Source organism: Lepisma saccharinum, chromosome 15 (assembly GCF_977018435.1).
Source record: "Lepisma saccharinum chromosome 15, izLepSacc3.1, whole genome shotgun sequence".
In the NCBI taxonomy this organism is placed as follows: domain Eukaryota; kingdom Metazoa; phylum Arthropoda; class Insecta; order Zygentoma; family Lepismatidae; genus Lepisma; species Lepisma saccharinum.
Genome location: NC_139243.1, coordinates 38,395,624 through 38,517,519, shown reverse-complemented (window position 1 = coordinate 38,517,519; position 121,896 = coordinate 38,395,624). Strand labels below are relative to the sequence as shown.

General features: G+C 39.2%; 1 protein-coding gene across 6 annotated transcripts; it reads left to right on the top strand.

The window, feature by feature from the left end:
• The first annotated feature begins 430 nt into the window (after window positions 1-430).
• On the top strand, window positions 431-80,791 carry LOC145999457 (uncharacterized). 6 transcript variants are annotated; one of them, XM_083136416.1, is made up of 4 exons: window positions 431-480; window positions 20,002-20,164; window positions 31,615-32,168; window positions 78,617-80,791. In XM_083136416.1, the coding sequence occupies exons 2-4, from the start codon at window positions 20,084-20,086 to the stop codon at window positions 79,458-79,460; spliced, it is 1,479 nt and encodes a 492-aa protein (XP_082992542.1). In that variant the 5' UTR covers window positions 431-480; window positions 20,002-20,083; the 3' UTR covers window positions 79,461-80,791. The 6 variants fall into 6 exon arrangements, with proteins under 6 accessions (XP_082992542.1, XP_082992540.1, XP_082992545.1 ...); XM_083136414.1 differs by having other exon boundaries at window positions 31,612-32,168; XM_083136419.1 differs by lacking the exon at window positions 78,617-80,791 and adding an exon at window positions 75,263-75,351 and having other exon boundaries at window positions 31,612-32,168.
• The last annotated feature ends 41,105 nt before the right edge of the window (window positions 80,792-121,896 follow it).

Sequence of the window (121,896 nt, the reverse complement as noted above, 5' to 3'; positions counted from 1 at the left end):
ATCTTGCAGCCGGAGGAAGTCAAGGAAAAGTTGACTCGTTTCGTCTGCACACGATCTTGCAAGATGGCGGCGTCCGTGGAGATATATGCGATTTGGGATGATCGTTATCGTAGACGTTGCTTTCACACTCTATTTTGGACTTTGTATTGGTTCAACGTCATCGATGGATCATGAGTTTTTATTGGTTACGGATAGATATGACGTGCGCAGGAGAGGTTTGACATAAGCAGCGTGTTGACCAATGAAAAACAAGGTGGTATATTTATGACTGTGTGTGTGTGTGTGTGTGTAGTGGTTCATCCCGCAGCAGAGCTTCAATCGTGTGACGTCATATCCAGAAGGGAGGACTTTTCTAATCTTGATCTGGCAATACTGCAGTCATTTTGTCGCTTTGTGGTCGTGTTTTGTTTCTTGTTTATCTCGAACACATGGAGTTGTGTCAGGCTGGTTATTTTGTTCCCGCGTAAGAAAATATTAACGGTATAGTTCGTTCAGTGGTATATACTTTGGGTGTAATGTAATTCCACTGCTTATCAGTGCCAAGGGTTTGTACAGAATTTTTAATCTATATGTGTTCTTTAGAGGGGTGAAATTAGCATTGAATTCAAGCTGGAAGTGAGCGGAGCCTAAAACCAAGGGGCCCAAGTTCCTTTTGTTCTATTGCGATTTCATCATGCTACGAATGCAATTTTTACATGGTTCGATTGCAATTTACATGTAAACATTGGTGACGTACAGTGGTCTCGACCCTTGGGGTAGCAGTCAGAGCGGTGCCGCACACACTTTAGCGCTCAGTATTCTTAATAAAGGAACGTCAAATACATGGAAAGATTGCAAAATAAGGAATGACTACTAAAAGAAAAGGGTAAATTTCTCGAGTACTTGTCTGATAAGGCCCGAACACCTCTCACTCGTTTATTTCCTTAATTTTAGCATTGATACTTACATATTCTGCATTGCGGAAGATTCTTTAAGGTGAAGTCATGCCTTTTTCCATAAAATAGTGTCAACTTTTCATATTACAAGTCATTATTTGTCTTCCTTGTTATGCTTGGGTAACAGACAATATGGCGTGCAGTCGTGCTTGTGTTTGGTCGATTTGGAGTGAGTATGCAGTGTTTGGTAACACTTTACTATACCGGAGACGGATTTCTTCAAATTTACAGGAGAAAGTGCTTACGCAAATCGGAGCAAATTGAGAATATAGAGAAAGTCTCCAATTTTGTTAATATTCGGTATATTAACTAATTTTGGCCTCTTAATCACGAATCTGGGTAACATTATAGTATAAGGGAAACGGATTTCTTGAAATTTACAGGAGAAAGTACTTACGGAAATCATTTTTTGTGGTGTTGTGGAAGTTGGTGAATCTAGTTTTGATCCATTTTAATGCGAAAACATGTAGTTTTCTGTGAAAATCTCTCTCCGACACGCTGTTTCTGCTGCAGCCATTTGCTTTCTGCACGAGAGTACAATGTTCCGTGTGTTAAGATGACGCAACCCCATAGTCAGTGTTTCAGCCTCGCCGTGTTTTCACTAGAACATGACGTGTCGAGTATTTTTAATTTTTTTTTATATGTATTTTAACTAACAATACTTGCCTAACTTAACCTGGAGCGAATTTACAATATAGAGAAAGTCACCAATTTTGTTAATTTTCGGTATACTAACTAATTTGGCCTCCAAATGACGAATCTGTTGTAAAAAACCGGGGGTCACGTCTGGAAATTTGGAAAAAAGCAGATTGTTTTTTATATATATATATATATATATATATATATATATATATATATATATATATATATATATATATATATATATATATATATATATATAGGTGTATATGCGTAGTTTTACATACGAAAATGTAATTGTTTCCAACCACAGCGTTGTTTTACAAGAAAATGATTTATGATGTTCAATTCTAGTACGAACCCTATTTTTTCGATGAATTTAGGGGTGAAATGAGTGCTAATGGAACCTAACCTCATGTGAATGGTTCGTGGGGCTACCCGTGGATGGTTTTTTGGGGCTAACGTCAATGGTTTGTGGGGCTACCTGTGGATGGTTTTTGGGGCTAACGTCAATGGTTTGTGGGGCTACCCGTGGATGGTTTTTGGGGCTAATGAACAATGTTTCATCAAAATGTACAATTTCCAGACTTGACCCCCGGTTTTTTACAACAGATTCATGATTAGGAGGCCAAAATTAGTTAGTATACCAAAAATTAACAAAATTGGAGACTTTCTCTATATTGTAAATTCTTACCCTTAACCTAACCTATCCTTACAGAACATAGTTTTTGGGGCTAACGTGAATGTTTTTTTGGGCTAACGTTAATTGTTTGTGGGGCTAACATCAATGGTTTGTGAGACTAATGTCAATGGTTTGCGACGTATTAGCATAATGTCAAATCCGGGCAAGAAAGAATGTATTTTGCAGTGAACGAGGTTGCAACACTGCATAGATCGACAAAACACTCGCACAACGCGTCCTGAACCAGTACGCTATCGCCCGCCATAATGTGTTACAGAATCAAAATAACAAGTAACAGTAAGTACTCGTAAATGTAAGAAATAGAGATTATCTTAGATAGAAATGCATTATTTCACCTTAGCAAATGTTCCGCATTCCAAAATAGTACGTTAGCAATGTAAAAAATATGATTTATAGGCGTTCCCCTTATACTCTAATAGTTCCCGAATCTGTTGTAAAATACCGGGGTCACGTCTGGAAATTTGAAGAAAAGCGGATTGAATTTTTTTTATATATAGGTGTATATATGCATAGTTTTACGAACGAAAATGTAATCTCCTGTCATTGTTTCCAACCACGCCTTTGTTTTACAATAAAATGATTTATGATGTTCAATTTTAGTACAAACCCTATTTTTTCGATCAATTTAGGGGTGAAATGAATGCTAATGGAACCTAACCTTACCGGGCTAACCTAACCTCGTGTGAATGGTTCATGGGGCTACCCGTGGATGGTTTCTGGGGCTATCATCAATGATTTGTGGGGCTACCCGTGGATGGTTTTTGGGACTAACGAACAATGTTTCATCAAAATGTCCAATTTCCGGACTTGACCCCCGGTTTTTTACAACAGATTCGTGGTTAGGAGGCCAAAATTAGTTAGTGTACCGAAAATTAACAAAATTACAGACTTTCTTTATATTGTCAATTCTTACCCGCAAATCATTTTCTGTAGTGTTGTTGATGTTCGGGAATGTAGTTTTGATCCATTTTAATGCGAATGCATGTGGTTTTCTACGAAAATCTATTTCCGACGCGTTACTGCTGCCATTTTCTTTCTGCACGAGAGCACAATACGCGCTATAGCTGCTGCTACAAGATGATGTGTCGAGGATGCGTCATGAAGTTGTTGCCGGGTGTGGAAGATGACATGGAATTTGTAATTCACACAATCTTCAAGAAGTGGAAGGTTAAAATTAAAAGAATACCGTGTATTTTCTTTCATCGAGAAAACACAATGTTGTCCGTATATGCTAAATTGAACGAAAGGACTGCTAATGGAACCTAACCATAGTAGGCATACCTCATCCCTGTGGTGGTTCGTGGGGCTATCGTGAATTTTGGAGCTAACGTCAATGGTTTTTGAGGCTACCCGTGGATGGTTGGTGGGAAATAAGGAACAAAAGTAAGTACTCATTAATGGTAGAAATAGACATTATTTTCGTTAGAAATTCATTATTTCACCTAAAGAAATGTTCCTCAATGCAGAATAGTACGTTAGCAATGAAAGAAATTGCAAAATAAATCATTGATAGGTGTCTCCGGTATAGTAAAGTAGTACCCAGTGTTTCAACCTTCTTAACCGAAAAATACCTACTTTCGTGTTTATTATGTCATCATAAACCATTGACGGATAGCCCCAAAAACCATCCACGATAGCCCCAAAAACCATTCACGATAGCCCCACGGACCATTTCTGGCAAGGTTAGGTTAGGTAAGCATAGTTAGAGAAAAAATTCTCGTAAAAAAAAAAGGCACGTTTGGAAACACTGCCGAGACCGCGTGACTTTCGATGCTCGCGTCATCTGCACGTACATAATGGAAACAACGGCCTAATGTTTTAGAAGATGCAAGTTCCTTACGTAACAACTGATTATTTATTGTTCTGCAGCATTCTATGGTGAAGTTTTTAGTTTCCGCGAAAGAAAATACCTCGAAGAACCTTGACAATGATACAGAAAATGGTTTCAGTAAGTAGCCTAGTTTCTCCTGTAAATTTGAAGAAATCCGTTCGGTCGATATCAGACAGTTACCATTTCTCGTATCTGACAAACGGATTTCTTCAAATTTACAGGAGAAATTATTTACCGAATACGGTTTCTTTATATTTGTGGAAGTTCGGGGAAGTGTTTTCTCGCATCGTTCATTGAATTTTGGGTACTAATCCGGTAAATCATCAATTTTTTGATACAAATGTGTGGCCAATGCACGAAAGCTCTTGCATCCATTTACTTCCAGGTGGATGACCTGTGTGTGATGACGTAATCCCGGTCAGTGTCTTCAAACACATGTTTTTGTAACTGAAGAAGGTACGTTTCTGCAAATGGGTTGTGGTGCTATGTGTCAATGGTTCATGGGGCTATGCGAGAATGGTGTGTGGGGCTATGCATATTTTTTTCTAACTCTATTTTTAACTATTGTAACCTAACCATGACCCTACCTAACCTAACCTTACCGGAAATGGTTCTTGGGGCTATGTATAAATGGCTCGCATCAATGGTTTGTGGGGCTACGTTAGTATTTTTGGGTGCAGTGGGGTGGAAACACTGCATGCCGAGTACGGTAGTGAAACTGTGACCGCTATTTTGCGTGTTACCAAAGGCAAAAAGAAACGAAGAAAACTGACTCGATATGTCGCAAATAGAGCTTATTACCGTGAAATATGCGAAATGCCACCTTCAGCAATGTTTCTCAATGCAGAATACGTAAGTACAAATGTTCAAATTAAATGAACTAGCAAATTTCAGCCGTTTGTCCGATACGAGAAATTTACCAAGAAAAGTACACGTAACTCCCACCCCCTTCTAAAATCTAAAACTATTTGGGTATGATTTAACAATATGGGGAGTTCATTCGATTACTTTCAAATTCGAGATACTCACTAACTTTGGCCGGCTAGATTCTACTTTATGTCCTTATTGCCTTTTGGTGGTAACCGATGGGAGTTAACAACACTGCAGGCTCGTCTTTGTGTCTGCGTTGTGAATGCATGTGCAGTCCCACTAACCATTCACGGGTAGCCTCACGAACCATTCACGATAGCCCCAAAAACCATGCACAGGTAGCCCCACAAACTATTCACATTAGCTCTAAAAACCATGCATGGGTAGCCCCACAAACTATTCATGGGGACGAGGTTAGGTTAGGTTCCATTAGCACTCATTTCACCCCTAAGTATGTGCTTCATCATCGAAAAATTTCCTCAGTACGTTAAATTATGCATATCCGGACAGAATCAGTTTTTATCGATTTCCTCCTCCGGGTAATTTTTCCTCGCTTTGGGATTTATGTTGTTGAATTCCTTATACAATAAGCTTTCCAACGATATATGACATGTATTATTTTGGAAAAGGACGTAAAGTAGAATCTTACCCTTTGACCTCCTAATGATGAATCTCAAGTTGAAATTTGGCACTGGCGTATAGAAATTGCGAAATTATGTGCAATTATTAATGGTATGATTGTTGATACACTATTATGGTAGCCATATTTGATGGTGTGAACAATTGAAGATCGGTATTCATTACACTGTCTACAGCATTGCAACATTGTTAATTTGTCACTTGGAGATCATTGATTGTGGAAGAATGGAGGAGGGAAGGAGTGAAAAGATCGTTAATGTGGTGCAATTATTTACAGTGATGATAAGGATATGGAGGGAGAAGAGGTTGTGGAATGCTGCTTCGAATAGATCTTTCTCACAAATTACATCTCCAACAAGTATTACAAATCGGTCAGGATTAGTCACTTCTCTGTGAAGTTTGCAACTATGTCAACACAATGCGAAAGCTCTTGCATCATGCCAGCCGAAAAGGGGCGCGGCTGGTTGTCTTATGGCTACCACTGCGCTACCACCTCCTCGCTCGTTAACTGCGTAGACTTTCTCATGTCTCCGTGCATGCCTCTGTGCACAGGCCAGGCTATGCTGGCCCAGAGCAACTGAGAGAACAGCTGGGGATGCGGCGCAGGAATTGAGGCGACTGCAAGCTGGAACGCTTACGAGATTCGAATCTCCTCGTTCGTAAATGTATTAATTTAACTATATTTTGGCAAAGCAAATGCTTTTTCTTTTTCTGAGGGTAGAGCCATGGCACAGCAGCTCTCCCCATAGAGCCGCCGCTGCTGCAGAGTACAAAACAGGAACAAGAATGTGCGTTTGTCACGTGTTCGAAGCCCGACCTTCATCAATTCCATCATATATCACTCTCATCCTCGTTTCGCATTAACCAAATGTGGCTGAAAAGCGAAGTAAAATAAACCTAACCCAGAACAACAATATTCTTGCCCAAATAAACATTACATCCATATTTAGGACTGTTTAGCTTACCCAATTGTTTTCATTGGAGGCCAAGAGATTAGTATATTTAAATAAACACTAGTAATATGAGAGAGCGTGAGCAAATATTGTTATTTAATCATTATATACTCCATATTTAAAAAAAAAAAAGAAAGCATAACATTTTTTGTCTGCACATAATAAGTTCTCATTTCATAAATAATTAAACTACATCCCATATTATACATACACATTGTACAACGTGTAATAAGTTGTGGTGTAAATACAAAGAACATAAGGACTGCACAATCCCCCCCCCCCTTCAAGTTCTTTAGAGGATTTAGAATGGAATAAGAGGAAACCAATCCCCTATCTGTTTCTAAAGGAGATAGACTGGAGCACTTGAAACCAGGACCTTTCAACCATTACAGTGGGGGGGGGGGGGCAATGGAGGTAAAGGCAGAAATCTTCCCTTTCCCTTCCTTCAGCTGTTTCTACCTGGAACTGGTGAGGTGGAGGAAAAGCTAGCTATAGTAGCTCTTTCCACCCTTTCTGAACACACACTAGCCACCAGTTGTTATCATATACACAAGTAAAATATCCAGTAATATCTGTAAATTCTAAGGCATTTGAACATATTATGTTACGATGTTCTATAAATTCATCACATGCAGAATAACGTTTCATATGTATGACATATTTTGTAATAGGAAGTACTGCATGAAACTTTTGGATTCCTGGAATGGAATTAACTTTAACAAATCGGTCACACAACATAGAAAAATCATCCTCATGGTAGGCAACATTGATGAAGTTTTTGCGATTTTTGTAGTGTGCTGCTGCTCCATCAGAAAAGTAAAATATCTTGACCAGGTTGTCAGAACCAAATTTATCCTTCAAAAATGTAATAAGTACTTTCTGGAGTAAGTGAACTAATGCTTTATCATGCTATCTGATATGGCAACCAAATTTTCAGTTATGACTGTCGGAAGTACCGGGATTTCTATAATACACTGGTCAAAACAATAAGGGAGCAAGCAAGAAATCCCAAAACCAAAGTTGGAAAGTCAAAAGTAGCAATGTATGTTGATGAAGTGAGTGTGTCCTCAACCAGTACAATTCATCTGTGATGAATCATCAGCATGAAGAGCTCTCTAGTGACACCATAAGGCACGTGGCAGAATTTGTGATGTGAGGAGGAATCACGAGGTCACTTGGGAACACCGGTTGTGTGGTGCTGGCAGACCGTAAGTGCAGGTGGAATTCAGTTGAGTAGTGTTGAATAGGAACGATGGCAGAACAACACGATTTAGGGGAATCTAGCGCATGGAGAGCCATTGGGAGGATGGAAGCAGGGCAAACACAACGTGAGGTGGCTGCAGCCCTTGGTGTGTCACGCAGTGTCATTTCAAGGTTGTGGACACGATTTCAACAGACAGGTACAGTACAAAGGAGGCCTAGGCAAGGTCGCACACGGTCAGCAACAGTTAGGGAAGACCGGTACTTAGCATTGTCGGCTCACAGGAATAGGCAGCAAACTGAAACTGACTTGCAACGTGGCCTTGTTTTGGCAACAGGACGAAGAGTCTCGAGCCAAACTGTACGAAATCACCTGCGGGACAGGGGTCTTTATGCAAGAAGACCAATGGTGTGTGTCCCTCTGAATGCCCAACACCGTAGGGCCCGCAGACGTTGGGCTGGAACATCGTGAGTGGGGACATGGAGAGTGGAGTTCAGTTCTCTTCTCGGATGAGTCAGTTCTCTTCTCCAGTCAGATACTCGACGCATTCTCATCTGGAGGGAACGTGGGACTCGCAATTATCCCGCACATGTGTGCGAAGTGTCTCAGTATGGTGGCGGTGGCTTAATGGTATGGGCAGGGATCAGTATTGGTCGACGTACCCCCCTGCACATTATCCGGAACGATACTTTGGCAGCCTTATGGTACCGGGATGAGATCCTCAGGCCTCATGTTGTCCCAATGGCTGCAGTTATCGGTGATCGTTTCATTTTTGTGGACGATAATGCGCGACCTCACCGAGCACGTCTGGTTGACGCCATGCTACGGGATGAGGGTATCGAACGAATGGTATGGCCAGCGTCCTCCCCAGACTTGAATCCCATTGAACAGGTGTGGGACACACTCGGAAGACGCATTGCTGCTCGGCCAGCGCTGCCTACAACTCTGCAACAGTTGGAAATCCCTTCTGGAGGAATGGGTGAATATCCCACAGGCTGTCGTTGATAACCTTATTGGTTCCATGCAAAACAGATGTGCAGCTGTCATAGAAGTTCATGGCGACCACACGCCTTATTAGAGGTATGGATCTGTTGCGTATCTGTCCATTTCTGTTGTCTTATCACCGTGCTGTTCTCCTGATTTTGTGCAGTACCTTGCCGAAATCACCCCTAGAACACTGTTGTGCTAATGACTCAATAGACATGTATTGTACTGGTTGAGGACACACTCACCTAATCAAAATACATTGCTACTTTTGACTTACCAACTTTGGTTTTGGGATTTCTTGCTTGCTCCCCTAATTTTTTTGACCAGTGTAAATAGGGAATGGATGTATTCCATTATTCCAGTGAAAACCTTGTGAGGCATCTTGCAACACACAGGAGTAATTTTCTGCAAAATCACAAAGTACAATGTAGTGCCTATCAAGAACTGTTTCTTGCTTGTGAAATTAAGCTTGTTGGCATGAAAGAATTTTCGATCAGGTGCGTATTTTTTCGACTAAAGTTTCTATGAATTCTGCAGGCTTCATTGATGTTTCAAGTGTTGATCTGTCTGTGGATATCCACTGTTTGTTCCTGCTTTGGTGTTAATTTCCAGGTGATACTTATTAATTTCAAAATATGGACTGTCAAGGTTTCCACGAATCTCAAAATCTTCAAGGCTTTCGAATCTGGATGATGCCATGATGCTGGTGATCAAGGTATCCTACTCAAAAAAAGTCAGCTCGAATTAATTCCTCACAGGAAGCTACAATTTCTGAGGATTTCATATCTTCATGAAGACTACCAAATAGTCGAGTTTCAGAAAAATCCGAGATGGTCGGGCCAGAAATTCCACTTTTTTTTTTTGTTGATTTGGCGTGGAATGACCCAAAGCTCTAAATTTTCTCACAATCGTTTCCACTATTTTGCTCTTCTCTTTCTTATGAGAATGAAATGCCTTGTTGGTGGGAAGCACAGAGGTTTTGTATAAGGTTCTTTTTACGTCTTTTTTCACTGATAAATTCCATTTTTTGGAACTCCAGAAAGTGGTGATTACTTTCACCAAGGTTCAAGTTTACTATAACAATCATTTCTACAATACTCTGTCTTTTTCCTATGAAATGTTGAAAACAATCATTAAACATTCAAAACCATTACCCATTGTAGGGCTGGCGACCAAATGTACCCCTCTAAATTTATGTTGATTTTTTTTTGCAATTAATATATTTTCATGTTTTACATAACAAAATTTGTTCACAATGCAGAATCTCAAATATCTGATGTATTAGTCCTGACATGTGGCCCACATACTTCTATCATGAAATACTTCCACAATTTTTATGTGACTGAACCAGTTGCATGCACATACAAAATGTGTAGAACCATGTGTAAATGCTAAGAAATGCAAAAATATGCAAATTTCAAGAATGTGTTTGCAATTGTGCATTGTTTCAAATGCACACGGATCACGTATGAACTACAAGCACAAGAGGCCTATACAATATATGGCAACAATATTCCTGAATATATCAGCATCCTTATGACAAGCATGTTTCCAATTTGTATCGAAGGTCAATTTTACTGGCTCTGTGGCCAAGCATGTCAATTGGTTGGCTTTTAATCCCATCACCAAGATTTTCAGGTTTGAATCTTGGTCTGTACCTAAGTGTCCTTTATCAATTTCATCTAATCATCACTCATCCTCATCATCATGATTAGCAAAGAGCGGCAGAAAATCAACAGTGATGGGGCCAAAAAACACCTCAAAAATCTAACAGAATTAAACCAACATCTGTAAACTGACAAAAAAAAGTATAATTGTTTTCAGAACCAGCAACTGAATTTCAACTGCAGCAACCGCTTGTCCAAGTGCCAATTGTTTAACTCCAATTTTTACATGGCCACTGCATTTTTTACGTGTGCATAGCACCATCCCATGAAGGCACATTTAGGGGATGTGTGTGTGTAGGGCCCCACACATGCTCCGTCTGCTTTTATTCCCCAAATTTGATTTGAGGCTAGGGAAACCCCAGAACCACTTTATGCAGGGACAAGCCAGAAAAATTACAACCTTAGATCACCCACCCCAGGAATTGAACCCGGGTATCCCATGTGGCAGTCAAATACCCTACTGACTGGAGTGTGAGTGATATCCTTTATTTTACTTCGCTTTGTGCCACTTTTGGCTAATTTGCGAAGATGGGGATGAGTGATGATATGATGAAATTGATGAATGGACACTCACAACATCCATGGCCAGGGCTGGATTCAAAGCTGGGACCCCTGGCATCATAGCATAATTAATCACTTCATCACGGGGGCTGGCCCTTACCAACTATGCCGCTGTGGTATTTTATGTGGTTTGATTTCTAATTATGTCTGTTAACACATACTTCAGAGGTTTCGTGACTACTTACTGCACGTATTCTGGAGACCATTTTTTTCCTTCCATGCACTTCTATCTGATTGTTTACTGTTGTCTTAGATACCATCTTATTTCATGTGCATGGGATGTGAAGGAGTATTATTTCACTCCTAAATCTTTTTGTTATGTTAGTCAGGTCAGGTTTAGGGCTCATGGTATTGATAAGATATTCTGAAATCCTTTCATTGTTAGATTAGGTGGGTCAGGTCACCTTTAGGTCTCTTAGCAGTAGAATAATGCCCCTAAATGCTTTAAACACCTGATCACGTCTTGATCTGGCCTTGAGCACAAAACTTCCTTTGAGCCTCGCGTGATAATCTGCAAATAATTGAAAGTTCAGCAGGGGGAAAGAAAAACTACATTTCATTTTACTATTTCACAAATTCTGTATTACATCCAAAGCAGGGGTGTAAGTAGGATGACTCCCAAAAATCTGATAGTGTAATTTTACATGTAATTATATATAACACCATTAAGCCTTGTTTCCATGATTATGAAAAACTAAATATGCTGACCAAGGCAGTAATTTATTTTATTAGAAAACATAAACTAAAACGTAACGTTTCAACCTTCTAGCAAGGTCTTCATCAGACTCTGTATCAAGTACAACAGTAACAAGATACACAAAAAGGGTATTATATATACACAAACATTACTCCCTCCAGACTATTAGAAAGTTGTTAGGAACTTTCTAGCAGGTGGCTTTCACTTTCCAACTGTACTTTCACCTACAAGGCTAAACATAATTACTTTCATATAGAATGTGAAGAGATATTCATATAGAATATCTCATGCTCTTTTTCCTTCATTTTTCTCCCTTCTCCTCTCCTCTTTCTCTCTTGTCCTTTCCACTCTTTCTAACACCTTCTTCCATTCTTAACTTCAGTCCCCCATTCCAGTTCATTATTTCTTCTTCACCTTTCTTCTCTATTTCCTTGGCTTCCTTCCATTTTCTCACTAGCATGCTCTTCTCCCTTCCTATCTGCTTAGCCTCATCCCACTCTATGTCATGTCCTTTATCCCTCATGTGTTTAAATATTGCATTTCTCTCTCTCTTATGTCGTACATCATCCCTATGTTGTTTAAACCTTTCTTTCAGCCTTTTTTCGTTTCTCCTATGTACACACTCTGACATTCTTTACATTTCACTTCATAGATAATCCCTTCCTCTTCCTCTTCTCTGTTCTCCTTTTTCTTGCATGCATTCTTCGCTATTCCTAAGATGCTTCTCCCTCCCTTCCTGTAAGTTTTAATGCCCGCTTTCCTAAGCACTTTGCATATCTTTTCTGTGGTCTTCCCCATACTCTTTATTCCAAACCTTCTCTCCTCTTTTTCTTTCTCTTCCAATTCTCCCCTGCCCGTTTTCTTACTTCTTCTGTTTATGTCCAGTCTATCCTGCTTCTCATAGCCATTCTTTTCCAGCTGTTTCCATAGGCTATTTATTTTGCCTTCTTTTTCACATTCTTTCATGCATATTTTCTTGATTCTGTCCTCCATATTTTTTATAAAATTTATCTTTGTCACTTCACTTACATCACTTCTTTTGTGGCAGAATACCCCTGCTGCACACTTCTTCTGATGCCAAGTGGTTTCAATTTCTTGTCCTCTCTTCCTTTGCATCAATATATCTAGGTAGCTTAATTTGTCTTCTTCTTCTATTTCAAGTTCCAATAATATCCCTCTTTCTTCATCTTATATTTCTTTGGCAAAAATGTCGAGCTGCCTCTTCGTTCCCTTCCATATGCCAAAACAATCGTCCACATATCTGCAAAACAGAATTATTTTGTCACCTCGTTTTTCTATCACTTTCTTTTCCCATTCATTCATAACCAATTCAGCCAATGCTGGGCTTAGGCTAGAACCTATATTTAGTCCTTCACTCATTAACATTATTTTATCTCCCATTATACTGTAACCGTTATTCCAAATGGTTTCCAGCACCTTCACTACCCTTTCACTATCCCATTCTCCTATAATTTCTTGTCCCATTCTCTTTTTAATAATGTCCAAAACGTGTCCCCTCTTGATGCTCGGGAACATACTTTTCACATCTAAGCTAAACATTGTCGTCTTCATCTCTTTTAACTTAGTCCTTTTATGAGGTGTACTACTTGTTCACTGTTCTTAACTGCTCTGCTTTCTTGCTGTGTTACTAACACTTCAATAACTTTCTTTAATTTCTTTTCCAAGGGTTCCAAAATATTGTTTCTGCAGTTCATTACTGGTCTTAACTTTATCTCCTCTTTGTGTATCTTTGGAAAGCCTTTCAAACTAGGTAGTCTTCCTGTCTCCTTTATGCATTTCTTGAATCCTCTCCTCCTAGTCAATAAAATTAAGCTTTAGACAACGAAAACTGACAGTATTATACAATTATCCAGTCAGTCGTAGCACAGGAACACAACAAGCGAACAGTAGCGCCGATTCGGTTCCAAAACTAGTGGAGCAAAGTGCCCAAACTGGGGAGGGGGGTAAATTAGGTTGAGCATAGTGCAGGGAAAATAGTGGGGGAGACAATTCCCCAATCTACGCAAGCGTGCCTGAAATTATCCAACACTAAGACTGAAGTCTGCAGTGTCCAAAAAACACCAGACATTGTTTACTACTGGTCGAGATGCCAAAAATCGAATGGCGCATAACATTCAAAACCTTTCATTGCAAGATAGAAAAAGCACAGTTCATTCATATTTCCTAACATAAACGTATAAAACTGCTTTGGCTCGCTGCCATTGTTAATGTACTGAACCTTATTTTTAACATTTTGTCTCCTTGACTATGCTTAACAGTGAACCCCCCCCTCCTCTTCCAAACTGATTCTGAAGGCATAAGCGGTGGTGCTTCATTTCAACCCCATCGCCACGATCAGCCACAGATAGGTAGAGAAACTGTACATAATAACCATAACTAAAAATGAATACCAAGTCAATCAAATGAAACGATCCCCCCATTTTTGTGTGAAGATATGTAGAAGTGGCAGCTAAACGATAAGATTCCCCCCCCCCAAAAAAAATTCCCATGATGCGGGTGCATCATGAATCTCCCCTGTGGGCATCTCTGGTACCACTGGAAGTACAACAATTTTTTTTTTTGTAGGTTAATGTATTCCTTAACATTTGTGACTTGTGTTTGTAGATGTACATGTATTTCGAACATGATCAAGTGAAATTGCAAATGTAAACTACTCTGTACCTGAAATTAAATAATATAAATATAGTATATACCTAGTCATATCATAAATACTATCACAAGGTTTGCAGGAAATAGACACAAGATGGTTAGGGATAGTGTAATGTGTGGTATACGAAAATATGTGAAGAACACAAAACACCTATAGCTACTCAAAATGACCACCTGTAGCACGCACACAGTCCTTCAGTCTTTGTGGCCACGCATCAATTGCATTACGCACAATATCTACAGGGAAGTCTGCCACTGTCTTCACAAGAGAGAGTTTCAAACTGGCGATGTTGGGGTGTCTTTTCTAGCATGCCATTTTCTGAGGAACATCGCACAATTTTTAGTCCAGAGAGTTAAGATCGGGGCTACCAGAGGACCAATCAGAAGTGGAAATGAAGTCCGGCACAGTCGTCTGGAGCCACTGCTGGAACCTCCAGGCCTGACTGCGAAAGAGGGTGTTCGTGAGTCCCTTGTCCCTCAAGGACCATCTTTTGTACACCTTGGCCGATGTTTTGATGTCTTGTTCACAGAAATGCAGCTCAGTGGTGCCCTCATAGCTCACCCCCCACCACACCATAAGTGACACTGGATGATAGCCCCTCTGGATCCTTGGAGCTTGTCAGCAGCTTCTTGTGAACTCCTCGCATATACCCTGTCATTTGGGCATTGAATGCCTCCTCAGCTCTGAACAGTTTTTCATTGGTGAAGAGGATTCATCTGTGCCCATTTGTTGCATACCGCATGGGTAGGCGCTTTGCTTTGATCTACCTCTGCTGCTTTAATGCATCATTGAGGATATGACCTGTACGTCATTTGTGATCTTGCAGTCCTAGGTTACAATGTAACACACGAGACATGGACATTTTTGACATCTTGTGGTCCTGAGGCAGTACTGACTGTCTCCTGACAGGATTTCGTCGCACACACACTGCCACTGCTTTCACAGCCTCTGGCGTCCGTACTGTTCGAGAGTTCCCTGCTCTGGTCTGGTCGTTCATAGTTTGTTTCAGTGTATCACTGGATAGTGCAATACACAAACCTCTTTGAGATTTGAAGCTTCTGAAAAAGTTTGAAAATCTCACCTGCTTCTTTCCCCACCTTATGTAATGCAATGACAGCCACTCGATTTTAATTCAGATTTACATCTCCGCATATCAATACTGCCGAACAGGGGTTTCTTCCAGGTAGCTCTTGCTTGACTAATCTTTCAGTTCCCCTTTCACATGCCACTTGGGCTATTTCCAAAAATTCCCAGCTAGATGTGATTTACTTGGATAATTCAAAAGCCTTTGACAAAATAAACCATAAAAAAAAAAAAAAAGTAAAGTGCTCCCCTGTGCATAGCACTATGCCATGAAGGCGTATAGGGGGTGTGGGGGTAACGCCCCACACTTTCTTGATCCGGTCGTGAGTGGGGGTGATGTGATCAGCATCATGCCCCTGACTGCCTTTACCCCCCCCCCCGGGTTTTCCCCAGGTACCCATGTTATTCGACGCTGGGTGGGCACCGGGGCCGCTTCCATCGCTAGAAAAGTTCCCGGATTTGAACCGGCCGGGGATCGAACCCGGGACCTTTAGCCTGGTAGTCAGATGCGTTACCGACTGAGCCACCGCGGCCACAAAATAAACCATGCTCTTCTTATTCACAAATTACAAACTAAATTTAACATACATGGCAAATTTCTCTCCTTAATCCAGGATTATCTGCACTCATGGACACAGCGTGTGACCCTTTCAGGTGCCTCTTCTGATTTTCTTCCTGTCTTGTCTGGGATGCCACAAGGGAGCATCTTGGGCCCTCTCTTGTTCATCCTATACATTGACGATCTCCCTCAAAGATTTTCCTCACTTCCTGTCAATATACTCATGTTTGCTGACGACTGTAAACTTTTCAAAGAAATCTCAACCACACAGGATGCTGTGATTCTCCAGAATGCTCTTTCCGAACTTGTCACAATGTTCCTCCCTCAGTGTCTCTTTAAAACAGAACAAAATACATTTTCATTATGTTCTTGAAAACAATTATATTACCACAGTTGCGACCCAAAAAGATCTAGGTGTTATAGATGAAAAACTGAACTTTAAGGAACACATCTCAGCTACAACTAAAAGTGCAATGCGCCTCTTAGGCCTCTTCTACAGATTCTCTGAAATTGATACTCCAACTTCTCTTAGGCTGTTTTTCAAGTCATTCATTTCTCCGATTCTTGAATACTGCTCTCCAGTCTAGGCCATGGCTTTCAATACAAATCTTTCTAGCATGGATTCCGTCCTCAGCTTCTATACCGCCATTGTTTGTTATAGAATTCCTTCTCTGCGTCAACTTCAGAAACCTGACATCCTGACTACTTTAAACATCCAGTTACTGCAGACCTGACGCGATATGGCCGATATGAAATTTTTCTATAAAATCATCAATGGAAAATTAAGATCTGAATTTCTACTTACAGAATTCAAATTCAAAGTTCCCTCTCGATTGACCCGAAACACTGAATTGTTCCACAACTCTACCGCTAGGCTTTCCCTTATACAGCGCTCTCTGATCCACAGGCTGCCACAGTTCTATAATAAACTACCTATGAACATCAACGTTTTTGCCCCTGAAAGTATTTTCCGATCTTCTCTAAGAACGAATATGTAAATCTTTTGTTTGTTTCCTTGTTGATGTCTTATCTGTTTATATGTATCTCTTTTTGTTTTTACCTAAATCCATCTTGATTTGTTCTTGTTGATTTATTAGAATTTTCAGTGTAAAATGGCCTTACAAGTGCTGTATCTGAAATTTGAATAAATAAATAAGTTCCATCCTGATCTGTACCACAATCACCTTCTCCCATCTGCAGCTCACCACACAATGACTCAGGTCTTACGCCTCCCCATGGGTAGGTGCTGCCCTTGCCCTGAAGATGTCCAGTCAGCCTCAAACGTTATGATAGTATTTATGATATGACTAGATATACGTGGGCATACCCAGAAGAAACCGAACTAATTTTGTGGTGGCAGAGCTTTTGTAGTACCACGTTTTGCCGCTAGGAGCGCATAGAGCGAACCTTCCTGAGTCCGTAAGCCGAGTGCCGTCGCTGAAGCAGGTCAGGACATGTTTCGGCGGAGTTTAGAGTGACAGCTGTTTTGTGTGATCGTCGTTTTTGCAATGACTGATTTTCGGGAACAGCATGCGGCGGTGAAATTCTGCTTTTTGCTCGTTAAGAGTGGAACATAAACTCTTGAAATGTTAAAAATGGCGTACGAGGACAATGCCATGGGGAAAACTCAAGTGTTTGAGTGGTTTTCCCATTTCAAAAATGGTGAAATGTCAATTGATGACAAACCTCGTTCTGGTTGTCCTTCCATGGCCCGAACACATGACAATTTTGAAAAAATTCGTGAAATCATCAACATCATTGACGACGGACCATTGAACAAATTGTGGAGCTGTCGGGAGTGACTGGGAGTTCAGTGTAGCAAATTTTGAGACAATTTGGGAATGTAAGGTGGCTGGCAAATTCATACCATGACTGCTGACTGCTGAACAAAAAACAAGGTCACGTGGAAGCATGCCGTGCTTTGAAAGAAGAGTCCCAAAATGATCCAAACTTTTTTTAAAAGATTATCACAGGTGACGAAACGTGGTGATATGCTTACGATCCCGAAACGAAACAACAATCAAGCCAGTGGAAGACTTCAAGTTTGCCGCGCCCCAAGAAAGCTCATCAGGTGACATTGTTTTTTCGATGTGATTGGAGTTGTCCATTCAGAGTTTGTTCCGTAGGGTCAGACAGTTAACCAGGCTTTCTACTTGGAAGTTTTGAAACAATTGCGCGGAAGTGGCCCAATTGGTGACAGTCGGGTGACTGGTTTTTCCATCATGACAATGCCCCGGCTCACACAGCCCTGTCTGTACGACAATTCTTGACCAAAATGGCATGACCCCTGTTCCTCACCCCCCATACTCACCCGACCTTGCTCCGTGCGACTTTTTTTGGTTTCCTAGAATGAAAGGAGACATGAAAGGAAAGCGTTTTGCTGATTTTGCTGAGGTGAAGAAAAAAACGACGGAGGCGCTGTCACGCATCACAAAAGATGACTCTAAAAAATGTTTTGAAAAATGGAATCAAAGATTGGACAAGTGTCTTAATGCAAGTGGAGAGTACTTTGAAGGGGATTGAAGGTTTGTACTTAAATTGTGAATAGATAAGTTCACAAAAAGAATAGTTTGGTTTATTTTGGGTACGCCCACGTATACATATATAAATCAAAGAAGGAGAAAGGAAACGCTCACCAGACAGTGGAAAAATTTGAATTTTCGCAAACTTTATCGTTGCATCTTCAGTGTAAGATGAAAGAAACTGAACCGTCTGTGTTTCCTTTCTCCTTCTTTTATTTTTTTTGGCCCTCCTTGCTTGTATCATATATATATATCAGTGGCATATGTATACTTTGTTAAGAACCTGGGCTATCGCACAATATCATAGTGTTCAAATGGACAAAAATTTGCTGGGGGGGGGGGGTGTTTTTGAGTTTTTAACTCATTTGGGGTGGCTGGTTGAAGTGATGTGACTCTGTGATTAAAAATATATACCTCATAAATAAAACATGGAAATGTACACTGTCAGCAAGGAAAGGATTTCAAGAATTTCATTCTTTGCATAAATAAGAGGCCCATATTGTGAAATATTATGTAGGCCTATATACGAGAATAAAAATAAAATTTCAACCTACTTATTTTCATGAGTTTATGTTCGGGTACTCATTGTTGGCACAGTGGTAACGTTGTTGCCTTGAAACTAAGTGGTTCCAGGTTTGATACATGGTGGTTTAGATACAACTTTAACTGTAGGTCCTGATCCCCATTAGCTTATCTGTTCATAAAGTGGACATACAAGAAAAATCCACAAGGATTTGGAGCTTATCGTCATTTAAGCTGAATACACAGCTTGTTAATTATGCCCCTCATTTCAGTTCACTACACAACACAGCACATATCATTCACAAAAATACAGTCCACTCACTACTGTATTCACACGCTGCCTCTAAATAAATTCCACGCACAAAGACCACTCTACGCGATGTAGACTAGAACTGGTCCTTCATTTTGGTAATTTTTAGATGCACTCATAAACCATTTCCGCTCAGCCAGCAAGTTTCTACTCCCCACTGTATCTCTAGTTGTTTAAAAGTCGACGACCTCTTTTTGAACTCCTCTGCAAGTGTTCAATGATGTTCTTGTCCCTGCATGTGACACACTTTCCCCTTGCTGCGATAAATTTGGCTTAAAAATTCCCCATTCACATAGTGTGAAGGCACATGGGGTGATGTGGAGGTATAGAGCTCCACATATTCTTGATGGTGGCCATAGTTGTGATGGTGATCAGCATCCTGCCTGGCTGCCTTTACTCTCCAGCTTTGCCCCCAGGTACCCATTTGTACGAGGGTGGGAGAACCTCAGAGCCATGCAGAAACAGGGAAATGACTGGAAAGTTTCCTTGTGTAGATCACCTACCGTGAGGTTTGCCTAGATCTTCCGAGTGATACCCAGATGCTCTACGAACTGAGCTGCGGCAGCTCTTGGTGGATGACTACCCAAATTGTATTTAACTACCCATGTCGCAACCCTACCCTACTTATTACTTCAGTTTTCTTCATTCTAGGTTTCAGAGGATGACAGTTTGCCAAAGTTTGTGTGCTATCCTTGAATAGACAAGCCAGAGAATCTTGCAGGACTTTTTTAACATGTCTTCTGTTTCGGAAAACCTTCTCAATGAATACCCCTCATGTGGAGAAGAGCAGCAGAGAGGGGGGATGGGCTTTGAGGTAAAGTTATTTTTTTTTACTTGAATATGTTGTAATACTAAAAAATAGTCAAATCTTATTTGCTCTTGGTGTGGTAATAGATGCATTTCTAAGGAATAGAAAGTATTATTTTTCTTATCGTCTGAAATATAGAAAATATATATTTTTTATTTTTTCATATTGCTGATTTTTGAATTATTGAATTTTGAAAATTGACAAAATTAACCAAAAACAGGTCATTGCTGAAACTTTAAATACAATTTGAAAAAGACCTGTTTCAACTACACGGCTGGGCATGTTCTCATTTTAAAGCTCATGAAGAGGGCTTCAATTTGATATACAACATGCTAGTTTTTTTTTTTGTTTTGCAAAAAACAAAATTTGAAAGTTTTTCGAAATTTTCTTCTACAATTTCCAAAAAAAGAAAGTTTTAAAAAAATTTACACATATTAGTACACATCTACTGAAGGTTCAGTCAAAATTTCAAGGTGGTATGTCTCTGGTATCATATGAAAAGTGAATTCCTTTCAAGACCATGTGAAGATTTAAGTTAACATATTTTACATACCTAACCACATTATAAATACCGAAGCATACATACCAAGAAACTGCTTAATGATACAGAAAGTCTTTGTTTGATAAAATGTAATAATGCTTGTGTCATCTCTTGCTTCAGCTGGTATGTTCTACCGGTGGCTGTTACAGGGTCCACTTTGCAAAGGACTGCTTGTCTTGGGATTTTAAGAACATCTGGTTGCCTTGGATAACTAAATGTCTGTGCTGGACCACAAGGATCCAAGAAAGACACCTGCACTTCATGGTCTACATCATCTTTCGAAAGTACACATCCCATCCACTCAGTGATTTATTCACACATCCCTAACACCACCACCCCAACATGTTTCCAAATTTTGACACCCCCCCAAGCAGAAAAGTGGGTAGGGAGTGTGTGTAAATATGGATTTTTATATCAACAATAGCATGACTATACTTCAACATTAACAGAAATGAACCATTTGTAGCTCAAGAAGCGTAGTCCAATGGATCTTTCAATCAACTGAAACAAAATTGACAAGGAAGGAGGGTAGAATGTGCATAATTTCCTGGAAACACCAGCTCCCTTGACAAGGCTTCGGTCAGCTCTAGGGAAGGGACACTGCCATCTGGAAAATGTCAAACTGACCTCTCGCTCTTCTTCCAGGGAGCACATTCCGCACACAGTGTTGACAGTTCTGCGTTTAAATACCTAAATATATATTTCTTAAATAACTACTCTCTAGCCTTCTTAAACCCGAAGGTTCATGGCTGCAGCAACACAGGCCTTCCATCTGTCCCTATCTTGAGCAAGATCTATATACTCTTTTCCATCCCTACGAATTTCCTTTAAATCCATCTCAACATTGTCCCTCCATCTTCGTCTCGGCCTTCCTACAGGTCTCTTACCATCAGGTTTCCAACAAGAATCCTGTAAACTCCTCTTTCCTCTCCCATTCGTGCCACATAGCCTGCCCAACTAAGTCTTCTTGATTTAATTATTCTAATAATATCTGGGCATGAATACAAATTATGTAGTTCCAAATTATGTAACCTTCTCCACTCACCTGTCTCTTCATCCCTTTTAGGTCCAAATATTTTCCTAAGGATCTTATTTTCAAATACTCTCAATTTATGTTGCTCTTTCAATGTAAGGGACCAAGTTTCACACCCATATAACACTACAGGCAAAAATACTGTTTTGTATATTTTAACTTTTAGTTTCTTAGATATTAAACGAGAAGACAAAATTTTATGAAGAGAGAAGTAACATGCATTTTCTGAATTAAGCCTACTTTTTATTTCCTCTTGAATATAATTTTTATTTGTTAATATTACTCCTAAGTATTTGAATTTGGAAACTGGTTCAAACGAGTTGTTATCAATAATTAGATTTTGATTATTACCTAACACTTGGTTTTGGTCTGTAAGCCAAATACATTAATACCCACACGAATTTTACTTTCTGTTTTACTGGTGCATACTTTTATCATACTAACAAGCTTCTTAGGTATTCCAAACTCGACTAATATATTATATAATTTATCTCTTTTGACCGAATCATATGCTTTTTTGAAATCAATGAATAGCTGATGGACATTTTGATTATATTCCCACTTTTCTTCAAGTGTCTGTCTAATGTGAAAAATTTGATATGTAGTTGATCTGTTATGTTTAAATCCACATTGATAATCCCCTATAATTTCATTAGCATATGGGGTTAGTCTTGCTAAAAGAATGTTAGATAATAATTTATATGTTGTTGAGAGTAGAGAAATTCCACGGTAATTATTGCAGTTCATTTTATCACCTTTTTTAAACACAGGAACAATTATGGATTCTTTCCACTGTTGAGGGATTTCTTCTTTATTCCATATTAAACAAATAAATTTATGAATTTGACATATTAATGAATTTCCACCATATTTAATTAACTCAGCTGGTATTAAATCAATGCCAGGTGCTTTGTTATTCTTTAGCCTTTTAATAGCATCTTTAACTCTTTCGCTGCGGGAAGTGACTTGAGTCGCTTTGGTTCAATATGTGTAACTTACGGAAAGCGACTGCAGTCGATCTGAAATATTCTCCTCGCTGCTGGTGCCGAGTGAAGTCGCCCCACAACAAAAGCATTACTGGATGATGCTGCCACCTAGCGGCTTTTGTTTCAAATAGTTTTTCAAGGACAAATCGTGCTTCTTCTCTGAACAAATGAACTTCGTGTACCGCCGTGCGTATGTAAACAAGAAAGGCAGCGGGTAAGGTTTTGAAACTCTCAGATCACAGAGAAGTAACAGAGCTTTTGGATGTTATTTCGGACTGTGAATTTAGTGGATCAGATGTAATTAGTGCTGGAGAAGATGGAGAAAGTGACTGTGTTGACGATGTGTTAGTGAGTGGTACAGATTCGTGTTCAGAATGTGAAAGTGATTCATAGTTTTGAGATCTACCACACAAAAAAGAACTTCAAAGCTACCTGTCAGTGCTGGACTGTAACATAAGCATCACTTTTTCATTAAAATCTACCTTAAAGTGTACTTATATAGAAAACTGATTTACTTTTGTAGAAGTAGTATACGTAGTAGGGTTGTAGAATAATTATTTACAATTTTTTTTAAATTCTGAAAAATCCTCAAAAAAACTACGCAGCAAAGGCCACATTTGCTTGAAAAAGTCCGCAGCGAAAGAGTTAACTTCAGTCAAGTTAGGTTCTGGAACTAAAGGTTCCGCTGTGTGTACTTCATTTACTTCTGATTTATCTCCTATATGAACATTTAAAAGGTCATTAAAGTAGTTCTTCCATCTATTTAGAATATCGCTTGGGTCAGCTAGAAAATCCCCGTCTTTATCTTTTATCAAATTTACTTTAGGTTGCCACCCCTTTCTAAATTCATTTACACCTTTAAATAAATCTCTGATATTTTAGTTTTTGCTGTTTGTTTCAATTTTGTTAATTTTGCTTCTCAAGTAATCTCTTATTTTACTTCTAAATTTGCGGTTAACTTCTCGCTTTATTCTATTATAATTGTTTAGATTTGTATCATCAGAGTTATTTAACCACCTAAGTCTAGCCTGATTTCTTATTTCTATTAGATTATGACATTCATGATCAAACCATGGCTTACTTTTTTCTTGGTTTATGGTATCCTATACTTTTTTTGCTGCTGATTCTATTGCATTACGTATGTGCTCCCAATTCTTATTTACGTCTTTTTCATTTATATTTTCATCATCATTTAAATCCTGCAAAACATCAAATCTATTTGACGTTTTAATTTGGTAATCTTTCTTAATTCTTTCATCAGCAAATTTTCCTGTATTAAATTTTAGAACTTTTAGATTTTGTTGCTTATGATTTATCACTGAGAGTCTTTCTCTTAATTTAGCAATTACTAAATAATGGTCACTGGCACAGTCAGCACCTCTATGTGTACGAACGTCAATTATACTAGTATGCCTTCTCTTATCAATGAGAATATGATCTATCTGATTATGAGTTTTACCATCTGGAGAAGACCAGGTATATTTATGGATATCTTTATGTTTAAAAGTGGTACTTTTCACAATTAAATTCTTTGAGGTTGCAAAATTAATCAATCTTATACCATTATCATTACTTAATTCATGAAGACTTTCTTTACCAATCGTGGGATTAAATGCCTCTTCTTTGCCAATCTGTGCTTTACAGTCACCTAACAGAATTTTCATATCATACTGAGAAAATTTATCAAAGACCTGTTCTAACTCTGCATAAAAATCATCTTTAGTATTATCATCTTTATCTTCCGTTGGTGCATGTATATTTATTAAAATAATTTTACACCACCTACCCTGTAAAACTGCATATGATATCCTATCATTAATAAATTCTACTGTTTTAAGAGCCGAGATAATTCTATTATTTATGAAAAAGCCTGTTCCAAAATTATGATTTTTCAGTACCACCATAGAAAAAGTATATTTTTTAGTTTTACAATTCCCTTCTCCTGGCCACCTAACTTCCTGGACAGCTACTACATCTAATTTATACTTAACTATCTCATTAGCTGTACACTGAAATGCCCCAGTCCGGTAAAGGCTCTGAACATTCCAGGTGCCTAGTATTTCTTAAATACGTTACAGATTTGTAAATTCAATTATTCAACCCCTGAGTCAATGAAATTTACATTTCGTTGCATTTTCCTTTTGATTCTTTCATGTGAAAAATGTACGATAAAAGTAAGGGAAGAAATTCAAACATACAGGTTTGACTCCTTGTAGTGAATTGTGTTACTATGGTTAGCAACACTTTTTTCTGTAACTTGTGTGAGATGAATGATTTTGGAGTGGTAGAGAAGAGAACAGTCAAATGTTTTAGGCCTTAGGTCAGTCTCAGTTCATGTGTTGTCGTTCTGCTTAGTGTAACAATGTCTGAAACTTTACTGCAAAACTGGCCGAAGAAAGTAGAGAAAACGAAACTCGAGAAAAGCAGTGACACTATATGTAGGTATAATTTCTTCTAACAGATGTTCATAAAGTACCAATATAAAATTTACTGACCGAGTATTAGATATAAAACGGCAAGTATTTCATGAAGAACCTAAGTGATTCATTCACGTCTATAGTTGATGTATGTGACCATTTTTGTGGCTGTAAGATTGATTGATATGTTGTTTAAGTCCACTTTATGCACAGTAAGGCTATTTGGGACTGCACCTACAGTATAACCTTTAGAGCGCCAAGCGGGTTTTCGAAAGTAACCTCTCTCTGGTCGCCGCCTTTGCGCTTGATTTTTGAATTTTACGCTTATGTCAGTTTACACTTATGTCAGAAAAACTTTATATATCTCGGAGACTATTTGAGCAATCTACTTCGGGTAAGTTAACTTTTGTTTTGCAGCTAGAAGATCAGGGCATGCAACCATGCAGGAATTAAAACGCCAAAGTCAATAAGACGGGTTAAGTGGGCCGCGGCCCTCAACTTTCAATGAAAAAAATCATAAAAATGGGGAGTTTTTTCACATATTCGATAATGTAATGCACCCAAGAACATGAAATGACTTTCATTTGGTTGAGAAAGGACCATTCTTTGAAAGTAAGGCTAAAGTTTACCTCTCCTTCCCAAAATAGCAGGGAAAGAGGGGCAAACTCCCCATTTGTAGGATTTTTTCATTGAAAGTTGGGTGCCGAGGCCCACCCAACCCCTCTTATTGTCTTTGGCATTTTGATTCCTACACAGTTGCATGCCCTGATGTTTTAGCTGCAGCACAAAAGTTACCCAAAATAGATTGTTCAAATAGTCTACAAGTTATAACATTTTTTGTCAAATAATTGTACAAATTTAAAATTCGCGCCAGCTTCCATACGTAACTTTGTAGTCGGGGGGATTGGGGGGGGGGAGGGTGGTTGGATTTTCTTTCACATGACATTTCAAAGTTCTATCTGAACATCTGTCAGCATTTACAACCTCACATACAAGTATGAAGGTGCTAAAAGCACATGAACTTTTTAATCAGCATGATGGGTCACCAGTGACCAATCGGCCGACTAGAAAAACGTGGAGAGAAAAAAAAATGTTCGGTTCATTGTGCTCTTTGTGTTGGAAAGTGAAATAAATGCTATTCAATTTTTAAATAATTTAAAAGAAAGCATTACCTCTATTTAGAAGTCAAAATTCCTTGCCTTCCCTTTGCAGCTAACATGCATTTATTTGCACATGTTATTTCATTTTCTTTTAAGACAAAGAGTCTCTCATTTACTATTTGAAAGATAAACTCTCAACAGCGTATTTTTGAAAGTTTTGTAAGGGTATAAGACTTCAATATGAAATTCCTTGACCGATTTTGTTTCAAAAGCAATACCACGTATCTATCAAACGTGCATCCCAACATCCCAGTATATTTTAAAGTCTTCATTGCCCTGCTCTAAATATAGGAGTTTCATTACTTTATTTCAGTTTGTGAATCATTTTGTTTAAACAGAGATTCAAAAACACCAGCAGAATTTGGAACTCACTCGCAACATAGAACTATTAAAATTATATATATATATGCATATTTTCTAACTGAGGCTAGAACAGGAGGGGGCAGAGGGCATGTGCTGAGGTAAAGAGGATGCCAAAGAAGCAAAGCAAGATTGTAAAGAGTAAACATCGTGGGATACTGTCTCTATGTTTATGCATAATCAGTTTGCAAAGAAACAGTTCTAAAAATGTTTTTGCTCGCTTCGCTCGCAGTCTGTTAATTTGTTTAAGTAATATTATATCTGTATTTATTACTACTTCTTCAGAGAAGCAAGTGCGCACACAACCATGCAATGCATTCTCACAGATATTTCAATTGGCATTACTGCAAGAATGATACAAATACAGTTAAAAAATTATTGTGCAAGTGTTCCTAATTTCTTTATAACTAGCTTAAGAATTGCTTGAAATGATTCCTGGTAATAATATGTTAAAACTTTGTGTGTTTTTTATGTCATCTCTTGTGTTTTGTTTAACCATTGATTAAATCAAGTACTGAACATTATCGGAAAGCAATAATGTTAACATTATCACAAAAATCTATTTTCCATCTTTCCCTGCATTTGACATCTTTTTTATTCTGAAATGTTACGTGAAGGGAAGGGATGGGGGTTAATATCTGGAAACATCTATGAACAAATTGAATTAGGGTGAACATTTTTAAAAGTGTCCAAAATATGCACTTAACTTCCCCAAAACTTACACCCCCAAAAAAGTTTCCAACACCCCCCCCCCCCCCCAAGGGAAAAAATCCTGGATAGACCCCTGCACCCACCAATTGGCACCATACGCACCTGCTACAAAACCTGTGATGTGTTCAAATGATACATTTTCAACATCTACATTAACTTGCACACAATGTACCATAGTTTCTTCAAATGCAGAAAACACTTTGGTCTCCACCTTTTCTATGTTTACTGGTATGAATGCATGAAACCTCTGAGTCCCTGTTACAGCTACAGCTTTACCAAACCATGTCTGTAAAAGTCTCTCTTCTTCCAAATATTCTTAATTTGTTACATGAAAAGAAGTTATAGATGGATTGTACTCTTTTCCCCACTCAAATAGCTAGAGTGGTGTCATAGTTGGTTTGAAAGAGGATTCTAGAGACGAGCTTTGGCTGCCAGCCTGTTTACTGTCCCTCCAACACAGCGGCGGCGCCAGGATTATTCATCTAGGGGTGTGGAAAGAAATTTAGGGGGTGCGAGTCCGAAAATATAGAAAACATGAAACACGCATGAAACCTTTCAGAACTGGAAGAGCAAGGTGCCAAAATGGGGAGGGGGGCAAGGACAGTTTACTTTCCCTTAATAGATAAGGTTTAGCATAGTGCTGGAGAAAAAGAGCAAAAACTGGGTTACAACCGCACCCTTACTGACTGAAATGAAATTATATGTGTGACATATAATTAATTTAAATTGGCATTAATTTTCCACGGAGGCTGTGCCCCCTTACCCTCCCCATGGACGTCCATGATGATATGTATTAAGTCTTATACTCCAAGAAAGTGGTCGTACAGTGTAAATATTCAGATACACGTTGCAGTCCAGTCATATTGAACTATGTAGTGAAATAAAAGTAAAAAATAGTAAAGTGCTCCCATGTGCTTTGCACCATGCCATGAAGGTGCATAGGTGTGGGGTTAGGGACCAACACTTTCTTGATCTCGGCCGAGCTGAGGGTGATGCGATCAGCACCATGCCCTTGGCTGCCTTTACCCCTCAGAGTTTCCTCCAGGTACCCACTTTATACGACGCTGGGTGGACACTGGAGCCGCTTCTACAGGTTGAAAAAGTCCCAGCTCTCCCCGATGGGGAATCGAACTCGGGTCTCTCCATGGTAGTCAGACGCCGTAACAACTGACCTATTGCGGCTACTATGTAGTGAAATACAAAATAAAATCATCCTGCCCTTAGAAACACAATTTTTGAACCTTTTCAATGTAACCAATGGAGGTACAAAATACATAGTACATTACACCTCCCGTCTGCCACAGGACAGAATGCGAAGAGCACAGCAACTATGTCATCTCTAAAATCCCTTCTGCTGCACTATCCCCAACAACGAACTGTAAAATTTCTTCGTGAACATTGGGCCTCTTCCTAACAGTTTTTGAAATCACTTGAAATGGTACGTTTACTAAGTAAAAATAGACATGTTACAAGGAACAAATACATAGAACGTATTAACAAGAAAACTACCATTCATTTTACAACTTACATTAAATAAGTTCCCAAGCATGACCTGGTGATACCTTGAAAACAGCTGAAATTCTTGCTCCAGTGCGAGGAAGAACAAGCAGGCGGAAAGTAAATAGTTTATCAACAATGCAAAAAATAAAACAAAGCATAACTCACATTAATCTATAGGCAATTATCAAAAACCACGAACAGACCACTTGAAGAAACCATACAAGAAAAAATCATAACAACAATGCTGATGAAAGAAAAAAACGGCCGCTGATCTTCATAGAGGTTCCCGCCAGTGCAGAAAAGTATGTATATTGGCACCTCTTTCAGTGCTTGCCTGTTGCATACAATACTAACGGCCTTACTTCAGTGCCTAACATTCGGCGCTCATTATGATGACATGACATAATATTAGACTTATTAATGTTATTGTTTTCAGTTGAACGTAGGTTGTGCTGAAGGGGGTGCGGACTTCTGCACCCTGGTGCCACTTCTGCTCCAACACCATCACACACTCCCTTACCATGTGCTGTTGCATAAAAATGCCACTCAGCCGCAATGCCATCAAAATTTGTATGATGATTGCACAAATTTCCAAAGTTTTTGTGGTTCTTATATTGCACTGCTGAACCATCAGAAAAGTAATATACTTTCTGTAATTTTGGCAGACAATCAATTTTCAAGAAATCCGAAAGCTTTCTTTGGAAACCATGGACAAGAACTGTATTGTGAATCAAGCTGTCTGAAATGAAGACTAATAAAGCAAGTTTCAAACAATTCACAGCACAGAAGTTAACTGAGATGTACACACTCCGACAGCTACACCACAATGATCCAGTTGTACAAAGAAGCATAGGGGAGCAGGAATAAACAAGTCTGCAGGAAAAGGATGACTCACTCTTGAGCTTTAACTGTCTCTCACTCACGATACCAGCCGGACCCTGTGGCTGAGTGGTTAGCACATCGTGCTGCGACACCAAGGGTCCCGGGTTCAAATCCCACTCGGGCATGGTTGTGTGTAAATGTCCATTTATCATTTTCATCATTTCATCACTCATCCCAATCTTCACAAATTAGCCAAGAGGCACAAAACTTGAAGTAAAATAAAATAAATCAAATACAAATCAAATCCAAACTAGCGATACCAAAGAGATACCACCTTGAAATTTTGACTGAACCTTCAGTAGATGTGTACCAATATGTGTAAAATTTTTGAAAGTTCACTTTTTTGGAAATTGTAAAATCAAATTTTGAAACAACTTTCAAAATTTGTTTTTCATGAAAAACCAAGCATGTTGTATATCAAATGAAATCCCTCTTCATAAGATTTGAAATAAGACCATGCCCAGCCATGTAGTTCAAACAGGCCTCTTGCAAATTGTATTTAAAGTATTTAGTCAAATCCATGACATCAAAGGTTTATGCACTGGTTGATTTGACATGGAATTACCCATACATGAGGAATGGAATATATGTAACCAGAACAAGATATTGCCATGTTTAAAAAATTATTTAAAATTCAATTGAGTTACATAATGTGTAAGAGTTGCATGTGTTGCATTATATTTTACCATACATTGTTGATAAATGTCTGTGTTAATGCACTCATCATAATAAAATATTGGGTAATAAAAAACACCACATTCCACTTTTCAGTCTTCTAACATGAGTGTTCATCAGGAACTCTGTAAAATGAGATGGTTAAAAGGCTAATTTGTAAGACAAACTAGTTTTTTTACAACATTTCTGATGGAAATCTTTGTTTAGAAGATCAAAACACTGCATTTTATCTTTTAATATCCAGTCCCAGTAGGTCTTCCTTAACTATATTGCATATTTTACGTAAGAAAATCGGATCACACAGAATGGAACCATAATTTTAAGTTCCTCTATTTTGTTTTTTTACCCATCATGTTAAGCTCTTTAGCTACTGCCCTCTGAGGAATATTTATTCTATGTTACACTGTAAGTGCAATGACTGCAATGCATTTTCTGACTTGGAGCACCATGAAATTATCAGATACAGATGGACAAAATGAACCAAAAAATTATTTATCACTGTTATATTAGATTGCTCTCTTGGAATATGCTGACCATTTTTTGTGTTATTATTTCAATTATTCTGCCTATCTTTTTATGTCCTGTCCAATCCATTTTTTTTTATAGAAACCATAGTGGTGCTGTAGTGATCTAGTAGGTAGGACATCTGACTGCTGTGAGGGAGATACAGGTTTGATTCCTAGGATGGGTGATCTGAGGTCAGAATTTTTCTGGTCTTGTCCATGCACAGAACACCTCTGAGGTTCACCAAGCCTCAAATAAATAGGTACCTGGTGCTAAAGGTGACTGGAGAATGGTTGCTGATCACATTATGTCTAAAAGTGGCCAAGATCGAGAATGTGTGGTGCCCTACCCCCTACATCTCCTAAATGTTCCTTAATGGCACAGTGCAATATGCAGAGGGAACTTTTATCATAGGCATGTCACAATTGACATACAAAAGAGGTGGTATATCTGGTCCCTATTCATGACTCTGCAGTTAAAATAGCCAATTTTCTTTGTCTCTGTATCCACTAGGGTGTATGAAACCTCATATCCTTTTTTTTTTATTAAGTTAAGGCATGAAGTATGCAGAAGTTTGTGTGATGTTTTTTAAGTCATGAACTGTAATTTATATATATAAAAAAATCTGATTAAAATAATAAGAAATTGTGATTTTAATCCACACTACTTGTGATTGTATTTCAGAAGGCTTCTGCATCCTGGTCTGATGATAGTGAAGAAAATTTGGCTGCTCCAGTGTCTGACACAGGTTTCTCTCCTGTGGAAGTGCTCATAAAGTCTGAAACAGAAAGTGCTGATCCATTAGTTTGTGAACAGACATCTCTGGAGAATGTGTGGCTTCCGGATAAGTCGTGTGTCAAGACTGAAACAGAATTATTCGAGGAGTCTCTCGATGTTGATACCTCTGTTGACATCAAACCATCTAACCAGTGCATACAGGATGCTTCTATTGACAGCAAACTATCTAGTGAGTACATGAAAGAAATGTCAGTTTGTAAAGTGGAAAGTGTGAGTGGTGATAGTTGGATTCAATTTGAAGGCAGAAGTCAGGAACTTCCGAGTGGGCAAAATGTTCCTAAAAGTGCAGGATATTATCAATGTGACCATGTACAATTTGTTAATGAAATGCCAGCTGAGGACGGTGACAATAGTGAATTAATTTTAAGTGAAGATAAAGACATGAAGTATACTGTAGAGAATCCTGATGAAGTGGAAGGCGAAGTGGCAGATTCTGCAGAAAGGTAGGTGAAGGAAATTTTAGTACAAGGATTGAAAATGAGCATGGCAGTAATAAGGTTCAAAATTCGACCTTATTTCTTGCAGGTTATCATGCTTTTAATTTACTATATTGTGCCACCAGTGCTGCAGGGTTACTGGTCATTCCATACAAGGTTGTCCAAAGAGTATCCACCCCACCAGGTCAGGTTAGGATGAACTTTGTTACATGATATCCTTGGAGAACTTAAAGAACCCATATATATATATTTTTTTGCGTTTGGAATATCAACTCTAGTTTAGAATTTATAGTCCTTCAAAATTTCCTGGAACATTTGAAGTATTTTTTTTTTTTGGGGGGGGGGTCAAGCCATGTATAGAGTAGTGTCTCCAGGATTTTCGAAAAGGGGGGGGAGGGTTATGTATACTATTTTGGTATTAAGCCCTCATTTTGTCATCTTTTCCTGTGTAAATACAGGGTGAGGCAGTGAAACAGGAAGATTTTATAAAATCACAAAAAATAGAGAGAGCAAATATTAGTTATTTTTTTTTATCATGAATGTACTGTACATGAGAGTACCTGAGTACTAGAGTACCTGAAAAAAAATGTTCATTTTTTGAATATGGTGTCAGTAAGGTGGCATCTTTGGTACGATGCCGCTTGAAAAGGTGGAAAAAATCCTGGTTCTCCTCCACCGGGAATCGAACCCTGGTCTCTCGCACTGTCGTCAGACACCCTAACGACTGAGCTTTTTTTTGTAGATTACAATATCCTGTAACATTTGTGAATTGTTTTTGTAGATGCATGTCTAGTCTGAATATGCGAAATATGGCAAATGTAAACTACTCACCTTGCATATATATATATATATATATATATATATATATATATATATATATATATATATATATATATATATATATATATAAATCAAAGAAGGTAAAAGGAAACACTCACCGGACAGTAGAAAAATTCAAAATTATCTCTAATTTCATAGCATCATCGGTGTGAGAAGAAATAGACGGAACCGGAAGTTGGGGCACTGCATAGTTGCCAGGTCCCCATCGAAGAAGAAGCGGTGCGTAGAACGAAAAAAAAAACTTTCGTCACCAGGCTCGTCGTAAACTGTGAGTGTGTAGGAAGAGTTGGGAGGGCGGGAGGGACGGGATGGTTTGGGAGGGAAGGTGGGTGAGGGATGTGCATTACTGGGAGGCCTTGTTCAAGCCAGGTGGAGTGGTTGCACTCATGGCCGATATATAGGCCCTCTCCCATCTTTTGCGAACAGAGGTGTTGGCTGGTTTGGGTAGGAGATGGATGATCGCTACCCAGAAGCAGTCGTTGAAACTGATGTTGTGGTGGTTGGTGTGGACGGCGACAGTGAAGTCCAGGTTGTGGGTGGAGGAGCGGTGGTTATTGATGTGGACTTTGAGGGCCGTTGATGTTTCCCCCAGGTAAAAATCACCACAGATGTTGCAGGTGAGGATGTAGATAAGGTTTGCGGCATGGCAGGTCCCTTTGGGATGGAGGGTAAATTTGCCAGTGGCCGTGTGCACCTGGAGGGTGTGAGAAGTGATGAGGATGGGGCAGGTCTTGCATCTGGGGCGGTTGCATTTATGGGCAGGGGGGTGTTGGATGTGTGGTGAAGGAGTGTTGTGTACAAGGATGTTTTGGAGGTTGGGGGGAAGGGGGTTTGAAAACCACCCTGTGTTTGTCGGGAAATATGTTTTTGGTTTCAGGATCACTGTGGAGAATTGGGAGAAGAGAGTGCAGTATGTGCCTGATTTTGTTGAGGTGGGGATGATATTGGGCGATGAGTGCAGGTAGGTTGGTGGCTGCAGGTTTCTTGGTGGTAGTGGTATGTGAGGCAGCTCGCGATATTTGCTAGGTGACCAGGATGGAGAGATATCCACGGTTAACCAGGGCCTGGTGTAGGCGGAGGTTATAATTCTGGCGGGAGGTGGGTGAAGCGTTCAGGCGCTGTCCCGTGAGGGCCAGAGAGAATGGAATGGCTCTTTTGGTGTGGAATGGGTGGGAGCTGGAGAAGTGTAGGTATTGCATGTGGTTGGTGGGTTTTATTTGGATGGAGGTAATCAGGTGTCCTCCCTCGATGTGCACGTCCACATCCAGGAAGGTGATCTGGTTGGGCGAGTGCATCCAGGTGAATTTTAGGGAACGGAAATGGTTAAGTTGGACCAGGAAAGCTGACAAGGATGGTTCTCCATGTGTCCAGAGCATGAAGATGTCGTCGATGAAGCGGAGCCAGAGGAGGGGTTGGGTAGCCAAAAACTCTTGCTTAAGTTTGCCCATGAAGAGGTTTGCATAGGATGGAGCCATTCTGGTACCCATGGCTGTACCTCGGATCTGTAGGAAATTGGTTTTCAAAGGTGAAGTTGTTACAAGTGAGGACAAGGTGGGCTAGGTGGGTCAGGAAGTTGGTGCTGGGGTTGTGAGGTTTGGATCTGCTATTGAGATAGAATTCTATGGAGTGGAGGCCATGGGAGTGAGGTATGTTGGTGTAGAGGGAAGTGACATCGATGGTGGCAAGGATGGTATTTGGGGGCAATGGTGGAAGGGTGCTGATTTTCTGGAGGAAGTTGTTGGTGTCACGGAGGTAGGAGGGCAGAGCTTTCACAAGAGGCTGGAGATGGGAGTCAACAAAGGTTGAGATTCTTTCTGTGGGTGAGTTATAGCTGGACACAATGGGTCTACCAGGGTTTCCAGGTTTGTGGATTTTGGGCAATAGATAGAAGGTGGGGTGCGGGGATTGTTGGGTATTAACATGGCGGTGGTACGAGCTGTTAGGCCTTCAGGGGGGCCGCGGGTGTGGATGAAGTCCTGGATTTTGTTGAGGTGTTCGGCGGATAGGTCAACTGTGGTGGGTTTGTAGGTCCCTGAAGGCCTAACAGTTCGTACCACTGCCATGTTAATACCCGACAATCCCCACACCCCCACCTTCTATCTATTGCCCAAAATCCACAAACCTGGCAACCCTGGTAGACCCATTGTGTCCAGCTATAACTCACCCACAGAAAGAATCTCAGCCTTTGTTGACTCCCATCTCCAGCCTCTTGTGAAAGCTCTGCCCTCCTACCTCCGTGATAACAACCACTTCCTCCAGGAAATCAGCACCCTTCCACCATTGCCCCCAGATACCATCCTTGCCACCATCGATGTCACTTCCCTCTACACCAACATACCTCACTCCCATGGCCTCCGCTCCATAGAATTCTATCTCAATAGCAGACCCAAACCTCACAACCTCAGTGCGACGGGCTACATAAGATTATTAGCTTTACGAAATTTTGCCTGATAGCGCTGGTGACGCGTGCAGATCGCTGGAAATTTAATTTCTATACCTTCGGATTCCAAACAGTAAACATTTGACTTACAACTAACAATAACCACTTTCCATAGTAACGACACTAACCCAATTTACTGGCACATGCGCAATTCCCCCCTCTGAAAAGGAAGAATTAAACATATAAACATTGTCACGAATAACCAAAATGAAAGTATATGTTAAAGACTGCAAATATGAACACCAAGAAACAATGAACTCATTTATTGAGTTGAATAATTACACCCGTATCATATTTATGAGAGCATTATCAGTCAGCTGATTTTGAAATACTTTAACAGAATTTTTTCAACCTTATTGAAGCATGTATTGTTTTTAGTATGAAGGAGAGTATCTCCTTATTGAACTATGATATACGAATCAACTGACAATATGTTGATCGTGAAAGCCACCATATATGGTCATGTGATCTTCAAGAACTTATCAATACCAAATGCACACCATGCAAAACATACTGCGAAAATATATACATATGGTATTTGTGATCGATGAGAAATTAACAATATCAAATATACATCAAACCAAGCAATTCTGTGACATATAACGTCCAATATGTATCATGGCCAAATCATCACTTTATATATTATCAAATGTCAAACGCGTTTCGCTCAAGCTGTCAAGAATTCAAATTTCAGACTTCAATGGCGTCCATTTTCCTCGCGTTCATTCACGCGGTGCAAATAACGATTTGTTCGTTATCCAAAGAACCACACTGACCACACGCTAGCATGCTTCGAAGTACATTGACCGACGGGTAGATCTACCTACAAGCGTTGAAACATGAGCTCATGCAATACTAAAAGTACATATGCAGCTTACCTCACTTGAGATATCACGAGGCAAAATTCGCTCCTCATACCACCTTGTTATGTTTCAGTATTCCAAATCCCGCTCGCATTCCCAATGATCTGTGTTCACTCCAAAACATTGGCTCATCGCTTCTAGCCCTATGGCCAAGTAAAGTAATCGTGCAACTCAGGCGTCCACGCCGAAATTTGCAGATTTTGGTCACCGTATATTCATACCGATGCCGTTTGTTCAGCGTCCATTCTCCCGGAATCCCGCTTTTCTTTCACCTTTCTTCTTCTTCCTTTAGTCCTCGTTGCCCCAACCTTTTGTGCAGAGCACGATTGTCTTTACCAAACCAACAATTTACTTGATTAAGAAATCACACGTTAACAAATATGCGTATGTGTTAAGAATCTATTGTAATGCTTATTAAGATAAACTTTTTGCTGTTAATTAACCAATGGCATCTAGACCAAAACGCTGTAAATTTTATTATTTTGCGCCATTACTGCGAATTGCCCATGCGTGCAGTGACCGACACATCAAAATGTCCTTGTGCATAAGGAAACCGCGAGAAAATCGGATATCAAACAAAGGAATTTACAATTTGAATGCGCACAACGGTCAGAGCCATCTAGTGATTCTTCGCGTAAGTACTAAAGCAGCAAAGTTTTTATATTGCATAGGCATTCCACCTATCGTGAATTCTCTGCACTAGACGAGTTCATCGTCTTAGGATGTGAGATGGGCTACTTTACCCATACCCGAAACTCAAATTACCAGAAAGCCTTATGACAGTTCGTCATAAATGGCGCCCAACATAGGGCTGAACCCTCACACAATAATTTTGATACAATACTAATTTTAGACTTACATCAAACAAACATTCATATTCTACATATTCACTAATATACATATTTAATATATACAGACATATTATTTTATAGTTTACAATATGAAACATCCCGGATCACCAACTCTGGTGACTCCGTCATTCTCCCGAAAGAAGGAACCCCGCATGTGTCTTGGTGTCTTGCAAAACATAGTGGCTTGTATATTCTTGGTTGGAGCAGGAAACAAATAAATGCCTAGGCCCACCGCAACATTATACTTATTTGACTATTAGCCCGCCGCAAGCATAACCTAACTTGACCTTTACCACATCATACCTGCCCTCACCCGCAAACTCAACATAGCCCCCATGGAACTACCTAAACAACTTTTTATTTTGCTTCTGGATTCATTCTATCTGAGCTAATAACTATTGTAAATGTTTCACCTTATATTGGAGCAATCAGGAAGATTTCAGGCTCATCTCTTGCTAGTACGCCGCAGAAATTTCACCTACTTGGTCAACTCGCCCGCCGCAGGCTCAATCTCACTTTACCCATACGAGAAATTTTAATTTTGAACTTCCCCTACCCCGCCTTTATCTACACTGTCCTTAACTACCACGTCTGATTTACAACTAAACCCCATCGTCTGTAACATTTCATCCACACCTTCCAAATTCAAATCTAGTAATCTTTTCACCCACATTTTTACCTTGTCCTCTGAACAATTCCAAACTTTACAATTTTCTATCGACTGGTGATCCAATTTTTCTCCTGTCACACAATCTATCAATGAAAGCGTGGAATCTTTACTGTTCTTAACACAAAGATAAGGGCCGACAAAGAGGTCACAATATTTCCTTATCACCTTATCTCCGGTGCCACTTAAGATCTGATTCTTAACGAAGACCAGCATACCCTCTCCCACTACAGGTTTCACATCCATCTTAGCATTTTGTTGCTTCAATTTATTTTGCCTTTTACTGAGGCTAGACAGATTCGCCATAGCTAGCTTGTCATTCCAAGTGACATTGTTAGCATCGACCCCCAGCGTCGGTATATCAGTCAAACTCTTTGTCATGTTCAATCTCAACTCCATTGGAGAATATCCTGTTTGTGACGAAATGGAACCATTCAGAAGGCGCAGAGCTTCAGGTACTCTTTCCGGCCATTTGTTATGATTGGAATTACAGAGTATTCTCATCAAACGGTTCAACTCCGAATGATAGCGCTCTACCCAATTTGAGCTCGGATGGTACACCGGAGTGTAAACAAGTTATACCCCCCATGTTTTCATTGCATTCTGAAAAATTTTCGACTTAAATTGTGGCCCATTATCAGAAACTATCCTCTGAGGAATCCCCAAATGAACAAAGTACACTTTTGACAATTTATTCACAATGGTATTAGCATTGCTATTAACCACCGGGTATGCCACTAAATACCTTGTTGCTGCATCTAGTACCGTAAACAAAAATCTTTCTCGCTTAGGCCCCAGCGCAAACGGACCCTGCAGATCAATAAACAAAATCTGCCCTGGCAAATCAGTGAAATGAGACCTTGCAACAACTTTAGCCGGATGTTTGTTCGGTTTTGTACGCTGACACAGCTCACAGTTTTTTACATACGATTTAATATCAGACTTCATCCCTTGCCAATAGAAAACCCGATATAAGTGAGATAAAGTTTTGGCAACACCGAAGTGTCCAATGTCATCATGTCCAGCCACCAAAACTTTATCTATCAATTTGACAGGAATACATATCCTGTGACGCGAAACATCATGGAAGTCTTTAATATAAAGAACATCCTCATTTAAGCAGTATGCTCGATTCCAAGATCTTGAGCGAGAGTTGATCCCTTGACTTACCCCCTTAAGATGATCAATAATTTCTCTCAAACCCACGTCATCACTCTGTGAATCAATCAACTCCTCTTTGGTGAAAATCTTCTGATTTAAATGCTTAACCACAGAAACATTTACCAAAAATTGGGAATCAGGTGTATCTGGAAAGTTTCTACTAAGGGTGTCTGCCAAGAGGTTGTCCGAACCCTTGCAATATTGCACGACGAACGAATACTGTTGGATCTGTATAAACCATCTTGTCAGCCTGGCATTCCATGAATGTGCAGATTCTAACCACGTGAGTGATTTGTGGTCAGTGACAACAACAAACTGTCTACCCTTAAGAAATGTGGAAAATTTTTCGATCGTATATAGTATAGCCAAAACTTCGATCTCAGTTGACGTATACGACTTTTCGTATGTTCTAAGCAACCTACTGACGAATCCTAAGGGTTTCATTTCCCCATCAGTAATTTGGTAACAAAAGCCCCCTATCCCCACAAGAGACGCATCTGTTTGTATATAGAACGTTTTCTCAAAATCTGGAAAGTTAAGGGTCACTTCATGGACTACCAACGCCTTCAGGTGCATAAAAGCTTGTTCAGCTTGTGTGGTCCAATGCCACTTTGTCTTAAGTTTTAATAGTTCATATAACGGTTGTGCCACCATGGCATAATTAGGAATATACTTCGCTAACCAGTTGAAACATCCCAGAACCCTTTGCAACTGTTTCAAGTTCTCAGGTTTGTGTAGGTTGACAATGCTTTCGACGTAGGAAGGATCTTTCTGGAAACCTTGTGTCGTGATTATATGTCCCAAAAACTTGAACTCTTGCACTGCAAACCTACATTTTTCTAGCTTCAATGTAAAACCCGCGCATTTTAATCTTTCCAAGACCAGACTGACGTGCCTTAGATGTGAATCAAAATCTTTAGATTTGATGATGATATCATCTACGTACACCACAACAAAATCTAAAAATGATCCCAGTACTCTATTCATGACATCCACGAACACGGCCGTGCCGTTCACCGAACCAAATACAACTCTTTTAAATTGGTACAGAATACCCTCAAATGCAAATGCCGTGAATTTACGACTGTCAGTATGTAAAGATACTTGCCAATAAGTGTTTCCTAAGTCCAGCGAGGTGAAGAATTTACAGCCTAAAAATGAAGTTAACAGATCATTAATCTTCATTGGCGTAAGTTGCATGAGTTTAACGTGTTGATTGACCTTTTTCAAATCCACACATAATCGTATCCCACCATTTGGTTTGGGAACCACCAGTAGAGGCGAACGATATTCGGACTGTGAAAGCTCAATCACATCCCAAGCCAACATTTGGTTCAAATGATTCCTAACCTGATCCCTGTAAGCATAAGGAATGGGGTAATTCCTCGCCACGATTGGTTCGACAGTGTCCAATTCCATCCGATGTTCATACTCTCTACATAATCCCGGTATGTCAGTAAACATCTGTTCAAAGGCGCTTAACATGTCTATGAATCGAGAATTTAAATTTTCTTCTAAGTTCAGCGAACCCTTCACTTTGTGCGTGAAAGACGACTGTTCATTTGCTGAAAGATCTATATTCATTGAAACGTTCATCAAAGACAAGTCCGGTCCCAAAGAATCTACTTCTCTAAGAGGTGTAAACTTCAAAAGTGCTTTACCATTGGGAGTATGATAAAAGAAAGCATCTACGTCAAAGTTTAGTTCACCGTGTACCCCATATATCACATCTAAACCTAGCAAAACGGGTACATTTAGTTTTTTCACCACTAGAAACTGTACATAATAATCATGCCCCCCCAAATTGATCATCAACTTCGTGATTCCTTCAACAGATTTAGACCTCGAACCAGTATAATCTACTAATTTAATATTGGATGCTGGTTCCAATCTTGGTCTCGAAATCAAAGACGAAATCGATTTCCAAGTGTTAAATTCGAGGAGAGACACCTCGGCACCACTATCACAGAGAGCATTAAAAACTTTACCTAATATGGTAATTTTAATCATAGCAGACGTATGTCGTTGGTAACCCACATTAACAGGTATTGTTGAATTCATTGCATCAAGAAAATCACTCTCCTCTTCCCACGTATCATTTATATTTACAAACTGTATAGCAGGAAATTTTACCTCACCCTCACCCCCTGCCCGTTGGTAAGAGCTCCTCTCCCGTTTTCCGACCTGATTGGTTCATTGGAAGTCTCTTCGACAGCATGTATCTCTGCCTCGACTACAATCTGAGAACTAGATTCAGGACTACCACGACCCGCCATGGTAAAGATTCCCCTTTTTCTCAGGAAATTCAACACCTGAACCATTCCTTCCCTATTCCAATGAATAAGATCCGTTCTTCCCCGCGAAGGATTACCCAGATATTCTTCATATAAATCAACGCGTAATCCACCTTGACTGTTAAAAAATATGGGCGAAATATCATGCACCTTGACGTTTCTACCGTTATGCAACGAGACAATGTATTCGTTAATTCCTCGCCATTTCAACCATACGTTAGAATTCACATTTCGCATTATTCTTGCCAATGGAGGTAAGGTTAACCAATGAATTTCCTTTGTTTTTTCCGACAAAATTTCCAACGTTTCCAGCAGGTTGCGTTTAATAGTTTCCTCCGACTGAAAGTTCAGAATATCATTTGTCCCTATCATTATGACTACAGAATCAGCTAATTTAGAGCTCAATCTAAGCCTATAATTCAACTGTTCTGTGGTTTGTCCACTTACAGATAACCCTATTCTCCGATTACCTCGCTCATCAATGCTAAGTTGGTAATTACCAAACCTTTGCGCAAGTCTGACAAACATGCTGTCACCTACTAATTGTTTTCCTTCCAATAATGGATCAAGAGTATTAGACCAGCCTTTACCCATTGGATGGTTATATGGTAATGCGGAAGTGTCTTTATTTACGGGAGGATTATTCAAGGTGAAACCCACATCACCTCCTACGATGTGGGTAGAATCTCGTTTCCCAACGAGGAATCTTCTGTAGAATTTTTTCTATTTCGTATGCGTCGCTTCGAATTTGGACTTACGTAAGCCTCTTTCCTTACGCTCGTCGGTGAAGTGATCATTTCCCGTGACCCTGGTCTAAGTTTCTCTTCAGAGGCCTCAGATGTGACTGAGACTTTGCTCACCCCACCCTTAAACCCTTTGCCTTTAGGAAGTGGAGCGGCGTCTCGTTTAACATTTACATCTTGTAAAGACTCATAGTTTTCTATTATGTGTATCGCCTCCGCGAAGGACGAAACATCCTGCATCACGATGTGTTCCCTCAACTTATAAGGCAAGAGCGTGCCTATTTGAGCCACGATATGAGAGTCCTCCGCCTTAGGTTGAATGGAACGTAACAACTTAAAGTTCCTCGAGAAGAATTGTAATACACTCTCCTCCGAGGTCCTTTGATAGGGCGAGTTCAATACCTTTGCAAGACAGGAGCTACGCCACCTGGAACTCTCGTAATGGTTAATGAATTCAGTTTTGAATAATTCGTAAGTGACTAAGTGAGCTTTCCGCTCCGAAAACCAAAGTTTCGCGCTATCCGTTAATAATTTCGGAACATACTTTATGTATTGCATCGGGTCTATACCATATAATTCTAACAGTTCCTCAACCTTTTCCAAAAATTCAGATGGAGTTACCGTGGTGATCAACCCATTGAATTTCGGAAATTTCAACAAGTCTTGAGGCTTTATGCTGTACACTTTGGTACGAACCGCGTCCTGATTCTGGTTACGATCAGTCCGTTCTTTGACACCTTCCAACACCTTCCCCTCACTCTCGGCTTTTACTAGAGACCCCAAAACTTTAGCTCTTTTGTGCCTAGTCTTAATGTAACTTTTCTTGCTGAAAGTGGAATTGGCCTTCCACGGTTTTTCAGCATCAGATGTAGATTCGGTGCTCACCACATCATGACAAGGAAATGACTTAGTCCTGCTATTCTGCTTAACAGTAACAACGTCTGAGTCGTCCGTTGAGGTAGCTTTATCTACACAATCCACCCTTTCGAACCCAGACCCCAAACCCTTGAGACCCTTTTCATTCAATTGTTTGCCGCCACTGATTCGAAGATGTTGAGTAATACTAGAACCATCTTGTTCCCAGTTGGTCAGAACTTTACTGAACCTATCCATGGAGCTTTCAAGAGATTTCAAAGTCACCATGACCTCCGTAGGCAACGTGTTAAGAACAGTAGTTCCCGAATCTACGTTCTGAGAGAATGTCTGTCCTACTGTCTGAGATGAAGAAGAACATTCCCTCTTCATCGCAGCCACCTCACTTTCATTGACAACTTTTCCTGTCTGTGAGCTCGAAGATATTTGATCTAAATTCCTATCCCTACTCCCTATCTTGTCTAACACTTTCTCTACAATTTGCCCTTCCAGTGATTTGATATCATTTGCCTTCTCAATTTTCATCTGTTCCAAGGACTCATGCACTCCCAGTACTTCTGAATCCAACCTCTTTGCTAGTGCTTCATACTTTGCTTCCAACCCTTCAGCCCTACTCATACATTCTACCCTATATTGAGAGACTGACAACGTGAGATCATTTAGACCTTCACTTGTTTTTATAACATCTTGCTGCAGCTCTAATATGCATTTACTGGTGCCCTCCAGATCTGACTGCAGTTTTCCCACTACCTTACTCGTATGAGCTGTGAGTTCTGATTTGAGTGACTCAGAGCACTCCCTGTTCCTTTCGTCACTTTGTTTAATAAAGGCGAACAAGGACTCTAACGAGACTGGTTCCTGCTCCGTTGCCATTATTAATATTAGCTTAAACAACAGCAACCAACCAACTGAAGATTAACCTACTTGAAACCCAACAAGAAATCCAATAACGCACCCCTCTGCACTTGAGTCCTCGTAATCTTGCGACGGGCTACATAAGATTATTAGCTTTACGAAATTTTGCCTGATAGCGCTGGTGACGCGTGCAGATCGCTGGAAATTTAATTTCTATACCTTCGGATTCCAAACAGTAAACATTTGACTTACAACTAACAATAACCACTTTCCATAGTAACGACACTAACCCAATTTACTGGCACATGCGCAATTCCCCCCTCTGAAAAGGAAGAATTAAACATATAAACATTGTCACGAATAACCAAAATGAAAGTATATGTTAAAGACTGCAAATATGAACACCAAGAAACAATGAACTCATTTATTGAGTTGAATAATTACACCCGTATCATATTTATGAGAGCATTATCAGTCAGCTGATTTTGAAATACTTTAACAGAATTTTTTCAACCTTATTGAAGCATGTATTGTTTTTAGTATGAAGGAGAGTATCTCCTTATTGAACTATGATATACGAATCAACTGACAATATGTTGATCGTGAAAGCCACCATATATGGTCATGTGATCTTCAAGAACTTATCAATACCAAATGCACACCATGCAAAACATACTGCGAAAATATATACATATGGTATTTGTGATCGATGAGAAATTAACAATATCAAATATACATCAAACCAAGCAATTCTGTGACATATAACGTCCAATATGTATCATGGCCAAATCATCACTTTATATATTATCAAATGTCAAACGCGTTTCGCTCAAGCTGTCAAGAATTCAAATTTCAGACTTCAATGGCGTTCATTTTCCTCGCGTTCATTCACGCGGTGCAAATAACGATTTGTTCGTTATCCAAAGAACCACACTGACCACACGCTAGCATGCTTCGAAGTACATTGACCGACGGGTAGATCTACCTACAAGCGTTGAAACATGAGCTCATGCAATACTAAAAGTACATATGCAGCTTACCTCACTTGAGATATCACGAGGCAAAATTCGCTCCTCATACCACCTTGTTATGTTTCAGTATTCCAAATCCCGCTCGCATTCCCAATGATCCGTGTTCACTCCAAAACATTGGCTCATCGCTTCTAGCCCTATGGCCAAGTAAAGTAATCGTGCAACTCAGGCGTCCACGCCGAAATTTGCAGATCTTGGTCACCGTATATTCATACCGATGCCGTTTGTTCAGCGTCCATTCTCCCGGAATCCCGCTTTTCTTTCACCTTTCTTCTTCTTCCTTTAGTCCTCGTTGCCCCAACCTTTTGTGCAGAGCACGATTGTCTTTACCAAACCAACAATTTACTTGATTAAGAAATCACACGTTAACAAATATGCGTATGTGTTAAGAATCTATTGTAATGCTTATTAAGATAAACTTTTTGCTGTTAATTAACCAATGGCATCTAGACCAAAACGCTGTAAATTTTATTATTTTGCGCCATTACTGCGAATTGCCCATGCGTGCAGTGACCGACACATCAAAATGTCCTTGTGCATAAGGAAACCGCGAGAAAATCGGATATCAAACAAAGGAATTTACAATTTGAATGCGCACAACGGTCAGAGCCATCTAGTGATTCTTCGCGTAAGTACTAAAGCAGCAAAGTTTTTATATTGCATAGGCATTCCACCTATCGTGAATTCTCTGCACTAGACGAGTTCATCGTCTTAGGATGTGAGATGGGCTACTTTACCCATACCCGAAACTCAAATTACCAGAAAGCCTTATGACAGTTCGTCATACCAGCACCAACTTCCTGACCCACCTTGTCCTCACTTGTAACAACTTCACCTTTGAAAACCAAAATTTCCTACAGATCCGAGGTACAGCCATGGGTACGAGAATGGCTCCATCCTATGCAAACCTCTTCATGGGCAAACTTAAGCAAGAGTTTTTGGCTACCCAACCCCTCCAACCCCTCCTCTGGCTCTGCTTCATCGACGACATCTTCATGCTTTGGACACATGGATAACCATCCTTGTCAGCTTTCCTGGACCAACTTAACCACTTCCGTTCCCTAAAATTCACCTGGACGCACTCGCCCAACCAGATCACCTTCCTGGATGTGGACGTGCACATCGAGGGAGGACACCTGACTACCTCCATCCACATAAAACCCACCAACCACATGCAATACCTACACTTCTCCAGCTCCCACCCGTTCCACACCAAAAAAAGCCATTCCATTGTCTCTGGCCCTCAGGGGACAGCGCCTAAACACTTCATCCACCTCCCGCCAGAATTATAACCTCCGCCTACACCAGGCCCTGGTTAACCATGGATATCCCTCTATCCTGGTCACCAAGCAAATATCGCGAGCTGCCTCACATACCACTACCACCAAGAAACCTGCTGCCACCAACCCACCGGCACTCATCACCCAATATCATCCCCACCTCAACAAAATCAGGCACACACTGCACTCTCTTCTCCCAATTCTCCACAGTGATCCTGAAACCAAAAACATATTTCCCGACAAACACAGGGTGGTTTTCAACCCCCCCCCCCCCACCTCCAAAACAACCTGGTCCACAACACTCCTTCACCACACATCCAACACCCCCCTGCCCATAAATGCAACCGCCCCAGATGCAAGACCTGCCCCATCCTCATCACTTCTCACACCCTCCAGGTGCACACGGCCACTGGCAAATTTACCCTCCATCCCAAAGGGACCTGCCATGCCGCAAACCTTATCTACATCCTCACCTGCAACATCTGTGGTGATTTTTACCTGGGGGAAACATCAACGGCCCTCAACCTCCACATCAATAACCACCGCTCCTCCACCCACAACCTGGACTTCACTGTCGCCGTCCACACCAACCACCACAACATCAGTTTCAACGACTGCTTCTGGGTAGCGATCATCCATCTCCTACCGAACCAGCCAACGCCTCTGTTCGCAAAAGATGGGAGAGGGCCTATATATCGGCCATGAGTGCAACCACTCCACCTGGCCTGAACAAGGCCACCCAGTAATGCCCATCTCTCACCCACCTTCCCTCCCAAACCATCCTGTCCCTCCCGCCCTCCCAACTCTGCACCGCTTCTTCTTCGATGGGGACCTGGCAACTCTGCAGGGCCCCAACTTCCGGTTCCGTCTATTTCTTCTCACACCGATGATGCTATGAAATTAGCGAAAATTTTGAATTTTTCTACTGTCCGGTGAGTGTTTCCTTTTACCTTCTTTGATTTTTACTTAGCCCTTTTGGCCCTCCTTTCTTTTATCCATTATATATATATATATACCATTCAATTGAATTGAATTAAAATTTTTGGACACATTAGAATCGAACAGACCCTTTATGTTGTTAATATATTTGTGTTAGGGAGTATGTGGGTGGGTGGTGAAAGGTGGTAATACATAAGGTTGAAATAGAGAAAACATGTGCTTGTACCGTTGAATTTTTGGAAACTTCGCCTTGAAAATTGGGAATTATACTTCAAATTTATCATGGTCGTAGAGTGTCTACCCTGGTTTATAATTTTAGTTAAAAGTCAATTTTTTGTTTTTACTCCTGCAACCAGACTGACGCATATTCCTGACTACAATTTTGACCAGTGATTACCCTCCCAGTCACTTACTTGTGTATATAAACAAGGGAAGTGCTGCATGAGTGACAGAGCACACTGATATACACTGACCAATATGATCCACAATTTTTGTTTCCGCATTTCAGGTTGTTTTTTTGTTGGTTTTTTTTACTGAAAATTGTATTGAGTAACTCACAGTAAAATATTTTACTTGACACCCAATTGGTGTCTGTTTGAGGGAGCAGGGTGTTACTTTGACCATGTAGGGAATCAAAACTTGCCTATTTTAGCTTTTTGGCAACACTAGTGAGCCGAAATTTTGTCAACAGATGCAAGCATCATGTGCCTAAATATTGGCCATATATTTACATGGAAAATCATAAATTGTAAGTTTGCACTGAAATTTCACTTCTAAGTGTAACATTGTGTACACCTGGCAACACTGTTGCTAGTCAAGGTAGCTTGTTTTGAAATTCAAAGAGCTAGTCATATTCACGGCAACTAGACCTCTCTATTACGTTGAGACTGTATATTCATTTTAATATCTATGGTTTCCATTTTCAAAAAAGTACTGTGTCCCAATTAAGTCATTAAACTTATCATGTAAGCTATCATTCAGTGAATAAATTTATATGATCCTACATACTACTACATTGCCGGTGTTTGGGATAGATTAGTGTATGTATTATCATCGTGTTATGAATGTGTGAGAATTTGTATATTTCAGTATTCATTATACTTGTCGCCACCAGATGGCAGGACGTAGATTGTTCAGGGCGTGATACGTATCAGGAAATACCTCGCAATTGCACTGGGGGACCGGGTTCGAAACCCTGTGGTGAAAGTTCTGGAACACTGTCCCTCAGATGAAAACACAGTGGTAGTAGGGTGGGCGAGCACAGGGCATGGAGAGCCACTCCAAGTAGCGTTAGCAAGCCTCAAAATATGCATTGTCCAATGGCGGTCACTGGGCAGGGGGGACTTACTACAGTCCCCGAAAGTCCAAAGCACACGCCATTCCATATTTCCGGCACACATCTTTACACTGGAGAGAGAGAAAAAAATATTCTGCCGGTTGCATATGAGAACAAAACTGTACGTTGCCGTTGCATACGGTATGCAAAAGGTGTCCAGGGGTTGCGATGCCTCAGCCATTCCAACAAGGGGAACACTAACATGGGCACTGCTGGGGTGAAACTGTGCAGAGGTGGCCTGATGGGTTGCATATCCACAGGGGTGGGGTCTCAACACATTTGGGTCGTTGACTGTACCCGGAAAGTTCCAATATGCTGTTAGGATACACTGCCTGGCAGGACAGAGCAAAATGGGAGGATGTAGATGAAAGATGCTCATGTTTCTTCTTAAGGGGGTTATAGGTTATGGGGGGTGATGGATTTTGCTCTGTACAATTACGTTTCTTCAATGTTCAGTCCCTTGCCTTGTAATCAAGGGGTCCCGGGTTCGATAACTGGTGGAGGCACAAGTGGTTCAGATCCCACTTTAAACTGTAGGTAAACTGTAGGTCCAGTCCCGATTAGCCTTACTGTACATAAAGTGGACTTAGAACACCAAATCAATCAATGTCCAGTCTATGTTCTGATCCTGGGATGTCACGTGGGGTAGGATTTTCGTTGCTGCTTCGCTGGTCCCAATTGTTGGTAAATAATAGGGAACAGGGGCGGAGATGATCAAGGGGGTAAGGTCGTATTCTTTGCAGTGAGTGTCGAAAATCCATGACAGCAGGGGAAAATTCCTGGCGATTTCAGCTCTTGCACCGGTGCCATACACTGCTGGTATCCAGAAGGAGGCTGTGGTGGTGTGGAGTGCGTTCTTCTTCCGTCCTCAAAAGGAATCGCTGGACTACTTTTGAAATTCTCGTAACTAGTAGAATTACCGAACAAGGTAGAAAACAGGTAGGACATTGAAAAGAATACATTGCACAGTCAGTGTAAATTTAAAATTAATAAAATAATCATCATTTTGTAGGCAAGTGAAAATCATGAGTAAAATATAATAAAAAAATGCCCAATAAATGGTATAAATTATAAAACAAAATTAGAGTGAAATAAAATAAAACAAAAAGATGGGAAATGTACTTTGTTGCCTTAACCCTGTAGCACTGGTAAAATGAAAAACATAACTTCTTGAAAATTAATATGTATATTGACTAAATTATATAGCCCCTGGCTTCACCCAAAATATAGAATAATGTGCAAAGAAAACTAAAGTGACCACATGGCACTAAATGCCCTCTGTTGGCATATGATCAGTATACATTCAATAAAGTAGGGGCAATAAAATAAACTAAAATATCGGATTAAATATTGATAAATAACAGTTGGGCTGAAAAGTTCGTAGGCTGACTCATAGATGGCGTTACTAGAATTAAATCCATGTGATTTTTAATTAGTACTAACCTTCAAAAGATACGTGTATAAATTTCACAGCTGCCGGATAATTAGTTCGTGAGATATAGCATTGTGAGTGAAGCAGCTTTTGTTATTGTGAAAATATGGATAAAAAAGAATTTCGTGTGTTAATAAAGCATTGCTTTTTGGCGAAAAAAAAATACTGTTGAAGCCAAGGCTTGGCTTGATAAACATTATTCGGACTCTGCACGAGGAAAATCAACCGTTGAGAAGTGGTTTTGCTAAATTTAAACGAGGCGAAATGAGCATGGAAGACGATGCACGCAGTGGATGCCCCAAAGAGGCTGTTACCGACGAAAACATCAAAAAAGTCCACAAAATAATTTTAAATGATCGTAAAGTGAAGTTGATCGAGATAGCTGAGACTTTAAAAATATCAAAGGAACGTGTTGGACATATTGTGCATGAATATTTGAACATGCGAAAGCTGTGTGCAAAATGGGTGCCGCACGTGCTCACAATCGATCAAAAGCAACAACGTTTTGATGATTCGGAGCAATGTTTAGCGATATACAACCGTAATAAACACAAATTTTTCCGTCGATATATTACAATGGATGAAACATGGCTCCATAACTACACTCCAGAGTCCAATCGACAGTCAGCCGAGTGGACTGCACGTGATGAACCGAATCCAAAGCGTGGAAAGACGCAACAGTCGGCTGGCAAGGTTATGGCATCAGTATTGTGGGATGCGCATGGTATTATATTTATCGATTACCTCAAAAAGGGCCAGACCATCAACAGCGATTATTACATAGCGTTGTTGGAGCGTTTAAAGGATGAAATCATGAAAAAACGGCCCCATTTGAAGAAGAAAAAGTGCTGTTTCATCAAGACAATGCACCGTGTCACAAATCAATGAAAACGGTGGCAAAATTATATGAATTAGACTACGAATTGCTTCCCCATCCACCATATTCTCCAGATCTGGCCCCCAGTGACTTTTTCCTGTTTGCAGACCTTAAAGGAATGCTCGCTGGAAAGAAATTTAGCACTGATGAAGAAGTAATCGCCGAAACTGAGGCCTATTTTGAGGCTAAAGAGAAATCGTACTATAAAAATGGTATCGAAAAATTGTATGACCGCTATAATCGTTATATCGCCCTCGAAGGCAACTATATTGAATAATAAAATCGAATTTTGTCAAAAAATATTTTTTACTATGTTAGCCTACGAACTTTTCAGCCCAACTGTTATATATGGAGTAAAGTATAAAATGTAACCCGTGGATCAGAACAGTAATCCAACGAAATCCATTAATGTCATGTCAGAAAAGTCGAAGCATTGTAAAATAAAAGACTGACGAAAAACAAAATATAATTAACCCCAAATTTTGTAACGTCACAACTGTTAAAATGAATAAAACCAAGAAGATCTAGATCCATAAAATGTAGTAAATAGTAAAATAAGATGGTGCCAATGACGTAATGATCAATATTGACTAAATATGCACAATAAAATGGATTAATAAAGCAAAAATAGCATGGTCATGTCATATTAACACTCAATAGTCGAGGAAGTTTTGTGCCTGCATACCCCTGAAGTATAGGACAAATAAACAGTAGAATTAAATTCCAAGTTACAGTTACAGAAAATGGGATAAAATAAATATTTGAAACTTTATTGCTCTGTGATTAATAATAAACTTATAAACTAAAGGGGAGATATGCCTGTGAAATGTGGGTTAAAGTTTAGATCCATCATTTATCTGGGGCTGTTAGTACGGCTGTCGCGAATAGCTTAGTTCACATTTAGGTGACGAAATTTCAAGACCACTTAATGTGACTTAATACTTGTGTTTGGCTGTAAGATAAGTTTCCTGTGCTTGCCAGAGTATCCCTAAGGTCTGTTAACCACCACAAGTGCACTGACATATAAATAGTTGCTAACCAAAAAGATAACGAAACGGTAAAAAATAATGATGAGAATCCTAAACTAAATCAACTACTGCAAGCCCTTGCTGGATACGGTGTTTTAACTAAAATGTAACTGAACTAAAAAGTGTGCGAATTCTAAAGTCTAACTAAAATTTGAACTAAATATGATGTGAATCCTAAAAAAAAAAAAAGGAAAAATTAAGTTTTAAAATTCAAATTGCGCAATGCAAGCTGTTAGCATCCTTGGGTAAACTCTAGGAGGTTGCTTTGGCAAATCTTTGAAAACCACCATTAAAAGGTAGACCATGGGCCCAGTCGTCACGATTATGTCGGTCAACTTTTGCGACAGCAAATTTATGTACCACTAAATGTCACTTGATACGTCTGTTTTAGCCTCTAGTGTCTATTGATCATTGAATCAGGGGTTAAAGGACTGGGGTTCAAATTAGAAAACCAATCAGGATTATGATCAAAAATGGAAATTAAGAAAACCTTTCTTGATTCCAAATTTCCATTAAACAGAAGAGAGAAATTAGACCATCAATACTTCTCGAGTCCGCCGTATACCCAAAATGTTGCGGCTCCGGACTGTTGTCTTCCTTCACCGCTGAGATTATGATAAAAAACAACACTCGCGTAATGATTATACGTGGATATATTGTATAAAAATATAAGCGAACTGTAAATATACATAAAAATACATGAAAGTACGTAGCGTTGTGAAAAGCGATCTTTCCGCGTGCAGGTGTCTGTCTCTGCTGTACGCTCGATGATGTCCTATTGTTTTTAGTAATTCTTAACACCAAGAGATGGCGCTGGTTGGCCCTTTACATACTGTTTTGCGATTGACGGAACATGCCGCCCACCTTGAAGGCACTGCCTTCAACCTAATTAAGTTACACTAGTTACACTACACTGGAAGGGGGCACAGCCTCCCGACTGCTCTCTTCGTCTGGCCGTGGATTGTTTTTATGGATACCACCCGAACAAGTCCATCACCTCCAGGATGTAGCTCGATGATTCTTCCTAACTTCCAGCTCAAGGGGGGAAGGTTGTCTTCTTTGAGTAAGACCAGGTCTCCAACGCGTAGATTAGTGTTCTTCCGTTTCCATTTGGATCGTTGTTGAAGATTTGTGAGATATTCACGTGACCACCTGTTCCAAAAATGTTGATATAACTGTTGCATATGCTGCCACCTGGATAGTCTATTCACTGGAATTAAGTTCAAATCAGGTTCGGAAATGGTAGTGAGTGCCTCACCAACTAGAAAATGGCCAGGGGTTAAAGGGTTGAGGTCATTCGGGTCATTAGATAAAGGAGTCAAGGGTCTAGAATTTAAGCAAGCTTCGATGAGTGTTAGATATGTGTAAGTCTCTTCGTAAGTGAATGAGGCGTTTCCTATTATCCTCTTCAAGTGATACTTCAGCGACTTCACTGCAGCTTCCCAGAGGCCTCCCATACTTGCTGACCTTGGAGGTATGAAATGCCATTCAATGTTGTCAGAAGCTAGGAAATTCTGAACCTTTTCTTGATGAACTTGTGACATGAATAATGCTTGTAATTCTCGTAATTCACGTTGTGCACCTACAAAGTTTGTTGCATTATCAGAGAAAATTTTAGCACATCTTCCTCGTCGAGAGATGAATCGTTTCAATGCTCCAATAAATGAATCTGTAGTTAAGTTGCTGACTAGTTCGATATGTACAGCCTTTGTAGCCAGGCAGACAAAAATTGCGATGTAAGCCTTTTCTAGTCTGCTGCCACGACGATTGTTGGTTTTGATGTAAATTGGACCGCAATAATCTACACCGCTGTGTAAAAATGGTCTACTTGGTGTCACTCTTTCTCTTGGAAGGTCTCCCATCAGCTGTTCAAATGTCTTCGGTTTGTTTTTGAAGCAAACAATGCACTGATGTACAATTCTTCTGGTTAAGTTACGTCCACTGAGGGGCCAATACGATTGTCTTAGTGACGTCAGCAGAAGTTGAGGTCCAGCGTGGAGTAGTCTTCTGTGCTCATTTTCAGCAATCAAAGTAGTCAATCTGGAGTTTGTAGGTAGAACAATTGGATATTTTTGGTCATATGTATTTTCAGATGCTGCAAGTCTTCCGCCCACCCTAATTAGCTGATTCTTGTCGAGAAACGGATTTAAGTTAAGTAGTCTGCTTGACTTGGGTAGTTCTGCTTTACTTTTGAGAGCTTGCAACTCTGGTTGAAATTCTTGTTCTTGAGTAAGTTTTATTAAGCATGTAATAGCTGATTGCAGTTCAGTTGTTGTCAATGGTCCAAACTGTCGTTCATGCTGTAACTTTCTTGAGTTGTGAGAGAATCTCATACAATACGCTGTTATTCTCCGTAATCTTTCTAATGTGGAGTATCGTTCAAGTAACTCAAATGACTTTGTAGTTGTTAAGGCGACTGTAGTTTTCCTTTGTTCAGGTAAATCTTGAGGTTCAACTGTAATCTCATTGTGATCAATAAGTTCATTTGTTAGCCATGATGGTCCATGCCACCAAGATTTAGCATTTGGCATTTGTGATGGTAACAAGCCTCTTGAAATATGATCTGCTGGATTGTCTTGAGTTCTTACGTGTCTCCATTCGTAACTGCTTGTCAGTTTCTGTATTTCAGCCACTCTGTTGGCCACGAAAGTTTTCCATTGTGATGAAGGCGCTTTCAGCCAAGCTAGTACAATAGTAGAGTCTGACCATAGAATAATCTTCATTCCTGTCCATTTTAGAGCTTCTGTGACCTTGTGTGTAAGTCTGGCAAGAAGTAATGCTCCACAAAGTTCCAAACGTGGTAAAGTTACCTTTTTTAGAGGAGCAACGCGAGATTTCGAGCAAAGTAAAGTAGACGTGATATGTCCATTTGAATCTTTGCATTTAATGTAAATGCATGCTCCATAACCAAGCTCAGATGCGTCGCTGAATCCGTGTATCTCTACTTCTGATGTTGGTTCGGTCATTGTCCATCTGGGAACATGAAGTTTCTCTAGCTGTGGTAGTTCCTTGCGAAAGTGATCCCATTCTGAATGCAGTGATGATGGTAATGTTTCATCCCAATCTAGTTTCAGTCTCCACAGATGTTGAAGAAATACCTTTGCTTTGAGTATAACTGGTCCTATTATTCCTAATGGATCGAAGATACCAGCAATGGTGGATAAAATAGATCGTTTGGAAATTCTTTCACTTCGATTTGTATCCTTTATTGTGAAGTAAAATTCATCTGTGGTTGGATTCCATAATAATCCTAAACTCCTTATAGTTTGTTGTGCTTCTTCAATGTGATCTAGTTTTGTTTCTTGATGTTCTACTGGAATGTGAGATAATAATGTTGGGTCATTAGCACACCATTTTCTCAATTGAAATCCTCCACGTTGTAATAATGCGATGAGACTGTTCTGCAATTCTAATATTTCTTCCATTGTGTTGGAACCTGTTAGAATATCATCAACGTAGATATCTCTGAGTACGACTTCTGCAGCCTTTGGAAATTCCTGTTTTTCATCTAATGCAAGTTGTTCAAGACATCTCGTAGCAAGAAATGGCGCTGAAGCTGTCCCATACGTCACTGTTGAGAGCTGAAATGTTTTGAGAGGTTTCTGTGGGTCATCACGCCAAAGAATCTTCTGTAGACAAGTATCTTCTGAATGAACTTGTATTTGTCTATACATTTTCTGAATGTCACAAGTAACGACGTATTTGTGTTGCCTAAATCGTGTGACAATAGAGAATATGTCATCTTGTATTGTAGGTCCCACCATTAGAATATCGTTGAGTGATAATCCACTGGAAGTTTTGCATGAGGCATCGAAAACAACACGGTGCTTCGATGTTGAGCTGGTTTCCTTGGTTACGCAATGATGAGGCAAGAAACATTCTGAAATGTGACATTCATCTTCCTCAATACGTTGCATGTGTTTCAAACTTTCATATTCGTTCATGAAATTGACATAAGCATCCTTCAATTCCGGATTCTTGACGAACCTCTTCTCCATTAAATGAAATCTTCTGGTTGCTATTTCCTTCGAATCACCTAATTTACTTATGCTGTCCTTTACTGGCAATCTAACAATAAATCTTCCAGTTTCATCTCTCTTGAAATTAGCCTTAAAATGTTCTTCACAAGCAATCTCTTCTGCGGATAAGCTAGGCTTAGTGTTGCATTCTTCAAGTGACCAGAACCTTTGCAGTTGATCTTCGATTCGTTCTTCTAAGCTAAAACAACATACGTTTGGTGATGCATGATGTGACATAATATCATATTTGCCTCCCACGATCCATCCGAAAGTGGTTTTCTGTAGAGTTGGCAACCCTGGTGCGAGACGTATTTGACCTATGCAAAGCAGATCAAAGAATATTCCCGCTCCGATCAGTAAGTCTACTCTTTGAGGTGTATTGAATTGTGGATCTGCCAAATGAATATTCTGTGGAATATTCCAATTGTGGATATTAATCGGAAGTGCTGGCAGTTCTTGTGTGATTTCAGGCAGAACGACAAATTCTAATGTGGCAGAATAAGCATTAAATCTTGATTTGACAGTGGCTTGAACGCTGTGACACGCCTTTGATTCTGATGCGCCTATTCCATTTATGTGAGACACCCTGTTCGTTCTTTTCAATTTCAACATTTGCGCCATTCTCGAACTGATAAAGTTTGATTGCGATGCCGAATCGAGAAGCGCTCGACAACTATGATATGATCCTTGTGCATTACTAACATAAACAACTGCTGTACACAACATTACATTTGTTTGTTTCTGAGTATTCTGTGTTACACATGTAACGGATTCTGTATCTCTCCGCCCTGCACTCGGAGTGACGTAGTTTTCTGATTGAGAAGACGACGATGATGATGCGCTGCGTGATGATGACTGCTGAGAAAAATGCAGTAGGGAATTGTGCCTTGAATTGCAAATCTTACAATTACCTGAAGGGCATGTCTCAGATCTGTGTCCAGATTTTAAACAATTGAGGCAAAGTGAAAGACGCTTTACTACATTTATTCGCTCTGGTACTGATTTTGCTTTGAATGAAGTGCACTGATAAATGAAGTGTGCTTGATTACAAAACCTGCACTTTGGTTCATTGTATGAAAGATGAACGTTTGTTTTAAACGTATTCTTACTTTCCGATCCACTCTTCTGAGAATAAGAGCCTTTGTTGCGAAACAGAGGTTTATTTTGTGTGGGCCGATTGTTATCTACGGCATCTAAAACTTGACACCTTTGTTGCAGAAATTGAATGAGTTCTGACATCGACGGAAGTTCAGTACCTGGAATTGTTTCTTCCCATTCTTTATGAGTAACGCTATCTAATTTATTTGTGACTAAATGCAAGAGAAGAGCGTCCCAATTTTCTGTCGGTTGACCAAGCGATTTTAAAGCACGTAAATGTTTCACTATGCTGTCTAGAAGTCGCTTCAAAGCGGCAGCCGATTCCCTTTCTACAGGCGGTAAATCAAACAATGCCTTTACGTGTTTGTTTACAATGTACCTTTTGTTTTCAAACCGCTCCTTTAAAAGTGACCACGCCGTTTCGTAATTCTGTGCAGAGATCTCGAGCGCTTGAATGACTTCAAGTGCTTCCTCTCGCAGCGAAGAACGCAAATAGTGAAATTTCTGAATAGCTTGCAATGACGAATTGTTATGAATTAGTGCTTGAAACGTGTCAAAAAAAGACAACCATTCATCATAATGTCCGTGAAATAACGGTAGATTTATCACTGGCAATTTCACTGCAATATTGTCCTGCGTTTCTTTCGGCACTTCATTGTGAATTTTAGACGTTGCGTGCGACTGGAGTACAGTTTGTGCGCGCGCCGCTAACTCAAAATATGCATTTTCGAAGTGTTCTCTTTCTTGACCTTCCTGTTCCTGTAACGACTCATCTTGCAAAAGTTCAATTTCTGACTGAATGTTTTCGAAGTCTTTCCACGATTCAACAAATTTCTCATGACGTAATGTTAATTGTGCGATTCCATGCTCTTCTGTGAGGCTATCAATGTATGCTCTGAAACGCGTAACTCGAGCCTTTACTTGTCCCCGCTTAACGATAAGCTCTTTCAGTCTCTCTGCATTCATTGTTGCTAACGAGAATTCAAACTTTTGTTGTCACGACACTCATGCGCTGGAACTGTTCGTTGCAGTATTGAAAGTTCACTTACACTTCACTGAACACTAACACAGGGTAACACAAAGGGTGTGAGGATGTAATTAAATAGGAAAGTGACGAATCTTGCATGCACTCACTACCTACCTTGTTGTTGCTGCTGCGATGCGACGGTTGGCGTCCATGGCGGGCTCAATCTCGTTGCATCCGGATTTGGAGGACCAAAATGTTGCGGCTCCGGACTGTTGTCTTCCTTCACCGCTGAGGTTATGATAAAAAACAACACTCGCGTAATGATTATACGTGGATATATTGTATAAAAATATAAGCGAACTGTAAATATACATAAAAATACATGAAAGTACGTAGCGTTGTGAAAAGCGATCTTTCCGCGTGCAGGTGTCTGTCTCTGCTGTACGCTCGATGATGTCCTATTGTTTTTAGTAATTCTTAACACCAAGAGATGGCGCTGGTTGGCCCTTTACATACTGTTTTGCGATTGACGGAACATATGATGTGAATCCTAAAAAAAAAAAAAAGGATAAATTAAGTTTTAAAATTCAAATTGCGCAATGCAAGCTGTTAGCATCCTTGGGTAAACTCTAGGAGGTTGCTTTGGCAAATCTTTGAAAACCACCATTAAAAGGTAGACCATGGGCCCAGTCGTCACGATTATGTCGGTCAACTTTTGCGACAGCAAATTTATGTACCACTAAATGTCACTTGATACGTCTGTTTTAGCCTCTAGTGTCTATTGATCATTGAATCAGGGGTTAAAGGACTGGGGTTCAAATTAGAAAACCAATCAGGATTATGATCAAAAATGGAAATTAAGAAAACCTTTCTTGATTCCAAATTTCCATTAAACAGAAGAGAGAAATTAGACCATCAATACTTCTCGAGTCCGCCGTATACCGTATCAGTCCCTAAGATTGTATATTTATTTTTATTAAAGTCTCTCTGAACGCTTCACGTTGACCAGGGCATTCACTTGTTTTTCTCAGTTGTCTCAACCTCTGAGGCATGTTTACAATGCATTGTGTTGTGCCATGCAAACCTCCTAAGCATTCAGGAAACAGGTAATACTTCTGGTTATAGAGTCAGCAGTTTGCATGGTAGCAATTAAATAACACGATTCGGCATAGAGGAAGAGCTCGATGGCCTAGTAATATAGAAGTGAGACAAGCTGAGAGGGGACTGACTTTTGGGATTGAGTTGAGAGAGGGAAGGTGGTCAGCAAGACAGTAGGTCAGAAGTGGAACGACGCTCTGGTCGACAAATTGGAGAAGCTTACAGAGGACTTCGCTTATTTGATTCAGCTAAAGACTTCAGATAGACAGGTAATTATCCTAACACCCAGCCATGATTCAGGTTCAACGGTTCATAAAACCCAACGAGTGACCATTGTCTTTTCTGTAGTTAAGTTTCTTAGTGTGATTTTGTACCTTTCGCATTGCCAAGCGATAACTCGTCATGCCAATGACGAGTGGTTTCATCAAGAGGATGAATGATGAGTAGTTTACATCACCCATTGATTAATTGGTTAACAGTTTAGGTATTCATAAGATCCCACGAACTTTAAGGTTCGTTACGATACTTCAAGTCATTTGGTCTTTTATTTAGACCCGCCGCGAAAGAAAATATTCTTGACTCATTTGAGAACAGTGTGTCTATCCCCTCAGTTAGTCTAAACGAAACAGGTCAAGGAAAAAAAATATTACTGTTTATATATGCACCTTGTGGATTATACACACATCTAATCAGACCTGGAAAACCATGCCCAACGTTGTCAGCCTAGAAAAGAGACTGTAACGTTTGTCATGGTTCGTTTCGGTTAACCCACGTGCCTAAACAGGGCCTGACCCACAATAAAAATGAAATGCAAGTATTCTTTATTATACAATTTTCTAAATATAATCCTAAACTATCTGTGAAGCAACTGATTTACACTCTGAATGTTGAGAATGTCTTATGAAAAGGTGTCACGCGAGGAAGGCACCCTGTATAGAGACTACTGGCAAGACAGCTTGCATAAATTCTCATGGGAGCTAGAGGCCAAGTATCGCAAAAGGTTGTGGACTAGTGTCAGCATAAAGCATTCTTGGAGTTTGAAATCTGATGCGGAATTTTCGTTTCAAGCACGGCTAACGTGTAAAATGTAGACTGTGCATGGCTGTATGGTCTGATAAACAAAGATTGCATGGGAAGTGCAATTCAGCTTAAAATTTTAACTCAAAGAGTCTGCCTGAAAACATCTCTCGATTCTACTGGAAGCTTCATCTCAAGCTGAGGGAAAGAGGGGGAGGGGAAGGTGTAACTGGAACACTTTTTGAAACTCTTCTCCACCAACATGGATGAAATACGGTACCATGCATTTTTAACCCACTGACAAAGGAGGTTGACATCAGGATGCGTAATTTTCCCCCCCTGGTGTAAACTGGTGGTTATTTGAGGAAATCCAATTTGAATATTGTTCCTTTAGAGCAGTTTTGAAAGGCTGATTTATACACACATCAAGGGGTTGAAAAACTTATGTTAAGCCTCGGTCTTTTTTTTTAATCTAGAAGATGCTAAAAGCCTGCTTTAGACTAAAGCATTTCCTTTAACATTTTTGCTAGCATAAATGCTATGTAATTGCTTCCAAAAATCTTATAGTAGATGGTACTGTACGTGGAAGCATTTCATGTAAAATTTCGGTAAGCTTTTGTGATTACAATGTATAACATATACAGCACGAAAGACACGTTGAATTACACCATCTATACTGAGTGCAGGGTGTTTACAATTGAAACAACTAAAATATTCTTCCGTACGTGCATAGGAAATGTTGTAAAGTATATATTTATTGAACACCATAATTTTGTACTTAATAATGCGAAAATATTTTTCAAAGCAGCTAAAGAGATAGGTTTTGGAAGTTAGCAAAGAGAAAACTAAATATATGCTTGCAGGCCGAAACCAAGTGTTAGGTAACAATCAAAATCTAATTATTGATAACAACTCATTTGAACCAGTTTCCAAATTCAAGTGCTTAGGAGTAATACTAACAAATGAAAATGATATTAAAGAGGAAATAAAAAGCAGGCTTAATTCAGGAAATGCATGTTACTTCTCTCTTCATAAACTTTTGTCTTCTCGTTTAATATCTAAGAAACTATAAGTTAAAATATACAAAACCGTAATTTTGCCTGTAGTATTATATGGATGTGAAACTTGGTCCCTTACATTGAAAGAGGAACATAAATTGAGAGTATTTGAAAATAAGATCCTTAGGAAAATCTTTGGACCTAAAAGGGATGAGGAGACAGGTGAGTGGAGAAGGTTACGTAATTTAGAACTACATAATTTGTATTCATGTCCAGATATTATTAGAATAATTAAATCAAGAATACTTATATGGGCAGGCCATGTGACACGAATGGTAGAGGAAAGAAGAGTTTACAAGATTCTTGTTGGGAAACCTAGTGATAAGAGACTAGTAGGAAGACAAAGACGAAGATGGAGGGATAATGTTAAGATGAACCTAAAGGAAATTGGTAGGGGTGGAAAAGAGTATATAGATCTTGCTCAGGATAGGGACAGATGGAAAGCCTGTGTTGCTGCAACCATGAACCTTCAGGTTTAAGAAAGCTAGAGAGTTAGTTATATTGTTTTATATGAAACGTTATTCCTCTCGATTGAATAGTTATTGGCTTTTAAAAATGTGAAGTGATACAATGTGTACATCTCGCGCATCCGCCATTACAACTGCATTTGTGACCTAGAGGTCTCTTCTGATTGGTTATGCTATGAAAAATGCTACGGAAATAGGATCGATCCTATCCTTGAGAAATGTCATGAAATATGCCATTGCATCTGTAATGCCATAAAATTTCTCACATTACACGGTAGCATTTTGGTCATGGCGTAAATGTTAAGAAAAACGTTTAGGAATATGCTTTTGTCTAAAGTTGACTTAACTTCAGGGGTTGTATGGACACGGAAAATGTCCATTACGAGCATGTTTCTCATATTAAAAAGTGCTCGGTTTTGCCACACATGCTTGATCCAATCCTGAATTAGGCTTTCATCCATCCAACCTTTTTCTTGTGCTTGCACAAAAACTCCTGGGACACTAATTTTAGGAACCGTTTTTCTCTTTAGCACAATATATGGTGGAAGTTTTCTTCCATCTGCTGTAACACACATCATCACTGTGCATCGTTGTTTTTCATATCCAACAGTTCGCAGAAGAACACTTTTTTCACCCTTTTTATTAACAGTAGAGTGAGATGGCATTTCAAAATAAACTGGGGTTTGATCTGCATTACTGATTTGTGACAGAACATAAAAATGTTTTTTTCCTCAAACTTATCACATAACGTTGGAAACGTAGGATTTTATCTTCAAATGCATCAGGAAGTCGCTAATCTAAAGTTGTTCCTCTTCGTTAACTCAGATTGTATCGTCTAAAAAACCTGACAATCCAACCCTGACTTGCTTTAAAACCATGAACTCCAAATTCTTTTGCCAGCGAAAGACTTCAATTGACACATTTCTGCAGAAACTGCAAATCCAAATTGTCGTTTTTCACAAATGCAGTCATGCAGCTTCCCTTCTATTTCCGGAAATTTAGCCTTGTGTCCTCCAAGAGCTCTCCGATTGCCACACGTGTTCAGCTGTATTTCCTTTTTTTCTACAATCTGTCACAGAACTCTCACTTATATCATATTTACGAGCAGCAGCACGATTTCCAATTTCCTCCACTTCTTGAATGACGCGTAACTTTTCATGTGCTGTAAAAGATCGCAATCTTTTTCCTTTAGTGGTCATCTTGCTTTTACCATCCATCTGTGAAGCAAGATATGAAGGACGCTACTCAAATGAGTCACTGCAACACAAAACAAGCCTTACAACTTCCCCCACCCACACAGCTGGACTGGCCAGATGTAAACATCCAGCTGGTTGCTGTTTTTATCTCTTTCTTGGCACCAGTGTGACTGCAGAATGATTCCCTTGACAAAAGGCGAAGGAGAATATTCTTTTCCCTTCTGTCTGCAAGCTTTTCATGAATTAAGTTAACCCTTAAAGGAGGAGGAGGGGGGAGGTGAAGAAACAACGTACATAATGCAGTGCAGTGAGAGAGAACTGTAATTTAATTAAACCAGGACATATTTAGAATGATTTTTTCACTTGATACACGAATTATGGCTAACGTGTTTTGTTTTGTTTCCAAGAACACAGGCTATGAGATAACAGCTTGACCTCCACGCATTCTCTCGTAAGCATTTATAACACGCTGCATACCTCCGCAGGATAAATTGTTCATGCCTGGTGATAAGCTCTATACTCGAGTAAGCTGCGCACCCCTATTTTCTGCTACGTTCGTAAGGAAAAAAAGTGTGCGGGGTATTCCAGTAAATACACTACTTGTCCGATACTCCCACACATCACAGGGAATGTACCTTCTCAAGTTTTTCATCATGAACTTTGGGACCAACCAACCGACATTGAGTTAGCAGATCCAGATTTCTACAAACCAGAAGTAGATCTACTAATTGAATCGGAACTTTACTTGCACTTACTTCTTCCTGAAAGACAAACGAGAGATGAAAACTTCCCAGTTCTTCAAAATACTGAATTAGTATTTTAGCTGGTGAAACGGAACATCCTGTACAACCTAGTACAAGGGCCTCCCCCATGGCGCAGTGGTAGCGTCATTGCCTTGTAATCAAGGGGTCCCGGGTTTGATACCTGGTGGAGGCACAAGTGGTTCAGATCCCACTTTAAACTGTAGGTCCAGTCCCGATTAGCCATACTGTGCATAAAGTGGACTTCAAACAGCAACTTAAACCAAACAACCTAATACACCCACAGTAGCATGTTTTGTATGCATGGAAGACAATTTGAATTCTCAGTTTCAATGCTTCTGGGAGTTGGAGGAAATGTACTCAAAACCAAAAACAGGTGAAGAAGTATCTTGCGAAATCCACTTCAATCAACACACCACCAGAAATGAAACAGGGCATTTCTTTGTTCGTCTCGCATTTCAATCAGGTCATACAGAGATAGGAAATTCATACAAGCAGGCATTATTCAGATTACATCAATTAGATAAGAGGTTTCTACAACAACCAGAGTTGAAAAAGGAGTATAGCAGAATGCTCAACGAGTATGAAATGTTGGGACACAAGAAACCGGTACAACTAGATCAAAATAAAGCTGATGACATGTCATACTACTTACTGCATTACCCTGTATTCAAACCTAGCAGCAGCAGCACGAAGACCCGAATTGTTTTTGATGCTTCAGCAAAAACAAGAACTGGGGTCTCATTAAATGATATACTGATGGCGGTCCAACCAAATGGTCGGTCCAAAAGGAAGCAACCAAGTTTCCAAATGCATCCAAAGTTTTGCAACGAGATTGTTATGTTGACGACCTCCTCACTGGAGCCAACAGTATCAAAGAAGCTAATCAATTGCAAAGAGAACTAATCAATTTACTGAAAACAGCAGGATTCACTTTGAAGAAATGGTGTTCTAATCATCCATATCTTCTTGAAGCAGTACAGAGAAATGCAACTACCATTTCAGTTTGACAAGGGTGCAAACGTTACAGCTTTAGGCCAAACAAATAGTCGTAGAGATCTTGGGTTTGGTGCGTTGGCCGAGTCTCAATGTCCTCTTTGAACTCCTAACAAAATTAACGTAGGTCATCATGGAATTAAATTTACCCCCTCTGAAATTTTTCCAAGTCCTGCGTTAAAAAGAACATAAAATAGCAAATATCTCGAAAACAGTGAGAGATAGCACCAAAATAAATTGAAAAATCTCCCCATCGGGTACTGTTAGGTAAATTTGTCAAAGTCCTGCAGGAGCAAAAGTCTCAATACAAGCCATGTTCGAAATTGCAAAATAGCAACCGGAAGTGGCTCTATCTCGGAAACAGTAAGACTTAGCGGAAATCTGTTTGCGGATTCTTATTCTATGAGATGATGTACATTAAGTTAGCTTGCAATCGGGTTTCCCATAGCGACAAAAAATAGAGAGGGGGAGGGTTCCAATCGCATCCCTGTGAATTAGATTAGCCAATCAAAGACTACGTGGTGCCATGGCACTTGCCAGTATTGCCAAGTCATTAGTTGTGGGTTGGCTTGACATGTAACAGAAGCACACAGCCACGTGACCTGCCAGCATTGCCATGGGAGTAGGTTCGCAAAAACATTAGGCGATGATAGGCCATTAAGAAAATTTTGGTGATTCTTTCAGGAGGGGAGCTGGCAACACTGGGTGCATAATTTTTCGAGGTGCCTAACATGCAGAATACAAGGGCATCATTTTCTTATGCAGAACTCTCTATTTGACACTACTTCTGGCCGACCTCCGTGGACAGCATGCTGTGACCCTGGGATCACGGATTAGAATCTCGGCCTGGGCGTCGGTGTTCTTTGTGAGTGTTCACTCATCCTTATCTTCGCGATTAGCCAAAAGTAGTACAAATGCGAAGTAAAAAAAACAATCTTAGGAACTCTGAATTTTTGTCTGCAATTTTAGTAAACAAAGTTGCATTAAAATTATCTCTTTCATTAGATTTCTATGACATATGCTAGCGAAAATTTTTCGATTTCTTGATCACGTTGGCACTACCCATCATACTAGCTGCCATCCGTCACTGCTTGAAAAGGTTAATTTCTTCATACATCATGTTTGTTTTGGAAGAAAATTAAACTCTTCGAAACATTTTTTTCGGCATTTATATCATTATCTTATAAGTTGAATATTTATATCAGTAGTTTCATCTCAAGAAAGACGATGAATTATAAAATTATAAATGTCTTCCAATACTGAAATAGGCCACTAGAAACAACGCAACTTGCGGCAGTTCCCACGAATAAAAATAAGAATTAATGCTTTTATTAAAGCAAATAATATGGAGATAGACTCGTAATCAAGAAGTAAATTTAGGCAGTAACGTCCACTCGGAATAAAAGACGAGCACAAAACACCATACATGAATATAATGATAATAATAATAATTATTATTATCATTATTATTATAAGCATTATTATATATTTATATATGTATATATTATATTTATGTATAATATTTTGGGGCATTTTAGTGACTGCCCCCCCAACAATATGTTGTCGTCCCCCTTCCGCCCCCAGTCATTTTTCCCTGGCACCATCACTGCTGAACCTTCTAAATTTCTTTTTCTTCACAATCACTCCCCTACATTTGCTTTCCATGAAGCCTTGACTCAAGTGGAGGAAATGATGCAATACCGCTGTTGCAGGACTTTATCCAGTGTTGTTTTTCTTTGTACATTTATTTCATCTTATTAGTAACTTGAATAAACCTATTTGAATGCTAAAAAGTAATGTAAAATAACCTATTTGTTTTAAGTTGTATAACAATATTGTATTAATATGCAAAACTGTTTGATTCTTCATATAGCATATAACCAGGGCTTTGAGCGTGTATTTTTATATTGCTCCAAAATTTTACACAGAGTATGTCTAGACCTAATGGAACAAAATTAGCAAATATGCGTTGAAATCATAGAAAAAAAAATGGGTTCAGATCCCACTTTAAACTGTAGAAACTGTAGGTCCAGTCCCGATTAGCTTTCCTGTGCACAAAATGGACTTCAAACAACAAATATATATATATATATATATATATGAGGACATACCCAATTCAATTCATTAATTTTTAGCAACATTGATTTTGCCCATAAACTTGCTCTACGTGTGAGGAGAGTACATCTCAAAGAGAAATCAGTAATGCTATGTTCACAAGATAAATATGTAGTGATTTGGTAAACTGCAATTGCTTGAAGGGTTTAGATATCTCATGATAGTGTTTATAAATGTAAATCAAGTTGAAATGTCTTTGACCCATAACTGGCGTGACATGGTCACTGGGACCAGTGGCCTACAGCAATGCTCTCGCTCTCGGAAGCAATAACATGCAATTCCCTCTCCTTTTCGGTAGCTTCACATTTTGGAATATCACATAACCTGCCGGCGTTACTTTGCTAGCTGCGTTTTAGTTTTAGACCAATAGACACTCGTGAGTCCCACGGACCATGCAACACCCTTTTGCATAAGTCTTTCGGCAAGGCACCTGGTGCAAGAATCCAAGTGAACACACTTGAATAAGTTGGAAGTGGAAGTGAATTATCAGATCTGGAATCTGATAAAAGTGATAATGAAGTACTTATCTCCACTGACTATCGCTACAATCAATTAGCTTTTCTCCCTCATTTTAACATTACATCGTGCTATGATGCCAGGGGTCCTGTGTTCAAATCCTGGCCTGGGCATAGATGTTTCTGAGTGTCCATTCATCAATTTCATCATATCACCACACATCCCCATATTTGCAAATTAGCTAAAAGTGCCACAAGAAGCAAAGTAAAATAAAGCAAATCAATCAATCATTTTCACATTGTGGAGATTTTTTTTTGTGTGTGTGAATTGTTTTATGTGATTTTGTTTTCTTTAGGTAATTACATGTATGTTCTGTGATAATTGAACAACTAAATGATTTTCTGTATCTTACAGTTGCATGAAAACGTATTTACAGAGCCGTTTCGAAAGACGGACAGATTTTTGTAGCGTTAGGTAAATTGAGTAGATAATAAAAACTACAATAACGGAAATAGTGGACAAAAGTTTATCATAATCCCATAAAGAAGGTCCAAAATACATGATAATTTGTGAAAAAGTTCACTACTCTTTCGATAACTTACGGAAATAGTGAATTCAAGTTGGTGGTCCATGGGACCATGAACCATGAAATTCAATAGTACGGCCTCACTTGTAATTAAAAATGAGATATTGAATTGGAAACACTGCAACGTCAAAACCAAAACTGTATGCAAGGCTGAGGAAGACTGCAGCTGTCAAGGTCATCAACTCCAGGAGAGAGCAATGTTACCCACAAGTATTCAAGGAATGAACATTGTGTTTCGTTCTGTGCTCATTTTACTTCAGAAAATAAAAATTGGTGTTCATTTTGAGCTTGCAAAGAATCATATTCTGAGCTGTCGATTTCTTTCCTTCATTGATGAAAATTGGTTGTTCCCTTCTTTCTTTCATTAATGAAAATTGGTTGCTCCTTTCTTTGTTTTTTGTTATTGTGGTTATCTTTACCCCTGAAACAAATATAAAAAGAAAACTAGCAAAGAAGGTTGTTGTTTTAGGCACATCCTAGCCATGTTGTATCTTTGCTATTTTTACAACCATTTTCTATTTCTCTTGGTTAATTTCAGTGATAAGGATGAATGATTCAGTGACCAAATAGAATAAGTTCTTCAATACTACCCAAGGTTTGAACTTAGGGTCCCTGGCTTCAAAGAGCACTATGGTAACCACTCCCACCTTGGAGACCATCAATAGTGCAATAATAATTGCAGCAGAAAACCTAAGATTAGAAGAATCCACATAAACGAAAACAACAATTCCATCTGTATTGTATGAGATATGGTTTTGACCTAAGAACAAAACATGCTCCTCCTGCCCTCGTTAATATATTTTGCTGTAATAATTAAGACATTGTCATTCTGCAACACACAACCTTGACACACCATGAATATGCATTCCCTTGTATGTGTCTTTTCTTTCTATTTTGGTTACATTAAATTGCTTTCTTGGCTCTTGGGACAAGGATGAGTAAGCAACTGTTGACATGGATGAGATTGGACAAACATAGAGATACATCTATGCCTTAGTCATGGTTCGAACTTAAGACCTCTGTGTTGATAGCACGTTATGCTCTGCCACATGTATTTTCGTCTTCGCAGTCACCATTATTGTCAAGAGGTAGAAAGTGACATTAGTCAAGCAAATTGTGTAAAAACACACAAAAACATTCATATGTCTTAAGTTGTATGAAAATGAGGAAAAGCCATTTTCTTTTGTTTGTTGAAACTTTTACAGAAAAATATTACACGATATGTGACATATAGCATGGTATTCTACAAAAATAACATAAATATAGTGTGTGCTCATCATATATGAACATTTTCTGTTGACTGAGTGATGATTGAGCTTTTAAGTCCACTTTATGCACAGAAAGGTTAATGAGCACTGAGCCTATAGTTTCAAGTGAGATTCGAATCAGTATGTACTTCCAGCAAGTATCCAACTCTGGACTGAGCAATGTTGTAATCGTGTATAACATGATGCTTGTTGAGTGGCTGACTCTGATCGCTTACCACTACGAGTACCTTATTATAGTTGCATTTTTTTCTGTCTATGAAACTTAAATGTCAGCCCTCATGGCAGAGTGGTTAGCATATCGTGCTACTTCATAGGCAGGGGTGTTTTTTATGTTCATTCATCAATTTCATCATATCCTCATCGCAAAATAGCCAAAATCGACACAAAATAGCAAAGTAAAATAGATCAAATCAAATCAATCAATCAATCTTAAAATCCTGATTGGCTTCATTGTTTCCTGTGAAACATTTATGAATAAAGTCAACTTATACCACACACTGTTAGCACAATGGTAATGAAAGTTTCGTATTTTTCCAAAAAAAAATCCATGAAAATGTCACATAATATTTTACACACTTCACGAAATACAAAGACTACAGAAAAGTATTACTGATTGAGTTTGAACTAACATAGATTCATCAGGCTTGGACCTGACTATAATTTATTAAGCTTTTCAATTCACATTTACGTCTATATTTAAATTGCTGAAACATGCCTAATAGTAATCAATAAATGTAAAGGAGTTATGCAACATCATAAAAGGAATTAATTCCATTCTCTTTCAGAGTTTTACATTTTATGTGCATGAAGTATGCTCTGGTTTGCTAAACAAATAGTGTAAAATGTATAACATTTTGATATGTATCATGATGATTCCTTGGGCACCGAACTACTATAACCAGAGATGAAGAATATATCAGCCAGCCCAACATATCTGCCTAGGCCTCACGACAAAAACGTCCTCTTCGATCGAAGGAATAACAGCGTCACAAATGTCTTGAAGAAGAATGGAACCCTTAACTCAGTTGACAGCACAATTATCAATTACATATAAGTAATCACAAATTTAGATACGCCTGTAAGAAAAAGAAAAAGTATTAGTAGAGACACAATACAGCATTGCACATATTAATAATTCAATTAAATTGAAATCCAAGTGTGCATGAAATATTATTTATTACTATTACCCATGTAAATGTTCAAATTCAAAAGATAATATTTAGTTCAAACAGAACTTAAATGGCAAAGATTCTATGATAATGATCAATTTTAGAACCTGGGCATTGTTGCCATGTGCTTACAATTGTATTAGTTATTTTACAAAGGACGTTTAACGTCGGAATGATATGATAATAGAATATCACATGAAATGAGACAAATATGTTTTCACTATAATCTCTAATGTAAATATTCTCTCATATTAAAATTACATCAAAATTTTAATTTTGTCTTGATAGAGATTGTATCAATCAAAGCACAATCGATGAATTCTTTTTTTCTGGAAAATATAAATCTTTTACATAAGTTTAAAGAACATATATTTACTTCTTCTTCTTGTTTCTCATGAATCACAGAATTTTAAATGTTATAAGAATTTATCAATGTATTTTCCTCCTTAGATGTTTGAATGACCATGATTCTGACTCTCGCTGTGAAATCTTCCAATTGGGCTCAGGAAATGTAATATGAGTATCGTACTAACGTATCCGGAACACCAGCTACATGCGACGACATGTTGCCTTGTCCTCTTGGATTATATATCCTTGAAATACACTTGATCATATCAGATTTCAACAGGTTCAGTTCCAACACTTCAACTTTAGCTCACTAACAAAGCACTTCACTGCGAATTTAACTTGACGATTTTCAGCCATTTAGCACCAAAACTCTGGTGCAAACTGTAATTCTTACTATATGTAATGCTTGAGCAACGAGCACTCAATTTGACACGAATGAACTGGCGTGTTAATTATTATACGAGGGTCACTATTTATATTTTAGCCTAACAATGAAAAAACAGGAATTTGGCATTGAAAACTGCTATATTGTTTTTCGAAGTATTCTCCTTTATGGTCAATACACTTTTGCATTCGTTCGAACCATTTGTCAAAGCAGTTTTTCTAATCTTCTTGAGACACCTCCATAATATGGTTTTTGAACGCATCAACGGCATCTTCCGCCGACGAAAATCGTTGTCCACGCAATTTATTCTTGACATTCGGGAACAAGAAGAAGTCATTGGGTGCAAAATCAGGACTGTATGGCGGATGACCCCTCAATTCGATTTTTTGACTGTTCATAAAGTCGGTTGTTAGACGAGATGTGTGACAGCTGGCATTGTCTTGATGAAGAATGATCCGACGGCGTTTGTTTGTTTTCCGTATTTGACCGAAGACCTCTGGCAAACAAATTGTTGTGTACCATTCAGAGTTGACCACTCTACGTTCCTCTAAAGGCACAGTTGCCACATGACCAGTTTTCCCGAAAAAACAGGCGACCATTTGTTTCCATGTGCTTCGAGCGCGAACAACTTTTGTTGGATTGGGTTCATCTTGAAAAACCCATACAGTCGACTGCTGTTTACGTTCCGGCTCATATGCATATATCCATGATTCGTCACCTGTTACAATCTTATATACGTCTTTTGAAGCACCACAATTGTATTTATTGAGCATTTGTTTGCACCAATTGACGCGAGCATCTTTTTGAGTTTTTGTCAAATTGTGTGGGATCCAACGAGAACATACCTTTCTCACAGCTAAATGATCATGTAATATTTTATATATGCTGGTGGAACTAATGCCTATGGTTGCCTCAATCTCACAGTATGTCACATGACGATCTTGCAGTATTAGGTTTTGCACAGCATCAATGTTTTCTTGAACACCAACTGATTTTGGACGACCTTGGCGAATCTCGTCGGTGAGCGAATGGCGGCCACGATTAAATTCGTTATACCAGCGTTTCACAGTGGCAAAGGATGGGGCTTCATCGCCAAATGTGGAAGTAAGTTGATCGATACACTCTTGTCTTGATAATCCACGTCTAAAATCGTAAAAAATCATCGCACGAAAATGTTCACGAGTTAATTCCATTTTATTGTTGTAGCGCAATCTCCAAGGCAACATAAACAACACAAATGAAGCTATTGACTAAACATTTGAAGTACGTTATGGTCAATAATGCCAGACGATTCCGTACAAACGTCAAATCACGCCCTACTTCAATGAGTGTTGCCAAGGCTCAAAATATAAATAGTGGCCCTCGTACACAAAATTCATGATTTCTCTGAGGAAATCTTGAATTTTGTGTATAATAATTACAACGCCAGTTCATTCATGGTAATTCTGCGGTTTGGTTTGCATATGTAAGCAGGATAATATCCAGTTTTCGAGGGTTCGTAGCGTCGAAACGAGGAATCAAACAAAGAAACAAAAAAATTGATTAAGATTTTTTTTTTGTATTTTTAAAATCTGTGGCACTATGAAAGTTTGTACGATAAACCTTTGCATACGTTGTTAATTTTATATTTTTTGAGACTTGAGACTAGAATGAGAATTGCCTTCCGAAACCGAGACGGATGTTTATAAATCGAGACGAGACTGTCAATGAGACATTTACAAATAAACACGAGACAGACATTTACAACTCTCAACGAGAATGAGACCAAAGCTGCCAGGTCTCGTCTCGATAGGATTCTTAGTGGTGCGGTAGTGAACCAACCAATTAATGCTTTCGGGGTAATGAGACGAGGCAGCTTTTTTTCGCAGTACAAAATTCAAAATATATCGTACCATGGGATATAATGTTATACACATGGATGTATATATAGTTCACATGGGGGATGGATCAACTTTTAGTATGATTAGGGATGCTTTATTTCGTAAGCGAAAATCCAGGACACTGCTGGCCAGAAGGTTGGTGGGGAGCAGGGGGGGAGGGGGTGCTGGACCCGACAAAGTTGTGTGTATGTACTTCGAAGTCACGCTACTTAGTATTGATACTTTTCTGTTCATCTTGTGTCACTGCGTTTTTAAAAACAAAATTTATTTAAGATAACTCAAGGGGGGAAAAATAACTGATTTGAAAGTCTCAATGCAGTTTCTTATCGCAGAAATTCCGAAACTATCAAAAAATTGTAGACATTGGTCAGCAGTGTGTGGAATTAAGAAATTTCCTTCCCATCCATGTCCTATTTGTCTCTAATTTAAGAGAATGAAATAAGTCCAAAGAAATTTTTACAAACAAGTATATAGAACAGGTAATCTGGTAATTTTACTGAACCAAAAGTGGAGGTTTGACCCGTTGAATCCCCCATAAATACGCCCATGGTTATACACATTATTTCCTTGTAAAAATTATACTTAAACTAAGTATTGATATGCACTGTGCAACTGATGTAATTTTCTCAGTGTATTTTCTCTTATCTGCACAAAAATGTTTGATCATAATATGCACAACAGAAATGAAACACAAACTGAAATTGCTTTATGGAAAAGAAAGTTAAATAGGCTTTATAAATAAAGTGAAGAATGTGAAAATTCTTATTTTCGTTAACTATACGTTTAAAAAATATTTTGGAAAGTTTGGTCAGCAACCAATTTTACAAGCAATATTTTTCGCATGACCTGAGAACACACACGCAGCTGAACCCTTTCATTTATCTTGCAGATGAGCAGCAGGGATATTTCATAGATGAATGATCATTACAAAGCATAGCTCTCCTTTCCACTATCGCTCCTTCTTCCATTATTTAAATCTGTACAGATTGGTAAAACTACTGCATATGCTCACTCACCATGGGCTACCCCCAGGAAACTGGATGCTCAAAGCAAACGACAAATGAGCTCTCTCTAAGTAGTGACGTATTAACATGATGGGGCGTGTTTTCAGTGCAACGCTAGCCTCGCAACTTTGGAAGTCTCATTTTTGCCTTAAACTGAACACAGAGAAATGTGAGAACTTGCAGGGGTCATTTTTTCCAGGGTGTAGTTTTTAAAATTGTTGTAAAAAAAAAATGAGTGGAAATGTCCATTCTGGTTGGTAGTTCTATGGTATTAACGATGAATTTTGAGACTGTTTCTAATTCTGTCAGGAACTGAATAAGAGAATGCTCTCACATGATCAAAGCTAGAAGTCGATGACGAAGTGAGGACGTACCTAACCGCTGTGCAAGACTGGCTTTAGGAAATATATTAGGGTCGGTTTTGAACTCTGCGGGCTGTTCCATATACACCGTGTAACACAACAAAAAACACATGCATAGCGAGGGAGAACAGCTGTGAACCACAAAACAACACACAATCACCATCACAGAACATGCTCCACATGGCCACCGTTCTCTTCTAAGCACTTTCGCAAACGTTTAACCCAAGGGTCGTGCACCCTACGAAGCACGTCAGGTGATACTTGTGCACATACGAGGGTTGGCTGGAAAGTTTCTGGACTGACCCAGAAGGAAGCATTTTTAGTTCATGAAATTTTGTATGTTAGAGACTAGTCCTTATATGGATACCCTAGGAGGTTCCATGTTCTAATGTTGAGCCGTTCCTTTTCAGCAGGTGGAATTGTGAGCCAGGATGGAGCCATCTGTGACTGAGCAGCGCATCGCCGATCGTGCAGTGATTCGGTATCTCTTCCTGAAGGGTTGGACGGCCAAACAGATTCATGAGGACATGCAAAACACCTTACAGGACAATGGCCCATCCTATGCAACAGTGAAGTGGTGAATGAATGAATTGAAACATGATGAACCTCGAACCGGGTGCCCGCTGAGTACTTCCACCAACGACAACATTACGAAAGTGCATGAAATGATCATGGTGGATTGTCGACTGATGCAACATGTCCAGGTATTTCGAAGGAGCGTGTGCATGCCATTATTCGTGATCATTTGGAAATGCGCAAGGTGGCTGCGCTTTGGGTTCCACGAAACGTGACATTTGACCAAAAACGCACACGAGTGAGGCAGATGCAAATTTGCAACGCATGTGTGCAGACCATGAACACTTTCTGAACAGGATTGTGACTTAGGATGAAACATGGTGTCATGATTTCGACCCCTGCCATGAAGACACACCTGAAGGCCAAGCATTTCCGCACGAACGATGATGTTATGGATGCTGTTCATGACTGGTTACACACCTAGGACAATTTTTTTTTAGTGGGTTAGAGAAACTGAAGCAACGCTGGGAAAAGTACATTTAAGTAGAAGGGGACTGTAGGATGCACATAAAATTTTAGCTCACTACCACATCTCCTTACCCCCTCAGGTCAGAAACTTTCCAGCTGGCCCTCATAACTCAGTGATTCTCCTTTTCAGGTGGGCTACACCATTAATTTTACACTGGTACATAATAGCCTTCATGTGCCCCCACAGATAAAAATCCAAAGGAGTTAGGTAGGGGGACAGTGGTTGCCACTCAACGCTATGCACTTTGTGAAGCGTTGTGTGACATGGAAACTATCTTTTACTTTGATTTTTGCAGGTAAAACACCAAGATGATAACTCGTGAGAAGAGAATCGAAATCATTCTTTTGGCTGGTGGATGCAGTTAAGAGGTAATAGCAGCTGACTTCAACGTGCAACATCCTAATTGGGATCCAGTGACAGACAGTGCCATGAGAAAACTCATACGCAAATTTCATGCAACTGGAAATGTGGAAGATTTACCTCAAACCGGATGACCACAAAGTGTAACTGATCCGGACACATCAGGTGTGTTCGTTAAGAGTCCGACGAATAGTGTGCGATGTCTATTGAGTGAACATGGTGTTAGTGTCAAAAGTGTCCAAAGAATTTTGAGCAGGGAGCGGTGGCACCCTTACAAGTTACAGCTTCAATCAAAAATATCCAAGGATGACCCTGACCGATTGAGGCCCAATTGTATAAAACAGTTGATCCTCGATTAGCCAGTAAAATTGATCTGCAGTCATGCTGAACTCTGATTTTGTGTTGTATAAAAGTTGAACTGAGATTCAGTCCCTGCGATCTGCGATCAAAGTTGATCCGCGATTTTTCTCCGATCATCAGACGTTGACCGTAGTTCAGCTGTTGTAACATGGCTGTACTAAAGAATATTTGCTTGTAAAATGTGTTGCAAGTGAACATATGCGGCAAGACGGGAGAATCAATTCATAAAATCCTGTTTCCATAATAATAATGAAGAAGCATGCACAACGAGGTGAACAATGATAAATATTTCTTCTATTTTTCTTTCTTTCCATATATCGTGTGTCATTGTTATTTACTGTTTGAAATACTATGTATTTTTTTCTTCAAATTTGCCTTAAATGACTGCAAGAGCATATTGTAACATTGTTTAATTGCACGATCAGAGAAAAGTAACTTGAGAACAATCGAGTGTTGATACAAACCGAAAATAGACCCGCTTACATTTTCTTTTTGATATGATATCATTGTAAAACTTGCGTTGGGATGAAGAGGGAGTTTAAAAATATTACCATTTCGCTTTACTGCATCCAGCCAAGTGTTATTGCAATTCAATGTTGTCCGCAGAATGGAACAGACCATGTAAGTTTGGTTGTAGTGTATATATCTACTGCTTTATGAACCGAGCACATTGCATTTTAGTTGGTAAAGCTTTCCTCCCGATATATAAATTACACATTTTATTTCGAATATTATTTGGTTTGTGCATAATTTACATCCGAGGGGACAAGCGCCACTGTTGTTTCAATATTTCTTTCCATTCGGGAAAACGCAAACACATTTCACAACGTGGGCTATTCAGGTGCAAGGAAAATTCTGTATATTACTTACAGGAACTAATGGTCCACCTGTAACATGTTGTCGTGTAATCACAAAATAAATATAATAAACATCTCCTTACATGACCAATAGCTCCAAATCCGAGTATAAGAAAGTTGTTATATCTTTTTAGCATTAAAAGAAAATACATGTTTTTTTTAAAAAATTCTATTTATGCAAGCATATTTTCTCCCCTTTGCAACTGAGAACCGGTACTTGCTTTCGTTGTCAAGGACAAATCATCCACGTAGAACATGCACAAGCAATAAATGGCCGTTTAGTATCTAATTTACATGATGTTACTAAATTTGCAACATGTTAGAATATTTACTACATCCAGCACCTCAGATTTATTATTTATTCAAATATTAAATACATGCATTTTCTGAAACCGACTTTAAAATGTTTGCTGTCCAGTGTTGGACAATTGGCAACATCACAAGCACACTAGCGACATGTGTGGATTTGCCACGTTGCCAAACGTATTTCTTTGACCCAAGATCAGGATTTGATCTAAGATGGACAAATCGACAGTTAGCTTTATACAGCATGATAGAAACTTGAACTTAGTTCACTACCAGATCGTAGGTCAAATCTGATCTCCAGTTAGTGATGTGTATACAACCGGCCCTAAGGGAGTTTTGTGAGTGGTCGTTGGAGCAGCTAGCATGTGACCCATTGCTACCACATAAAATTGTTTTCAGTGATGAAGCAAACTTTTATGTTACAGGGGAAGTGAACAAGCAGAATGTTCGTTACTGGACTGACTCAAATCCACATTGCACAGATTCGTCAAAGATGCAAGGTGCAGGTAAAATAATGGTGTGGTGCGGTATATGGGGTGAGAAACTCATTGGACCTATCGTCATTGATGGAACCCTGGATGCTGCGACATATTGAGATATGCTTGAAAACACTGTTATGCCACTTTTGTTAAATGAAGATGGCACATTCCCTGAATATTGCCAACAGGATGACACACGCCGCATTATGGTAACAATGTCATCACATGACTTCATAAACAGTTTCCAGGGAGATGGATTGGCGGGCCTGGTCCAGTTGAGTGGCCACCACGGTCCCCCGAATTCTCTGTGTTTCCCTCCCGCTAGCACACCACTGGCTGCGTATTGGCTGAACTCATGTTCCTTCTAAAAGCACACGCCGTATAATAATGGAAAACAAGCACACAAATTGTATGACAGAAAATGAATGATAAATGCATTCCGAAAATAATTATTTTTGTACATATAACATGTATAACTTTCATGTACAAGATATGTTTTACACATATGCAACATGGAGTGACATAAAATAAGAAAATACATATGCAACATGCTATCACAAAATTGTGTACAATTGTGTACATATTCAGAGTTTATTCAATACATATATACAACACACAACACATATTATTTAAATACATTAAAGAAAACAATTACATTGCGAGCGAAGCAAGAAAGAAAATTTTTAAATCCAATTTTTGCAACTGAAAACAATATGTATTTAATAGGGCAAAAATAATTTCACGGTGCACCATAGCATTTTCTTTTTTACAATTTTTTTCATTTTTTCATTGATGATACTGAGAAAAGCAGTCATTGCGAGCGAAGTAAGTAAGAAAATTTTACGAAATATATTTTTATTTGCATAAAATTTTAATCGATGGGCCAATTGCTCCTCTGTGCCCCCTTCCCTGCAGGTGCCCTTGGCCCTCAACATTTGCCCCCCTTGTCCCCTAGAATTGGCTTCCATCCAAGGTTGTGGGGGGGGGGGGGGCCACTGTGGTTGTGCCACTGTTTGGTTTAAGCTCTAAGATTATGCCATGATTAACAGTGTATTCTAATAACTTTCCTTTGTCAATGATATGTTCCGGGTTTGAACCCTGCTCAGGCTTGGTTCTTTGTGAATGTCTATTCATCAATTTCATCACTCATACCCATCTTCGCAAATTAGCCAAGAGGCACAAAACGCGAAGAAAAATAAACTAAATCAATCAATCAATCAATGATATGCACACATCAGTCATTACTATAGAACCACACTTACATTTGTATGTTATCTATTTTTTCAGATACCTTAACAAGGCATACATGGAAGGACAGGTCCAAGATGTTCCAAGGTCAGTTACGCATTTGATAGTATCTGCAGAAAAGTCAAGTGAACAAGACCAGCCAAAATATAATACAGAATGTCTCAGTGGAGAGGGGATAGTAGAGGCTAAATGTTCGCCAAAACCCTCCAAAACCAAGGGAGGCAACAAAGATTTTGCCATTAAAAGTTACCTTAATGTACAGATGAGAGTTCACACAAAAGAGAAACCTTTCAATTGTTCAATTTGCAACAAAAATTTTGCTTCTAAAAAAAATGTCGTTGCACATATGAGAATACACACAGGGGAAAAACCTTTTATGTGTTCAGTTTGCAGCAAAGGTTTTGCTTATAAATGTTGCCTTAATGAACATATGAGAGTACACACAAAAGATAAACCTTTTACTTGTTCAATTTGCGACAAAGATTTTGCTCAAAAATATAAACTTAACAAGCACATGAGAGTACACACAAAAGAGAAACCTTTTAACTGTTCAATTTGCAGCAAATATTTTGCTCACAAATCTTACCTTAATATGCATATGAGATTACACATGAAAGAGAATCCTTTTAAGTGTTCAATTTGCAATAAAGGATTTGTTCAAAAATGCAATCTTGATGTGCATATGACTACTATTCACACCACAAAGAAGAAGACTTTTACTTGTTCAGTTTGCAACAAATATTTTTACAATAAGGGAAATCTTAATGTGCATATAAAAGTTCACACCAAAGAGAGTACTTTTAATTATTCAATTTGCAGTGAAAATCCAGCTTATAAAAATATAAAAACATATGAACGTAAATACAAAAGGAACTCTATTTAAGTGTATAATTTGCAACAAACATTTTTACCCCTAAAGATCACCTCAGTATTCATACAAGGTAAATACAAAAAAACAACAACATTAAAGTGTACAATTTGGTTCAAAGATTTTAACTGTACATGTGAACTTACTATACATGAAAAGAGGGTACACACCAAATAGAAACTGTTAGATCTGTGTGCACATAGGAAATAGTAGTGTTACATGGTCATTGCCTCTAAATATTAGGGCAGGTGCATCTGTTTGTATCATTTTGTTATGTGTTGGCAACACTGTGTTGCCAAGAGCTCCTTGTTCGTTATTCCATTGTTATTGCTTAGCTTGTAGTCTTGTGTTCGTGAAAACACAGAGTATTCTAATTCTGAGTACATTTTGTCTATTTTGCATACGAAACAAGATGGAGTTACAAAGTTGAACATTTCCGGCACATTCTGCTCTTTCGAGTTTAACCGAGTTTAACCAGGATTCAAGTGCAGCAGTTCAGGAAGTACCACCTGTGTACTTGTGTTAATTAATTATTGTATTCGTGTTAACGTATGTTATAAAATGCTATGAACTTATGCACCAAACCAATAGAATCACTTAAGAGTTCTATTCAATCTATCCACATCTCACTTGTGATAGGCTTGAGTCTCAGTTTTATACATATCATTTGTTGGTGTCTACAACTCTGGTGCAGACGTCTTATTATCTGACACAGATTTCATCTATGCAATCAAATTACATTCTGCAAAACTGTTGGTGATAATTGTGCAATAGAAACCATTCATTACATGATGCAGGCTTCTCATCAGAGCAAGCCATTTTTTATTATGCATTTTCCTGGTCCAAAGTACCAAGAAATAAGGAATCTTCGACACCAGTAGCTCCTGCGTATACAGACGAGCCATTGTTGTTATGGATGTTATATCTGAATTGTACATAACTTCTATCAACGATCTGGCAGTTTGATATCTCACATGTAAACATTGTCTGTGATTTTCATTATGTGACAAGATTCTCACACAGCAGATTGCATTACACCAACATGGTATGATTTATGTCCGTAGAACACTCACACAAAAGATGTTTCTCTGAGCAGAAAGAACTCATGTTGAATTTATTTTTCTGTGATGTACTGAGGAAAGGGACTGGATAATACTAGAATGTTTAACTCAAAAATGTAATGATCATTTTCTCAGGTGTAGCCTGTGCTACAAAGAAAATCAGAAGATGTTTCTACCTTGCAGACAGTTTATGTTGTAAGAGATACATATCATGATATGGGATTGGTTTTCTTGGTGTCATATTATTATTTGAAAATTTTTCAATGCAAATTATAAACAATTGTGCACACAAATATCCTGTGTAATTGATATATACCTTTTTAATGTTGAAAAAGTTTAACAAGATGCTTTTGTTCCTTGTTTTCAAAGTGTCAATATTTGTAGTTGACTATAATATAAGACAGTAATATTAGACTTGTTATGTTACATGTGAGTCATTCCATGCCAAATCAACACAGATATGTGTAATTTCCAACCTGACCACCTCCGATTTTCATAAAATTTGGGGAGTTGAAACTATGCATGGAAATTAGTAACTACGAAAATTTTTAGTTTCATTTGTCTTGTAATTGTTAAATTATTCAAGGTCAAAGTTAGCAGAAATTGCCCTTTTTGAGCCCGCTTAGCTATACTAAATGTGCTGTAACTTCGCCACTATTTTGCCTAGGAAACTCAAATAATTTCTTTTTGTATGTACGCATTGCTTGCATGATAGAATTATTTTCCTGTAGTTTACGGTTATTACAAGCATAAGAAAACAGTTTTTTCTTTGTGACGTTTCAGGAGAACACACGCTCCTTTCATCAGACATTTATTTTCATTTTGATTAAAGATACAGTTATAACAATGGTTAGTAATTTTTAAACAAAAAGAAACAAAACCTCTCGAAACCCTATAACTAAAATAATAAATGAGGTAAAGAAAGTAATTGAAAGCAGTATCACGATACCAAGAGAAATGAAGAAAAAACTCATTGTCAAAAATTCAACCCTGCCGATTGCCTTTGGACTACCAAAAACTCACAAACCGGGAACTCCAATACGACCCATCATTGCAACTTTCACACATCCTGCATACAAACTATCCAAATATTTAGTTGAAAGACTTGCTATAATTAAACAACAAACACCATTCAGTGTTAAAAATGCATATGAAGTGAAACAGAAACTAAAAAATATTGTTTGGAATAGTGAGTATCGTATTGCAAGTTTTGATGTTGAAAATTTATATCCTAGTGTCCCAATAGAAGGTGCCACAGATGCATTACACACATGGCTTATTGAGATGAAGGTTAACCCAGTAGAATCATGGGAAATGGTTCGATGGTTTACTGTATGTGCAAATTACAATTACTTTATATTTGATGGCAAAATCTATCAGCAAAGTAATGGTCTATCAATGGGAAACCCAGTATCCGGAATCATCTCCAGCATTTTCCTTCATTACATAGAATCTCCAATTGTTAATGCGATAGGTGCGGATATCAAACTCTACATCAGATATGTAGATGATGTGCTAATTATTGCTAAAAATGAGAACACCATCATGGACGTATTTAAATTGTTAAATGAATCACATCCTCGGATAAAATTCACTTGCGAACCCATGAATAACAATGTAATTTCTTTCCTTGATCTGCAAATTAAGACAACTGACTCAACAATTCAAACATCAGTCCATAGAAAAAAATTAGCGGGGGAAAAATACATCCATGCCAAATCAGAACATTCGCGTATAACAATGGATAACATATTTTTAAATTTTTTCCTGAGAGCACAAAGACTATGTTCTAATAATGAGGATATCAAAAATGAAGAAGAAAGGCTCTTTAATATAGCAAAAGAAAATGGCTTTCACACTAACAGAATAAACCAAATCAAAAAACAAGTTGCAAGAAAACTAAAGGAAAAGAGAAATACAGACAAAGATGAAAAATCTGTTGAAAAGAAATTTGTGTGCATTCCATTCCACAAGGGATTCTCACATAAAATTGCAAAAATTTTTAGAAGTTTTAATTTCAAAATTGTTTTTAAATCACCAAGAAGTTTGGAATGTACATTTAATGAATTCAAAATGAGAAACTCGCTACCAGATGTGGAAACCACAGGAATATATAATATAAGTTGTTCATGTTCAAAAGATTATGTGGGACAAACAGCAAGGAAAATGGCAATAAGATGGCACGAACATGATTTGGACATTATAAATCTAAACCCAAGAACAGGTTTGTCAACTCATATCATCGAAGAGAAGCATTTGATTAAAAAGAGAAGGGTTTTAAAAAGATTAACGGGAAACACAGAGTTGAATGTCTGGGAAGCCTCGTTCATTGCAGAAGAACACTGGAATAAATTAAATAATGAAAATGGTAACATAGATCCAGTGTGGAGTTTTCTTTTTCACAAATGGAGTAAGCCACCATCTTTAAAATTTAATGTAACAGAAAACATCAAGAGACTTTGTGAAAACAATGATGAATTTGAATTACCTGATGATATTTGGGATTCATAATTTTAAAAAATCTAAAATAAAAATAAAATAGACTGCTTTTTTCACAGTTAAGTTGCTATATTACAACAATGTAACATTGACAACATCCATTATATAACAGATTCTTTTTGTTTAAAAATTACTAACCATTGTTATAACTGTATCTTTAATCAAAATGAAAATAAATGTCTGATGAAAGGAGCGTGTGTTCTCCTGAAACGTCACAAAGAAAAAACTGTTTTCTTATGCTTGTAATAACCGTAAACTACAGGAAAATAGCTCAAATAAAGCTTATTGTACAGGGAATTGAACAAGCTTTCCAGTGATATATAACAAGCACACCTTTTGATAAAAATATAAATTTGTCACATGATCTTGACCTTTGACCTTGAACATCTGAAAACATGTCATCACCAAAAATCGTGAAAAAAATAGATTTGGTCCCTCATGCCATACTATAAAACATATCAAAAAATCATTCTGGGACTGCAATGGGATCAGAAGGTACAAAATAATATGTGTAACTATGTGACTGATAAAAGCCCCATTACATGAACTATGACGAGTCAAAAGTCTCTTAACACCCCCCTACAAAATGTAAGGGAGTTATCCTGGTCATGTAAGAAATAGGTTAAGCACAGGGAGATCCCTAGCTATGTGTGTCAAGCGCAAGTCCGGCACATTGTTGACCGCCATATTGAATTCAACGCAAAAAATTCAAAGGAAAGGGTGTGAAGTGTTATACAAATCAGGCTAAAACTTCACGAGAAATGAAATGGCGAAGGTTTTTCCAAAGTATCTTTAACCAGCAAAAAATTATTACTTCATGCTTGTAACCCTTTTCTCCTTTTCGAGGTGTTAAAAACAAAGTATTAAGAATTCTCATAACGTGTTAGGAACTCGTCGAGATCACGCTGACATCTTGGGAGAGAAAGAAGTATACGCACCATTGCATATGATTTTAATCAGCAACATTCACCAAATACTTGAATAGTGGAGAATACTGGGAAAAATATCTCAAACAATTACGTGACACTTCCTTTGGAATGAAAAATTCTTCAGTGACGAGGCTAATTTTTATGTTCACGGTAAAGCTAATAAAAATTATATGCAATACCTGTGATTTGATAAACTACAGTAGACAGATTCCAGCCGAATAGTTGTTGCTGGTAAGCTAATGATGTGGTATAGTGTATGGAGAACGGGAATGGTTGGTCCATATTCAACAACGGAACCTTAAATGGTTAGGGCTTGTTGGAAGTGTTAAGTGAACAGGTTTTTCATCCTTGCTTAGGGGATATGGCACTTTGCCAGAGTTTTGAAACAGCACAGTGTGTGACCACAGTATGCGAACATTTTGGCAATTTCTTCATGGTAAATTTCTAGGTAGATTGATGGGGAGACGGGGATCTATTAAAAGGCCTGCACATTCTCCAGATCTAACATCATAGGAGGACTTTTACCTTCAGAAACATTTGAAGAGAATGGTGCATGCACTAAAAGTCCCTGATATTGACCATCTGAGAGAAGGCATAGTTGCTGCTTGCGATGATATTCCACCTGCTACATTGCCAAATGTTCTATGTGAGTGTGAGAGATGTCAACGAGTGTGCTCACAGGAATATTGACAACACTCTAATGTGCATATATCGTAAGTGAAAAATATGCGTATAACGTTTTGCTGCCTAAAAATAAGTTGGAAAAAACTTCGCTGCTTCATTTCTCGTGAAATTCTAACCTGATTTGATATATCACATCACACCCTTTCCTTTAAAATTTTTAACACCATTAAGCCTTGTTTCCATTATTATGAAAAAATATAAATATGCTGACCAAGGCAGTAATTTATTTTATTAAAAACATAAACTAAACGTAACGTTTCAACCTTCTAGCAAGGTCTTCATCAGACTTGATACAGAGTCTGATGAAGACCTTGCTAGAAGGTTGAAACGTTACGTTTAGTTTATGTTTTTAATAAAATAAATTACTGCCTTGGTCAGCATATTTATATTTTTTCATTAAAATTTTTGCGTTGAAGTCAATATGGCGGTCAACAATATGCTACACCTGCGCTTGACACACACAACTAGAGATCTCCCTGTGCCTAACCTATTTCGTTCATGACCAGGATAACTCCCTTACATTTTGTAGGGGGTGTTAAGAGACTTTTGACTCATCATAGTTCATGTAATGGGGCTTTTATCAGTCACATAGTTACACATATTATTTTGTATCTTCTGATCCCATTGCAGTCCCAGAATGATTTTTTGATATGTTTTATAGTATTGCATGAGGGACCAAATATATTTTTTTCACGATTTTTGGTGATGACATGTTTTGAGATATTCAAGGTCAAAGGTCAAGATCGTGTGACAAAATTATATTTTTATCGAAAGGTGTGCTGTTCAATTCCCTGTACAATAAGCTTTATTTGAGCTTCCTAGGCAAAATAGTGGTGGAGTTACAGCACATTTAGTATAGCTAAGCGGGCTCAAAAAGGGCAATTTCTGCTAACTTTGACCTTGAATAATTTAACAATTACAAGACAAATGAAACAAACTTTCATAGTTACTAATTTCAATGCATAGTTTCAACTCCCCAAATTTCAGGAAAATCGGAGATGGTCAGGTTGGGGCTGTGTTGATTTCGCATGGAATGACTCATGTACCAGGTGGTTATAATTAAAGTGACGGTGTTCATAGTGGTACAGCATGGGCTGTAATGAGAGTAGCAGTCTGAAACTTTGTAGATATGCTAATGAAGCAATGCGCTCACGAATTATGCAAAAAAAAAAAAAAAAAAAAAAAAAAAATCCTATTCTCGCCACCAGGGTAAAAAATGGCGCTGTAAGCAGTCAAAACGTGGAATTTTCCGTAACTCTCACGTCAAAATCGGTGACATTGCCTAACCATTGTGTGAGCTCCCTGGTTGTGGTTGGTGACACTTGTTGCTTTTTCCTTTAGTAATGTTCATGTAATTCAAATAGTGAAATTGTAGTGATATTTTATTACAAAGAGTATTGTTTTCTGCGATTTATAGTGTTTTTCCTGTAACTATACCAGGTTTTGACTGCTTACAGCGCCATTTTTTACCCTGGTGGTGAGAATTGGAACTTTTTTTTTCACATTATGTGCTGTAAAACAAAGGGAGGGAATGCTTCAGTAATCCTATTGGAAGTAAACCAGCTATACAAGAAACAGTGGGAAAACAACGTATTTAAAAGAAAGTGGTAATATTGAATTTTGTCTGTCTACTTATCAAATATTTGCAAATCTTGTTGCTAAGTTGGCATCTACAGTTTAGTCTATTCACTTTGTCTTTCTGATACTGGTTGTCTGTTACACACTGAACAATTGACAAAATAGAAATGAAAGAACACATAATGTAATGTACATTTGTATGTTCACGGCATTATGTGACAAGCGACAAAATGGTTAAAAATACAGGGATATAAGTATTATGTTTATCTACGCACCGGATACACATGTAATAGTTTGCAACTGCAAATATGGCAGTATATTCATTGCTGATTCATGATTATGTTGTTACTGAAGTTGTACGTGTTTTAGCCATAATGTATCAATGTGAACCTAGGAATTTCCGTTATCAGCACCACAATACCATAAAGCATGTATCGGGACAAGTGGATATTTGACATGCAGCTGGGCATAAAAAGCCAGATAAGTCCAATAAAATTTGTTGTTGTATGTGATTACATTTGACTTATAGGCTGAGAGACAAAATCCGATATTACCACGTCATTTTGAATACGTTGTTTTTCTACCATTTTTCGTATTGGTGGTTCAACTTCCCTTCCCCTGGGATGACTGCTGGTCTCCTGGCTGGTACGTCATGTTACCCTAGATGTTCGGTCTACTGAACGCATTCCTATCTTAATTTTATAGCTCATAATGTGGTTATTATTCTGTAATTTTTCATAAGATATGTGTGGTCCGTGCAACACTGCTGTGCACTGTTTTGCCACAGGAAATGATGTCACCGATGCAATCAAGTGTTGTGTTGGTGACCATCATTCAGTGAGCAAAACAAGCTTTTTTGAACGACTGTAGTTTCGGAACGACACACCAAGGACAAAGAAGTTACTGACAAGGTTTGAATTTTGAATTTGAATTTAAAATTTTGGGAGCGTCAGCGTCACATTATACGGGGACCAGCCCCTTATCATTACAAATAACAACTCTAACGTTGCATAACTAAAAATCTTAGAATGTTCTGACTTTCAGTAAAAACTGAGGCTGTAAAGGGGCACTCATCACACATAAGGACAAAAGAACAGGACAATACAAACAAAATTATACTGGCCATGGGGCCAGTTGCCAGAGCCTCGTTAGTCTTCAGTCCAGGGTGTACTAATGTGGAAGTGAGGTTGACATTTGGGTGTACTACATGGAAGGTCACCCCTTACACCCCTACTGACAAGGTTGTTTGTTTTTATGTCCTCTGTATGTTTCTGTGGATCTGTGGGTACCATTAAAATGACACCCTGTGTGTGTATATATATAGGTTATATTGATTCAAGAGACAATCCCAAATTGGGTTCCTTTCATAAATGCTTGAAATTTTATTTCTGTCAACATATCATTAGTTAAAATAACCTGTAAGAACATTTGTGAATTGTCCACATCCTGCTGCTGAAAAATGAAACCAATGTTTCTGCAAGACAGTATTTCTTGTTTTGTTCTGTACTTGAATTCATATCAAATATATCTGGATTTGAACATTACTAGATTTTTCTTATATAAATTACCTATTCATTGTCCTTTGATAAATGTCTAAAGGGCATTTACATCACCAACTTCGTGAAGATATTTATCCACTTTATACAAGAATAATTTCAATTGTGATTAGCCAAAAGTGGCAGAAGAGTGATGTAAAATAACATAACAAAAATTTGATTTATGACATGCCCTACTGCATATACAGAGATTTATGGAAGAACACTCGACAGTGAATGAATGAATGGATTGGTTTTACTTCGCATTTCTGCCACTTTTTTCTAATTGTGATGATTACACTCAATATTTGTAGGCAGTAGCGGTGATTGGGTCCCAAAACCGGAGGGGGGGGGGGCAAGGTGCCAAAACTAGGGGTTAAAGACAGTATATTTCACTTTGTAGATAAGGGTTAGCATAGTGCGGGGGCAAAAGTGGGGAACACAGGGGGGGGGGGGGGAACTGCCCTCTAATCGCCCCCACTGGTTGTAAGATACATATTTCGCAAAGCATTTAGTTTATCCCACAATGAAGTTAGCTTCTACCAGTGTGGTTAGTATTTAAATAACCAGAAAAATTGTGGATTTAAAAATATGCGTATACTCTTTTTTTACAGACTTTTTTCCAAAATTTTAATATATCTTAATTAAAATTTGATTTGAATAATGTGAACTTCATGCATGGATTCCAAGATGGTGTTGAAGAAACTTATTCATGATATTGACATATGATAAGAACCAGTATATAATGTTTAAAATGGATAAGGCAGAAGTCTAAAAACTAGAGACAAGCATGCTGACAGCTGATTGAAGGAAAAATCCTCTCAAAGCTAAATGCAAAGTCTAGGCATAGATATACTGTGTAGGTCAAATTCATCATTGGAGCTCAAATTTTCAGTCCTTCCCACATTGAAGTCTATCAGGAGGTCTTCTCTCCCTGATTAATCTCCCAATGGTAGCTTCCTTGCTTCCATGATGTTGCTCTGGTCTCTCTCCGAGGATGACGTTGAACTACAACCTGCCTCATGATCCAAAATCAGTATGTCAATTACATTACCTGAATCTGGGAAATCCATCAATAGTTCATCATAAAATCTTGAAAACGTTGATCCACTAGAAGTTCCGAGAAACTCTTGCTGCTTATCAATTTCATTTTCCTCAGTACCTTTTCTTCTAATTGAATGAAGTTCTTGCCGCTTATCGATTTTATTTTCCTCATTGCCGTTTCTTCTATTTGGCCCCTTCAACTGGTTTTCGTGCACGATTCGCCCCTTTCTGTCCACATCTACTATCCAAGTGACCTAGCTGTTTCTTCTCATTATTTTGCCCTGAACATATCTCGTAGCATTCCTTTGGTCTTTAAACGGCAATTTCACCCACACTACATTACTTAGTAAATTATCATCATCATTCTTCGGAGGTTCCTTCTTCTGTTCATGATCCTTTTTAGATATCTTGTCCATATTTACGTGAAATGTATTCACCGGCGCATAAGAGAAGAAAACTTGCTGCGGAGATTTACCCGTCATTGTACTACATTCACTCCACACGGCCAGCAAGACCTTTTGCACCAAATGAATGACATCAAAATGCATGTTCTTATTTAGGCTCTCTCGAACTGCACAATCCAAATTAATCTTCTTTACACACCTCTCCACTTGGTTTTCTGGGTGGTAGGCTGTCGAATGGTATAATGAATGTGCTTTTTACACAGGGATGTTGCTGGAGGCCAGGAGGGGGGGGGGGGGGCAAACTGTTCTACATTTGCTGAAAATTTTACTTTCATGACAAATATTGCAAAATAGTTTTTCAGTATTTTTTTTTCTTTCAGTTAGAAACACTGTTCTTAATTTGAGTGGCACGAACCCAAAACCACATTTCTTTCTTGTTTTCCTGGTTCTAGCTATAGTTGATGTCAGTGTAAGAACCTAGAACTTTGTTGTTTCTCGAAATTTTGAGGGACCGGTCTTTCCACCCCTAGCAGTCGCAGGTCAACAACAGGCAGGGTTGGGCGTTGCATCCAAACAATGTTTTGAGCTTGAGTAGATTGAAGAACGACCGCTTGTGCAGCGGTAAACCACATACATGCAAACAGTTACAACTGGTCCCGAATCAGAGCGCAATACACGCTAAATAAATATAATGGTGGCAGGATGTCTCATATCTCCGGGAAAGTAGTATTATTCACACAAAATATCTATTCTACTATTGAAACAGTCTAAAACATGCAACGTGTTAAAAGTAATTATCTTCACAAACTGTATGATTTCTCGAGTCGCCTATTTTTCTCGATATCGTGAAGACCGATTTTGAGAATCCTCCTTAACAAACAATGCCTCCTCAATTGTGCAGTGATAGCGTTGTTGCCTTGTAATCGAGGGGTCCCAGGTTCGATACATCGGTGGAGGTACACAGTGGTCCGGATCTTACTTTAAACTGTAGGTCCAGTCCCGATTAGCCTTACTGTGTATAAAGTGGACTTAAAACACCAACTCAACTCAACTCCTTAACAAACTTTTCGAAGAATCGAAAATTTAAACAAGAACAAGTAAATACATTCTTGTAATTTTGAAGTAAATTATTATTATTATTGTTATTATTTTGGATATTTTTTGTTCATATGAATCTGCTTCTTTTTGCTCTACTGTGTTGATTGGTCGACAATTGATGACTGTCAGCTAATTCGAAGAACAGTTTGATCCAAGATGTGGTTTCATACGCGTAGTTAGCTTCTGTAAACGTGTGATTCCGGTAGGATCATGGAGTGCTTGAGATCTCATTTTCATGCATTGTGAGTGAAATTTCGATTGATTTGGTTCATTTTACTGTGCTCTTCTGCCACATTTGGCTAATTCCGAAGATGGAGATGAGTGATGATATGATTAAATTGATCAATGGACACAACAAACACCCATGCTCAGTCCGGAATTCGAACCCGGCACACCTGGCATCATAGCATGATGTGCTAACCACTCTGCCACGGGGGTTGGCAAAGTGAAATTTCGAGTGTGAAGCTGCCAGCTCGTTTTCCTCTCGAAAAAATTGAAGTAGGATCAACTGATCGACCAAATGTCCAACACATTGACTTTCTAAATTGGTGTCCGACTACCACACAGGAGACCGGGTTTGACTCCCAGGATGGTTGATCTCACATGTGATGAAGAATAAGTCATATTTCAATTAAGGAAGGAAACGAGGTATGTAGTCAACTTTATATACGTAGTAGTGTGCATGCTCTAGAAATAATACATTTCAAAATTCTGCAAATTTTGTAATTTTTCTTCATTTAGCCTCCACCAGGGTTGTCAAAAGTCCATCTACCCATAACTTCTATGCGTTTTATTGGGTTCCGTTGCAGGACCGGAACCTTTCTTCTTGCACAATTTAAATTTGGTCCTAGTAGTGTATTGTTCCATTAAAAAAGGTTACTGGATCATATTTAAATTGATCCGGAAAATATTCCTGCACCGAATTTTAATTGATCCTGGAAAAAAGGTTCTTGGACAGTGTTTAAATTCAGCCGCAAAACAAATTTACTGGACCGATTTAAATTTTACCGTAAAATGAGTTCCTGCACCGTATTTAAATTCATACGGAAAAAATGTTCCTAGACCGAATTGAGACCTAGAACCCATTTACACTTTCTGATTTTCTCTCCCGGATGTGAAATGAATTTATTTACAATGTCTGGACCATTAACAACCCTGGGATTGTTAAAGATTAGGAAACGCATACATTCTAATTTGTTCTATAGGATTCCGTTATAGGACCGGAACCCTTTCTCTCGCACAATTTAAATTCATACCAAGTTGCGAATTGTTTCATTTCAATACGGAACTTTGACCCTATTTAAACTGATCTGGAAAAATATGTTCGTTGACCGTATTTAAATTCTTCAGGCAATAAGGTTCCTGGACCGAAATGAAATTCATCTGGAAAAAAATTTATGGACCGAATTGAAAACATTACAGATGAAGAGGTTTCTTACAGTCCAGAACCCATTTACGCTTGCTAATTTTCTCTCCTGGGTGGGAATTTAATTTATTTAAAATTCCTGGACCTTTAACAACTCTGGCCTCCACCCGCACATGCTGCTTAGGCGGGAAAGTTGACTAGACATACAAATAAAATTAAACCGAAGTTATATAGCGAATAATAGTTACTTACATAATAATATCATGAAATAAGGAGAGCCAAATTACTTATCAAGCCTTTTCTGTTATTTGCCTATCCTAGTGGCAGCAAAAATATCTTGCCCTTGGTGGTGAACTCGGTTCCTGCAAATTAAAGACGGCATTTTCTAATTTTCATTTCTATTTGGGCCGACAACTCCGTGGTGGAGTTGTTATCAGGTTACACTACGAAGCAGAATGTCCTGTGTTCGAATCCCGACCTGAGAATGTGTCTTCTTTGTGATGGTCCTTTCATCAAGTTAATCTTAACTCATTCTCATCTTCACGATTAGCCAAAAAGTGTCAGAAAAGTGAAGTAAAATGAACCAAGTCAATCAATAATTTCTATTTCGTTATTTTACGCCGCTTTTCTACCTCTTGGGTTAAATACGACGATGAGATTGAATGATGATCCGAAGGAATAGCGATGCGAGACATGATGCAACCACACCTGTCCAAGGTCTGAACCTTGGACCTCTGCTTTCGTAGTGTGTCATGTTCATGCTTTGGGAGTGAAATCCTTTGATTTATATATATCGTCATCATTCTCCAATGTATACAGTACGACACCACAAAAGACTTGTGCATGTCCCATAGAATAGTGGTTAAGGGTGTCGCCTTGCACTAAAGGCCGCTGGATTCGATTCTGGTATAAACAATATACATGGGATGCCTATCTTGAACTCATTACACAAACATTTCATTTTCGCACCGTTGTCATACTTGTGCACCTGATTCCAGCACCTTTTTATATCTAAACTGACGGAAGAGGGCTTTCTCTACTTCTCAATTTTCTTCGAACAAATTTACAAATCTAAGGAGTAAGGACTAATGACATTGTTCTTGGTGTCTCAAAAATCTTACATATGAGAAAATACATGGATTTTTAAAGACAGTCTAGAAATTTTTGGGGCTACAGAAGAAAATAATTTTCTCTTCCAACAAGATTATATATATATACACACACACACACACATACTGTACATATACAGTAGAGCGTCGATTATCCGAAGTAATTGGGGGACATGGGTGTTCGGATAATCGAACTGTACATGTTTATTTGCCAAAAAGAAGTACTGTACAGTAAATTTATTCATAAAAACAGGCATCTCTTTAAGTATGTATTACAAAGTAACGTACAAAGGCAACTTTAGTAGGAATATATAGTATGTGGTACAGTTTATTAAACAAAAATATGTACATATTACATACGCATTTTGCATGAACAATACACACAGTACACAAAATTAACGTTTAAAAAGATCCTTTATTTTGGTCTGTCTAAGCAAGCCTACACGCTTACGAGCAGCTAAGTCACGTACTTTTTTCATTACAGATATCTGAAAGTGAGCGAGTACACAGTTCGGTTAAGCGGTCGTTCGGTTGACCGACGTTCGGATAATCGACGCTCTACTGTACTTATGTAGGCCTATATGATATATTAATAGTTTGATAGAAAAAAATCTTGAGTTTTGCCCCTCCCCCCCCAACTGATCAACCTAGCTTCGTCCCTGTTTTTACAGAAAGCTCTAAATTCTTTACTTGAAAATGGTCACAAACTATATGTTTTGGAAAACCAAATACAGCAAAACTTTTATCAAAATAATCTTTCACTTCCTTGAAAGATGTGGAAGAGTGTGTTTGACAATCTATCAATTTACTATATGCATCTACTATTACGATGTAAGTACTATTTTTGTATGAAAAGTCAATGTGCATTCTTTCCCATGGATATTGATATTTATCCTAAGTGCTGTATTCTCTCGATAAATTATCTGGTTTTACTGCTGTGCATATCCCACAATCTTTAACATATGCCTCGACAGCCACGTCTATTCCTGGCCACCAATATGTTTGTCTCAATTACATCTTCATTTTGACAATACCGCTATTATCATCGTGTGCTTTCTTAAGTATTATGTTTCACACTATTTTAGGTACCATCAATAGATATCCCAAAAATAACAATCTGTCAACCCTGCTCAATTTTGCTTGCCTCCTTTTAAAGGCAATCAATTCCTTTAAATCATCTCCATTATAACCTTTTATCTCAGGCCAACCAAGTTTAACAACGTTAATAACTGTGCTCAGAATTTTGTCTTCACTTGTACATTTTCTCATAACTACTTGTACTTTAGGCATCAGTGTCACCTAACATACAAATTATTCTTGAAGTACATCTTCATGACATACGTCTGCTAACAGCAACCTTGACAACATGTCAGCCAACTCCACTTTCTTCATATATATGAAACTTGTATGATAAAGAAGCTAGGAACAAACACCATCTTTTAATGTGTGGTGACGCAAGAATGGGTATTGGTTAGGGATGGCCAAATCCGATTTTTTTTTTAAATCTGGAATCCGGATAGTAAAAATGGAGAATCAGGATATCGGAGGGAATCCGGATTTCGGAGCACATTTGTGATCAGTGTTGTTTCAGTAGTATTATATGTACAACAGTTCTTTGTTTCGGCCAAACATGCCCACATTGCTCGATGGCTCCTTATCTGTCGTAGCACTAGCAGTTGCACAAGAGCGATATTTTGATAGATTGGACAAGTTCACGCTTCAGTTTAATGCGCAACTAATTTCTGACGCCGAAATAATATAATCATTTGCATCTGCTTCCTGAGATAACATGCTTCGGAGCTCAAACAATCAAACCGTATACAATACAATATGTCATATATATTTCTTTCTGCTTTCGACCCAACTTTTCTTGCTCTCATGCATGGGTGGCGTGGGAATTAAGGTGCGAAGAGGTTTTTCAGCACCCCTTAATTTTCATCTGCATCTGCTATGTTACGTTATGTATGACTTACTAAAACTTTGTCGTTACATTGGAGTAAAACCGCTGTCATTATAGACAACAAACATGGATCGTAATCTAAAAGTGAACCCGTATTTGCTTTCCTCTATTAGGGGGAGGGAGTCTCTGAAATTATTAGTGGCTGTTGTCTTTCTTCCACCATTACTATTTTATTTCTTTGCTAAAAAATTATTTTCTTTTTTAAGACACAGTATATGCTCATTGCAAAACTGAAACATAAAAGCCTCTGAAATTTTGATTGGTATCTGATGTAATGGTTAAAGAATGCATGTTTTCTATATTTTCAACATCACATTCTGAAAATTCCATTCCACGCCCCCTCAGCTTACCTACATGAATAATACTGGCGCCGCCGCTGCTCTCGTATCGTATGTACAAAAAATATTCAGATTACACCTGATTGTTGCGGAACTGATCTAATGTACCAACTTTTTTTTAACCTGTACCAATTATTTTATGGTCAAAAATGAAAACAGGAAGTAGTGCAATCATTTCATAAAAGAAATCTGCTATATTACTAAGCACAGTTGGCTTCTTTCATGCGCGGTGCCAGAAAATTTTGACCGGCTGGGCAGGAGCCAAATACTGATAAATTATGGTTGTCAGATATCAAGTTTGAGTTTCACACACAGATATTCCCTCGCCCTCTCCCGACTTCCTTTGTATTTCTTTCACCTTTTCTCATTGCTATTGTATGTCTTATTTTTCCCTTCCACCATTTTTCTCTGCTTGTATTACTCCCGTCCCCCTCTCTGTGTTTTGAAAGACACATCTGCGTGCACGGGCAATCCATTCGCCAAATATTCTAATTAAAATTCTCTCTATCCCCTCCAGTCTAGAAAAAAATAGCGAAAGTAACCGATGTCGCCACCAGTTGTAAAGCCCCTTGGCTATCATTCCTGTCTTTCGATAACATTTTAAACTGTAGGTCCAGTCCCGATTAGCCTTACTGTGCATAAAGTAGACTTAATCTACCAATTCAATCAATCTACCTTTCCTGTGTGAATCTTGGCGTCCCTACTTCTCTCATTTATGTGTTCCTTCCCTGATGCCCTTCAATTGCTCAATATGTACTTCGCTTTTGTACAGTCATATGCACTTCTGAGTTGTAACAATTCCATTGAAAGTTAATGGAATTGTTATAACCCAGAAGTGTCCGTGACTGTACAGGGGATACTTTATATCATCCCTTTAAATTATGAAGAAATGTATCATAGCTCATACTTTATTAGTTGAACGACATAATAGGAAATTAATTAACCTTTGTGAAATTTCTTCATATGTTCTGACTTGCGGCATGGCTAGAGCAAACAATTCTCAAAGAACCTCATATGGTTGGGATCCAATTACAGCAATCAATGTAGGAACTTTTTCCTCTGGCGCAATATGCTGAATACAACAATAATTAGCAAATCTTTCTAAATACACAGAAGCAGATGCATTTTGAGGATCGTATTTATCAAAAGGTACTACATAATCCATTTTACTAGACTTGTACAAAAAACTTGTAATTATCCAGATTTACCTTCTTGTCGCCACATTGGAAGCTGTCATATATGCACACAAACTATTATGCATGCATTTTACACATACCAATACTTGAAACATGAACAGACCACTGATTAACATATAATAATAGATTTACTATCAAACATCTCAACTTACAACTTCCATAATGAACACCTCCATATTTCAACAAAAGCACAACGATATTTCACACTTAACATTCCCTCCATTTTCCTTTAAAATTTTCAGTGCTTCCCACACTGAAGTCTATCAGGAGGTCTTCTCTCCCTGATTGATCTCCTAATGGTAGCTCCCTTGCTTCCACGATGTTGCTCTGGTCTCTCTCTCTCTCTCTCCGAGGATGATGTTGAACTACAACCTGCCTCATGATCCAAAATCAGGATGTCAATTACATTACCTGGATCTGGGAAATCCATCAATAGTTCGTCATAAAATCTTGAAAACCTTGATCCACTAGAAGTTCCGGGAAGCTCTTGCTGCTTACCAATTTCAGCAAGGAGGTGAGGTAATCTAGTCTGCTGTTAAATTTCCAACTTGGGTAGTAAATTAACCCATAAGAGATCAAGGTTGCCATCATCTCTATTGAACTTCTTCTTTTGTATTTGAAGCTGCACAATCTACATTGATGTGTGTGTGTGAGCATGTCAGGCGCGGTTGGCCCTATAGCGCACAGGATCAGTGAACCCCCAGTAATATACGATAATCACCTCGAGAATGAACAATAAACAATGTGTTTACATTTTCACATTATTTCGCTAAAAATTCTACACAATAAGTCATGTATTTGTGCCCGTAACACAGCGAACTCCTTTGCGGAGAAGAAGAAACCGTGAATCGGCTGCCCTGATACAGACCCTCAGTTGAACCCCCACAGGACAGCTCGTGCCATTGTGAAAGCTTCGTGCGGGAGCAGAAGCTCGAGGAGGGTATAGGACAAAATACATGGAAGATGATATTGCAGAACCTATTTCTCCACCCAACGGTCATGCGCAGTTCGTTCTCTCGCAGAAGCCGCGGGACAAGGCTCCGTTCTCGCTGCTTCCTCCCTTCCATTGTTGCTGTGTGGGGTTCAAGTTTGAAGCGCACACATTAGATATTCAATCTTCTCTTTGTGTCATTTTTGTAGTGAACTTCTTGGAATAAATGCAAGATTGTGGCAAAGATGGATGAGTGGAAACAAATAAAAGCTGGAATTAGATGCGATGAATTAAAATAAAGGAGATACATTACCAAAATAGCTCGTGCATGCATTCAGGGGTTTTTCCTTAAAGGTGGAAACACTTCGGGTTCGCGAAAGGGAAAGAATGGTGCGAAGAAGTGACTCGCTGTCGCTCGGTGTTAATCGTCTCAAGTTTGTTAGTTTTTGAAGTGCTTGGATTCTTGTTGGAAAGTATTAAGTGATGCTGCGAGTGAAGCGAGGGATGGACTTTACCTAGGTTATGTCATTTGATGCAGTGTAGGCATTGTTGTCCGCACAGAAATGCACATAATTAACGTAAACAAACTTCCTTGTCCACTGAAAAAAAGCGTGTGCGAATTTGAACAAACCTGTCGCGTATCAATGAAAGGGTCTCAGGTTCGATTTCCAGTATGCACATGCCATTAGTTGCCATTTCCCTTTAATAAATGTAGGACCAGTTCTGATTAGTTGGCATGGACGTCCTGAAGGGGAAAAGGCGGTCGCCCCCCATGGAAATTGAATGTAAACCAAAAATTATATATTACACGCATATAATTTAATTTCAGTCACAGTAATTTTTGGTAATTATTATAAAAGCCTTGCAGGGAGTGTTTTTTTGCTCCTCCTGGGGAAAAAAATATATTACTTGCCTCTACTTGAGTACGTCCATTCCAACAAAACTCAACTTTTTTCATAAAGGCACAATTTATTGTAGTTTCAGCCCTAAATTTATTCGCACACCCCTAATACAAAACCTTATACTCCCAGATAAAAAAAAATTCTGGACAAATCTTTTAAGCCCTCCCCCCATCCTTTTGTTAGGCGAAGGAAGTTTATTTTGCGGAAACTGAATATATGTTACATGACTTCAGTGAACCCCCGGGTAAATAATGCACGAGCCGCGCCTGGAGCATGTGTAGGCATCTGTTGTTTTTAGTTCCATCACAGCCCACCAGGCAGTAGGCATTTGTGTACCCAAAGTGGTAGAGGTGAGCATTTTTTCTCGTCAGCAATGTAAGAAGTGTCACATAACCACCCAGATCTCCCAATTTAACACCGTTAGATTTCTACCTCTGGGAAACTGAAGAACGATGTGTACCCTACAAATCGATGGTCACTGGATGACATGCGATTGATGCTACCTGCACTTCCCTTCGTGTGGATACCATACCTGTTTTTTATTGATTTGTCAATCTGTTCTACAGCATTGCAGACAAGGTATTGCTGCCAATGAACATCCATAACTTAAAGGTATGTGACATGCAAAAAGTTCCCATTATTAAAGCTCAAAGATTGTAAACACTATTTTGGGACACACTGTATATGTTGGTATTCCCCAGGTCTAGCATTGTATTGAATAAAACATCTTTAATTCTTTCAGTGTAAAATAAGACATTCTTAACATATCCTTTGATTCAACATGTTGTCAGCTTTGATATTTGCAACTTGTAGCCAAGAATTTCTATTAATGATGCTTACATAGGTGAGTAACGAATATAACATTGTACCAAGTATTTTTGTGATGTGTGTGTTTCATTTTCACTGTCTACCAACAGGTCAATAAACTTTCTCTGGGCAACACTTTACCAAGTGTTATTTCCAATATATTTTCATATCACATGGGAAAAAAACCTTTGGATTGATTATTGTTGTCATGTCGACAACACTGTGCACCTCATACAATGGATATCTGAGACTGGTCCTTTAGGGCCTTGGAATGGTCACAACTAAGTTACCCAAATTGAACTTCTCAATTAGCTAATAGGGTAAACAGATGACAGGCCCTGACTGGTCATTGGTGTCGGATTTATACCTTTCTTGAGTTTGAAATGAAACGTTATGGAACTTTCTTCCAATAAAGTTTGATTTATTATCTTTTCAAGCACAGTATACAATGAAACTTATCCACTGGCAATCGTGGATCGAGTTGGCAGATCCAGATCTGCGTACAAATCTGTAATGGGCAACCCTTCCAAGATTATTCACGGTTTGATGGTATCACAAGAAACCAGAGCATGAGCAGCAGGTTATGAGAGACTGACCCAAGCATAAGCAGAGCCCGACATGGGGCACAGGCAGTTCTCCCTACAAGGTTGACTTCTGATACCAGCCTATCGGCAACCAGGTAAGAAAGCCTAAATATACAGAAATCTGGTTTTCTTTTATACTGGATGTGCAGCGCCTTGAATACATAGTGTCGAAAAGGGCACTGTTCTGGGCTCTCTGGCGGGTTCCACTCAGATATGATACCATGGTAATCGTCTGCTTATAATGGAAGTAAATGGAGTTTTCGCTGCAACGTCAGATTCTTTTACATGAAGCATTTCTATGAGTGTGATAATTGCTATGATATTTGGTACAGTGGTTGCGAATAGATTAACGAACATTAGACAGTCGACCACATCCTGTTATCATGACTTTCATTAATAATACAGGAGAAAATATACTCGTTGAATGCTCTTGGTATATAAATTTTTGTGTATGAATTAGGTTCATTATTATTAGCATCATCATTTCTTTTAAAGATATACACACTGAATCATTTGTATTTTTGATGTTTACTGTCCCTTTTCTTCATCTTGAAGCTAATTGTGGCAGTGATGATGATTGCATTAAACGACAAGGGGAACCTGACAAGACTTTTTAGTGCCATCAACATGAGTGTAAGGAAACTTTCAGACCAATATGGAATAAGCAACACAGGATGTTCACACTGATGTGACTACTGACACAGACACTTCCAGACTGTAAAATAGCATTCATTGCGCATGAGGGTCCAAACATCAAACGACACGTTCAGCACATGTTCATATGTCGTATTCATGTGCTACTTGTCACTTCGGTTGGAAAACTCCTTCAAGTAGGGTACTCAGACACACTACAGAGGGAGTTCAAAACTAAGTGACAAGTGACATGGTGCTTTCAGTCTGTTATCAAGCGTTTGCTGCTATTGTGCGAACAACAGATCTAGTCGACACAATACAGCACACGTTACAACAACAGATCTAGATAACACGATAAGCCGCACGTTCCAACAACAGATCTAGGCGACATGATAAGCCACACGTGTCGCTTTGTCGCGTGTGTGTCGCTCAAACTGAACCATTAAGTCAATAGCTTGAAACGTGTTGCCGTGGTTTGTTGTTTGTGCATGTGCGATGCAATGAGAGCTTTAGGGAAATTGCACACCAAAGTGGCACGCAACATTTATCGCTTGAGGATTTCACCATCCGAACGCTGGCCTGAATGGTGCAGTCAGAGCTTACATTCATTGCCGATTGCTCGCTTCCAAGCGACACTTGTGGTTTGTAGCCTTGGTATAAAATATTTCTCAGGAAACTATTTATATTCTAATAGAAAAATAAACTCTAGTACACAATCCAACACTTGACGTCCGGAATCACATTGAGATGTTTCTTCTTGTGTTACGCATGCTTTATATTTATTAATTTTATTTTACTTTTCTTTCCAAATTAATGCCATCACTCCACAAATATAACTGTTTCCATCAATTCACGTACCGCCTTTCAAGACAAATAAATCTACACAATATATTCCAAAAACTAACTATACCCTGTCCAAGCTAACTGTAGAGCAAAGCCGTGCATATCGGCAGAGGAGTAGGAGGAAAATCGAGTGGTGAAAGCACAGCATTGCCAACTGTACGGTTCTTCCAGACCTTAGTCTGTACGCTAAGTGCATGGCTTGTCAAAATTTGCTCTTGCAGTTTTATCCCTAATATTTCCCTAAGACATTCATTAAACCAATCGTACGGACCTGGAGACAAAAATACGGTCCGTTTGTCATGTACCTTCGGTATTATCCTTTTCAAATTTTGCAATGCTGCATAACGAAGGAGGAAATCAGGAAAACTCACGTCGCCCATTACACAATCCGTTTTCTCTCATTGTTCATTGGTGGAGCCGTCTCAGATCACTACTTGCGCAGAGACTTGTTCTCGTTTGCCTGGTCTACAGTTAGCTGGTATGGATAATAAGCTGCATTACTTTCATAAGAAAATTAGCAGCGATACCGTTCGCACTGCCATCTATGTTGCTATCCATCTCGGGAACACTTAGCAGTGTTGGCATGTTTAAAACAAAAGTGTTTAAAACAACTTGTTAAACGTTTAAAACACACTGCTTTGTTTTTTACAAATGCTTGAAACATTTAAAACACTGTGTTTTAAACATGTTTCTTTTTCAGCCTTGATGTTTGATAGTTTGTGCATATTTGCAGGTTTTGTAACTTTGTATTTTCATTCATTCTGTGTCATTTTCTTTATTCTGCACAAAAATCTGTTGAGTGGCGGAAAATGTACCCGTGGACCTCTTTAAAACGCATGGGTATGTTTTTGTTTTTACAAGTGTTTAAAAAAATTCAAATTGAATACTATATTGATGAAAAAGTTTTGTTTCTCACTTAATACACCGAACTGCACACAGTTGTTAATTACTACTCTCAATATTTTGTTACATTCACGAAAAAATGTGGATAGAGTGGGGCCTGGCAACTGTGCATTAGTTGAAGCACAGACGGTTGGACCTTCTTGAACAGCCTACATGCGAGATTTAACTTTTAAGTTAACAAAAATAAGTATTTTAAGAAGTTAGTCAAGGATTTACTTAATAACTAGGAACATAGTCCTTCCTTGGATTATTAACAGATTCCTTATTAATCATTATTCTTAGAAAATAAGTCTTCTTGGTAGGGATGTGCGGGATCCCGAAACAGTCGGGACTGGGAAAAAAAATTTCCATCCCGATTCCGACTTCGGGAAATAACTTCCCAACTTTTGGGATCCCTAGCTGTCGGGGAAATACCGAATGGTCATTTTAAAAAGTTGCTGATTCTCGACATTTGCTGCATTGTAAATATCTGGAACCTATCGGAAATTGTTAGTTTTTGTACCAGAAATGCAAAAACAATCATTTAAAGAGAAAATTACCTGTAGAATTCAAGATTTCCAGAGGTTCGGGAAATTTCGAACATTTCCCGTCCCTAAAATTTTCCGACATGCTTGGTAAATTGCAATTTGTTCCCGTTCCGATCCCGTCCCGACTCCAAAAATTCTGTCCCACACACCCTACTTCTTGGCATTATGTTTTAAACGGGTTATTTTATGTTTAAAACATGTTTTTTTTTCAGTTCTTGTTTAAAACAAAAAACTGTTTTTTTTTTGTTTTTTTCGAAAAGAACACATGTTCAAGGTGCTGTAACTGGAGGACCAAGGTAACTTAATCGATATTTACACGTATCCATGCGTTTCCATAATTACATCATGCAATTTAGACTTTTACAATATTTACATAAAGATATGAAAGTTGTAAATTATATACGTTCCTAATATATTTTTTCAATGCCTAAAACGATCACATAATAAGTAATTTAGTTATCTTAAGAACTACCGATTATTTCCAGAACATTCAAATCTCGTGCAAGTCACCGATAGTGTATGCATAATCATAGGGTTACCAGATCGCTATAAGGGAAATGTAGGACATGCTGTCCCAAAATGTAGGACATTAAGTCAAAATGTAGGACAAAAAACATTCTCAATAAATAATACATATTTCTATAGAACACATTAGAAAGTCATTTAAAAATTACACTTTTCAGTTTAAAAGAATGAATTCTCAATGAATTTTTAAATGCAAAATTTCAAAACTTGCAATCATACTAAACAATGCACCTCTTACTACATGATTTATGTGGTACCTCTCAGAGGAGCCAATTTTTCTAAAAAATTCAGGTTTAGTCAAAATATATTTAAGTTAGAGTAGGCAGTCAAACCCTTTGAAATTATAGGGACTAGTACCAAACATTTTACAGACTGCATGAAAAAAATCATTTCTCTCATGAGTCTGTTGTGCTGATGGTAACAAAAGGACTGTCTCAACATTTGCATTATGACCTGTAATCAGGGCCGTATCAAGGTTTGTGGAGCCCACTGGGCAAAATGTTTTGTGAGCCCCCCAATTTTTTTTATTTTTTTTACTAGGAGCTTTATTAGCTCAATATGTTAACCATCAATTTTCAGCAGTTGAAATGGTATACCTGATTTTAGAATCAGTAGTCATTCACAATCGAACATATCGCAAAAATGTTTGCAGGGAGAATAGCGCAGTAAAATAAAATTACAGGATGGAAATTGTAGCACTATAGCAGCAGTAAAATTCTGCGTCTAAATGTCTACAGTATATTATGAAGAGTGAACACTGTAACTACAATATATAGTAAATACTAGGAGGTTCAGACAGAAACAGAGAACTGAGCAGTAGACTGTAATTACGTACATAATTTATTATAAATGATATTATTTACAATTAAGAGTAAATATATCTACATATGCATGGTTCATCTACTGAACAATTACCGACAGGTTCATTGTGTAAATTGTAGTAACTACACTTTCTTCAACATAATTCCCAAAGGCTTAACACTTATAGCAGACACACTTTTCTTGCCTTTTTCGCCGAGAATTCATCTTATTATATCATCTAAGTCCAATTCACGAAGAAGTTCATGTACAGTGCTTAATAAACAAACACTGGATAAGCGATCCTGTCCAATGGCAGCACGAAGCCTGTTTTTCACTAATTTCATTTTTGAGAAAGATCTTCCTCTGCTGCAGTTTGTTACCATTAAGATCAAATACATTCTAAAGAGAATTTCGACATTGGGAAATGTACTGCGGAACGGCTCGTACAATATTATACCTAGACAGTTCCATTGGGATGTCTTCCTGATGTTTGACATTACTACTGTTTACTACGTGTGCAAACTGTACGAGGGTCACTATTTATATTTTGAGCCTAACAATGAAAAAACAGGAATTTGGCATTGGAAACTGCTTTATTGTTTTACGAAGTATTCTCCTTTATGATCAATACACTTTTGCATTCGTTCGAACTATTTGTCAAAGCAGTTTTTCCAATCTTCTTGAGACACCTCCATAATATGGTTTTTGAACGCATTAACGGCGTCTTCCGCTGACGAAAATTGTTGTCCACGCAATTTATTCTTGACATTCGGGAACAAGAAGAAGTCATTGGGTGCCAAATCAGGACTGTATGGCAGATGACCCATCAATTCGATTTTTTGACTGTTCATAAAGTCGGTTGTTAGACAAGATGTGTGACAGCTGGCATTGTCTTGATGAAGAATGATCCGACGGCGTTTGTTTGTTTTCCGTACTTGACCCAAGACCTCTGGCAAACAAATTGTTGTGTACCATTCAGAGTTGACCGTTCTACGTTCAGGACTGTATGGCGGATGACCCATCAATTCGATTTTTTGACTGTTCATAAAGTCGGTTGTTAGACAAGATGTGTGACAGCTGGCATTGTCTTGATGAAGAATGATCCGACGGCGTTTGTTTGTTTTCCGTATTTGACCGAAGACCTCTGGCAAACAAATTGATGTGTACCATTCAGAGTTGACCGTTCTACGTTCCTCTAAAGGCACAGTTGCCACATGACCAGTTTTCCCGAAAAAACAGGCGACCATTTGTTTCGAGCGCGAACAACTTTTGTTGGATTGGGTTCATCTTGAAACACCCATACAGTCGACTGCTGTTTACGTTCCGGCTCATATGCATATATCCTTGATTCGTCACCTGTTACAATATTATATACGTCTTTTGAAGCACCACAATTGTATTTATTGAGCATTTGTTTGCACCAATTGACGCAAGCGTCTTTTTGAGTTTTTGTCAAATTGTGTGGGATCCAACGAGAACATACCTTTCTCACAGCTAAATGATCATGTAATATTTTATATATGCTGGTGGAACTAATGCCTATGGTTGCCTCAATCTCACATTATGTCACATGATGATCTTGCAGTATTAGGTTTTGCACAGCATCAATGTTTTCTTGAACAACAACTGATTTTGGATGACCTTCGCGAATCTCGTCGGTGAGCGAATGGCGGCCACGATTAAATTCGTTATACCAGCGTTTCACAGTGGCAAATGATGGGGCTTCATCGCCAAATGTGGAAGTAAGTTGATCGATGCACTCTTGTCTTGATAATTCACGTCGAAAATCGTAAAAAATCATCGCACGAAAATGTTCACGAGTTAATTCCATTTTATTGTTGTCGCGCAATCTCCAAGGCAACATAAACAACACAATTGAAGCTATTGACAAAACATTTGAAGTACGTTATGGTCAATAATGCCAGACGATTCCGTGCAAACGTCAAATCGCGCCTAACTTCAATCAGTGTTGCCAAGGCTCAAAATATAAATAGTGACCCTCGTATCAGCTCATTCTCTAGCGAGGGTTCCAGATCTTCCTTGTAGATGCTCAGAAGCTCGTTAGCTGCAGATGTAATTTGTGATGGAGTTGCCACTGCAAGTTCATTTAAAATACTGAACCTCTTTGTGGCAGTTGCATAGAGAAAAATCCTGGCTGCGAGTGATGAGGTGATTTGGTCAATCACTGGTAGAAAACTTTCCACTCTGAAATGTTCACAAGGCGAGAGGTGGATTTTCAAGTTCATTTTCATAGTCAAGAGGATTAAGTTGGACGTTTCTCACCCATTGACGTGAGTGTTCCTTATTGTACTATTTTGTGCCACTTCTTATTCTGGCTATCTCCTCATATTCAGAAAATGAGTTCCTTTTTTGATTCTACGAACTTCTTTAAAGATCTCAAAATGTCAATGGCAGACTGAAGAACTAACTTTGGATCCTAGAGTGTTTTGCTCGTAGCACCAAATCTCTCTAAAATATCATTCCAGAAGATGGCTAACAATGCGATTTCCAGGTCTGCAAGGATACATAAACCACCTTGGAGATATGAACCAGTTTAGAATGGTTATGCTTGTTGTTGTTATTATGTTTCATTTTGCAACCAAGGGGAATATTGTTATATATTAGTGGAAGTTAAGTTATGTAGCCATGGACTGAAACAGCCATACATTTCAAATAATATATATATATTGTTGTTATGGTTACTTGTTATTGATTTTATACGTGTGTTATGGAGTTAATATAAAAATGTTCGAACCCAAGTGTTTCATTGAAAAAGTTCTTCGAATCAATACACAATACTTTCCACACATATTCGCAGCATTATCATACGATTGGTCACGACAGTCACATATATCAATCTTATGATAGTCTATAAAGTCCAATAACGCATTAGCAATAGCAGACCCAGTGTGACCACAATTCGGTAAAAAGGTCAGAAACCTTTATTTGGGAGATAACCCTTCCATATAAAATACAACTTCTTATGTAGTTTTTCACAAGCATAGCCAGCTGGTTAATTTTTTTTTTTTTTTTGGTGGAGACCCTTCACAGCTTCCTTTTGATGGGGGCCCCGGGGCAATTGCCCCAGTTGCCCATGGTTAATCCGGCCCTGCCTGTAATGGCAAACAAATATTCATCAATTACCATAATTTGAAGTGGTTCCAGACTTTCATCTTGAGTAGATTTTACTTCAATTACAGGGTTTCTACCAAAATAACAGATCTCGAATTCTTGACTTTTTTTTTCGTTTTTCTTAGCGTTTATTTATTGGAAATTTGCAATTAATAAAATAAATATTTATTTAATGAAAAATCCATACCAAAGGGCCAGTTAAGATGAAAACTGAAGCTGTATTTAAGAAGAGAATTAAACTTGCTTTATCTATTAATGCATCCTGGACTGCAAATGGCAGACTAGCAAGGCTCTGGTGTCTGTACTCACAGCCAGTATAATATTATGTGGGACTTTGTGTCGGTTGCCTCTTTATGTTTGTGACTGTCCCATCACCCATCTTATCTTACCACCATTCATCCTCATCTTCGCGATTAGCCAAAGGGACAGAATAGTGGAGTAAAATAGACTAATTCAACCAATCAGTCATTGTGATAACAAAAATTCTTGACCACAAGATTAATTTATTGCCTTTTTATTGACTTCTTGAGCTAATTCTTGATTTCTTTACTTTTCTTGACTTCCATGACTTTCTTGACTTGCAAACACCATGAATAACTTTGTTCTCTATATCCCTGCTTTACAATCAATATATTGAATCAGTATAAAACCTAAGGCAAAAAAATTCCACTCATGCATTGAACAGTGATATCAGCATTAAGTGGTCCCAAAACTTTGTTCATTAATTGCTTCTGTTTTCCTGTTTGTTTTCTAGTGGGACAAACATTTATTTTCTTTTTGGGCAATGACTGAATATCTATGTTCTTCTTAAAGGTTCAAATAACCAATTTTTGTACCACTCTTTGTAGATGCAAAATAATCTAACACAGTTATTTTTAGTCGTGTTTATTTTATTTTAACTGCGACGTTTCATCCTGGTTTTCCAGAACTTTTTCAAGCTACACCAAGATACACATACAACTACTGATGAATGACTGAATCAAAATAAATTTCACTATTGAGTTTGGAAATGCAGTAATTGACTTCTAGCTTTCATGATTTTTTCTTCTTACATATTTTCCTAATTAATATTATGTGATGCTCAAAATATAGGCAATTTATGATATTTTTCAAATTCCTCCCGGATGCCGGACATAAGGCTAAAATGTAGGGCATGTCCGACAAAAACCGGACGTCTGGTAACCCTACATAATCAAACATGTGTATATGTTGAGCTCCTCCTTTACAAATAGAAGCATGACCAGGCGACACATGGTGCCCTCTCAATAGGAAAAAATGAAATGAAGAAAAAATATTATAATATAAAGTTATTTACAAAATTATCAACATTTTTAGTTGTTTTTTTTACAATTTTTTCATTTTTTTCACATAAGGTTAATTCAGAATATGGTCATGGTCTTAACATTGCCACGACAAAAGAAATATGAATAGTTTTGATTATGAAAACATCACAGACTTATACATTAATCTGTTTGAACTCTCGTTAACTAATTCCTTAGCAGTTCATAATTTCAATCTTCTCAACAGAACAGCAAGGTTTAGTCGGGACCCAGACCGGAAAAAAAAATTCCTGATATTTCAGGATCCCGAGCAGTCGGGAAATACCGAATGGCCATTTTAAAGGTCGTTAATTCTCGAGGTTTTCTGCATTGTAAATGTCTGGAACTTATCAGAAATTGTTAGTTTTTGTACCAGAAATGCAAAAACAATAACTTAAAGTGAAAATGACGTGTAGAATTCGATATTTCCAGAGCTTTGGGACCCAAAGAATTCTGTCTTGCACACCCCTAACGTTTAGTATAAGTCTTGAATATATGCTGAAATTGCCACAATAAACCAATTATCAGGGAAAAAACAACATAGCATCAATTCTCTTTGTGCATGTCAGAGTATTAAAATCTTGAATTACATCAAATTCATCAGTTTATATCAATATCAATGTTTAGTGTTTACAAGATTATTATTTGAATCTCTTTCTTTCTATCATTCTTGCTCTCGCTTCTTCCACCACAAGCTGCATCTGTGTTGAGTTCACTGAAGATGGGTCACCTTCCATATTGCACATCTCTCAATGGATCATCTGGTAGCCATCCATCAAAGGAAACGTTGAGTTACACTAAATTACCAGGTTCAAAGTTCTCTACTTCTCTGCATTCTTCTGGACATGGGAACAGGATAGGATGAGGCAAGCACAAGTTTAGTGACGTTAAGAAGAATCTCTCAGGTAGCGTTCTTTGCGAATTTTGGCCAACAATTCGTTGTAATTCCTTCTATAAGTGTATGGGTTCTTCATCCTTCTTCAATGACTGCAGCAGCAGGAGTGCAAATGCTTTCTTCTTCAAATCTACTTCATCTGCGGCCAAGGCATCTGGATCTGGAGTTTCCTTTGCCGTAATGGAGTTTATAATCGAAGTCTTACCCCACAGTGCTACATCCTCATCTTCCTGACTTCTGGAAATCAAATTCTCCTCCACGACGCGACCTTCAGCAGTCAGATATATCTTATTGGCATGGATATGCATCCAAGTGAGCTTTGTATTTCTTAAAGAAAGTTTATCCAAATATGAGTTCAGCCTCAAGATTCTTCACAATGTAAACTTGATCCTCAAACGTTCCATCTCCAATTTCAAAATCAATCTTCCTGTATCCAACAATGCGTGATCTCTCATGTCCTATAAAATCTCTTAACTTCACGCCAGGGCACTTTTGCAATTTTAATCCGAGTAACCGTTCTCGTAATTTCATCCAAATGTCATAATTCGTCTACCGTAAATGTGTTTTCTTGTTTAGAATTTTGCAAAGGTTTCAGGCCAAGAAATAATACTTCGAAATTTTCTTGTGATATCTAGGTGATATCCGTCATGCACAGAGTTGAAATTGTGTCCGCGACAGAGACGGTGGATCTGGACACGGTAGGAGAACTATTCGGTTTCGAGAACAACACCAAACTCGAAGCTGGCATCAAGCACACAGGAGCAAACATTCCTAAATTTCTAGTCATCGAGACATTAAACATTCACTGCAACGTGGCTGAAGGCATGATCACGAAATCTGAAGGGTTGTTAGGAAGTCACAAGCAGACAGGTATCATCGCCACGTTCAAACCCAGTTCCGAGTTCATGGAACCGATCATCTACACACCCTCTTCGCCAATTTATTTTCCAGTATATCGCAACAGGATAGATCAGTTAGAGTTAGTGGTCACAAATGAGAAAGGAGACGTGGTGAATTTTGCAGGTGCCACAACTACGGCCATCGTCGAGATCAACATATACAACCTTAGTGACAATGAAGTTCGACCATTCACAAATATAGGAGTGCGTTGTGAAAGAAGGAGAACGCATGCATATGCTGAACATATTTTATTCAGCAGGCTACATGGAACAAAGGAAAACATAAATTTCCGCTTCAACGCAGCAATGTATAGCAGTAGCGTACGCAGGATTTTATCAAGGGGGGGGTTATTTCTAAAACTTTCTCCAAATTCACATTACCATTGTTTTATTATACTTTAATTAAATAATAATAATCACAATTAATTAATAATACTTATAATTAATTAATTAGCTGAATTACTGCTAATACCACTACTACTATTAAGTACTAGAGATCTACATAAATATAGTATTTACGAAAGCAATAGAACAATATCACTTTCTAGTCATTCGATTTTTATCAAATTCTGGGAGCATTTTTTTGTTTCTTTGTTACGAAATAATTGTCTGGTCAACGAGATGAGACATTTTAAGTGTGAAGAAAATCCATAAAAACAAGAAAATATTTTAAATAAATTAAAATAATCAAAGTATGGAACTCGTCCAAGGAGCTGCGGTGGTCTGGTCGGTAGAGCGTCTGACAACCACGCGTGAGATCCGGGTTCGATTCCCGGAATTGGTTGGAATTTTTCCGGCTTCTTCTCCTCATAAATGTCCCCGATAATTCAGATCTGGATTGTCTCTCTGTTCTTGCCAACAAAACATTTTACAACAGTTAAGCTTATTGTCGTTTGAATAATTGTCTAGTCAACAAGGTGAGACATTTTAAAAGAGAGCCATTCAAACATGCTGCGGTAAACAATGGGAAGGCGGACTGGTGACTGTTCTTGTCCGCCTAGCCTTCGTCTATACATTAACCGCTTACAACGAACCAAGAACTTTATTTAGTTAATTCTCATTGTTCACACAAAAAAATACATGTTCATTGAACACTGGCGTATGTAGAGGGGTGGCTGATGGGGTTACAGCCCCTACCAAAATTTTGAGAAAATCAGAATTTTCAAATAAAAATCCGTTAAGAACTTTAAAAAATCAAAATGTGTAAATGCGAAACCTCTTTTAAAGTGAGTCCCGATTACCATTTTTGTCTTTGAATACAATTTTAATAGACTGAAAATCTCGAAAAATACGAAATATTTTATTATGCATCCTGCCCTCCAAAACGAAAGCATGTGCTATCCACATTTACTATTCCAGCCCATCCCGAAAAAAAAATTCCTGCGTACGCCAGTGTATTGAACATTGTTGCAACTGAGATACAAAACAAGCTTTCTCTCTTTTAAATCATAGTTGCCCTCATATTTTATTTTCAAGAATACATGTTAATTTTCAAGGCTTTCTCTCTGAAAGACGCATGTGTTTGGAATGCTGTGCTTTTTTTCTTCGTGCTGCATGGAAATAATAATTCAAATTATTATTTTTATTATTATTATTATTAGTAGTAGTAGTAGTAGTAATAGTATTGTCCTAGATCTTTGACTGTGGTAAGTTGGCCATTTAATTATTTTTTCCACAGCATTTCACAAGCTCAAGGGGGGGGTTTAAACCCCGTAACCCCCCCCTTGCGTACGCCACTGATGTATAGTGTCCACACAAAATAAAACATTTTTCGTCCATCTACATGTGACATTGAAGTTCGACCACTGTTAGAGGGGATCCTGTTTACCATGGTGTGACGCCGCCCCATCGGCGAATAACTGTGGCAATGCGTCGGGGCATGCTGCGGACGAGTCGTTCAAGGTATTCCACATCGATGCGGTGCCATTCCTCCTGCAGGCAGGCGATAAGAGCAGCCACTGTCGTGGGTCCCCTCTGTTGCACACGTCGCTTAAGAACACGCCACACATTCTCAATGGGCTAGAGGTCGGGACTCGATGGTGGCCATGGCAGAGTTCGCACGTGATGGCGAGTCAACCATTCTCTTGTCAGCCGCGCTGTATGAGGCCTGGCATTGTCGTGTTGAAAGATGAGACGCCGCCTGTGGAACAGGTGCCTTCGCACTGTGGGAAGATGCCGCTCCAGTATGCGTGTATAGGCGTGTGCATTCACAATGCCCTCACAGACGTGTAGTGGGCCAACCCCAGATGCTGTCATGCATCCCCATACCATCACTGACGCAGGTTTCTGTACCCGACGTGCATAACATTTTGCTTCATTCTGTTCCTCCTTCCGACAAATGACTGTTTTCCATATTTTCCCGTACACAACATTGAAAATGGATTCGTCCGTCCACAAAACCCTGTTCCACTGCCGAAATATCCATCCCCGGTACATTCGTGCCCACCATAGTCGATTGCCTTTGTTCAACATGGAAAGGAAGAGTTTACGTTTCGCCTTGTACACTTGGTAACCGCATCGCTGTAGGTTACGGCGAATGGTTCTGGTTGACACTTCAATGTGAAAGCGTTCTCGAGTCCACAGTCGTAATTCGGCCACATTAACATGATTGTTGGTCTGGATATAGCGCCTAAATATCCGTAGGTCAAGCACGCTCATCAGGCGTTTACGACCGGGGGCCTTACCTGGCTCTGTAGTACCCGTATTTTGGTGGTGTTTGATGATGCAGTGGACGGTTGACTTGGGTAAGTTCAGTTGGCGCCCTATTTCCCATTCACTGAGTCCATCCCGTTGCAACTCCACCACTCTTCTCCCCACGGTGTTGTCAATAGGTTTGCCCCTGGCCATGGTGATGATGCACTGCGGTTCCTCGGTGCACAGCACGCGCTTATATACGGTGGACTCCCTTATCGTGTCCGTGACGTCATGCTTCCGTCGAATGCGCCACTATCTGGATTTTTCCATATGGGTCTGGTGCCTGGTCGAAGTTCAATGTCACGCGATTAGTTCCCCGTTTTCGTTGTTTACGTGAGCTTGGGTGTAACATGCTGGGATCACGATTCTTGCCTGCTCACACGCCTCCTCTTACACACACATGTGTCACTTCTGCGGGTTACCCATTCCACCGCCTATGCCTCTGTGCATTTAATCACGTATTCCTTTCTGGTCAAACTTCATTGTCACCAAGGTTGTAATAAACAGGGGCGCCGACTTGTCAAAATTATTGGGGGGGGGGGGGCTCTGATCACTGAAATAAATTGATGAATGACTCACTCTCTCCCTTTTTTAAGTTTTGGCCTCAGTGTTCGGAATCTCATAAAAGCCCATGAATTCCTCAAAAATATTAAAATTGCCATTTACAGTTCGATTCAGAATGTCAATTGTTCACGGATGGATATGTCACAAGTTTTGTCAATCATAACAACAAAATATTCCCGACTTTTAATATCTGCTACCATAGAGCGCAAAACAGATCTCCCTTATATATCAATTATCTCGTTCTGAATGTCATGTAAGAGCAGGGTTGGCATGTTTAAAACGTTTAAAACACACGGCTTTGTTTTTTTTTACAATTGTTTTAAACGTTTAAAACAATGTGTTTTAAACATGTCTTTTTTACAAGTGTTTAAAACACGTTTTGCTGGTAGATATTTTATAGTCTGTGATAATTTTTTTTGTTTGGCAACCCTGTTTTTCATTGAATCTGTGTTAATCCGTGCTTTACAGGTCTCACTTATTGCACAACACTTGAGCAACCTTATGTTCTGACGTAACGGGAGGAAGTTTTTTAATTTTAAGCCCCTATCACACGGAACTGGATTTCTAGTTGGAATGCCCTACTTGGCGATGAACTGACTTTCTGGGTAGTAATCATGGCCGCCTGGCTGACTGCTTGACTGGTTTTGAGGAATAGGACATGTTCTAATTGCTACTAACTTCTTCGACTAAATTCTGTGGAACAGCCAATCAGAGCAAAGTTTGGCCATGTGAAGATATTCTGTGAGTTTGTGAAGTATCCTTTTTTGTCTGTGGCTTCCGAGTACACACAACACGAAAGGCATGTTTACAATTGAAAAAGCTAAAATATTCTTCCATACGTGTGTAGTAAACGTTGTAAAGTATGTAATTTATCAGCGCCATTCTTCTCTACCTAAAACCATTTAATACGAAGCGATATTCCTCGGTTTAATAGTTGTCGTATTTTAAAAGTTTGAAGTGATACGTTGTTTACATCTCGCGCGGCCGCCATTATGGGAACGAAAGACTAGCGACAAGTACGGTAAGTAGTGCAGGTTGGACAGTTGAGAAACCGAAAATGAGGCTCGGTGAGGCTCGCCTTAATAGATTTCTCTCGTAAGGCATGAGCCTCATTTTCTCGCAGTGTTGCCAACTCCTCACCCGAAAAAATCACCAAGGTTTTTGGGTCTAACCTAACCTAAGGCAAAGAGTTGGCAACACTGCAAAGCAAGCCTCAAGCAGTGTTGCCAACTTGTTCTTGACCTATTTTTTATTTTACGACGTTTTATGCACTAAACTAACCTACAATGAGAGTAGAGCAGCAAGGCCGGTTGACCAACCGAAAATGGTGCTCGGTGGTGCTCGCAGTGTTACCAACTCCTCACTCGAAAAAATCACCAAGGTTTTTGTTTTTGGGTATAACCTAACCTCAAGCAAGGAGCTGGAAATACTGCTTGAGGCTTTTCTCGCAGTGTGGCCAACTCCTCACTTAAAAAAAATCACCAAGGTTTTTGTTTTTGGGTCTAACCTAACCTAAAGCAAGGAGCTGGCAATACTGCTTGAGGCTTGTCTTGCAGTATTGCCAACTCGGGCAAGGCGTAGCCTTTTGGGTGTATGTTAACCTCACAGTGTTGCCAACTCGGCGTAGCCTTTTACGCTGTATAATTTTTTAGCTTTTTTGTGTGTGAGTGTATATGTGTTGCCAACTTGGCGTAGCCTTTTGGGTGTATGTTAACCTCGCAGTGTTGCCAACTTGGCGTAGCCTTTTGGGTGTATGTTAACCTCGCAGTGTTACCAACTTGACGCAACCTTTTGGATGTATGTTAACCTCACAAACAGTGTTACCAACTCCTCACTCGAAAAAATCACCAAGGTTTTTGGGTCTAATCTAACCTAAAACAGCTGACAATTTTGCTGAGGCTTGCCTTGTAGTGTTGCCAACTTACTCGAAAAGTTACCAAGATTTTTGGGTCTAACCTAACCTAAAGCAAGGAGCTGGCAACGCTTGAGGCTTGGCTTATAGTGTATAAAGCAATTTGTCAACCTACTGGTATTGTCATAGCTTTTTACGAGAGAGAGGAGAGAGGGGGAAGAGTTAAAACAACTGGCAGCTGCCAACACCTACCTACAGCTTTTTTTTTTGTTTGGTGTAACCTCTAAAGCAACTGGCAAGTTGCTTGAGGCTTGCTACAGTGCATAAAACAATTTTTTGCCAACCTACACACACTGGGGGCAATAGAGCCGGCAACAAATATATACTGTTGTAAAAGAGATGGATGGCAGCATAGTATGTGTGTGCGTGTGTGTGTAGCATTATTAACTAGTGTTGGCAACCCACTTACAACTAAAAAAATAGAGATGCCAACGTTGCTGTAAAAGAGAGAGACCTATCGTGACCTTTGTAAACCTCTCTCGGGGGAACGATGTGCCACACGCGCGCGCGCTGGCGCCTTTATTATTTTCGTATTGCATACAATATTTATTGTGTTTTTTTTCTATCTACAATCATATTTTTCTTATATATTTTTTTTATTTTTTTATAGGGTTGATTAAAGCACATATTTGAGGAGGACAACGCCACCCATATATAAATAAACCCCTCGAATTAACACTAATTAGAATTACCTTACAAAATTTTTCTCATAAGGCATTTTTGTTTTGTAAACACTCTACCACCAACAGATCACATATAAATAAACATACCCCCCAAAAAAATGCGCTCCATGAAAAGTTGCCCTGTGTGCAAAAAAACTATATCAAGCAAAAATTTTGCAAGACATTGTCGTACCTGCGTGCCAGGCAGGCATTTGGCTACCACTAAACTATGTTCCGGATGCAATAAACACATTACAATTGCGTATGCCAAAAAGCATAAGCTTACTTGTTTAAGCAAAAGTACATCTGGGGCTCAACCGTCGACCAGCTCAACCAAGAGGAAAGCGGAAGCCGACTCGCCACCATCCGCCAAACGCATCAAGACTGTGGCGAAAGCAAACCAGTCTGCTTTCGAGCGGTTGTTAGAGGATTTTGCCCTCACCTCGGACGGCTCTTGCGATGTTCGTAGCTTTTTAGAGGAGAGGCGGGCAGAGATAGTTTCCATCCTTGGCGATGCGCTTGCAACGCACTCTACCAAATTCTACGCATCGCTACGTTGCCAGTACAAGAAGCCGTCTGATGAAATTTACAGCTTCTGCCACAACACCAAGACGAAGACGCTACATCTGGCGGATGTTGAAAACCTAGAGGTCATCTACAACAAGTTTGTCGAGGAGCTGCTGGTTAAACAAGAAGAACATGAAGCTAAGGGCTCGGGGGGTTCACTGTGTGGCGAGCCTCACGAACTGCGCGTCAAACTTTGCAAGTTTGTGCCTCTCTCCGCCTCCAGCTACGTCCCCTTACCAAAAGCGATTGTGGATAAAAAGGCCGTCCTGAATATCCAAAATAAAGATAACAAGTGCTTCATATGGTGTGTGCTTGCAGCATTGCACCCTGTCCGCAGGAAAAACCAACCTCGCCGAGTTAACCACTACCTACCCTACGAGCCAGAGCTGGAAGATGCGATGGCTGGGATCGACTACCCGGTGAAGGTCTCAGATATTCGAAAGTTCGAGGCCCGTACACACAACCCTCGGCCGGCCATCAACGTTTATGGCCTCACCGACAAAAATGTGGTGTACCCTATCCGGGTGAGCGACGTAGACGACGACGGTGCGCAGGAAATCCACCTTCTGCTCATCAAGGATGAAACTCACCATCACTACACCCTCATTCGCTCGCTCTCTCGGCTGGTGTCGAGTCAAAAAAGCAAGCATGATGGTAGCATAGAAGTTTGTCGCAGGTGCTTGTCCACTTTTGATAATCGAGAACAGCAGGATTACCAACACATCAGAGGTCCCAACATCGCTGCCGACAAGCTCGCTAACCACAAGCTCTACTGCAATGCCAACGAGCCTGGGGTGGCAGACTTGCCCGAACCTGGCACCGTGGAGCGTTTCCACATGCACGGTGCCATGGTGGAGCACCCTGCCATCATCATCGCGGATTTCGAGGCCTTCCTCAAACCCCTGTCCACTTGTGATCCCGATCCCGAAGTTTCCTCCACCACCCCTTACCAACTCCACGAGGCATCTAGTTTCGCATACGTTGTGGTGCGACGAGATCAACACATCGTCCCCGAGCCCTATGTGTACCGTGGTCCCGACGCAGCCAAACACTTCCTTGAGAGGATGGTTGTCGAGGCCATCGAGATAGGGAAGGTGCTGTTGACCCCCAAGTCTATGCTCCCACTGTCCCCCGACGATCAACATAGACACGAGGAGGCTACTACCTGTCCTGTGTGCACCTGTGAGTTTAGCATCAACAACCGTAAAGTCCATCACCACGATCATTTTAACGGTAGGTACGTTGGTCCTTGGTGCGACGGCTGCAATCGCTTGGCCCGGGACCCGCGCTTCATCCCGGTGTTTTTTCACAATGGCTCGGGGTACGACTTTCACCACCTGATCAAGCATCTTGGATACGACAATGCAAGAATCAATGTCCTGGCACAAAACGAGGAGCGTTATATTAGCGTCAGCAAGTGGGTGCCGATCCCCAACTCAAAAAGCGGGAGCATCGAGCTTCGCTTCCTCGACTCCCTGAGGTTCCTCTCGGCTAGCCTCGATGCCCTGGCGAAAAAGCTCCGCGACGGGCAAATGCTCATTACCTCTGCGAATTTTCCAAACTTGGACGCCAGTCTCTTCAGGCGTAAGGGGGTCTACCCCTACGAATACGTCACCGACTCTACCAAGTTTGCGGAGACGTCGCTTCCTCCTCGAGCAAACTTCTATAGCAAGCTGCGAGGCTCGGGCATCTCTGAGGATGACTATAACCATGCTCAGTCCATGTGGCGCGAGCTGGATTGCCAAAATCTCGGGGACTACCACGATGCGTACCTCAGACTTGATGTGACGCTCCTCGCCGACGTGTTCCAGACGTTCCGGGCGACTGCAATGAACATCTACCACCTGGATCCCGCCTACTTCTATAGTCTCCCCGGACTGGCATGGTCAGCCATGTTTCTGGTGACGAAAATCAAGCTGGAGCTTCTTTCGGACGTGGACATGATGCTGTTTGTGGAACGTGCCAAGCGAGGTGGAATGGTCCAGGTGTCGCAACGGCACGCGCGCGCCAACAACCATCACATGGCTACTGGCTACGACTCCACCCAACCGTCAAGCTACATCATGTACACGGACGTAAATAACTTGTACGGGCACTCTATGATGCAGCGACTCCCCTTTAGAGGGTTCGAGTGGGCTGATCCTTCTGAATTCGACATCAAAAACTTCGACGATTCGGAACATGGGTTCTTCGCCGAGGTGGACCTTGAGTTCTCCGAGGAGCTGCAGGATTTGTTCTGCGATCTTCCCCCTGCACCCGAGTTCAAGTGTCCACCCGATTCCAACCAGAAGAAGCTCGTCATGGATTTCGAACCCAAGAAGAAATACGTCCTGCACTACCAGAATCTCCGGTGGTTGATGCGGCGAGGGGTCACGGTCCACGCAGTTCACCGCATCCTCAAGTTCGAGCATTCTCCATGGTTGAAGCCATACATCGAGCTCAACACCGAACATCGTACAGTCGCCACTTCTGATTTCGATCGCGATTTCTTCAAGTTAATGAACAATGCGGTGTTTGGGAAAACTATGGAGAATGTGCGAAATCATGTAGATGTGAGGCTAATATCAAACAAAGCACAATGTCGCAGGCTCGTAGCAAACCCGTTATTCAAATCGAGGACTATTTATAATGAGCAGCTTGCTCTGGTGCATATGAGGATGAACAAGGTGATGCTCAACAAGCCAATTTATGTTGGTGCCTCAGTATTAGACCTGAGCAAACTGCACATGTTTCAAATATATTATGAGATACTACGCCAGCACTATAACGACAATATCAACCTACTCTACACGGACACAGACAGCTTGGTGTACCACGCTCGCACGGACGATGCATACGGGGATATAGCCAAGGTACCAGCTTTTGTGAACCTCTTTGACACGTCAGGCTATCCCCAGCCGAACCAGTACGGAATCCTGGCCCGCAACAGAAAGGTGCCTGGCAAACTCAAAGACGAGAAGGACGGAGACGTGATTCTCGAGTTTGCAGGTCTTCGCGCCAAGGCCTATACCATCAAAGCCGAGGGCAGCATTACCAAGAAGGCCAAGGGTGTCGGCAGACAGGTGGTTCGGGAGCATCTCACATTCGAGGACTTCGTGGATTGCCTCAAGACCGGGTCGTCGGTTCTAAGAGCAGAACAGCGCATCCAGAGCGTCGACCATGTGTTGACCACCAACAAAGTGAGGAAGATTGCCCTGGATCCCAACGACGACAAGAGGTGCGTTCTCCAATGTGGAATCCACACACTGCCGTGGGGGCACTATCGCTTAGCAGAAAGCAAAACCTGCAACATGTGCCCATCTTCAACAGAAGATTCATAAAAAAAAAAAAAAAAAAAAAAAAAAAAAAAAAAAAACACTGACAGTCATTACAAAAAACTTTGACCGTATTTTAAATAACCAGCATAATATGAATCTTTTTGGTTTCCGAAAACAAACCAACATGGAGACTGTACACCACACGACGACAGATCATGAATTTCTACCTTCCATGTTAACTAAACTCAACGGTCTACTGATTGTTCACCTTAACAGCATTTGGACGAAATTGGATGACGATGTGGGCAAGATGTTTTACGTCTTCAACAACAATTTACATTTTTACAAAATTCCGATCGATGGAAAACTTCAAATCACCGTGAATCCGGAAAACGTAGGCGAAATCAAAATATCTACCGGCAAGAACATTTTTCGAATCAAGCACGACAAGATGCTTTCTAACATTACGTACGATGTTTCCGCAGGAGATTACCTGTACGTCGAACTCCTCGGAAATTACGACAAACTTGTTCCTCTCTTCGTAGAATTACGAATCGTCTATCCTATTATAAATAACCGTTAACCAAAATGCCTAACGACATTTTCGGCAACACTAAGCGTGTAGACCATGCAGAAGAGATTCTTATGTTGGATGTCCGAATTAAAAAGTTGAGGAGCGATTTGATCGCTTTGCAGGAGACCTTAAACAAAAGTTTAGAGTCGGAGATCGCTACGCTCCAAACGCAATGTCTCGACCCTATTTTGAAAATCGATTCCGAACTGAAAACGCTCATAAAAAATTATGTGGACGTACCTTCTTACGACAACGTTCAAAATATACAGTTGAGCGTGGATAAGCTTCAAAATGATTTGGCCAAATTACAGCAATTTCAATCGAAAAATGAAGATTTGGAAAAATTGAAACTCGAAATCGAAGAACGAACTTCCGCAATAGAAAAGATTTTTTCTGAACTTCAAACCGTTGTGAAGGATATTGATGTAGAACGCTTGCATGTTGTTGTTTCCAAATTACAAGAAGAATTCGCCGGCACATTGGAAGAAATTAAATCCAAGTTGCAGACTTTGGAAGATACCATGACGAACCTACCATCGTCGGACGAACTGCAGGTCATCGGTAAAAGCGTCGCGAACATAAAAATTCAATTGGAAGCCTATCAAGATTTCGAACACATTCAAACCACCATCGCTACGCTTCAGGCGTCTCTGGAGTTGATCAACGAAGAAATTAAAAATATTCATGCTGAAGCAAGCGCGTTGACGAGCATACAAGACACGTTAAGCACGGTCCAGCAGAAGATGGAATATTTGGAAAATTTGAACGTCGAATCGAACCTTGCTCATTTTCATCACGCGCTGGACAACATACAGGCCGACTTGGAATCGTTACGGACGAGCGTACCTTCGAGCCAAAATTTGGAAAAATTGAAAACAGCCGTGACGGCACTATCCGAATCGAGCGACATCAAAAGTTCGTTGAGCGATCTCGAGAGTAGGGTGGCCAATCTCCCCACCTCCAAAGAATTGCACGCTTTGAAAAGAAACATATCACGTATGCTGAAACGACTGGAAACGGAAACGGCGAACGTGGAACAGATTCGAGACGAACTTGCTTCGCTAGTGTCGACGTTGCCCACTTCGCAGAGCGTCGCCGACCTTCACACGCAGTTTACCGAGATGCGAAGCATCGTGAACGATCTTACCGAGAAAAGTTCGAAATTGAATCAAGTCGAGAACCTTCAGAGTATTGTCGTCAACATCAGAGATCAAGTTGGAGTGCTGGAATCCACGCAGGAATCGACGCTGGCCTCTTTCGGTGCCAAGCTGCAAGAGCTCAACGAAAACTACAAGCAGTTGAACGTGGAAGTGAAAATCAAACCGTCATTTTCTACAGTAACAAATACCATCGTCGAACATTTGTTGCCCTTACAAAATACACTGGGACAGCTTCACAGCAACCTCGTTAGCGTCGATACTAAATTCGCCAAACTGCATTCTCTGCAAGCCATCGAAATCAACAGCGTACCCAATCAACAGAGAATCTCCACGTTCGTCGAAGGTAACAAACTGTACATGTTGCATCCTTATCATCCGTACTACAAGTTTCTCCTCGATGGTACGATTCAGATAAACGAATTTTCGTACTGGTCTCACGGCAGAAAAGCTAGCGTTCCCACCATGACCTTGATATCGAATCGTGGTGTCCAGAAAGCAGGAAACATTCCTCTGGCACGTTGGAACGAAACGCGCAACATATATGAAATACACGAAGACG

Bases quoted from the DNA above. Each gene is read 5' to 3' on its own strand.
- LOC145999457 (XM_083136414.1), top strand. From the start codon at position 20,084: ATGTCTTCTGTTTCGGAAAACCTTCTCAATGAATACCCCTCATGTGGA. The intron at 20,165-31,611 runs GTAAAGTTATTT...ATTGTATTTCAG, and splicing joins GAGGGGGGATGGGCTTTGAG to AAGGCTTCTGCATCCTGGTC. The intron at 32,169-78,616 runs GTAGGTGAAGGA...CTATTTTTTCAG, and splicing joins GTGGCAGATTCTGCAGAAAG to ATACCTTAACAAGGCATACA.